We start from the raw sequence: 121,896 nt of genomic DNA on the forward strand, positions 1-121,896 counted from the left end.
GTTAACGCTAGTAGAATGAATGGATGAAAACGTTATTTAACAGATTGCAGAATGGGTACAATACAATACGGGCCGGCTCAATACAAACAATTGTTAAGGGGATGCAGACTGTTGTAGTTTGGACTGGGTTCCTTATAACAATAACTTGACAACACATGAGCTTAGTTGGTAGCCGCAGCTACTTGGGACAGCTCTGCCGTAAACACTGGAAATAATCTCGGTTACTATGTCCACACGCAACCAATGCAACCGGGGTGAGCCCAAAACTCCACCCTGGACTCCGGTTTTCAAAGACCACGGTTGCAGTGTTCCAAAAACCCGGTTACGTGTGGACAAACAGTGCAACTGCGCACATTAAATCACGGTTACATAACACCCTGCGTCGTGTGGACAGGGCCTAAGTGGCCCCTGAATGGGGGGTCGGTATTCTTCTCCCCGGGTGACAAAGCTAGTAACCCAGGATGGGAGCCATTCAGCCATATCTCTAACTATATTGTATGTATTGATCTCTCTGGCTAATAAATCGTATTAACCGGATCCATTTGACTGAGTAAGTTATTCATTATCTACAACAGTATAGTAAATAGTAGTGCTCAGTGTGTAATGTGTATAGTATATAGTAGTACTCAGTGTGAATAGTACATAGTACTCAGTGTATATAGTACATAGTAGTACTCAGTGTGTATAGTACATAGTAGTATTCTGTATATATAGTACATAGTAGTACTCAGTGTGTATAGTACATAGTAGTACTCAGTGTTTATAGTACATAGTTGTGATAGCATAATAGGAATAATGCAGGGATCTGCTTTCATTGGCCCTGCCCCCTACATTTAAGCCCTACCCCCTACATTTAAGCCTAACATGTAGGCTACTAGAAATGTGTGGCTGCTGCCTGGTGGAGATTTGCGCACTACTGAGCACACTTTTCTAGTTTTTGTGTTAGTTTTCGTTTACTATAAGAGCCTTGTTCCCTAGAAACAAAATTCCACTGAAAAGGTCTATACCTTAAAATATGACATACCTCCCGGCCCCTCCTTGTACAGATGCAAAAAAAAAGAAGAAAAAAAAACGTGTACAGACATCTGGAAATTCCATGTCACCGCTGCGTACGTCAGACATCTGTCTGTACGTGGCAAGTCTGTGCAAGTGGCATTAATCATAATCACAATTAAGACACAGAAACACATCAGAGTTAACTTTATAACCATGTTCTGTATTTAAGAACTTAAATAAAGGCATTTTATCTTTTTTTCCACTATAAGTCTATGTTTATGTTTATGACTTTATGTTTATTTAGGATCGCCATTAGTCGTTGCCTTAGAAACAACTATTCTTCCTGGGGTCCACACAAAAGACACAATAAAATATAACCATCACATGATGTACATTGACACAAGTACAATTATCAATAAAAACAATTGAAACGAGAAAAAGAAGGGGGGGAAATAATATAGGAACTGATTGAACATTTAAGCACCACAACCATCACCTCAGAGAATATCACATCATACTGTATATAGCCCAGGATTTCTTTCTGAATAATTTCCGTTCTTAATAAATTTTTCAAACTGATATTACTACATTACTACTGCCAAAACCTCCTTCTTTCACCATAAGATTGAGAACCTCCACAAACTGCACGCCACCATGTCCTCCCTCCTCCACTCTGTCTGCGGAAGACTTCTTTGAGAAAAATGTAGAGAACATCCGCAGCTGCTTCTCCCAACCCCCACCCACTCCACCCTTTCATTCTGTCATCCTTCTCTCCCATTTCAGGCACCCTCCCCACTCCTCCATACCATATCACCAGACATCCTCCCATACCTAACAGCAACCATCAACCCCTCTCTCAACTCTGGGGTGGTTCCCACCTCTCTAAAACAAGCTAGAGTCACACCGCTCATAAAAAGAAAAAACTGAACCCCACCGTCATAGATAACTACCGCCCTGTCTCTCTTCTCCCTTTCCTCTCTAAATCACTTGAAAGTGCTATATCCCACCAACTCATTGATAATATATCTATTATAGTATGAACTCTTATACCCAAATGAGTCAGGCTTCAAGACGGGTCACTCCACAGAGACGGCCCTCATAGCAGTCACAGAGGCTCTTCACTTAGCAAGACCGAATGGCCTCTCCTCTGTCCTGATCCTCCTAGACCAGTCAGCAACCTTCGACACAGTCAACCATCAGATCCTCCTCGCATCTCTCACAGGTATGGGAGTTTTAGGCTCTGTGCTGGCATGGCTTTCATCCTACCTCGACAACCGCTCCTACCAAGTATCATGGAAAGGCACCCTGTCTGCCCCCCGCCCCCTACAGATGGGTGTCCCCCGGCCACAGGGTTCGGTCCTTGGACCCCTCCTCTTCTCTCTCTACACCAAATCTCTGGGACTGGGTAACATTATTACGTCTCATGCCTTCTCATATCCCTGCTATGCTGATGACACTCAACTCTTCCTCTCCTTCCCTCCCTCAGATACCCAAGTCTTCGAGCGAATCTCGGCCTGCCTGTTCAACATTTCCGCCTGGATGACGACCAATCACCTCAAACTAAACCTAAGCAAAATGGAGCTACTTCACCTGCCGGTCGAATCCTTCCTGCTGACCGACCTTTCGATCACAGTGGAGAATGTAGCCGTGGCTCCGTCCCCGGCCACTAAGAATCTAGGTGTGGTCCTAGACGACCGGCTGAACTTCTCCGCTCACATCGTCTCAACAACCAGAACCTGTAGATTCTTCCTGAGCAACGTCAGCAGGATCCACCCCTTCCTAACTAAATAAGCCACCCAACTCCTCCTGCAATCAACAGTCATATCTCGTCCTTGACTACTGCAATGCACTGCTAGTTGGTTTACCGGCTACCGCCGCCAAACCACTTCAACTCATAAAAAAGATTTTTTGGGGGGGATAAAAGCATCAGCTAAATAACTAAATTGTAAAGTGTGTTCCAGTATGACATACTCTACGTCAAACAAAACAGGCACACAAATATCTTTAATTCATGAGGAGCAAAAGGCACAGATAGTTTATCCTTCAGTTTTCATCAGTGACCTTTGGGTAGGGGGTGGGTGGGGGACACTGTACACTGTACATTGGAATACTGACAAAGCCATATTTGGTCATTTACTGTACAACTGGGTTAGGACATTTGTGGGGGCCAGTTTCGAATTGCAGTCTCCCGTAGGTGTTCTTTGAGAGTGTTTTTGAAAGTGGGTAGTGATTCACATTCCTTTACAGCTTTGGGTAGGGCGTTCCACATTGATGTGGCATAATTGCAACACGTGTTTAGGCCCTTGTTTGAGCCGAATCTGGGTTTAACATGATTTGTGGAGCTCCCTCTGGTGTTGTGATCATGGTATTCACTGACCTTTGGGAAGTATTTTGACATGTACATGGGTACCTTGGTCGTGTAGTGTATCTTGTAGACCAGGCCCATTGCAAATTGCTGTACTCTGTCGTCTACTCTAAGCCATCCTAGGTTGTCAAAGTGGGCAGGGTGAGGTGGGTTCTAGGAGTCAGGTCAAGCAGTAGTCTGACTAGTTTGATTTGAGATGTTTGTAATTTAGTTTTTAGTGCCTTTGAGGTGCTTTGGTACCATGAGGTGCAAGCATAGTCGTAGTACCCTTGAATGAGTGCTCCTGCCAGAGTCTTCAGGGTATTCTTGTTTACCAGAGAGGAGATCCGGTACAAGAATCGAGTACAAGTTCTCAAGTTGCTGGGGGCACTGTCATACCAGGACAAGCAAGCATAGTCAAAATGACACTGAACCAGTGCCCCTGCAAGTGCTCTAAGAGCTTTCCTGTCTAGGTATTTTGAGTTTCTAGCTAGGAATTTTATTCTGTTGTTGACCTTGGCTATTACTTTTTTCGCCATGCTTTCCCCTGAGAGTGTGTTTTCTAAAGTACACCCTAGATACACCACTGATTTGGTACTGGTGACCATTGAGCTACCTAACTGTATTTTGAAACCTTCCTGTGTTTTCTGTTTCCTAGTGGTAGTAAATAAAATGGATTCTGTTTTACCTAAATGGAGAGACAGCCGGTTTTCTGACAGCCACTGACTGACATTCTCTAACTCCATGCTAAGTCTGCTTTCAATATCCGTTTTGCTTTTATTTGACACCATGAGAGCCGAATCATCCGCGTAGAGCAGGAGATCACATGAGCAGGCTGACTGCATGTCATTTATATAAAGGAGGAAGAACAAGGGAGGAAGAACACTTCCCTGAGGGACCCCGCAGTCCACCGTCCTGAGATCTGAAAGGACCCATCCCACCTCTACACGTTGTTCCCTTCCCCTCAAGTATGAGCTGGCTCAGTTTGTGGCCATATCATTAAAAGTTTCGCTGTTAACTGTGGTCCACCGTGTCAAATGCCTTTTGTAGGTCTAACATCACCATGCCACAGAGATTTCCTCTGTCTATCTCTTTTTTAATGTGATCTGTTAGAAACAGAAGACAGGTACCCCATGAAGGAGCCTCTCCTTCACACTTAGCCTTAGTACAAAAACCCCTCCTTGGTCAATAACGTGGATTCTGCTACGGCTAAGCGACAGATGATACGTCAAGACTCACTTTAAGGAGCACAAGTCATACATGCATGAATAGACCTGCTGTGGTAATTGGAGGGGAAGTCAAAATTAAAGTAAAAGCAAGAGCTTCTGAGGTTTCAGTGGTCATGATGCAAGAACCTCCTTCTCACTTCCGGTGGAGCAACAGAAATAAGTACAGCAGTGGCTGTTTTAGGCTTGTCACAACCAAGTGATGTGACTTGACGGAAACACTGTAATTACAAATACGGTGACGTCGATGATGACATCAGAGAAGTCATTTATCTCAACGGGTTATTTTCGTCAGCAACCGGTGTGGTAAACAGCCTGGCGGCGCCGAAGCCAACAGAGCGGGACATACAATTGCTTTTCCTTCAAATGTACACAAGGCTTATTTGATTGAGCAACAGCTTTGCAATTGGATTTAAATGTATTGTCATCATACAGTACAGTACAGTACAGTACAACGAAAAGTTGGCATCCAACCAGAGTGCAAATGTAACAGTGAAGTGCAATAGTAATATACAATGTACAGGTGATTAAACTGGATATTAAATATATATGAGTACTACTGAGTAATAGTGTGAAATCAGATGTATAGTTATAGTATTACTATGTACAGTGATACAGGTATAACAATACTATGGTAGTAAGTCATACTGGCCAGCAGTATAACTAGTAAGAGTATAGTAAGGGATATGTACAGATAGAGATATAGTATCTACGGATGTAAAAAGGATTATATGCAGGTATATACAGACAGATATATATATTTATAGTATATATTTATAGTATATATATATATATATATATATATGGTAGGAATAAATATATATTATATATGTTATATACAGCATTATTGTACAACTGAACGGGTCAAAACACGCAGAGGCACTGTACAAGAAGGGCCAGAGCCGACTCTACTTCCTCAGAAGGCTGAGATCCTTCAATGTCTGTACAAGGATGTTGAGGATGTTCTATGAGTCGGTGGTGGCGGCCGCCTTCTTGTACGCTGTGACCTGCTGGGGCAGCGGACTGAGAGCAGGGGACACAACCAGGCTGGATAAGCTGGTCAGGAAGGCCAATAGCGTGGTTGGGGTGGAGCTGGACTCCCTAGCAAGGGTGGCGGAGAGGATGAGCCTTGCTAAGCTCCAGGCCATCAGAGAAAACCCCTCCCACCCACTATACACAGACTTGGCTGACAGGAGGAGCATGTTCAGTGCTCACACTACCCAAATGCAGCACTGAACGGCACAGGAAGTCCTTCATTCCAACAGCCATCAGACTATACAATGCATCACTGTGCCTCACTGCATCACTGAGCACAGAGTGGCAGCTCCATAGTGGCAGGAGGCCGCGACTAGCGGCCTCCAGGCTCCACAACAGGGGGCAGCGACTGCTGCCAGACATTGACCTAGGACTAATAGGAACCCAAGGAGGACAATAACACTACCTTAGGCATACTGCACCTTATGTGGATACTGTGATACTGTGAATAATGTATATTTCAGTTAGTTAGATAGTAAATTATAACACTACCTGATGCATACTGCACCTTATGTGACACTGTGAATACTGTGAATATATATATATTAGTTAGATAGTAAATTATATTGACCTATTTGTTTACACTGCTTGTGTTGTTTTTACTACCTGTACCCCTTCCCCCATGCTGCTATGATGCCTCTCAGTATATTTTTACTGTATTTATTTACTGTATATTTTATTCCATTTTTATTCTATTTTACTCTACTCTTATCCTAGGCAACTTGATTTGATTTGTTTTATTATTCTAATTTGTGACCTGTTCTGTCTAAATGTTTAAATGTTGAGCGATTTGCAGTGTCAAATTTACCACGGGATAATAAAAGTATTTCTATTCTATTCTATTCTATGCGTCTTTGAGCACTTGGAAAATCCAATGTATTTTTCTTTTTTTTTATCCACTTTTTCTCCCATTTTCTATATTTTCTCCCATCCCAATTTCGTATCATCCAATTCAACCCTCCCCTGTCACGGACGCTGTTTCTTGCCTCCCACAAGCCGGCTGCAATGTGGACTAAGTCGCACAAGTCCCCTCCGGTACTTGAGGTAACAGCAGTCGCATCTTTTCACCTGCGCAGCTCGATCTCTCAGTGGCGAGGAGTAACGCGTGGGAGGCTCACTCTGCCCCCGACACTTCCTGATTCTACTGCGCAGGCGCACCAACCGACCTGTAGGAGTCGCTGTCCACAACGCCCGATCCCCACCCATCAGTTTCCCACCCCCCAATACGCCCAATGTGTATTAGTACGGACGACCAGCTAAACTGAAAGCAAATGTGGAGCGCTGGGCTCGAACTGACGAGCCCAGCGTCTCCAGCATTTCGTGGCGAGCGCCTTGCCCACTACGCCACGTAGCCGCCCTACAATGTATTATTATTATTATACAGAGTTATATGGGTTATATGCAGGTGTATAAATAGGTATATACAAGGATTATATATAGGTGTATTCAGACAGATATGGATACATATATGCGGTAAATATAAATATATACAGTATATACAGCATTATTGTACATGCTATCATACAGAGTTATATGGGTTATAGAAACATTTAGACTTTTATAACTCAAAATGTCATTCCGTGAATCCTTTTTAAAAGGGATTTCTGTTATTTCTGACAAGTAGAACTTGTCAGAAGTCAGCAGTCTTACCTCTATCTAAAGTCATCTACTAGTAAGCTAGCGACCACAGCTGTCCCTGTCGTCCACTGTCAACACCACCATTCCTCCCAGGTGACAGGCTCCATTCACTTCCATTCATTTTGAGGACCAAGTCTAAATATAATACTTCAGAATTATCAATAAACAATACAGAAATATTATTCTGTGTCATGTATTTTTCTGAGTCAAATGTCCTAGTTTTTTAGCTAATGTTGCCATTTTAAAATTATGAGTATAGGAACTATTTCTCACTTGGGGTGTAGTTTGACCAACTGTCAACTTTACAATCTGTAAAGACACATCAAATGCCAAAACAAACTTTGACTCAGAATTGTCTGCTTTATTGAAATCTTCACTGCAGTAGTTTGTTTATACTTCAGAAGTATTTAGACTAGGTCCCCAAAATGAATGGAAGGACCCTGACACCTGGGAGGAATGGTGGTGTTGATGGTAGACGACAGCAGTGGTCACTAGTTGTCTTGTAGAGGTGAGACTGCTGATTTTTTACTAGTTCTACTAAAGTGAAATATCCCTTTAGCGCTCGTTGATGACATATTTTACTGTCTGGCTTCCCAGGGACAAAGGCTCCTCCACGTTGTCATAGAGCTTCCCGTAGGAGCCTCCGCCCACCAATCCTCTTATTCATAGCAGCATACCAGCCCTTCTGCACAGAGGGGGGGGGGGGGGGGGGGGGGGGGGGGGTGAGACAGAAGGGCAAGTCAGGACACGTGTGGGTTCAGTTGATTTGTGAAGAAAAGTGTAACAATGGCTAAGGAGCACTGTGCTATTCTGACAACCAGTTTCCAAAGCGAAGGGCAGATGTCATGATGCCATGTGATCGCTGTCTAGCCCACAGCTCAGGACACAAAATGTTTCCCTGGTACGGTGAAAACCTACAGCTGTTTCTTCATGTTTGTTATATTTCTGGCAATATTTGAGCTGTATGAGACTTATTACAATATATTACAATCCCTCTTGTGGTAATTGGCACTTACTTGAGTCTTAGTGTAATCAGCGGATAATCACTACACTGGGCTAGACTGCAATACACTATAACAATACACTGACTATAACTATAACAATACACTATTACAATACATTATAACTATAACAATGCACTATAACTGGGGCGGTTAGGTGGCGTAGCGGAGATTGCGTTCGTCACCAGCTTGGCTGGCCGCTCACACTAATACAATTGGCTGTATTTAAGTCTTTATTTGTCATGCAGTTTAATTAGAGGGTGGGAGAAGCTGGCGGGGTGGGTCCGGGTCGTTGTAAACAGCGACTCCTACAGTTCGGTCGGGGCGCCTGCTAAGCGCGGATAGGACCTGAGTGGGATAGTGGGATCCTTCCACACGCTACGCCCTCTCAGGGAGGATCCGCGCTGCCAGGTGAAAAGAAGCGGTTGATTGGCTGGACGTGTGTCGGAGGAAGCACGTGATAGCCTCCACTCTCCCAGATGATCTGACTGTGGGGGGTAAGTGCGCAGCGACCAGGAAGGGGATTGGGAATTGGCATACGACTAACATTGGGATGGGAGAAAATCGGAGGAAAATGGAGGGGGAAAAAGATCAATAAAAAAAAAAAAAAAACAATGCACTATAACTATAATCTACACTATAACATAACAATACACTATAACTATAACAATACACTATAACAATACACTATAACTATAACAATACAATATAACTATAATAATACAGTATAACTATAACAATACACTATAACTATAACAATACACTATAACATAACAATACACGATAACTATAACAATACATTAGAACTATAAGAATACACTATAACTATAACAATACAGTATAACTATAACAATACACTATAACTATAACAATACACTATACCAATACACTATAACTATAACAATACACTATAACTATAACAATACATTATAACTAGGCGTCTGGGTGGCGCAGCGGATATTGCGCTCGTCACCAACGCAAGAGACACCGGGTTCGACTCCGGCTGCCGGCGTTGCCTCCGGCTGGGGCCAGTCGTCATACTAACTCAATTGGCAGAGTTAGTGGGTGGAAGTCGATGGGTGGTAATCTGGACGTTGTGGACAGCGACTCCTACAGGTCGGTTGGGGACGCCTGCACAGCAGAGACAGGAAATGGCGGGGGTAGTGTGAGCCTCCCACACGTTACACCTCGCCAATGAGAGTACTCGCTGGCAGGTGAAAAGATGTGACAGGCTGCCTCCTCGTGTATCGGAGGAGACACGTGATGCAAGGCTTCTATCCTCCCTACAACCGGTCAGTGGGGGGCATATGTGAGCAACGTTCAAGACAGGGGAGGGGAGAATTGGCACAGTGGGTAACTGGGATGGGAGAAAAATTGAAAAAGAGGAGAAAAGTGGATAAAAAAAAACAATACACTATAACTATAACAATACACTATAAGTATAACAATACACTATAACTATAATATACACTATAACATAACAATATACTATAACTATAACAATACACTATAACTATAACAATACACTATAAGTATAACAATACACTATAACTATAATATACACTATAACATAACAATACACTATAACTATAACAATACACTATAAGTATAACAATACACTATAACTATAACAATACACTATAACTATAACAATACACTATAACAATGACATGACAACAGTAATGGCCACCACGATCATTTATCATAATAATCAATATATATATAATAATAACATATAGGATAGGCTACAGGTTTCTTTTTTACAGAATATTTGGGTTAACGATTCCCTTAGAAGGTGCACTCTGTAAGATTAAAAAAATGTCAATCACTGAAATGTGCACTCAACCATGTACAATTACTTGGAATAAGTATACACGGTCAACGATTACCTTTAATGTTCTATGTTGCCTTATGTGTTTTGTGTGTATGTGTGTGTATGTGCATGTGTGTGCGTGTGTGTGTCCCACCTTGAGGACCATGGTCATACTGATCTGCATCTTCCAAGTTTTGAGGATCAAACACCTCAACCCTTTGCTGTCTCCTGTCATCAGATCATACCACAAATCATGTTAAACCCAGATTCGGCTCAAATAAGGGACTAAACACGTTTCGCAATTATGCCACATCAATGTGGAACGCCCTACCCAAAGCTGTAAAGGAATGTGGATCACTACCCACTTTCAAAACCTCTCTCAAGGGACACCTACGGGAGACTGCAATTCAACACTGGCCCCTGTAAATATCCTAACCCAACCCCCTCCAATGTACAGTCATTTACCTAGTATGGTTTTGTCAATAGTTCAATGTACAATTGTGTTTGTTTGTACAGTGTCTCCTCCCCCCCCCCCCTCAATGTACAGTGTTACTTGTTTATACAGTGTGCCCCCCGCCCCCCCCCCCCAACCACCTCCAATGTAAATTACCCAGTATATGGTTGTCAATATCCCAATGTACCCAACCCCCCCCCACCCAACCTCCTCCAATGTACAGTTTCTACGTCAAATGTATATACTCCCTTTTCTTGACTCCTTCTGTATCACAAACAGTACTGTAGTTGCAAATCTGGTATGTCATAAATGTATAGATGTAGCAGTACTGACTATCTGTATGTCATGTATGTCATATATGTCTATATGAATTGAAAATGGGGGACCCTGATGGAAACAAGACAAACGTCTTTCTCAGGTCTGCATCCCCTTAACAATTGTATGTATTGAGCCGTACTGTATTGTACCCATTCTGCAATCTGTTAAATAAAGTTTTCATTCATTCATTCATTCAGATCATCCTGTCCAGAGCCACAAGGCCAGAGTTGTAAAATACTGACACCCAGTGGCGATTATACATAACATCACAAAACATCACGGCACATAACCAGGCTGCTGATATGTATTCAAAGATACACAAATGTTCAGATTCTACACAAATTTCAAATTTGAGATTCCATTTTCAATTCTTTATGCGTTCAAATTAATTAATACTACAGAGCTCTAATTATAGATTGTTAGCCCAGATTAGCTCGTGCTCTCCACCTCCACCTGGGTAAGTATATGTCTTCCTGTTCTCTCTGTGCCTCTCTGCTTGATAGGTTAACTGGCAGAAACGTGTCCTTGAATGAATGAATGAATGAAAACTTTATTTAACAGATTGCAGAATGGGTACAATACAGTACGGCTCAATACATACAATTGTTAAGGGGATGCAGACCTGAGAAAGACGTTTGTCTTGTTTCCATCAGGGTCCCCCATTTTCAATTCATATAGACATTTATGACATACACAACATACATGACATTTATGGCATAGGGACATATAGGTATGTCCCTATGTCCTTGAACTTGAGTCCGGAAAACAACCAGCTTTAGAAGTCGTGGAACCCAAAAAAAACTGGAATCTGGCAACAAATCAACACAAAGGTAAGGAGCAAATATTTGATTTCAGTGTGTTCAAACCTGTTTCTCTATTACATTAGCACTCAAAGTGATTTTTTCAAACTTCAGAATGTTACCTTTCAAAAGAGACCAGACTTGTGTGCTATGAGTATAAAGTATAATAAATCGCAAATTACTTGGGGTATGCAATCGACAGGTTTTTTATGCAAAATGTGCCCACCTGTTAAGAGGTTAAACCTATATATATAACCGTGTCCTTGTTTAGTCTTGTTTCTGTTACTATTTTCTGAAAAAGCACACCATTGGCTTAAAAGTGACCATAGCGGACAGCATGCCCGGTGACAATATATAAGACGCTTGTACTCTCTGTTCTTGGCAGAATGGGTCTCATTCCCCAATATTTTCCAAAGAGTTCTCTTGGAAGACTTATCTTGGAACCGACTGAGACAGAATCAATGACAAGTTCACTCTGAGTCCTCAACACGCTGGTAATATGTCTTAAGTGTCTCAAACGTTTGCACCTGAGATATCTGCATTGGGGAATGGCACCAGTCTGAAACGCGAATGCGCGTCCTCGTTCAGGTAATTTGCATACAAAACAACGCCTCCAGAGCTCCATATAAGGCAATGATGCAGCCGTGGGAAAATGATGCGGAAGCGTTTTGCGACCCATCGAAATTAGATTCGATTAATTGTATTGTCATCATATATAGTACAGCTCGGGCACCTGCCGCAGCACGCACACACACACACACACGCGCGCGCGCAGTATTGTTAGGAATCCAGGTAAGAATGTTGAGTTCAAGTATGGCATGGAAGAATGGAGACGGAGAGGGTGCTGCTCTTCTCGAATATGTGTTATTTTTATTATCAGAAACACCTTGAGCGATAACAATACTTTACCAAGTAAAGCAGGAAGTAGCAATAAGGAAGGATACTTAGAAGAGAACTTAACAACAAAAGAGAATAGGGCGGTGAGAGATCCGACTTCACGACCTAAAGCAAGGATAACTTTAAAGCATGATAACAGGCGAGATATCCGACTTCTGCCCATGGACGGCTGTTCCCAGTAACACTGCTGAAGAACCGACAGGGAGAGAGGGGCAAAGTATTACTATAAAGGCCTCAGTACAGCCAGCAGACCCAATCAGCACCAGTGACATAATTACAGGCAGGTGACAACAATCAAGGTAATTACTGAGACAGCACGTGACGACAATCAGATAATACAGAGACAGAGAGAGAATTCCAAGATGGCGGCTGGGCCTCCAATCCTGAATAGGGAGATAATAGGAAGCGGTCTGAGGAGACCCGCCGATGCACGGCGAGAGGTCTTACTACGCGCGCACACCGGACAGGCCACCACGAAGGAACGCGTATCCCCCACCTCTGTAGGCCACCAGAACCTCCTACGGATAAACTCCAGGGTCCTGGCGGCCCCAGGGTGGCCGGTGAGTGAAGAGGTATGTGCCCACTGCAGCAGTCGCGAGCACGCAGCCTTGGGCACATACATCCGCCCAGGAGGACCCCCACCGGGATCAGGCTCCCGTGCCAGAGCCGATCTTACCACCCTATCTATGCTCCATGACACGGGTGCCAAAATAAGGGCCTGTGGAATAATAGGGTGGGGCTTCTCCTCCCGGTCCGGAGTATCAAACTGACGAGAAAGAGCGTCAGGTTTCACGTTCTTGGAACCAGGCCGGTAGGAGATGGAAAATCGAAATCGAGTGAAGAATAACACCCACCTGGCCTGGCGAGCGTTAAGGCGTTTAGCCCCTTGGATGTAAGCCAAGTTCTTATGATCAGTCCAAACAATAAAAGGATGTGCCGCCCCCTCTAACCAATGTCTCCATTCCTCCAGTGCCAACTTAATTGCCAACAACTCCCGATTACCCACGTCGTAGTTGCGCTTGGCCGGCGAAAAAAAGGCGCTGTCAGAGGATTGAGTAAGGCCCTGAAATTGCGAATAAAACACCTGTAGAAATTAGCAAAGCCCAAAAACCGTTGTAATTCCTTGAGCGACGAAGGGCGTGGCCAGTCCAAGACTGCACTCACCTTGGCTGGATCCATGGGAAGATCACCCTTCGTCAACACATAGCCCAGGAAGGACACTGTGTCAGTGTGAAACACACACTTTTCTACCTTAACAAATAGCTGATGTTTGAGGAGATGCTGTAGCACCTAACGAACATGCATTTGGTGCTGCACCATATTGCGAGAAAAAATGAGGATGTCATCTAAGTATACAAACACTGACTGATTAAATCCTGCAGCACGTTGTTGACCAGGGCTTGGAAAACTGCCGGAGCATTAGCTAAACCAAAGGGCATGACTAAATACTCATAATGCCCGTTGGGCGTGTTAAACGCAGTCTTCGACTCGTCCCCCTCCCTAATCCTGACCAAATTGTATGCATTACGTAAGTCAAGTTTAGAGAAGACCCGTGCCCCCTGTAAGCATTCAAAGGCGGTGTCCATGAGAGGTAGAGGGTAGCGGTTCTTGATGGAAACGTTGTTTAATCCCCTATAATCAATGCACGGGCGCTGGCTACCATCCTTTTTATCCACACAAAAAAAACAGCGGCCGCAGGGGAGGTAGATGGACATATGTGCCCCGCGGCCAGTGCTTCCTGAATATAGGTGTTCATAGACAGTGTCTCAGGGCGAGAGAGAGAAAACATGCGGCTGCGGGGCGAAGTGGTACCAGGTAGAAGATCTATGGTACAGTCGTAGGGCCTATGAGGTGGCAGTGCTTTGGCACGCGACTTGCTAAAAACCTCTGCCAGATCCCAGTAAATTTCGGGGACCCCCGTTAAATTGGAATTAGGAAGAACTGTAGGCTCAGCAACGCCAACCGCCATCCTGGAGAGAGACAAGGGGAGAGAAGAAAACAGAGTGGGTGAACTTTCATTGGAACTCGGCACAACACTCCTATCCAAAGAAAGTACACCCCGTAGACCAATTAATGGCAGGGTTGTTAGCTGCCAGCCAGGGATGGCCTAGATTTGGGTGAATGGGGGGAAATAACCACAAAAAAAATACAATAATTCCCACTCACCCCCAGCCACCTGCAGACGCAGCAGCGCCGTGCGCTGGGTGATGAGGGGGGGGGGAAACTGTACATTGGAGGGGGTTGGGTTTGGACATTTACAGGGGCCAGTTTCGATTCGATTCACATTCCTTTACAGCTGTGGGTAGGGCGTTTCACATTGATGTGGCATAATTGTGAAACGTGTTTAGTCCCTTGTTTGAGCCGGATCTGGGTTTAACATGATTAGTGGAGCTCCCTCTGGTGTTGTGGTCGTGGTATTCACTGACCTTTGGGAATTATTTTGAGTGACATGTACATGGGTACCTTATAGTGGTGTAGTGTATCTTGTAGACCAGGCCCATGGCAAGTTGCTGTACTCTGTCGTCTACTCTAAGCCATCCTAGGTTGTCAAAGTGGGCAGGGGTGAGGTGGGTTCTAGGCGTAAGGTAATGAGTGCTCCTGCCAGAGTCTTCATACACTATCTACTCGAAGGTGTATGTCATAAATGTCATTATGAATTGAAAATGGGGACCCTGATGTAAACAAGACGAAAGTATTTCTCTGGTCTGCATCCCCTTAACAATTGTGTGTATTGAGCTGTACTGTACTGTACCCATTCTGCAATCTGTTTTCAATCAATCAATCAATCAATCAATCAATCAATCAATCAATCAATGCGGAAGAACCTGAGACACTAGTTCAGGGGTCGGCAACCTGCGGCCTCGAGGCCGCATGCGGCTCTTTAGCCAATCAGCTGCGGCTCCCTGGCAAAAAAAATATTTATTTTTTTTACTTTTTTCTTTATTTTTTTTTCTTATTTTGGAGATCGATGTCATACTGTGACACTGAAATGAAAAAATATTTCATCAACTAAGATATTTAGTCAACAAAAGGCTTACCTGTATGCCTGATATGTGGTGCGAAATTTGCGAACAATGAAAAATTTACTTTTTATTTTATAGATTTTCCACAAATAAGGGAAGGACTCTAATAGAGCTGCATAGTTCAGGGTTTTATTTCAAAGTAGGTCTACAGATGCCAGTGTTTGTTCTCCTTTTCTGTGTTTTATTTCAAAGTAGGTCTACACATGGTATTCTTTTTTCAAAGTGGACTACTTTCTATTTTATAAATGTTCCACAAATAAGGGAAGGACTCAAATATACCTGAATAGTTCAGGGTTTTATTTCAAAGTCGGTCTACAGACACCAGTGTTTTGTCTCCTCTTCTGTGTTTTATAAAAAAAATAGGTCTACACAGCCAGTCTTTTTTCTCCTCTCCATAAGAGTTTGAGGTTTTCTTTTGTTATAACAGGTAAAAACAGCAATTAAAAAGTCAACATTTTTCTTTTTGTTGCTTTATAATCCCATTAATGCAACAAACTGTGTGCTATAAGTATAAAGTATAATAAATCGCAAATTACTTTGGGTATGCAATTGTCAGGTGTTTTATGCTAAATGTGGGGTATGCTTGGGGATATATAAAACGTTATACACTGTGTTATCTTCATTTTAAGGGGAGACACTGCAGGTGAATAGGGTAAAAAAAATTAACTAATAGATATCACAATGAAACTTCCCCAGTTGATTACTTATATTAAGACAAGACTTTTTTGTATTACAAGTTTTCTGAAATTGTATGTTTAAATATGCAAATGAGGCATGATCTACTTAAATATGCACTAATTTGCATATAATTCCAGGACAGAAATCTGAACATTGGATAAAGCCATTTTCAAAATTATAGTTTCATTTTGTTGACATATTAGAGCCAAAGGTAGAGGGGATTTTGGATATCTCTTTTTATCACTCCATAAATCAGAAAATACTCCATTCAGTCAATTTTTATGGTAAAATTCCATATTTCGCCATGTTTTTAGGAATAAAATGTGATATAAATCAGGGTATGAATGCGATATCAACAAACCCTTCTGTAAATACCTTCAGAACATAGATATGAATAGAACTGGAAGGTTTGGTGTATGTGAGTGCTACTGAAGTGGAGATTTCTGGCTCAGAGTATGAGGAAAAACTCTTAAAACTCATTTTTGGGAAAACGTCTTCAAAGTTCTGTATTGTAAAATGCCATACTTTTTTTTTAAACAGATATTTACAAACACAATACCTAATCAAACCATTAGTAATAGACAACCTAAACACATGCCTGATAACTGAATAATAATAATAATAATAATGATGTTATTGAACTGAACAGAACTCCACACAGGCTACAAACAGTGTAGTACAGTACCCCCTAATAGTCAAAAAATATTTGAATAGATATCACTATGAAACTTTCCCAATTTGTTATGTACATATAAACTAAGAAAAAATATATTGCAAGTTTTCTGAAATGTATGTTTATATATGCAAATGAGGCACTTCCCCATTAAATATGTGCACATTTATGGATGCAATAAGGCAAAATGATGTAAAATAAACAACTAAATGTGTGTTATTGACGTTTTATTGTCACTAGTTTCATAGAAGACATGTTTAGGAAGCAAAATATAACAAAATCTCAAAATCAACAAAAAAAGTATATTTGACTATTCACCTGCAGTGTCTCGCCTTAAGGGTAAATAGGTTGTGCGGCTCCCTGAGCATTTTATTTTGTGGGACGGGGGGAAAGTGGCTCTTTTGATAGTAAAGGTTGCTGACCCCTGCACTAGTTCAAAAGAATCAAACGTGCGCAGGAAAACGCAGCTCGTGGCTGACGTCACTGTTGAACGTGCAGTGTGCAGCGCTCTGCTCTTGCAAACACAGAGCCAGAGGAACGAGCCTGGTCGCTCTCAAACCACCCGACAGCTACTAACCCGGCTGCCCACAGCAACATGTCTGATATGGAAGACGACTTCATGTGCGATGACGAGGAAGATTATGATCTGGTGAAATTACGAAAAAAACACAACGTTTAGTGAACGCCGGCTTCCACGGGTTTGCAAAACTAGCCGCCAGCTAACTGTTAGCTCGTATTAGCTACTAGCCTAGCTAACATTAGCATGAATTTAGCTAATCTAACTGACAGGTTCGCTGAGAGATCTGTGTCTGTGAACCTATTCTCTTGGGTCAAGTCGGCTTTCAAAGACTCAAAACTGTACATCTTTGTCGGTCTCTCTTATCAAATTAACTACTATCCGTTAGCAGATTTGTTGTTACACAAAGAAGGCTATCTATCTACGCTTATATTTCCACATCCTTGTTTATGTTTTGTCGCAGGAATATTCAGAGGACAGTAACTCTGAGCCCAATGTGGATCTGGAGAACCAGTACTACAATTCAAAGGCTTTGAAGGAAGATGACCCGAAAGCGGCATTGCGTAGCTTTCAGAAAGTAAGTAATAACGTCTAGTATTGTATATATATTGTGTATATTAACTACGTTATTCTGTCATAGACGTAAGAAATGACAGCATCCCTGATGTCGAGTTTTTCTGGCGCATCTGTTGCAGGTATTGGACCTCGAAGGTGAGAAAGGAGAATGGGGGTTCAAAGCTTTGAAACAGATGATTAAGATCAACTTCAAACTGGTAAGCAACTCTCCAGCAGACATGTCTGTAGACCAAAATTAATGTACACCATATGTTGTTGCTGCATCTGAAAATAAAATGTTGCTCAACATTATTTTCAGTAATAAATCACCAAGCAGTTTGTATAAATACCCTTGAGTTATTATCCATATATTATTACCTGCTACTATGCTAATATGTCTATACTACTATACTACCTAGTACCTACCTACTATGCTATTATGTGTTTATACTACTATCTACTATGTACTGTGCTACTATGCCTATACCTACTATGTACTATGCACTATGCTACTATCCCTATACTACCACCTACCATGCTAATATGTCTAATACTACTAATACTATGCACTCAAGAGTGTAACACGCCAGTTTGACACTGTTTGACGAACAATGCCACTTACCCTTAGCTGCCAGAGTTGTACCCTTCCTGCTGACTTGTTGTTCACAATTTGTAAGTCGCTTTGGATAAAAGTGTCAGCTAAATCTATTGAGATGTGAAGTATAACATCTTATTTTGATGTGTTTATATTCCCACAGACGAAGTTCCCCGAAATGATGAATAGGTATAAACAGCTGTTGACCTATATCCGGAGTGCAGTTACAAGAAACTACTCTGAGAAATCCATCAATTCCATCTTGGATTACATCTCAACATCAAAGCAGGTAGCACAACCCTTTTTGCTCTGCCATCCTAAAAACGTCTCTCCTAAAGAGAACCTCACATGTGAGCTTTTTCCATGACATGAATGTGATCTCAATATCTGTTAACATCATCACAGATGGTCCTGCTTCATGAATGTGATCTTAATATCTGTTAATATCACAGATGGACCTGCTTCATGAATGTGATATCTTAATATCTGTTAAAGGAACACGCCAACTTTTTGGGAAATTAGCTTATTTGCCATCAGCCATCTACCCTGGAGTTAGACGAGCAGATACCCTTTTCTTCTCTGTGCATGCATTATGCTTAGGGAACAGCCGCACTGTTAGCCTAGCTTAGCGTCATTCACTGGAAGTAGGTCTGCCAGTGTAGCCTAGTTCCCAACAGTCACAAAATACACTCCAAATACAACTCCAAAACATTCCTGTAAACATGTTGTGACCTGTGTATTTACCACGTGAAAAGAAATATATAATAATCGTCATTTTCGTTTTCTAAGCGGATATACTCTGAATTTTTTTTTCATGAACCACTGCTGCCTGGGCGCAGTGATTTAATCTCCTCAAAAGCCCTGTTGTTTTTGGACAAACTTGGCTTTTGAGGTGATGAAATCACAGCAGGGTAGATGGCAAATAAGCTAATTTCCCAAAAAGTTGGCGTGTTCCTTTAACATCACAGATGGATCTGCTTCATTAATGTGATATCTTAATATCAGTTAACATAACATCACAGATGGACCAGCTTCATGAATGTGATTTCTAAATATCTGTTAACATCACAGATGGACCTGCTTCAGGAGTTCTATGAAACCACACTGGATGCGTTGAAGGATGCTAAAAACGACAGACTGTGGTTCAAAACCAATACCAAGGTGTGTGGATATTATTAACCCTTGTGTGGTGTTTTTGTTTTTGTTACTCACCCAATGTTTGTGGGTCTAACTGGTGGACCCACAACATTATTGTGTTTTTAAAACAATGAAGCCATAACAATTCATGTAATAAAAATACTTAACAGATGTTAACGTTCTCTCATTTACAAGCAATCTAGACCGCATGTATGGTTAATATTTCCCATTTACCGCTGACATATCACATTTATCAATAAAAGTGCTATTCGTTTTGTGATCAAATGTGATTGTAAGATAATCCATTATAATCAAGACATGAATGGAATAAATGTTGTTTATATTGAATAATATAAATTGGACAAGGTGGAGGCAGACAGTGAAGGTATAGGTAAAGGTAATGCACCTTTATGTTTAATCTTTACCATATTTACTTGTTTTCACCTAAAATGTCCACACTTTCAGGTCCAGTGGACCCAAACACTGCATATATTATATAATATACATGTGTACTGCATAGGGGGAGGGTTAACTATTTGGGCAACTTTACACAATTCCTGTGAGTGTATTGAAGACATCTGTATGTTTTTTTTTTTTTTTTTTTAATTCATTGTTTTATATTTCTAATCAAGTACTCAAAACCATAATTTTTCAGCTTCAAGATTTCAGGCTGTTATGGCCTGCCTCCGCCCATAAGCACTTTGAGTGACAGTCAGTCCACACAGTCTGCGACTGGTAGACAGAGAGAGAGAGAGAGAGAGAAAAAAAAGACAGGCCGTTCTTTTTTTCTCTGCCTCTCGGTGTGCTGCGTGGCAGCTTGTGGTGGGGGGGCCCTCCCTTCCTCCCTCTCTTCCTTTTTTTTCTTATCACTCTCCCGTTCGGAGGTGTGTGTCGCGCGGACCTCCGCGCGGCAGGTCTCCCCCCCCCCCCCCCCGCCAAGTGCTCCTGAATGCTCTCTCTCTCGCTCTCTCCCTCCAGCAGTATGAGGAAGTGGTTTTCACTCGCTGTGTACAGTCAGTCTATGTAGATTGTGGGCGGGCATTAGCTACAACCACAGAGCCAATCACATCACTGTCTGCTACCCAGAGCCTGAGTAACGCCATTCAGGCCTTCAAATCAGGATGGCCTAATTTACTGGAGAAGGAAATGATCTGAGCTGAATCGGAGCAATCCGCCAATATGGTATTTAGACACTAAAACACTTGATACGAACTCCTATTACTATAATACAATGCTAGAGACTGAAAAATGACATTTATAGTACATGTCCCCTTTAATAATGTGATGAAATGTTGTGTTACAGTGTGTGTAATAATGTGATGAAATGCTGTGTTACAGTGTGTGTAATAATTGATGAAATGCTGTGTTACAGTGTGTAATGTGATGAAATGCTGTGTTACAGTGTGTGAAATAATGTGATGAAATGCTGTGTTACGGTGTGTAATAATGTGATGAAATGCTGTGTTACAGTGTGAGGCATTTTTTCATCATAATGAAATTCTTGCTCCTTGTGTTTTTTTGTTTAAGCTTGGAAAGTTGTACCTGGAGCGAGAAGAATATGGTAAGCTGCAGAAGATTCTCAGACAGCTGCACCAGTCATGCCAGGTAATCAAGACAGATTTTACTTTTTACACACTGCTGCTCAAGCATGCTACTTGTAGGTAGTGATAGACTGATTCATTGTTAGTGATGTTAGTGATGACGGACACTAGCTGCTAACGTTAGCACCAGCAGGACACAGAATTCTGTAACACAAGCCTCCATCCAGGTCCGGTTTTACTAGGCTTGTTTAGTCTTGTTCTAAATCATAAGCCACAGTAGAAGTAACGTTTTGACTTTATCAGGGTATCTGCAGGTTTTAAAAAGTCTTAAAGTATTAAATTCCTAATTCTCAATTTAAGGCCTTAATAAAAATTATTAAATTAAATGTTTTGGGGGTCTGGAGATTAATTAATATTAAATATATGAAATGTTTTTGTATTCGAGTTGTTGTTTTTTGTGGGGCTACCGGGAGTTTGGTGCGTCTGGCGAGAGTTTTTATGGAACATGCGAGAATTTAAATCGGCACGCAAGTGCAGCCGCTAGTTCGGAGTCGCTTTTTTCTTTGCTAGTATGGTCGTGAGATTGGTATTAAATTTTGCTCTATCATCATTTGGTCGTCCTCGGACGGGTCCGCCAGCGGAGATTCCAATAATTTCGATCCTCCATACATCTGGCCAGTTCCGTAGAGCTCTCCACATCTGTGGTATTAAAAAGGTCTTAAAAGTATTATTTTTTTTAATTATTATTATGTTTTTGGTAGATTTTTATTTGTTTGTACTACCGGGCAGTCCGGTAGAGAGAGGAAGAACGGGAGACAGAGCGGGGGGAAGACATCCGGCAAAGGACGCCGGGTCCGGGAATCGAACCCGGGTCGGCCGCTTCGCGACGCAGCGCGTTACATGGGTCGCCACTTGGGTGCCCAGGTCTTAAAGTCTTAAATGTAACTTGTTAAAACCTGCAGATACCCTGTTTATTGTGTCATCCTTGACACTGTTATTATTACACATGTCAGTCTCTCAGTTTTCCAGTCCCACCTCAAGACTGCCTCTTCTCCACAGCCTTCTTAGCGCCTCGTTCATCCTTGTGTGTTTGTGTTACGCTTGTCTGTCCGTCTCACTACCACCGCCCCTTAGTGTAAAGTGACTTTCAGTTCTATAAAAGCTATATAAATTGTATTTATTATTATGATTATTTTGCAGCTCATTACATTAGATGGTAATGATCGGCTGTTTTTAATTTTGTATTTTAATTTTTAACACAATCTATGTCTACTTTTCTACAGAAAGGCCAAGCAGGGTTTACCAGGGTAGGGTCAACTCTGTGTTAAAGCATGATGTTGAAAACATCATTTTTATAAAAAATGTTAGCCCTATGAATAAATAATCTTTGGTGCAATATATGAAAACCTACATTTTTATTTTGTATGAAATTGAGTAACTTTTGCAACATGTAGACCTAACCCCTATCATGGAGCCTAGACTGTTCATTGCTGTAGAACATTTATGTACTGAAAAACAGATAAATAAATGATAATAATAATAATAATAATAATAATAATAATAATAATAATAATAATAATAATAATAATAATCTTTTTTCTAAAATGGTAGGAAGGAGCAAATGATTGTGATCATATTTGTTAAAAGTAACCAATTGTCTGTTTCATGCTTTTGCTGTAGACTGATGATGGGGAGGACGACCTGAAGAAGGGAACACAATTATTGGAGATCTATGCCCTTGAAATCCAGATGTACACAGCGCAGAAAAACAACAAGAAGTTAAAGGCTCTCTATGAACAGTCCCTGCATATTAAGTCTGCAATCCCCCATCCGCTCATTATGGGAGTGATTAGAGGTAATATAATAATAATATACATGGAATCCTTTTTATATACCTGTAGACTAGATACTATACCTGTACATATTTCTTACCTACTCTCAATAGTTATAGCCCAGTGTCTTTATACCTGTATCACTGTACATAATAATACTATACCACTGTACTCAGTAGTACTCATTTATATATTTTATATCCAGTTTAATCACATGTATATTGTTAATGCACTTTACTGTTACATTTGCACTCTGATAAGATGCCAAACTTTCTTTCACTGCACTGTGCTTTATAAAGACAATATATTTTTGAATCTGATCTAAATATAGTATGTTCCATCTCACAGTTGTTACTAAGTACCGTTGTGGAACAATTAACGGTCTTCAAAAAGTAATGACCCCTGTTGTTTGAACTTGCAGAGTGTGGTGGGAAAATGCACCTGCGAGAAGGGGAGTTTGAGAAGGCCCACACGGACTTCTTTGAGGCTTTCAAGAACTATGATGAATCGGGAAGCCCCAGGAGAACCACGTGCTTGAAGTACCTGGTTTTAGCCAATATGCTGATGAAGTCTGGCATCAACCCCTTTGACTCACAAGAGGTAGGGGCTCATTCTTCAAGTCAAGTGTTCTTTTATTAATTCCCTCTGGGAAATTCGGGCATGGCCCCCCCATGGTACAGGTAGGATAGGTGAAGGTAGGATAGGTGACCTCAGGAAAATGCACCTTTAGGTATTATTACGTGTCCGGCCAGTGAAATCATCTGTATTTTTCATTAATTGAGTTTAGCAGCCCTGTGTTAAGCTGTACTGTGTTTCACCCTAGTTCCTACCAGAACAATGCCAATATCGGCCGATAATATCGGACATCCCTACTTAAAATGTATATGGTTCTTAGTCTGAAGATTAGTCTCATTTATCAGACTAAGAACTATTTATAAGATGTTGCAAATAATTGGAATCTACCTTTTGAAAGTTAACATTATTCAATCTTCTTTTAGGCAAAACCCTACAAAAACGACCCAGATATTCTCGCTATGACAAACTTGGTAAGGTAAGGTATCCCACTCACTGTCATTCATTGACACTTTAAATCTGCTGGAGTTGTTTAAGGAACACACCGACATCATGGGAAATTAGCTCACCATCTTTTCCAGAGTTGGACAAGAAGATAAATACTAGTTTCCTCCCTATGCGTCCATTAGAAAGATATCCGGCTGCACATTAGCCTAGCTTAGCAACAATGAATGGAAGCGGATTAGAAGGGGCTAGCCTAGGTGTTGGTCAACTAACACCTCTCTGTTTTAAGCTAGCTAGCCTCTTCTCATGCGCTTCCATTCATTATATCTTATATTCTATCATATCTTTCTACTGAATGCACAGAGAGGAAACTGGTATCTATCTTCTTGTCTGACTCTGGAGACAGTAAGTGAATATACCATAATGTTGGCGTGTTCCTTTAAGGCACATGTGTCAAACTCGAGGCTCACGGGCCAAATACGTTCCACTTATATGTTCCACTTAAACTCTTTTCGGACATGCACTCGGGACGGTGCGTGGAGAATCAGGTGCGTGCATTGCCTGAAGTTGTCTTTTCAGACATGTAGCACATAACATGCAATTCTGCGTGGCAGATCATGATGTGTTTAGACATATGGAAAAACTGTGCTTGGTTTAGGCGGGGGGTGGCGTCTAGGTAGAGCAGGGAATGACGCAGAAAGCCTACCTCCTCCGCCTGTGTAGGAAGAATCTAAATATTTATTTAATTGGCATGTAGCTCTATCTCCAAGTCCAGGACCAGTTTAATCTATAATTGTTATTCTTACAAACTCTTGTGGGTGAATAATGAATTGAAACCTAATAGGTATTATTAGATTGCAAATTCATCATTATTTTTATTTTCACATACTGTACCTACTCTCTGAAAATAATTGTCTTGCGCTAGACCTGTTAAAGCCAGGTAAGAGGTTTTTTGTGTGTGTGTTTTCTACTTGTTCTCCAATAATCCAGGACCAGTTTAGCCTACAATTGTTAATTTTACAAACTCTTGTGAATGAATAATTAATTTAATCCTAATATGTCATTTCAATCTGTAAAAAATAAATCTATAATAAACCAATAATCCATAAATTAGTCCTTACCCACCTTTTAAACAGCCCTCATTGTATTCATTGAGATGCCAAATGAACAGAACTGCATTTACAACAATATATCAGGAAAATGCACCTTTAGGTATTATTACGTGTCCGGCCAGTGAAATCATCTGTATTTTTCATTAATTGAGTTTAGCAGCCCTGCGTTAAGCTGTACTGTGTTTCACCCTAGTTCCTACCAGAACAACGATATCACAGAGTTTGAGAAGATTCTGAAAACGAACCACAGCAACATTATGGACGATCCCTTCATAAGAGAACACATAGAGGGTATGTATTATTCCTTTTAGAACTCTCATACATCCAACATGTCATAAAGATCTCATTTAATTTCAAATCTTTATTTAGAAAGGTAACTGGTTTCCCTCATTTACAGTCACGTTGAGTGTACATACAGAAATAAGCACAAAAAATAATAACATAAAATCACAACATTAAGACAACAAGACGAGGCAAAAAGCAAGGATAATGGGCGCCTGGGTAGTGCAGTGGACTAAGCACTCGCCTACCACCGCAGAGACTCTGGGATCAAATCCATCTGCGGTACCTCCGGCTTGGTCAGTCGTCCCTACTAACACAATTGCCAGTGTTAGCAGGTGCGAAGCTGGTGGGGTATGTGTCCTGGTCGTTGTAAACTGTGACTCCTACTGGTCGGTCAGGGCGTCGTTCAGCAGGGAGGGGATCTGAGGGAAATGGCGTGAACCTCCACACGTGTTACGTTCCCCCAGTGAAACTCCTGGCTGTCGGGTGAAAAGAAGCGGCTGGCGACTCCACATCTATCGGAGGAGGCATGTAGTAGTTCTACACCCTCCCTAGGCCGACAGTGTGGCAATGCGCGCAACAACCAGGAATGGAATTGGCATAACGACTAAATTGGGATGGGTGAAAAATACAGAAAGCCCAAAAATAAATAGAAAAATAAATAAATAAAAAGCAAGGATAACAAATCAATTATTATAACGTACAACTTGATTGGCAATGGTTGGAGATCAAGGTTTTACTCTGCAACAGGGGGGAGCTTTAAGGACTTGGAGTTCATTCCATGAGCTATATTCAAGATTCAAGATTATTGTCATGTGCACAGTTAAACAGACAGGTTGCCGTACAATAAAAATCTTACTTTGCTAGTCCGCCCTTCGCACAAAATCACAAAATACTTAACAAAAATAAATTACAATTTAAAGGTCCCATGTCTTATAAATTGCCTTTTCCAGTGTTTAGCATTGTTTTCTAGCAATAATAATAATAATAATAATAATGGCTTGGATTTATATAGCGCTCTTCATGACACCCAGAGCGCTTCAGAGTCCATTATTCGTTCATACACAGTCATACCGGTGGTGGTAAGCTACAATTGCAGCCAGAGCTGCCCTGAGGCAGACTCACGGAAGGGTGGCGAATAATCATAGCCTACGGCCCCTCCGACCACCACCAACATTCATTCACATGCATACACATTCATACGAGGCAAGTAGGTTAAGTGTCTTGCCCAAGGACACAACGGCGATGGGATGGACATGGGCTTGAGCGGGATTCGAACCACCAACCCTTCGATCATTGGACGACCCGCTCTACCCCTGAGCCAAAGCCTCCCCAATGTGGGGTTGTATCAATGAGTCTGTCTCATTTTGGCTCATCAGTCCAGTCTCGAGTTCACGAGATCCTCCCTCACTGAACTAAGCCATTCTGATTTGACTGTTTTGCTGACGTGAATAAGGCACTGGTTGTAGTCACCGCCCACAATCAACAATTTGCTCAACAACAGAGCGAGTGGAAATACTGACACTTCCTCAAACGGGTTGATGTGGCGCGGGTGCCGACAGAGAGAGCAAAGAACGAGCGAGAGAGAGAGGGACACGAAGCACCCCACACACACTCCCGACCGCGTGTGCGGGGAAACACACACACACGCAGTCGGGAGCACTCGCATATCACTGTCAACCTGCTGCAAAATATCACTGCGCACGCTCCCACGTGCGCGCATGTATTCCGATCCGTGCAATAATATTCACAGGTGTATATATTGTCATTTGAAACAAGTTACCAATGCATTGTCCCGTGGGATTATGCCCCCCTGCGGCGAAATTAATTAGTATCCCCCTCAATCTCTGTCTCTTTCTGTCTGCCAGTGCAGACTGTGGGTGACTGTCACTCAAAGCGCTTTGCGAGTATGGACGGAGCCCAGCCCAAAACACCTTGAAATCTTGAAGTGGAAAATGCTGCTTTAGAGTACTTGATTAGAAGATTACAAGTTTTTTTCTTTTTTTTATATATTATAAACCTTACAGATGTGTTCCATAGACTCACAGGAATTGTGTAACATTGCCCAAATAGTGAAAGGAATAGCAAAACATGGGACCTTTAAATACAAGCGAGTGCTAAAAAATAAGGTAAAAATTCATATATATTTTTTTAAAGGATATAAAATATATACAAGGCACAGTGAGTAGCATTGCACGTTCCGATTCAGTGTTTACAATATAAATGGAGGTGACAATGGGTCACAACAGCAGTTAAAAAGTGACTTTAGTGATTCATAGTTCGGGGGAAGGTAGCCCCTTTCGTGACTGTGATGCACCGAGTGAATCCACAGTCACTCTCAGGCAGCCAAATGCCTAGTGCGCATGCGCGGTGACACCAATGGCGGAAATAGACGGCTCGCTCTGTAAGTACCACTCGTTTTGTAACAATGATTTAAACTGTTTATTAGCAACTCCGAGATTCCAGACCCCACTGTAAAACTGTGTTAAACCCATATTGTACGCTGGGTATCTTTGAAATTCATATCTGATATATTTTTGACCCACCCGAGCCCCCCGATCACGCTTGGTAGTTTCTTTTTAGCCTGGTCGCGGCGTAGCTGAGAGTGACTGTGGATTCACTCTGTGCATCACAGTCACGAAAGGGGCTAGGGGAGGGTGACAGTGAGGTCACAGCAGCAGTCGGGTCAGAGTGTCTGCCTAGCACAAAAGCAAAAGAGGGGTGGGGGGATCAGTTTAAAAAAAAGTGTGTGGGGGGAGGAGGAGGGCTAGGTGGGGGAGCTGGCATTCACAAGCCTGATGGCCTGTGGGTAGAAACTCGTAGTACTGGCTCAGACTCCTGTATCGCCTGCCTGATGGCTAGGGATGCACCGATATGAACATTTGCCACCGATACCGATTGTTCAACTAACACAATCGGCCGATACCGATACCTATATTTGTGGCAAACATTTTTTTTTTTTTTTTTTTGTAATATTTTTTTTTTGTAATATATATATATATATATATATATATATATATTTTTTTTTTAATGAAACTACTGTATATTTGTGTTACAAATTGTGCTCACCGATATGAACATAGGCCTCTTTACTTACTTAAAAAAAGGAAACATCAAGAAATAGCACTATCTCTCTCCCAGTATGTTCTGCAGGGCTGCAGCTAGATACTAGTTCTCCCAGTATGGTCTACCGGCTGGGCTGCAGCTGAATACTATTGTCTCAACCAGAGCTCTCAACCAATGAAATTTTGATTGACAGTCGATTCTGCCAATTACGTCACACACCGCTTGCACTCGCCTCTGCTGTTACCACCAATCGGCAAGCGCGTATACATTTTTTACTTCCGCTTTTGTCCGCCATTGATTTTGACGAGAGGTATTCTACAACAACGGCGGCGCGGCCGACGTTTAGCTTTTAGCTCCGCAGGATGACTTAAACGAGGCATAATGATTTTACTGCAACGAATGTTATAATAAAACAAAGCCTTTCTATACATGTGTCTGATTGAAAACTTTATTAACAGATTGCAGAATGGGTAAAACTCAGGGCTCTATGAGCAACGGAAGGAACTGAGCTAGTATGAAAGCGTAATGCTTGCTACGTTCGGGTAAATAATATGCTGATGTTATTGAACGTGTAACACTAACTATATAACGTTAATGCCACAAAACGAATGCCTTGTTAATCATAAGTAGTAACTTTGATGCAGTAGCTTGTGTGTGTGTGTGGGGGACTGGGGACGGCGTTGTGCAGGTCGCGAGTGAACTTTTTTTTGTCTTTTGACGCTACAAAAATTGATGGATATTTATCGGCTACTGCCATCGGCACATTCAAGCTTATAGGCCGATTGCAGTCAACAAGGCACTTATCGGCCGATACCCGACCGATACATCGGTGCACCCCTACTGATGGCAGGAGGTTGAAGAGTCTGTGCTGGGGCGGGTGTACTGTCCTTAATTATATTGTGTGCTCTCCTGGTGGCCCTGGTAGAGTAAATGTCCTGTAGTGAGGGGAAGGCTGCTCCAGAGATGTACTGAGCAGTTTTAATCACTCGCTGGAGTGCCTTCCTGTCCTTAGCAGTGCAGTTTCCATACCAGACCGTGATTGAGCTGGTAAGGACACTCTCAACCAGTGTTCGAATTGTGGGGGCCAATGGGGGCTCAGCCCCTATAGATAGAGTCTGAGCCCCCATAGTCAACAATACCTGTGGGGGTCTCTCAAAAAAATTATATATTTTTTCAATGTACGAATTAGTATTATTTGTTACCTAAATAAATTGTTAATAGATAATATTTGTCTTTTCAGTTTTTTAAATAACCGAGTACGGTAATGTTGTGGAATAGGCTGCGTTTCACCTCCAAGCCGCTATGCGTCGCCCATGAGCGTGTCCAACGCTACTCCAACCCATTTGGTGAAGAAGAAGCAGCAAGCTTAACGTTACGTAGACACTCAAAAACTGCGACTCAAGTAAAAAATAAAAAGTACACCACATGCCGCCGAAAAAAAAGGCTTGACCCGCCACAAGGCTGTACAAGGCTGGACAGCATCGTCTTTATAAAAAGGCCAAAGACTCCTGTAAGCGCAGCAGCTAGCAGCGCTACTGGTTGACAGTGCTAGTAGTGTTAGCCCTGCTCCTGTGCTGCTCAACCACCACAATGCTGGGGACCGAGTCAGTGGACCTTTTGGAAAACTAAATACAGCTGGTTATTTGCCATGGAGGTAAATGCTGCTGTTAAGTGCCATACAACTATTTATTTTCCATTCGATTTTTGTTGGTTTTTGATTTATAATATAAACAAATAAATGTTCATTCAAGTTCATAAATTTGGTCTCATTTTTTCAAATTCAATTGTATTATTTGATCAGATGCAAAATGCAAATAAGTACATATGGCATTATATATCCGAGGTGAGTAATAAAATTAACAAATATTGATGGTTCAGAATGAGACTGAATAATGACATCACACAATAGTCTAATGATTAGACTTGTGTGATGTGATTGATTGATTGAAAACTGTAACATTGCAGAATGGGCACAGTACAGTACGGCTCAATACACACAATGGACCTATCTCAAACTCTGCCCTCTTTTCTTGATCCTCCAATCACAACTGTCGCTTATTTGTCTGAGGTAAGCGGCAGTTGTGATTGGAGGATCAAGAAAAGAGGGCAGGGTAAGGACCAGCCAGTCACTAGAACGGGTTCCAAAATTCCATTCCAATAAGGCGGTAGCTTACCAATAAGGGCCTTAAAAATTAACAAATACCAGTGTTTGTTTGATGAATATGTTTTTAAACAGTTTTTTCCCCCTTTCAGAGTTATTACGGAACATAAGAACACAAGTTCTTATTAAACTAATCAAGCCATACACCAGAATACATATTCCCTTCATCTCAAAGGTAAACAATTTGAATACATTTTTTTTTAATTATAAGTTATAAATTATTAAGCAATTGTTTGTTGGATAATATTGGTATGATTTGTCTCTTAGGAATTGAACATCGATGTTTCAGATGTAGAAAGCTTGCTTGTGCAGTGCATCCTTGACAGGTAAATTATGGAGAAAGGTGCTATATATAATGTTTATGTAGAGTAATCTTTTAAAAAACAATAATTATAATAATACATCCTATAGAGAGCTTTTAGAAAGGTGTGGAATAAAAGTATTGCCCCCCCCCCTCAAAGAAGTATTGATTAATTAATTATCATAAAAAAAATTATGTTTACATTTTGCGTGCATTTATCCCCTCCCTACGGTACTTTACATTTCCCCACGTGGTATGCATCTGACGTGCTTCTAGTGGCTGAAAGTTATCTATAGCACCTTTTAATTAATTAGGACAAATACAATTCCTGTTTTATGTTGTCACTTTTTGTTATGCATTCCTAATTTATTATTAATTATTTATGGAAATTGTTGGGTACGATGACATTTCTGAAACCTCTTTAATGTTTATAGCTACTTGAATATTTCGGTTTGTATTTGATTCCCATTGTTTTATCACACATTTTTAAGCACAATCAACGGCAGAATCGATCAAGTCAACCTACTTTTGGAGCTGGATCACCAGAAGAGGGGAGGAGCGCGATACAACGCTCTGGACAAATGGACAAATCAACTCAATACACTGAACCAGGCCATTGTCAGCAAGCTGGCCTGAGGAGTGCCACCCGCTCACAACAAGTGCATCCTCAACATGGCAAACATTGTAGAGCAACGCAGCCAGCAACAGTGATTCAAATTCTCAAGAGAACGTGAAAAACATCTGTGAACTTGGAAGCGGATGGCATTCATGTACTATGTTGAACGAAAAGGTTTTGATTTGTGTCCATATTATCCATGCTTGTAAATACTTGACCCCTCCCTCCCAGATCATAATGCTCTGGTCTGCCAAAAAAACATGTTCTAATATTAGTACTATGATACTTGATCAGTTCGCACCATTTTGTTTTGTTACTGTGGCTTGATATTAAAAAAACGTTCACAACGTGTCTGATGAAATCGGTGGCGTGGTGTTTGTAGAATGATGCAGACAAATGGTTAGCAGCATGTTTGGTGATGATGTGGAAATGAGATGCTTGTGATGTTTTATGACAAACTGCCAATCAGGAATCGAGCGCATTGGCGCTGTGGCTACGCGGGAGTTTTCAAAAGGGGGCGAGGCCCAGTCTGGCGGAGAGGAAGTCAACTATCCGGCTAACTAACGGCAGCTAACTAGCGTGTAGCTTAAGCTTTCACATTTACCCGCAATACACAACGTCATATTAAACGGGTAACTACTTATCTCGACTCTTGCGTGCAGTCTCACTAAGCGAGTCCTGTGTTACAACCATGGCCGCCTCGCTTGTTGTGTGGTTGTGTTACTACTAACCATAGATATATATTTATGTTACTAGCCACGTTAGCTCCCAGTGGCTTTAGCTAGCCGGCGGTGGGACGACTTCAAAACAAAGACCCGTCGCCAGGTAAGAAGACCTCGGGGCTATTGTCAGCTTAACGTTCAAGTCTAAACTTCCTACTTAACTGTCCGTTTACAACTGTTGAAATACGAACGTCAACCCACGATATCAATTTGCTAGTAGTCAAATAATAATAGCAATTTGATAAGTCAAATGTATATACTCTCTTTTTTAGACTCTTTGTATCACAAACTACTGTATTTGTGAATCTTGTATGTCATAAATGTATAGATGTAGCAGTACTGTCATATATGTTATGATTAATTGAAAATGGGGAACCCTGATGTAAACAAGACGAAAGTCTTTCTCTGGTCTGCATCCCCTTAACAATTGTGTGTATTGAGCCGTACTGTACTGTACCCATTCTGCAATCTGTTAATAAAGTTTCAATCAATAGCATAGGTTGACGTTCATATTCAAACAGGAGAACTAACGTTAAGAATGAAATGCAGTGCAGAGCTAAGTAAGCTTAGTTGCGTATCAACTTGGCTAACTACTAGTCAAAGTCAACGTCAATCTTATTCATACATCCGGCGTGTTTAGGTATTTTTTTTGCCGGTTGGTTATGAACCTTGAATAGGTTTGTATTTTGCAGGGGTTTGTCCCCATCATCACCATCAAGGCACCATGTCTATCGACTTTGACAGCGCAGCTCTTCAAACACAACACGAGGAGGAAGAACCTGACCCGGAGGACTATGCAAGAGAACAAGAGGTAATGTTACCAAAAACGTTGCATGCAACCTATTAACTACTAATGATAACGGGCACAGCATCGTATATTTCAATCGGAAATAGAATTATGCATCGTTGCTGTATACCGTGCATTTATCCATGGCAGGAGTTAAGTGAGTTAAGTCGATTGAGTTAAAATAAGTGGCTGAATGAGACGGTTCCCTGCGACTTGATGAAACTGTACAGCTACATGTATGATGCGCATTTGGGTTTACAATTACATGTACGCGTTGTCAAAAGAGCTCCGCTTTTCTCATCACGTTGTTTACAGGGTCCTACTTCTTTGATTGTTGTGTCTTTGAAATGACCAGAAAGATCTAGACCAAAATACTTCTAGTGCAGAGATTCTACAGATGCATGTAATATAGCAATCAGTTGAGAGAGACTGCTATTTACTGTTGTTGGTGATGGGGAAATCCCTTAAGCTGTAGGTGGTGGCATTTCAAATTGCAACCTGCTTCTATTAAGTGCCATTACTCACTCCTCAGCAATCTGTTGGACCATTAACCTGAGCTCTTATTGGTTCAGATGAAGAAAGGCTTCATGGCAGGTGTGTCACACAGAAACTATCTTTGCCCTTTAAGTTCCCTACTTTCTAATATAGGTTACCTCATTTCTCACACTTCTTAGCTAGGACCCCGTTTTGTTAGAGCAGAGTTAGTGTGTAAGGAGTATTATTATTATCGGTGGACTGCAGTACTTACAAAATTAGACTTTGGATGTAAATATCCAGCGTGAATTGTAAACTATTTAACAGCAGCTATTTACTATGCACAGGTCAATCAAGTGGAAAACGTTTGTCACCAGTAATTAGAATATTTCTGCTCCAGTTACCCATCCTATATGTTCCCTCTAGTCTAAACAATGGAATTCTTTGCAACCAAAACACAGCGATAGCACAGGGGAGCCGACGACATGCCTGACACGTTTGGGATGTTTCACACAGACAGTCTTCTGTGCAAGGCTAGTAGGTCATCATGTGGCTCGGCAGCAGCTGAAGTGGAGTTGTCTATTCCTGACGTTGAGACTAGATGTTTGAGTGGAACATGGGTCCTTTGGTCGTGGACACGGTGGAGGATGTGAAGAATATTCGAAGGTCCTTGTGGGAAGTAAGTGATTCTTGCCTGTGCAGCTGGTTCTTGCCTGTTCCGCCACCACTCGGAGCTCTTAAGGAAAGCCTGTTGGAGTCTACTCCTGACATTGAGGGGACGTCTCATTCCTTCTGGGTCTTGGAAGACCTGGGGTCCTGGGCTATTTGGCAAATATAACACTATTTTGTTTACTTGTGGATAATCTTTCGGCTGAGTTTATAGTCTACCTTTCTGTAGGCATAACTTCCTGATACATTCCGTCTCAAGCTTTCGTTGAAGGATCGTCCCCGCTGTTTTCTTTTCTTCTTCTTTTTTTTACTGTGTTGCTGAGCAACCTATGAGTCATTTCCATGTTCTCTCTGTTTTGCAGTTGCATAAACTGCTGACGGATCTTCCAGATGACATGCTGGAGGACAGCGTAGACTCCTCCCCGGAGCTGGAGCTGGAGGACACCACCTGCAACAAGATAGACACCGGCAACAGGTAATACACACGGCTGCTTCAACAGGAAGGCTGTTAGGACACTCCACACTACCTGTAGGTGTATGACGAGCTGAGAATCTCCAGCCCTTCTCAGCAAAAGAAAAAAGATTAAAAGCCTTTATTAACTAGTTTGTCATGGAACAAATTTAAAACACTGACATGATAATTATAATAATCATAATAATAAACTTTATTTTTATAGCACCTTTCATACAAGAAATACAGCCCAAAGTGCTTCACAGTAGTAAAATAGAGATGGGGGGGGGGGGGGGGGGGTGTGACAGTGACAGTGACTCAGGAGGTAGAGCGGTCATCTGGTCATCTGAAGGTTCCCGGTTCGATTCCCACTCCTCCCGGGCAGTGTGTCGAAGTGTCCTTGAGCAAGACACTTGACTTGACTCCTAATTGTTCCCAATGAGTGTGCGTGAATGGGTGAATGTGAGGAACAAAAATTGTAAAGTGCTTTCGATAAAATGTACCATTTAGTTAATAGCCTAGTTACAGAGTAGCCAACACTGGACTGATGTGCTCTCTATGTGATGTTCTAGTTAATAGCCTAGCTTGAATGATTTGGAGTCTTTCTGTGTTTTTTCTTTTCTCAAGAGGCCAGTAAAGAGTGCATTATAGTAGTCAAGCTGGCTTGAAATAAAGGCATGGATCAGTTTTTCAGCATCCTTTGGATTTATAAATGGTCATACTAGGATTGTCTTCATACTATGAAGACGACAAGAGGGGTGCCTTGCACTACTATTTTTGTCTTACTATTTTTCCCCAAACATGGGGTGTAGTTCATGGTTTCTTTATGTTCTATAACAGGACTGTTTGCTTCTGTTGCACTGATTCCTCAGACCACAGCCTACATGGACTCAACAAACTGAATGGTTGGATCATCAGAGACCTGCCTCCCATGAAGAGGTACAGTGATGGTTTATTTTTTATTACCTTTTTCGTTTATCTTCCTACTAAAGAAAGTTAATGAATTTACACGTGTTGTCTCTTTGAAGAACTACAAGGATGACTATGATCAGGGCTCCGACCAATACGCCTCAGAGGACGAAGCTGTTCAGATCCGTGGCCATGCCGGTCAAAGCCAGCCTCCGCCTCGTACCTGGAACCAGCCGCTTCAGGATCACCAGCACAACCGAGGGGGCTACAACACGTACCCCGACATGGGAACAGAGCGGTCCTGTGTGACCGGTGACTTCAACACAAACGATTTCTCCACAGAAGGGTATGAGCCGGAACCGCTCCCACACACTGCTAGTAACCCTGTGGTCTACGAGGGAGAGGACAGACTGAGGGATGAGCACCCCTATGGGGAACAGGGCAACACAAGAAAGCATTTCCAAGTGAGTGGAGTTTTAAGTTTGGCCTGTTTTTGTTACCATTATAAGGATGAACGTTGTAAAATATTGAATAGGTATGCGTTTGAATATGACTCTTTTTGTCTGTTTTAATAAGACCGTAATTACAATTTTGTACGTGTTGTTGCCTGACAATGAAATGTGGGTGGCACAGTGGTTAGCACCGTTGCCTCACATCAAGAAGGTCCTGGGTTCAAACCCCAGCAGGGGGCCTTTCTGTGTGAAGTTTGCATGGTCTCCCCATGTTTGCGACTACTCCGTTTTCCTCCCACACCATAAAAAGACATGCATGCTGCTAGGTACAGTATATCCTGCCGTTGCCTTTGATCAAGGTACTGGCATTACAACTGGAGATGTGTGGTTGCTCCTAAATAGTTGGGTCAAATGCAGAGGACAAATTTCCCCAAGGGGATTAATAAAGGTTCAACTTAACTTAATGTGTTAAAAGTCTTAAAGTGCATGGGAGATGGACAAAAGCTCAAATTAGAGAAATGTTTTTTTTATTTTAATTTGTATTGAGACAGTTTTAGTTGTTTTGATCTGCTTGAATGTTTTTAATTCACTCTTTAATCTCAGTTTCAAACTGTGATATTTTTGTTCCTCAGAATTTTGACCCAGGATCAGTGGACAGAGGGGTCGACCATTTCAAGGTCAACTACAACCCTCACCAACCCAAGATGTTCAGCTCACAGGCTCCCCATGAAGGTGCTCACCTTGACCATCTGCAGAGAGAATTCCTGGACTCTGCACAGAGTGAGTCTTCTGAGCTCATTTTGTTGCTGTATTAATACAACTAGGACTTCGGTAACGTGAAAATGTAGAATCTGTAATGTCGTCAAACAGCGACCCCTAGGCAAAATATGACAACACACAGTACTGTGTTTTGTTTACAGTTTTTTTGGTTTTTGTCTTTGATGTGTGGATTGGATTGGATTTCAGTGGGTGTAGGGGAGGGGTTGCTACTGCTGGCCACGAGAGGTCTGGAGAAATTCACAGTATAGTACTGTAAGTCACTAAACCAACACCCACACGTCAGACCAAAGCAAACCAAGCACAATATCAAGCGCGGCTCTTTTTCCTAGAAGTCGCTGTTCTGGTGGATTTACAGGTTATACCTTTATTAAACTATAACCTAATAGAGGAGCAAGATTTGGACCAAGTTTGAATCCCTGGACTGGTTGAATGGGAGGGAGGGGAAACATACAATTTCTACCACACATCCCTCCTCGTCTGAACTACTGCCATGTTCTCCCCAACTAGAATGCCATGAATAAGACTAGTTCTTCCTTAACTAGGCTGTGTATAATGTTTGGCTCTTGTTTTTCAGATACAACTAATAACCAGCAGCTTGCACAGCTGCAGATTTTAAACAAGGCCCAACAGAGACAAATTGAAGACTTGGAACGTAAACTGGAGGATTCAAGGCGCAATATGAGATATGTTGAACACCAGTTTGCAATTGTCAAAGGTATATTTATATAAAAAAATATATATATATATAAATGTGTGTATATATGTATATATATACACATTTATATATGTATAGGGGTTGTGAATTCATCAGACAGCTGACTATCAATGATACTTTGTCCATGATCTGATAACCAGAACCCCTAAAATCCCAACTGTTTAGCTGAAACGTAAATAGACTGTTGGCACACTAGTGTTGTGATTTTCTACTCATGGAAAGGAGTTAGTCAGAAGTGACATAAAGCAGGCATTTTTCTTTTTACTTTGATGCAAATTGGAAAATTCCACGTATATGCCTTCTGACCAAGGCTCCTTTTGAAACGTACCTCTCACGGGTGAAGTATTTCTGGCTGCTTCTGTCACCAGAATTTCCTGCAGCTATTGGATGATGAATGGACTATTAAAGGAGCAATAAGAGACTGTTGATTTTGGGCAGAATATAATTAAGAACTTAACAAAATTTCTACAACGCCCTTCCTAAACGCAGCGCATCAGGATGCCAGGCAGCTATGTGTTAGCAGCAGGCATTTGTGTATGCGCGCAAGTGTCTTGCGCATAACAAGCGCGTGTGTCACTAGAGGGTTTGATAGACGACTAGCTCTTTCCAATCACTTGGCTTGGTCGTCATTTTATTGGATGTCGTTGTTTTAGTTCCTGTCTCACACCGGAACATTTCGATGTGAAAAGTCTTATTGTTTTGAGTACTGTCAATTACTGTTGAGATATAATAAGTTGCCAAAGAATCGTCAGTCTAGAGCATTGCAGAGCAGGTCACCCAACGGTATCAGCCGCAATGGGACCACAATGGAAATAAGTCTAAGGACTTTCTTGCGCGATCCTGATATATTTGTATACTGTATGCACCTGTGTATTGTATTTTATTATGTCAAATAAAATCAATCAATCATTCTCTGCAACAGTCATTTAGTGTTTAGCAATTTGGCTTTTAAAATAAAAAGTGAAACGAAATTCACACTATAGCCCCAATGAACATGCTAGGTAGGCTACATGTTATAATAATGATTTGTTGTTATCTCCTGATAGATGAGAAGGATGGCCTGGCGGTCAGTCTGAAGGAGTCCAGCGGACTAATGGAGGAGGTCAAGGGGAGGGAGGCTCAGGCTCAAAACAAGACCAAGTCACTGGAACAGGAAGTGCAGGCACTGTCTGAGAGAAACCATGACGTAAGTTCTGCCACTGACCAGGCTGTTAGAAGCTAAATGGAGATCATTAAATCAATAGAAAGTAGGGATGGACGTGAGTAATTGATTACTCGCTGTTTCACCTGAACTCTAGTGGTTTTTGAGGGTGCTCGATTTTTATTAATTCTTTTTCTTTGCTTTGTGCCACTGAAACAGAAATCTCGCTCTGAAAGGTGTGAGTTGTTGCAGGAAGACAACACTGGTCAGCTGTGGAGCACGAGCGTACCACAAAGTATTTGTTGCGTTGAAATGTAGCTTAACATGATCTAAATGATAAAAACAGTGGTTCGTGTTAGTGGATCTCCAAATCGTGCCAACGACATGTCACCCGCTTTGCGTAGTGTTCATAGACTAGGATTGATACAGACATTCTGTTTCATGAGCGGAGATACCTGCTGCAGACTGAGTGGAGGTCATGTAATTATTACAAATGGTAACTGACTGTTTTGACTGACGATACGCATTAAGCATTGGGTATATTTCTGTGCATTGTGATTCCATGCAATATCTCGTTATTGCTGCTTTAAGATGCGTTGTAAAAATCTATTTCCCTAAACGGTAATAATGTTTTTCATTCATTCATGCGAGTACTCTAGGAAAACATTACTCGTCCCTAAGAAAGCTTCTTGAGTTTTACTACCACCTTCCATGGAGTCATTGCCTGCGTCGCTGTGTGTAGAACCTGAAGAAGCAGAGGCTGGTGGAGGCTGCACTGGACAGCATGAAGCAGCAGATGGCGGAGTTGTGTCGCTCCGACACACTGTCCAGGGCGCGGGAGCAGCACGACCGGGACGCCACCGTCATGAGGGAACAGCACGAGGCCAAGCTTCTCGTGCTGGAGCAGAAGCTGGACTCCTGCTCCCAGGCTCTGAGTGAGCAGGTCAGTCATCTCACTCACTGTTGCCGTCTAGAGGGGAAAGAAATGCTAAGTATCTCAAAAATATTTCTGCCCACAGATGCATATGAGCATATGCTGTTCAAGTAGCCGTGAACCATTTTAGTGATATGGTCTAGTTCAGGGGTCAGCAACCTTTACTATCAAAAGAGCCATTTACCCCCTCCCACGAAATAAAATCTGGAGCCGCAAAACATATTTACCCTAAAATGAAGATAACAGTGTATTAACGTTTTATATATAGTTATCCCCTTAACCTCTTAACTCACTGGAGGCCAAACCCGAGATAGTCCGGGTTAACTCGCCATGCTCTGGGCGCCAAACCCGAGAAATCTCGGGTTTTAATCCATATTTATTTTATTAGCTATATCCATTCATTTTTCATCCATCCAGCCTGACGTTATCATTGGGAATGGGTCTGAGCTCGCAAAGGGCAAATACCGCCGCCTATCGTCTCCCGGATGGTATTGCACATCATTGGATTGGATTGGCTGGGAGTCTGGGACTGTGCATCAAAAAAATAAGTCCGGTCCAGGTTTTACTTCTCGGGCATGCAGTATCGTTATAACAGATGGACTAAGGACACTCAGATCAGCGTGGATCATGTGTTTTGGATATATAACGTTGGATCAATAAACGCGATCAATATTTGGAATGGCGTTCAGGAAGCCTATTGCTTAATGACATGTCATGAGTGCTGCTTTTGCTTCCGCGTTTTCCCTGATTGGCTGCGCCATGCCCCGCGGCAGGCGCGGCAACCGCAGAGCAGAGCGAGCGGAGCGGCAGAGCGCGAGCGGAATTAGGTAACCGCCGCAGGAATCCGCCATGATTTTCATTCGGCGCTTCAGCTCACCTGGCATAGCAGCGGTCCGCGGTCCTGCGGTTCGTTGTTGACGAGTTCGAATCCCATGCATTTTTTTTTAACGTGATTTTTTTTTTTAACGTGTATTCTTTTGCCGGTTAAGGTTAGGCATGGTTAAGGTTAAGTTTAAGGTTAGGCATTGTTTCGGAGTTGGTTAAGGTTAGAACGGTTAAGTTTAGGCGCTGTTAAGGAGCTGGTTAAGGTTAGAGTTTGTCAAAGAGAATGGCAATATTCTTTCTATGGTTAAGGTTAGGCATGGTTAAGGTTAAGGTTAGGCATTGTTTCGGAGTTGGTTAAGGTTAGAACGGTTAAGTTTAGGCGCTGTTAAAGGGGAACTATTTTACTATTTCTTTCACTATTTGGGCACTTTTACACAATTCCTGTGAGTCTATGGAACACCTCTGTAATATATATATATTTTTTATTCATTGTTTTGTATTTCTAATCAAGTCCTCAAAAACAGCATTTTTCTACCTCAAGATCTCGAGCCGTTTTGAGCCTGGGCTCCTAAACCACTGCGCCGTGCCGGCGCCGCCTGAACATTAACATGCAGCGGTGTCTTTCTGACATCACATATCGCGCACATTTTCAAATTACTCAGTTCAGTGAGGGTGAATATTGTGAGAGGAGAATTGGAAGAATGCGCCAATATGAGAATTCTGAGACATAGATCATATTAATATAAGTTCACATAGCTAGGAAACAATGCTAAACACTCAAAAAGGCCATTTATAAGATAGTTCCCCTTTAAGGAGCTGGTTAAGGTTAGAGTTTGTCTTAGAGACAGCCTATTTCCGCACTGCCGCTCTCCCGCGTTGCCGCGGTCACATGGTCAAATTGTCACATTCTTGCACTCATGACCTGTCATAAAGCAACACGCGTTCAGGAATTTGATTAATTTTTTTGCATGACATCAGATGTGAGGTAAGGCCTTTATGTTACGAATCTTGGGGTAATCAGATGTTCCTATCACCGCCATCGGAGCGTGTGTGTGAGGTTCGCGCCGAACAAAGTACGGAGAAGCGATTTTTCACACCCCGCTTCTCTTCGTGCATGAGGACACATGCTATCGATAATCTAGCGTTTATTTGAAAACTATTCATAAATCAAGCGACAAATGGCACGATTTCTAAAGAAATACATTTAAGCTCCATTTGCTGGAGTTTATTGAGATGAGACAGAACGCCCTAGAAATATATTGATATTCATCACGGTATAAAATGGAAATGTATGAAAAAATTATCTGTTTCGTGCATGTTGACTGGAAGCAACTCATTGACGATCACTGTTATTTAGATCTATTGCTATTATATTTGATATGTTTTTTAAGCACTCGCAAATAAGTCCTATTCTCCATTGGATAAAGCGTTGGCCCAGAAGGGCCATCAGCAGAGGGCGCTGTTGGCCCTGAATGAGTTAAGCATCGATGACTGCATACCTTTTTTGCAAAGCTTAGCTTTATACTTTATACTTATAGCACATGCATGAGTCTGGTCTCTTTTGAAAGAGACATTAACATTCTGAAGTTGTTAAGTCAATAAAGATCTACTAATGTATTAGAGAAACAGGTTTGAACACTGAAGTAAAAGTTGTGTGTACTCTCATTTCTGTTTAGTGGTTGCCAGATGCCTGTTTTTAAGTTCCAGCATAGAGGTAGGAGCTGGCAAATGCCATGGTTCCATAGCCTGAAGTCGTATGTAGTACAGGTCCAAATTTGATAAAAACCCCATGGAAAATGAGTGTTTGAGAGGTTTTGGTAATGTGTGTACCGCTGCCATTCATTCAGACACGCAAGTCAAAACAATGGACTTATTCGTCTTGTCACCTTCCCCCACTCTCACCCGCCCGTGTGGGATCTCTTTCGGAGTGGACGCTCGTTGGCTACAACAGTGATCAATCATTTTCGCTATCAGCCGTGATTGGTCAGTTCAGGGCTGTTCATTACCGGACGTGGTCATTTGACGGAGCGGCCTGTCAAATGACGCTCGCCGGATATATCATCATGTAACTCAAGACCCGAAGCACGCAATTGGTTGAGTGTGGTGGCGATCGAAAGGCGGCAAATTAAACTTTCGAACGCTGTATTGGATGATCGGTGAAAAATGCAACCTGGAGCCGGCAGACAAGCGCAAAGTAACATTAAGATGCTAAAGCAACAGTGATCCACAGCCGTAGGTTGCAGACCCCTGATCTAGTTGATGGTTATATTGCCCTACCGATACAGTCATACATCATACTGAATAGCGACCTACATTTTCTAATCCAATTGTGTCTGTAGAAAAAGAAAGGGCTTTGTTGAAATGGAAAATGTACATGAACCCCTGATATAACGTGCTCTAGGGCGGTTATTATTTCATCATTTGAACTTGGTAAATGTTCAAACTCTTATGTGGGGTTATAATGGAGGATTCTGTTTGCATAAACGAATTTGTGGAAAAAGTGACTGCCCTAATGTGTTCACCTGGTAAGCTTGTGAATGGGACTAGGTAAACGGCACACATGTTGTTGTCAGACTGAGGCTGGCCAGAGGTAAACAGCACACATCTTGTTGTCAGACTGAGGCTGGCCAGAGGTAAACGACACATCTTGTTGTCAGACTGAGGCTGGCCAGAGGTAAACAGCACACATCTTGTTGTCAGACTGAGGCTGGCCAGAGGTAAACGACACATCTTGTTGTCAGACTGAGGCTGGCCAGAGGTAAACGACACATCTTGTTGTCAGACTGAGGCTGGCCAGAGGTAAACAGCACACATCTTGTTGTCAGACTGAGGCTGGCCAGAGGTAAACGACACATCTTGTTGTCAGACCGAGGCTGGCCAGAGGTAAACAGCACACATCTTGTTGTCAGACCGAGGCTGATCAGAGGTAAACGACACATCTTGTTGTCAGACTGAGGCTGGCCAGAGGTAAACAGCACACATCTTGTTGTCAGACTGAGGCTGGCCAGAGGTAAACAGCACACATCTTGTTGTCAGACTGAGGCTGGCCAGAGGTAAACGACCATCTTGTTGTCAGACTGAGGCTGGCCAGAGGTAAACGACCATCTTGTTGTCAGACTGAGGCTGGCCAGAGGTAAACGACACACATCTTGTTGTCAGACTGAGGCTGATCAGAGGTAAACGACACACATCTTGTTGTCAGACCGAGGCTGATCAGAGGTAAACGACACACATCTTGTTGTCAGACCGAGGCTGATCAGAGGTAAACAGCACACATCTTGTTGTCAGACTGAGGCTGGCCAGAGGTAAACGACCATCTTGTTGTCAGACCGAGGCTGGCCGAGGTAAACGACACACATCTTGTTGTTAGACCGAGGCTGGCCAGAGGTAAACGACACACATCTTGTTGTTAGACCAAGGCTGGCCAGAGGTAAACCGCACACATCTTGTTGTCAGACTGAGGCTGGCCAGAGGTAAACGACACACATCTTGTTGTTAGACCAAGGCTGGCCAGAGGTAAACGACACACATCTTGTTGTCAGACCGAGGCTGATCAGAGGTAAACGACACACATCTTGTTGTTAGACCAAGGCTGGCCAGAGGTAAACGACACACATCTTGTTGTCAGACCGAGGCTGATCAGAGGTAAACGACACACATCTTGTTGTCAGACTGAGGCTGACCGAGGTAAACATCACACATGTTGTTGTCAGACTAAGACTGATCAGAGGTAAACAGCTTGCATGTTGTTGTCAGACTGAGGCTGATCAGAGGTAAACGGCTCACATGTTGTTGTCAGACTGAGGCTGATCAGAGGTAAACAGCTCGCATGTTGTTGTCAGACTGAGGCTGGCCAGCGGCTGCGTGAGCAGGGGAAGCAGCTGGAGCGGCAGAGGGAGGAGGAGCAGGTGGACAGAGCCGCGGTGGTCAACACCCTCAACCAGCGTCTGGAGGAGAGCCAGCAACAGTGTGCCAAGCTGCTCCAAACCGGTGAGAGGAGGGTCTATGTTTGCATCATAATGTCTTTCCCCTCGATCCGCTGCATCATGAAAACTGAAAGCTGACTAGATATCCCTTGATTTCTCTCTCCCTCTGTTCTTCAGGTTCAGTGCAGGAGATGACTCAGATGCAGATCAAACTACAACAGACTCAATCAGCTAAAGCCTTGAGTGAGAACATGAACAGCGTCTTGCAGGTTTGCATTCTTTCTTACTAGGACAGGTTCTTTGTTGCAGTGCTGTTTACTCAAGGGAAGAAAAGACTTGCTCAGAACGTGTTCATCGAGACATTTCATTACATTTCAAACCTTTATTTCAACTCATAAGACACTGAGGTTACCCTCATTTACAGCGATGACAAGCTTACAAAACAAAGACACAGTTATCAGTAGATTCATACAAATAAGAATAAACTATAAAAATCAGCTAAGACCGTTACAAGTCGACACACAGTGGTCGGAGATCATACTTTTTAAATGCAGCAAAAGAAGGAAGAACCTTAATCTTGATCTATGTTTTTATTACAAAGGAGGATCTGGCAGATCTGAAGGAGCAGATCACGCTTTATGAGTCGGCGTTGAAGCACGGCGTTATATCCTTGGACCTGAATGGAGACTGCAACAACCAGCTGTCGGAATCCTATATGAATTTGGGAATCAAGAAGGCCAAATGGAAGAACGGCCTGCTTCACAGGTAGAGCAGGCTTCACAGGTAGAGCAGGCTTCACATGTACACTGGTACACAGGAAGAGCCCTGCAGTAGTAAAGGTTGGGACCCCTGCAGTAATAAAGGTTGGGGACTCCTGCAGTAGTAAAGGTTAGGGACCCCTGCAGTAGTAAAGGTTGGGGACCCCTGCAGTAGTAAAGGTTGGGGACCCCTGCAGTAGTAAAGGTTGGGGACCCCTGCAGTAGTAAAGGTTAGGAACCCCTGCAGTAGTAAAGGTTAGGGACCCCTGCAGTAGTAAAGGTTAGGGACCCCTGCAGTAGTAAAGGTTGGGGACCCCTGCAGTAGTAAAGGTTGGGGACCCCTGCAGTAGTAAAGGTTGGGGACCCCTGCAGTAGTAAAGGTTAGGGACCCCTGCAGTAGTAAAGGTTATGGACCCCTGCAGTAGTAAAGGTTGGGGACCCCTGCAGTAGTAACGGTTGGGGACCCCTGCAGTAGTAAAGGTTAGGGACCCCTGCAGTAGTAAAGGTTAGGGACCCCTGCAGTAGTAAAGGTTATGGACCCCTGCAGTAGTAAAGGTTGGGGACCCCTGCAGTAGTAAAGGTTAGGGACCCCTGCAGTAGTAACGGTTGGGGACCCCTGCAGTAGTAAAGGTTAGGGACCCCTGCAGTAGTAAAGGTTAGGGACCCCTGCAGTAGTAAAGGTTAGGGACCCCTGCAGTAGTAAAGGTTGGGGACCCCTGGAGTAGTAAAGGTTAGGAACCCCTGCAGTAGTAAAGGTTGGGGACCCCTGCAGTAGTAAAGGTTGGGGACCCCTGCAGTAGTAAAGGTTGGGGACCCCTGGAGTAGTAAAGGTTAGGAACCCCTGCAGTAGTAGAGGTTGGGGACCCCTGCAGTAGTAAAGGTTGGGGACCCCTGCAGTAGTAAAGGTTGGGGACCCCTGCAGTAGTAAAGGTTGGGGACCCCTGCAGTAGTAAAGGTTGGGGACCCCTGCAGTAGTAAAGGTTAGGGACCCCTGCAGTAGTAAAGGTTGGGGACCCCTGCAGTAGTAAAGGTTGGGGACCCCTGCAGTAGTAAAGGTTGGGGACCCCTGCAGTAGTAAAGGTTGGGGACCCCTGCAGTAGGAAAGGTTGGGGACCCCTGCAGTAGTAAAGGTTAGGGACCCCTGCAGTAGTAAAGGTTAGGGACCCCTGCAGTAGTAAAGGTTGGGGACCCCTGCAGTAGTAACGGTTGGGGATCCCTGCAGTAGTAAAGGTTGGGGACCCCTGCAGTAGTAAAGGTTGGGGACCCCTGCAGTAGTAACGGTTGGGGATCCCTGCAGTAGTAAAGGTTGGGGACCCCTGCAGTAGAAAAGGTTAGGGACCCCTGCAGTAGTAAAGGTTGGGGATCCCTGCAGTAGTAAAGGTTAGGGACCCCTGCAGTAGTAAAGCTTGGGGACCCCTGCAGTAGTAAAGGTTGGGGACCCCTGCAGTAGGAAAGGTTAGGGACTCCTGCAGTAGTAAAGGTTGGGGACCCCTGCAGTAGTAAAGGTTAGGGACCCCTGCAGTAGTAAAGGTTATGGACCCCTGCAGTAGTAAAGGTTAGGGACCCCTGCAGTAGTAAAGGTTGAAGACCCCTGCAGTAGTAAAGGTTAGGGACCCCTGCAGTAGTAAAGGTTGAAGACCCCTGCAGTAGTAAAGGTTAGGGACCCCTGCAGTAGTAAAGGTTGAAGACCCCTGCAGTAGTAAAGGTTAGGGACCCCTGCAGTAGAAAAGGTTGAAGACCCCTGCAGTAGTAAAGGTTGGGGACCCCTGCAGTAGTAAAGGTTAAAGACCCCTGCAGTAGTAAAGGTTGGGGACCCCTGCAGTAGTAAAGGTTAGGGACCCCTGCAGTAGTAAAGGTTAGGGACCCCTGCAGTAGTAAAGGTTGAAGACCCCTGCAGTAGTAAAGGTTAGGGACCCCTGCAGTAGTAAAGGTTGAAGACCCCTGCAGTAGTAAAGGTTAGGGACCCCTGCAGTAGTAAAGGTTGGGGACCCCTGCAGTAGTAAAGGTTGGGGACCCCTGCAGTAGTAAAGGTTGGGGACCCCTGCAGTAGTAAAGGTTAGGGACCCCTGCAGTAGTAAAGGTTGAAGACCCCTGCAGTAGTAAAGGTTAGGGACCCCTGCAGTAGTAAAGGTTAGGGACCCCTGCAGTAGTAAAGGTTGGGGACCCCTGCAGTAGTAAAGGTTTAAGACCCCTGCAGTAGTAAAGGTTAGGGACCCCTGCAGTAGTAAAGGTTGGGGACCCCTGCAGTAGTAAAGGTTAGGGACCCCTGCAGTAGTAAAGGTTAGGGACCCCTGCAGTAGTAAAGGTTAGGGACCCCTGCAGTAGTAAAGGTTGAAGACCCCTGCAGTAGTAAAGGTTAGGGACCCCTGCAGTAGTAAAGGTTTAAGACCCCTGCAGTAGTAAAGGTTAGGGACCCCTGCAGTAGTGTCTGTATCCACATAATAAATGTTGCCAAAGGCCCCCTCAGTTTATATGTAATACATTGGGAGTATATAAGGCTTATAAGCACACATAACATGAATCTAAAATAACATGTCTCGTCTTGTGTGGTCAGTACGGCGCTGGCCACCCGGTCGGACCCCAAGCTGCCTCAGGAGGAGGCTCTACGGGAGCTGAAGGCAGAGCTGCAGCGCTGCCTGGCCAGTCTAAAGGGGAAGAGGCAGAAGATCAGTCGGCTGCAGGAGGAGCTCCTGCTCTCTCAGGCCCAGCGAGACGAGGCCCGGCCCCGCTCCACGGTGAGAAGAACCGCCTCTAGTACAAGGCTCTGGGCTTGAATCAATATGGAAATTCAGATCTGTTTTGGAAAAAATTTCAATGACTATGAATCAAAATTAACACTTTAATCGCCATGGGTTAAATTCATAATTTACCATCCCTCGCCAGCTCTATTTGTCTATGGAGAAGTTCCCCTTCTTTGCAGGGCTATAACTTTTTAAATTGTATTGCTAAATTGCCATTATTATGGCCCATTCAATGTCCTATATGTATTGTTCAGGGTGTAGCAACGTTAAACTTTTTCATTCACATATTCATACTAAAATATGGTCTAAAGTTATAAGTATGTTTTTATCGTTTTCTGCAGCTTTCTCCAGAACTTGATTTATAGCTCCAAATGCATTATATGCATGATTAAATACAGTTTGATAGCGATCTGTGCCAGATAATAAATTTTAACTGGAGGTACTTCTATTAGTTTCTACGTATCATCTGATGATGACCGGATGGGCGGGGGATCGTTTATAATTCCGTGGGCAGCGTTAGATGATTCATCCAGAGTGGGTCATATGTTCATCAGAGCAGTTAGTAAAGAACACGTTAGAATATAACGCTGGATCTTACCGTATCTTCCTCGCGCCGCTGGCAGATGAGCGTGGAACAGATTTTTTTCTATTATGGGATGTAGAAATGCCCGATCCATTTCCAGGTTGTATAATAGTATATACGTCCAAATCATGTTGTTTTTTCGAGTTATTTGCACCGATCGATGTTCACTGTATCAAGACGGAGTCTCTCTAATGATAGCGAGTGTCCGGACCACATATGGATGAGCACTACCGGTTCAAAGGTTAATATCCGGTTGGCGATCTGCCGATCGGCCACCAGATGGCGCTCTTGAACCGCTAGAGAGTTGAGTGGAGCTTTGCACTGTGTCTCAGGGCTCCGGAAAGGAAATATGATTTCGATGACAGATTTTTGAAATATTGACATCAAAGACGAGTTACGGCGTCTTCGGCAGAATGAGCATGGCTTGGAATGACGTGAAAACTCGTTCCCGGCGATCATAGTGTTAACTTGCATGTTTATCTATTTGATTAATTTATTAATTGAATATTGTTTATGCAATGTCTTGGTGTGAGGATTTGATTCCATAGATTCCATTGTTGCGGACTGATTCAGTGGTCACATTTGTATATTGTATATTCATGTTACAGTTAGAGTAATGGTATTTCATATCACGATTATAGTGACAAATGATCATGCATTATCACGGTATTGTAGAAATGTGCTGAAAACCTTCAAAAAGTACTGGTACTGATACACTGAAATCGATTCACCAAACCACAAATCATGTTTTCATTGCAAAACAAACCCACGTTGCTGTGCCTGCGTCTGGGAGACCAGTCGACGATATTTACTGTGATTATTATTATTTTTTTATACAGTCAGGGAATTTGACCATGGTTCATTAACTCATTCAACGCCAATCACGGAAAAAAGTCGGGTTAACTCGCCAACCGTTCAGTGGCAATCACGAGAAAAGTCGGGTTTTAATCGCTATTTCTTTTATTAGCTATATCCATCCAGCCTGATGTTGTCGTTCGGAATGGTTCTGAGCTTGCAGAAGGGCAAATACCGCCGCCTACGCCTTCCAGCGGGTATTGCACTCTATTAGAAATGGTGTAGTTTCTTTTCAGGGCCGATCTGAGCCGTGCGGGCAGGGTTTAAATACTCCGGCAGGACTAGCGTTTACAACGATGGCATGGTACACTAACCCTGCCCGCCCGTTCATGTGTAACGCTCGGTAATGTGGGACGGACCTCCACGAGCAGTATTTGGAATGGCGATCAGATAATTGGATTATTTCTTTTGCATTACATCAGATACCAGGTAAGGACTCTATATATAAAATCTTGCGTTGATCTAATCTGATATTTCTTTCTACCGCGATCGCGGCTGTCTGTGTGTAGCTGTGTGCCATTCGGTGCAGGAGGGGACTGGGGGAGCCTCGCGCTACGAGGGCCATTTCATTCTTGCATGAGGAAGGATAATAATGATAATCTAGCGTTGATTTCAGAAAGATTCGATAATCAGGCGAAAAATGACCATGTTTAGTGTATTCCACTAAAGGGCTATTATCGCGTCTTTTCCTGGGATTACTAAGAATCACAAACTATATTCATATTCAAAACGGAAATGTACGAATGAAAAAACAATCCGTTTTGTACATGTTGACTGGAAGCAACTCACTGACAATCGACGGGTGTTAGACCCATAGCTATAATATAAGATATATTTTAAGCCCTCGCAAATCTCGCAGTCCCCCCATTGATTAAAGCGATGGCGTAATAGCACCCTCTGGCGCATTAAGCGATGGTGCAGAATGAGTTAAAACTGGTAACCGTTTCATCAGGGAAAACTATGTTTCACGGGAGGATTATATGTTTTGTTAAAGGAACACACCAACTTTTTGTGTGCCAGTGTAGCCTAGTTCCCCCAACAGTCACGAAATACAACTCAAACTTGCCTGTAAACATGTTGTGACCTGTGTATTTACCACGTAAAGAAATAAAAAATTATAATTACATTTTCGTTTTCTTTTTTTTATCTACTTTTTTCTCCTTTTTCTATTTTTCTCCCATCCCAATTTCGCTGTTCCAATTCTCCCCTGCCCTGTCTTGAACGTTGCTCGCATATGCCCCCCATTGGCCAGTTGTAGGGAGGATAGAAGCCTTGCATCACGTGTTCCCTCCGATACATGAGGAGGCAGCCTGTCACATCTTTTCACCTGCCAGCGCGGACTCTCATTGGCGAGGTGTAACGTGTGGGAGGCTCACACTACCCCCGCCATTTCCTGTCTCTGCTGTGCAGGCGTCCCCCAACCGACCTGTAGGAGTCACCGTCCACAACGTCCAGATTACCACCCATCGCCTTCCACTTGCTAACTCTGCCAATTGAGTTAGTATGACGGCCGGCCCATGCCGGAGGCAACGCCGACAGCCGGATTCGAACCCGGTGTCTCTTGCGTTGGTGACGAGCGCAATGTCCGCTGCGCCACCCAGCCACCCTCACATTTTCGTTTTCTAAGCAGATATATATATTATATATACTATATTTTTTGCCGAACCACTGCTGGGAGTGGGGGGCGTCATCAAACAATGGTGGTACGAACTTCCCACTGCTGAAACCCACCCAATGTTCGACTAAGCACACACTTCTTCAATTTGATCTGAAATAAAAAATGTATTTTAAATAATAACCTTTTGTACTGTCATTTACTAGTATGCACTAGTATCAATCTACCTTGCCTATATTATTACCTACTATGCTAATATGCACTCAAATTCGACACTGTTAGACAAACAATATCACTTACCAGAGTTGTACCCTTCCTGCTGACTTGTTGTACAGAACTTGTACGTCAGCTAAATGACTAAATATAAATGTTTGTTCCACACATGAAGGGGACCAGTCAGGCCCAGCATGTGGACAATGGGACCAGTCAGGCCCAGCATGTGGACATAACGGCAGCATCACAGGACTTGCTGAAACTACAGGAGGACAAGCGGCACTTAAAGGAACAAGTGGAGGTTTGTTGAGTTTTAACATGAAATCAGCCGAGGCCTGAATGATATAATATTCTTTCTGTATATAGATGTTTTTAGCCCTTCCTGTCATTAGTACAGTAGTAGCAGGAGTGCAGTCACACTGAATTAGTTACCAATGTAACGGAGAATTCACCCAAACATCAACACACAACTGCTAAATAGAATACAACTGGACGTAAAGTAAGAAGAGTTGAAACTACGGTACAAGTAGAGATATTCTTTCATTCTTTGCAGCTCAGTGTTCCGGTCTGTGGAAATTACATCGATTTGTTTGTAAGTTATGTGTGAAGTTGACTGTTGTGTGCCATCACTCACAACCATTAATGGCTTTAGAATCTAATAACCTAATTTCACCCTCTTGTCACAGCAAGTGGTAATTTCACAGTCACAACAGGCATGGCTTACTTGGTACGGGGCAAGGAAACTATAACAGAAGGAAGGGTCGTCACGTCACTGTAATGTGTGAACGCACATTGTTGTCAAGTGTGGAAACTTTCAGTTCGGACGACATTGAGTTGAATGGGATCAGCCATCTCCTTGTTTATGGCCTTTCATTACCTCGGTTGTCAGAATTTGTCTTTTTCAGTCTTTCAGAATTAGAACTTGACTGGACAAATACAAATGTTTTGCTAGAAGACAAATTATCCTTGTCATTATTTAAATCTAATCATTTTATCATAGCACGAAAATGTAATCCTATCACTGCACTTCACTGATGTGGGAGTTTATAAATATTCATATAAACCTTTCACTTACATAGCAAACAAATAAATGAGTTGAATGGGATCAGCCATTTCCTTGTTTATGGCCTTTTAAACAAGTTATTACCTCGTTTGTCAGAATCATCAGCAATTTATTGTTAATTAGCTAACATTTGGTATATTGGTCGATGTACATTTCCTCAAATAGCTTGTATATTCTGCTTATCAATGCATCTCCCATAGGCTTCAATATAACTGGCACCAAAGTCTGGCACCAAGCGGAGCATAGAACACTGGTATCCTGACGTGACGAACGCTCCTTTTATAGTTTCCTTGGGTATGCGGAGGAACCCCCCCCCGTCCGCGTGAATACTTTCGGCAGCCAACACATGCCCTTCCGCGTTGCTCTGATTGGCCGAGCATGAGCATGAGCCGCGACAAGCTCCTCAGCCTCCTCAGCCGCTTAACGCAATTTATACAAATGGAAGTATTGATTACGCCGTAAAGAAATCATTAAAAAAATATACCGTTAACTGGAATATGTTGTTTCTTTACACATAGGATTATGTAATTGGTTTGTCATGACAAACCAATAAAAAAATCGCGAATTAACCGGTGGCTACAACAACACACAGTAACTACATGCATCATTGTTTACAATGAACGGTGGGGCTGTTGTTGTAGCCACCGGTTAATTCGCGATTTTTTTATTGGTTTGTCATGACAAACTTCAGGGTAAAAGTCTGACCCACTTCCAGTGATGAAGCTACGCTAACGGTGCGGGCGTTCCCTAAACCTAATGCATGCACAGAGACAAAAAAGGTATGTATCTTCTTGCCTAACTCCAGGGAAGATGTTAAATAAGCTAATTTCCCAAAATGTTGGAGTTTTCCTTTAAAATCGTGCACGTGCGTGGAGCATAGAACAAGTGGCATTTATCAACACGGAGTACTTGCAGGTGTGCGTAGGATAGTGTTGTCACGATACTGGAATTTCGAACTTCGATATGATACCTTGAAAAGTATCGATATTCGATACCATTTTCGATACCATGGGGAAAAAGGTTCAATCTTAAAATGTAAAAAACATATTTTTGCTTTTGTTGCTGGTTGATTCTCCTCAGCTTCTCTCTGGTACTATAAGAGAAGATAAATATAACACGTTTAAAACCCTTTGTTTATCTTTAGATCACACATTTAAAAATAACTGTTCATCTCACTTCAATCATTTTTATTGCAGAACATGGTATTTTCTCAAGCAGACAGATGTAAACACTGTGTTGCATGTACCTGACAAACTGAACTGTTTGTATTACAGTCATATTCCGACTTAACTGAATGCACATGTGTGTGTGGACTACTGTACTATTACAGGTATTGAAATGAACAATGCAACTTCCTTATACAAAAAAAATTAATAATTAAATATCGATATTTCGGGAAATGAGTATTGAAACCGTTTAAAATATTCAGAATCGATATGTATCGATTTTTCTATATTTTTGACAACACTAGTGTAGGACCTGTGTATGCACGTTTGATAAATCCCGATTTTCCTGTGCGTAGAGACATGCTTAGGAACGCAAATAGAACACTTTCTACGCATTATTGATAAATGAGGACCCAGATGTCTTGCTTTCAGGTTGTCGGCTACATACTAATCCTGAGCCTGATCGATATATTTACGTATTGTTGTTGTTTCCATTGTTGTTGATGTCGTAGGTGCTGTATTGTAACATATGCTGCTCAGCCCCCCCCCCCCCCCCCATAATGGACCATAATGGAAATAATCTTTTATCTTTTGTATTTATCCTTGATGACTTTTCTTAATAGTTTGTATGAGAAGCTTGCTTCAAATGTATGTGTTTTTTTCCAAAGTTGCCATGTAAAATTCAATCAATCGATACTGAGAACATTAAGATACTGACTTTTAACCCGGAACACCAGCCTCCGCTGCGTCACAGGGAGGTCTAAAAAAGGTCTAACGGAGGTCTCTTTTTGGGATGAATGATGTGGAATTATGTCCCTCGACTCCAGAGCCTAGAGAAGATGAACAAGGAGCTGAGGCAGAGAGAGGAGAAGCTGAAGTTTGCCAACTCCGAGCTGTGCACCAAGATGAGGGAGATGATCCAGGAGCTGGACCAGGAGAAGCAGGAGACTGTTGAGAGGTAGGACATGAAGGTGTACATGTTTCATTATGTCTGGATATATAGAGGTAGGACATGAAGGTGTACATGTTTCATTATGTCTGGATATAGAGAGGTAGGACATGAAGGTGTACATGTTTCATTATGTCTGGATATATAGAGGTAGGACATGAAGGTGTACATGTTACATTATGTCTGGATATAGAGAGGTAGGACATGAAGGTGTACATGTTTCATTATGTCTGGATATATAGAGGTAGGACATGAAGGTGTACATGTTACATTATGTCTGGATATTTAGAGGTAGGACATGAAGGTGTACATGTTATATTATGTCTGGATATAGAGAGGTAGGACATGAAGGTGTACATGTTTCATTATGTCTGGATATAGAGGTAGGACATGAAGGTGTACATGTTACATTATGTCTGGATATAGAGAGGTAGGACATGAAGGTGTACATGTTTCATTATGTCTGGATATATAGAGGTAGGACATGAAGGTGTACATGTTATATTATGTCTGGATATAGAGAGGTAGGACATGAAGGTGTACATGTTACATTATGTCTGGATATAGAGAGGTAGGACATGAAGGTGTACATGTTTCATTATGTCTGGATATATAGAGGTAGGACATGAAGGTGTACATGTTATATTATGTCTGGATATATAGAGGTAGGACATGAAGGTGTACATGTTTCATTATGTCTGGATATAGAGAGGTAGGACATGAAGGTGTACATGTTTCATTATGTCTGGATATATAGAGGTAGGACATGAAGGTGTACATGTTATATTATGTCTGGATATATAGAGGTAGGACATGAAGGTGTACATGTTTCATTATGTCTGGATATATAGAGGTAGGACATGAAGGTGTACATGTTATATTATGTCTGGATATAGAGAGGTAGGACATGAAGGTGTACATGTTATATTATGTCTGGATATAGAGAGGTAGGACATGAAGGTGTACATGTTTCATTATGTCTGGATATATAGAGGTAGGACATGAAGGTGTACATGTTATATTATGTCTGGATATAGAGAGGTAGGACATGAAGGTGTACATGTTTCATTATGTCTGGATATATAGAGGTAGGACATGAAGGTGTACATGTTATATTATGTCTGGATATATAGAGGTAGGACATGAAGATGTACATGTTATATTATGTCTGGATATAGAGAGGTAGGACATGAAGGTGTACATGTTTCATTATGTCTGGATATAGAGAGGTAGGACATGAAGGTGTACATGTTATATTATGTCTGGATATAGAGAGGTAGGACATGAAGGTGTACATGTTTCATTATGTCTGGATATAGAGGTAGGACATGAAGGTGTACATGTTACATTATGTCTGGATATAGAGGTAGGACATGGAAGATGGAAGGTGTACATGTTACATTATGTCTGGATGTATTGGGTTTGTGTTATAAGGATGTTCAATTATTCTCAATCGCACTCAAGATTTGGAAATGGATCTGTCTTTTTCAGTCTCTCAGAATTAGAACTTGACTGGACAAATGCAAATGTTTTGCTAGAAGACAAATTATCCTGGTCATTATTTAAATCTAATAGAATTTTCTCATAGCACGAAAATGTAATACTATCATCACTGCACTTCACTGACGTGGGAGTTTTAAAATATTCATATAAACCTTTCACGACATGGCAAACGAATAAACGTTGACAAAAAAACACACTTGATTATTCAGTTGTAACGTCTGTGTGTGTTCCTCTGCTGTGTTCAGGCACGAGCGGACTCAGCAGCAGTACCGGGATGACGTTGTGAACCGGGTCAGATCAGAACTCTCACAAGAACACCAAGCTCGGGTGGATCAGCTGACTGCACAGTGCCAGCAACACATCCAACAACTACAGTAAGAGTCCATCATCTGTCTTTGCTGACGATGTAGCTCTCTTGTATTCTCTGCCATTTATTCCCAGTCCTTACCTCCACACAGAGCTGAGCTGTCCGAGGCCAGTGATAAGATGCTTGCAGCGCAGGAGTTCTACGTATCGGTCTGTAAGGAGAAGGACCTGCTGGAGCAGCGCAGAGATGAGGAAGGAGCTGTTATCAGAGAGAATGAGGTATCCACATGATTCACTTAGTGAGACCCGACGGTTGGTCCAAACATTAGGTCACCAAACCGGCTTCACAGCACCTCTGCGTTGGGGATGAAACGGTTTTAATGATGATCACAGTAGAATTCCCTGTCCGTTAGTAATACAGTTACAATTTTAATTATCATTAAAACCATGCTTGATTACTGTGATTTGAAAATCTCACAGTAAATACCGTCTAGACTGTCAGCATCAACCAAAGACGTTGACAACAGACAGTTTCAGGCGCAGCGCGCAATGTGTGAGAGAATAATAATAATTTATGCAAACAAAGTGCATAGTGCTGCTAATTCTATTTGCAGTTTTCAATATAAAATAAATATTTTTCAGCACATTTTAACAAGGCTGTGATAATACTGATAACGTGATCATTTTGGTCACTATAATCGTAATATGAAATCTTCATACCGTTGCATCTCCTCTGTGCGCTGCCTTTTCATGACTAGGGTTGGGTATTGTTTGGGTTTTTTCCAATTTCAATTCTGCCTGTCAGCCGGTTATGATATTTTGAGAGAAGATTAAATATCAAGAACAAAAAAATCTTTCCCTTTTTGTTCTTGTCATTTAGTCTCTATTATGTCAACCATGACATGTGGGTATCTTTTTCTCTTTATTTGCAGTAGCCTGTAGGTACCATCTGTTTAGGCTTATTAAATTCATATGTCTGTGTATAGTGGGATAATACTGAGTTTTGCTTAGCTAGTACCTAAGGAAGGAGACAACTCTTGCCAAGGAATGTAAGCTGTTAGTGTTAACCATAAATCGCTGTTCAGTGACACTTATCCACTCTGCTCATCCTCCCCCTCAAGGCTAAAGTTATAGGAGTTTCTTTGATAGTGGGTTTCTGGGGATGACCTGGAGGTGAACTTAATGTACCAGTACATTCAGTATAAAAGACAAATGTCGGCTGCTACCGCTAACTGTATCTGGGAGAAAAGTGCTATGTATATGCAATTTATTCATTCAAATGCTTTGTCATATGGTGCTTTTTTCCTGCAGATATGGAGTTCACTTGTATGAGCGCGACAGAAACACTCCATTGAAGAAGAAAATTACTTTATTGTCAAATGTACACAAGGCAATTGAAATTTGTCTCCCTCCTAGTTACACATACACACAGTCTTCACATCCCTCCTAGTTACACATACACACAGTCCTAATATCCATCCTAGTTACACATACACACAGTCCTCATATCCCTCCTACTTACACATACACACAGTCCCAATATCCTTCCTAGTTACACATACACACAGTCCTCATATCCCTCCTACTTACACATACACACAGTCCTCATATCCCTCCTACTTTCACATACACACAGTCCTCATATCCCTCCTAGTTACACATACATTACATGCAGTCCTCATATCCCTCCTACTTACACATACACACAGTCCACCACAAATATGCGTTTCATCAGAGTGGTCAGGGTGCAAGGTCTCCTGCAGTGTAATGCCCCTGGAGCAGTTTTGGCATTCAGTGCCTTGCTCAATACACCCTCCTGTTTGGGCCAGAGATGAAACCAGTGACCTTTCTGTTCCTGGCCTCTTGACCTCTAGGCCATCCTGCCTCCCCAGGATGGTAGGAATCGTCAGAAAATCGCGTTTCTGACCCAATCCACGGTTCTTAGGAATCTGGTACCGGTTCTCGATACCCAACCTTATTTATGACACTGAATCTCACAAAGCAAATGGGTCTTTTCTACAAGGATGACCTGTTGGCAAACAGTGGGTTCTAACCAGGGCTTGACATTAACACCCGACAAATGCAGGTAGAATTCGGCAGTGGCATGTTGACTCCATCACTCTTACTTTGTCGGGTAGACCGTGCAGCGTCACCGTTTGAGTCGTAGTGAAGAGTCTCTTTCTCTCTCTCTCTCGGAACGCAGTGCGCGCTTACTTGCATTGTGTGTAATTAGTCTCTTTCTCTCTCGGAACACTGTGCGAGCTTACTTGCGTCACGCGTAATGAGAGTCTCTCTGTCTCAAGTCGCCAAACTTTACACTATAAAAACAAACAGGATATTTGGGTTGTGTGTGTGATCTTTGGCTGGTGAAAATTATGAGTGGCTACTGGCTAGTGACTTTGGAAAACCACTAGCCACAGGGGCTGGTGAGCCAAAAAGTTTATGTCAAGCCCTGGTTCTAACGGATGGGTTTCCTCCTCATCCCCAGCTGACGTTTAAACAGCAGAGCGGTACGGCTCTGGAGAAGCTCAGGGCAGAGCTGGAGGCTCAGCATCAGGCCTCGGTCAACCAGCTCAAAGCCCTCTGGTCCAAAGAGAAGGAGACTGAGATCCAGCAGCAGGTCTCCTCAGCACAGGCCAGCTGGAAGGAGGAGCAGGAGAAGGTAAAACCTCATGTCCCTCATGCCTCATCAGTCTCCCACATGCCTCGACGCTGCCCTCTCATGGACTACCCTTTGACATCTTATTAGATTAAAAATGTATTGTCACCCTTAAGTACAACAAAAATAAGTTTGGCATCTAATTTGAGTGCAAATGTACCAGTAATGTGCAATAGCAATATACAATGCACAGGTGATTACTGGATATAGAATATATAAACTACGGAGTAATAGTGCTAATCAGATGTATGTGCAGTGTTATAGTATTACTACCGGTATGTACAGTGATACAGGTATATAGTCACTACTATAGAATCAAGAGGTTTATTTGTCACATACATATCAGGGCATACAGTGAAATAATAGTATTATTGATTGTGCAAAATACAATAATAAAAATAGGCATAGAAAAAAAGAAACATAGAAAAAATGAAATAGGTAAGACACAAGATATGCATGGTAAAAAAGTTCCTGAGAAACTGGTTCCTATATACACTACTATACAATATGATACAGATGACGAACTTGAACTTAAAACTACAAAGTTCAGAATTGAAATAATTGGTTTCCTACCAAGTTCAAAGCCCCATCCATAATGAGTCCTCATCATGCACATGCACAGCACAATGACCGATACACTTTCAGACATGCACTCCTTCAAGTAATAAAAACATCATGCATCTTGCAGGACCTTCAAAGGTTTACACACAAAGTAACCCAAAACAAAGGCCTGGGATAGTCTGGCTTTGTTTACACAGGCGCTATCCCAAGTAAATAAACTAGTGGTGGGACTCAATTAAAAATTGTAATTGAATTAATTCGAGACTTTATAGTTACCCCGTAATTAATCACATTTTAATCGCATATCAATATTTGATGCGAAAAACTAAATTGTTCAATTCAAATGAATTTTGGTATACGAGTGAATCAATGAAATACATTATACATACGTTTAAGCAGCAAAATCCTGTATTCAATGTAATTTTTAACAAAGTGCAGCAATTTTAGGAATAATATATATATATATAATAATAATAATAATAATAATAATAATAACTTTATTTGTATAGCACTTTTCATACAGAGGTTGCAGTTCAAAGTGCTTCACAACAGTAAAAAATACAGGCATAAGCGAGCATAAAAAGATAGACAGGTAGAATCACAGTGTTTCACATTAGGATCTAGCATCCCAATAGGCTCTCCGCTTACAGTTTTCAGTAACACAAATAGTAAAAATAGTTTAAAATGATTCAGTTTAAAAATAGTAAAATAAAAATAAAATAAAAATTATAAAATAGAACGGACATAAAAAATACAGGCATGAGCGAGCATAGCAAGATATGGCAAGTGACAACAATGCATAAAGTTTACAGACAATCCATGCTGATTGATCTGCCATAAGCAAGTGAAAGTTTACAGACAATCCATGCTGATTGATCTGCCATAAGCAAGTGAAGATTACAGTCTGTTCTAACAAACCAAACTGCCATGTATTAAAGTTTACAGACAATCCATGCTGATTGATCTGCCATAAGCATAAGATTACAGTCTGTTCTAACAAACCAAACTGCTACAGCCAGGACACAGTTAACCTGGTTCTACTAACAGCCAGGACACAGTTAACCTGGTTCTACTACAGCCAGGACATAGTTAACCTGGTTCTACAACAGCCAGGACACAGTTAACCTGGTTCTACTACAGCCAGGACACAGTTAACCTGGTTCTACAATGCTACAGCCAGGACACAGTTAACCTGGTTCTACTAACAGCCAGGACACAGTTAACCTGGTTCTACTACAGCCAGGACACAGTTAACCTGGTTCTACTAACAGCATAGTGTTTCACATTAGGATCTAGCATCCTAATAGGCTCTCTATTCAGTAATTAAAAAGTGCACTAACCGACGGACATAAAAAAAAATAAAAAAAATAAAAAAAAACAGGCATGAGCGAGCATAGCAAATAATAAGAATAGTTTAAAATGATTCAGTTTAAAAATAGTCATCAGTAAGAAGTAAAAAGTGCAATAACCGACACATGAATTTGATAGGCAGTGTAAAAGAGTAGGCAGGGTAAGAATAAATACAAGTTGTGTCAGGATATCCCTGATGTTTCCTCTTGCCACTAGGTGGTAGCAGATATCTATCAGTGAAATGCCTGAGCAAAGAGATAGGTTTTAAGCTGTCTTTTAAAGATGTCTAGCGAGTTGGCTTCCCTGATGTTTTGGGGTAGTTTGTTCCATAGTTTTGGGGCATAGTTGATAAAGGCTGCATTACCGATCCTCTTTTGACTGCTTCTGGGAGCCTCTAGTAGTCCAGCAGCTGATGATCGCAGTGTTCTTGCTGGTGTGTAATTTATTAGAGTGTTGGCGATGTAGCTAGGTCCCTGTCCATTTAGAGCTTTGTATGTAAGGAGAAGGACCTTAAAGTCAATTCTAAATGTTACAGGAAGCCGGCTAAGTAAAGCGGCTAAGACTGGACTAATGTGCTCTCTCCTTTTGGTTCTAGTTAGCAGTCGGGCTGCAGAGTTTTGGATTAGCTGAAGCCTCTCTGTGGTTTTCTTAGGGAGACCTGTGAAAAGTGCATTACAGTAGTCTAGCCGGCTAGATATGAATGCATGAATTAGCTTCTCAGCATCGTTCTGATTAATAAATGGTCGTACTTTTGCTATATTTCTGAGATGGAAGAACGATGTTTTCGTCACTTTGCTAATATGAGAATTGAAGTTCAGTTCTGAATCTATGACAACCCCAAGACTAGTGACCTCAGATTTGATCCAAGGGGTTAGTCCCCCCAGGTTCTTTATTAATGTTTCTTTTTTAGTTTTGGAGCCGATAATTAGAATTTCAGTTTTGTTAGCGCAAAGGACCTTTTGTAAACTCAAGCCCTTTCGAGATAAATGTAAAATGCAGTACTTTCAAGTAGTACATTCCAGAACAGTTGACCATTGGATAAGAAAACTCTTGATTGATCTCAATTTCTCTTATTTAAATTTTTTTTTAAGAACAAACCAGACTAAGAAAAAAAGTTATTTGCGATTTATTACACTTTATACTTATAGCACATGCACGAGTCTGGTCTCCTTTGAAAGGTAACATTCTTACACAATAAAGAAAAATCATCATGCGATTAAATGCATCAATTTTTCTAACTTAATTCTTTCTGTAGTTAATTAATCGAAATAAATGCGAAGTCCCAGCCCTAAAATAAACATGTGTCACTTGGATCTAGGCTCATTTCATCCTAGGCTCAACTGTTGAGATGAGCAGACTCGGGTACAACGAGCCCTCAACCTCATCCACCTGCATGGCAGAAGGTTTGCCAGGACCTGCTCCACGTGTGGAGAAGCCGTATGCAAGGAGCACACTGTGTGCATCTACACTTTGTGCAAGGAGGGCTAACCCTAAAATAATATATTAAATACATTTAAAAGGTTCAGGCAAATTCTTCCCATAAAAATGCAGATATTATCACAAAAACTGCAGTTTAAAGGGTTAACATCTTGAAAGGGAATGGACATTTGATATAATTCGAACCACACATCAACAACATCACCAAGACATGCTACTTTCACCTCAGGAATATTAGACCACTACTGTACCCCTTCGACACTGAAAAGCTGGTTCATGCCCTCATTTTCTCCCGTCTAGATTACTGTAATCTGCATTACTCATTGGCTCAACATCAAAATCCTTCCATAAACTTCAACTAATTCAGAACACCTCAGACTGCATCATCACCGCTACCCCAAATTCTCCCATATCATACCTGTCCTCTCCTCACTTCACTGGCTCCCTGTCAAGTATAGGATTGACTTTAAGATCCGTCTCCTCACTTACAAATCCCTTCACTCCCTAGCACCTGATTACATCTACAACCTCCTTCAACACTACACTCCCTCCTGCTCACTCCGCTCATCCAATTTACCCCTTCTGAGCACGCCACACTACCGCCTTAAATCCACAGAAAACAAATCATTCTCCTCCGCTGCTCCCTGACTCTGGAATCAACTCCCATTACACATCAAAGAAGCCCCATCCGTAGAAACATTTAAGTCCCACCTCAAAACCCACCTGTTCAACCTTGCATACCCTCACTCCTGACCCCCCAACCCCTGCATCACTTACATGTTCACATCTGTACACACCTATATTTTAGTATTATTATTTATTTTAAAATGTTCTCTCTGTCTTGTCTCTAAGCTGTCTCTCTCTCTCTGTATTATCCCCACCATGTCGTCATTGTGAAAGTCCATGTACTGTGTTTGTCCATGTACTGTGTTTGTCCGTATGCTATAATGCCATGTATGTAAAGCGCTTTGAGATGCCTAATGTAAGGCGCTATATAAAATAAATGTATTATATCTGGTGAGGACTGAAGTTATTAATAGTTAATAGAAAATTAGAACAATACATTAATAGGTCATATTTTTATGTCAGTCTTTATTGCATGTACATTTTTATACACAAGGGAGGGACACAGATTGAGCTATTCTTATGCAATCTGTCACTGCACAAACTATAAAGATGCATCAAATCTGATAATAGTTTAAGTGGTTATGGTTGTACTACCAGTGGTTCTCAACCTTTTTACACCAAATACCACCTGAGAACGTAGCTGGCTCCAAGTACCACCATAGGAGTGGCCGGACTGGGGAAATAATTCAGGCTGGGAAATATAGTGTGAAATATAGCGCCAGTCAGGCCACTTTTTAAGCAGGGGGTCTGGGGGTCCCCCACCAGGATTTTTTGGTTACAGACTTAATTTCCTGCATTCTGGTGCAGGACTTTTAGAAATGTTACCCTTTAAATACCAGTGTTTGTGATGGGCATCACAAATTATTGTAAAAAAAAAATATATATATATATCTTTAATATCATTAATGCAAAGTGGATTTTACAGCCTAGCATAATGTCAATGATTAGCAACAACACTGATTTCGATGGATTTCTAGTTTTTTTGTAATGTCAGATTGAAAAAAAAATACTCACTCTTACCATTAGGGAACTAAATTGTCCTCTTCAAAAACGCCATAAAAATATTTTATGCTGAAATTTCTTTCCACTTTATTTCATAAATCTTTTATTAAACTTCAGCCCATGTTCATAACCACCACATATTCAATACATTTTCGAACCCTTTAAATGCCAGTTTGTGTGATGGCATCACAAATTATTGTAAAAAACACACAAAGTGAAATCTTTTCAATATCAAATGCAAATTAAATTTTTCTGGGGGGGATTATTACAGGCTAGCATGTGTCAATGATTAGCAACAACACTGATTTTGATGGATTTTTTGTTTTTTGTAATGTCAGATTTAACAACAACTCTTTTCAGAAAAGTGAGAGTATTTCATTTTGTATCTGACATTACAAAAAGAAAATCTAAAAAAAAAGTTATGATCGGGGCTGAAGTTGAATAAAAGATTTATGACTGTTAGACTGCATTACTCTCTGTCGCAGTGATCTCTGAGTCCTGGTTGTTCCCCACTTAGGTTATCTAACTATATATATATAATAAAAAAAAAATGTACCACTGACATGATAAGGGATACAGATTGAGTCCTGGTTTGAGGGAGGTCGGCGGGTTAAAGCGACAAATGCCACTCAAAAACCCATCATAAATCAAAATGTATCATAATTATTAGTATTACTATTTTATTAAATAAATGCATTATTGCTTCCCACTTCTGTGCAGAGGGAGCAGACCTGGGCCCAGAGGCTAGAGGAGGCCAGGAGGAATACGAGGGAGGAAAGCTGCCAGACGGATGCAGAGCGTGAAGTGGCCCTGAGGCTCACGGTAGAGGAGCTGGACTCCAGGCTCGCTGCCCAGAGACAGACGCTCCAACTGGAGGCTGACGAGGCCAAGCGGCGGGCTGTGAAGGACGCCAGGAAACAGGCCCAGCGGGAGCTGCAGGAGAAGCACCTGGAGGACATGGCTACACAGGTCACTGGTTCTCCTTGCTTTGAAAACTGTAACACAACCCATTTATTTAGGGAACATCCGGTACAGGCGTTCCTCGTAGGGAACATCAAGTACAGTATGCTCGTCATAGGGAACATCCATTATTAGAGTATGCTTGTTATAGGGAACATCCAGTACAGTATGCTTGTTGTAGGTAACATCCAGTACAGTATCCTTGTTGTAGGTAACATCCAGTACAGTATGCTTGTTGTAGGGAACATCCAGTACACTATGCTTATTGTAGGTAACATCCAGTACACTATGCTTATTCTAGGTAACATCCAGTACAGTATCCTTGTTGTAGGTAACATCCAGTACACTATGCTTATTGTAGGTAACATCCAGTACACTATGCTTATTGTAGGTAACATCCAGTACACTATGCTTATTGTAGGTAACATCCAGTACAGTATGCTTGTTGTAGGTAACATCCAGTACAGTATGCTTGTCATAATTTGGTGTTACAGACCCTGGGGTTTGCTGACCGTGTCCAGGCAGTTATATTGTTAGCAATCCATGCAGTGCGCTGCGCTCTTTCTTTAAGGAAAATTACTTTGTTTTGGGACAGTATAGTTGTACCTGTTGGGAGAGAGCAAGCTACCCTGCACAGAAAGGTTCTAAAACTAATTTAGATAGTTGCCAATATACTGAAATTCAGGACTTAGTGTTCTACATTAACTGGTTATCCACTAGTTTGGTCTTTAACATGTTGCAGACCAGATATTCAGAACAGAATAACGATGAGGTTACCTAGCAACTGAACATGCCATTGAAACAGCCTATAATGATATATTGTCTCTGATTGCACTGGTCTTTACTGGAACTCTGCACTTTACACTTTATATATATATATGTATTTAAATTATTAATCCTCCACTGCACTGTTTTTGTCCTGTGTCTGTGTTGTTGTTACTGTGAAAAAAATGCATACACTAATGCCGCAACAATTACCAAAAATGGCTTAATAAAGGAATCTGAATCTGAGTTGTGGGACTGTTCCAGGTTGAAGGTGCATTGACGAGGGCCTACAGCAACTGGCTTGAGGATTTAACGTCTCTTCCAGAGTACAAGGCCAACCTCCAGAGGGAGAAACAGACATGGGATGAGCTACAAGAACATTATGTACAACAACAGGTATAAGAAGGAAACCATTACTGTCCACATGAACTGGACTCATAGTTGATCAGTAGTATTTCGTTTTTTGATGATGTTTTTTCCACCTCTCTGAAGGTGTCCCAGGCCCTGAGGGTGGCAGAGCAGCAGTGGCGGGAGACGAACGGAGGCCAGCCGGAGGAGCAGGGAGCTGGTGCTGAGAGGATGGAGGAGCTCCAGGAGGAGATGGCATCTCTCCAGAGCCAGCTGGAACAGACGAAGAGGGAGCAGGTTGCCCTTCTGAAGGCTGAGCTGGCAGGAGCCAGAGCGGCCTGGAACAGAGACAAGCAGCAGGAGATCTCCTCCGTCCAGCTCCACGCCCAGCAGGAGTTCCACGCCAGGCTGCAGGAGCAGCGTAGCGACGCCAGAGAGGAGTCGGACCTCCGCGTTAAGGAGCTCCTCCTGAAGATGGAGGCCGAACTGCAGCGGGCGCTGAGGGCCAGGGAGGAGGAGTGGAGGGGCCACCAGGAGGAGAAGGAGCAGGTCCAGAGACTGCAGGCCAGGGAGGAGTTCCTGGCGGAGCTGCAGAGCGGGCTGGCGGAGGTCCAGCCTCTCCTCCTCAGAGACCTGCAGACGGAGTGTCGGAACGCTGAGGAGAGCCGGAGCACCAGCGGAGCCAACGTCACTCGCATCATACAGGCCTCCTGCAGAGACATGCTCACTACAGCACTGTCTCAGGCCAAGAAGGACTGGAAGAAAGTGAGTTTCTGTTGTCATTCTTGTCTGATAATATTATGTGGTCAAGTACAAGTTCAGGCCATGTTCTACTTGCCCCAGAAATAAAACAATAATGAGTAAACATTTTAATTACCTTTTTTCATTTGACCATTATTTGATTATTATGTTTCATCCCTCTGCCTCAAGAGCGTACCAACGCATTATTTTCTGGCACCTTCTCTCTCTTTGTGGGCGAGATGTGATGGGGGTCGGTAGAGCCTGGACGTGCTCTACTGCTAACTAGCACTAAATAGCAGATCTTGGTGAACAACAGATGTCAACAGAACAAAATTCTTTGGGCGTCTACGATCAAAACGACCCTGGCGGATGCAAAACAATATTAATGTTAAACAATACATATGATCAGATGTGTATCATTGAAACAGATGGCCCTCAGTCCAGACATACACCAGGGTTGCATGGATACAGCTCTGGCTTCATCATGGATTGGTGTTACTGGTTTTTGGAGTTGAATTGGATTAATCGCTGTCTGGATTTGTGTGTTATATTAACGTACACCTTTTTCAGTCCCAATACCGATACCTGGGCTTTGGGTATCGGCCGATACTGAGTACCGATCTGATCCATTATTTTTAATGAACAGTATAGACTTGGACCGTCATTTTGGGGTCATTGAACAAAGAGCATTGAGATATAATAAATGTTCCTCCATTAGAGAGTTAACGTGTCAAAAATGCAGCAAATCAAGTCACTTTGCTTTGATTTCTGACATGTTAGATAGAGCTGTGAATCTTCACTGGCCTCACGATTCCATTACGATTCAGCTGTCCACGATTCGATTCGATGCAGCTCAATAATATATTACACCCTCAATTGTATAATCTATATTACTGCACATGGCTACTTTTTCATAAATTAATACAAGCAGTCAGATAAATGTACTTTTAATTAGAAAGTTCTTAAATCAGAATGTCAAAATAAATGTCTTTACTAGTGTTGCATGATGCCCAGCTGTTAAGAATGGTTCAATTATCTTTTTATTAGTATCAATACTTTTAGAATAGCCTGATGCTGTATTTGAGTTGAGTGGATGCATGACCAGAGCATTAGCTTTAATAATATATTTGATTTGTAGGGCGTTTTATAGTTGTGGAGCAAAAGTAATTTTTTTTTAAAGTATAATCTATTATGTTCTGTCACTGCATTGATGCAGAATAGTCCATGTTCCGCATCGCGATGCATCTTAGAATTGAGAAATGTCCACACCCCTAATGTTAAATGTGTTTCTTGGTATCGGATTTAGTATTGTGAAATGCATTCCACGTGGGTAAATAGGGAGGGTTATACATGCATGCAACAACATTCATTTTGGACCTGCCAACACTTCTTAAATTATAAATTTAGTAATCTTTTAGGGGGGAAGCAATACTTTTATTTTGCACCTTTCTAAAAGCTCTGTGGATGTATTGTTTTTCTTAAATGATTACTAGTACATACAAATGTTATCTATAACACCTTTTATTCAATCTGAAATTAACTTCCCTACTTGGACAGTCGAATATGAAGCTCTCAGAATGATCAGATAATTTACTATTCAGAAACATCCCTATCTATAGGCCAGATGACTAGTCGGTTTAGTCCATAGTGGTCTTTGTTATTTAACAGAAAAGAGGGAGACGAACTTGACAAAAGTGTCCACCTTGTTAATAATCTGTTCTGTAACTGGGTCACCTGATGCAAAGGTCACAGTATTGCAACACTGGGAGAACTGCTCTGTTGAAATAGGTCTGCATGGTGTAAACATGATAATGTTTTATCTGAAGGCCTGTGGCAGTGACTTTGTGGTCTTTATGGTTGTGTTTTTAGACGGGTGAGGAGAGACTCAGCCGTGCGTTGAAGGAAACCCAGGAGCACCACGAGAGAGAGATCTGCAAAATCACAAGTATGTGATGATAACATGTACTTGACCTGCGTTTCTCAAATCTCATTGGTCATCATGGCATTGTGAACTATCTACAATCACAAGCATAATGTGACAGTATCCTTCACTGTAGCACCATGACAGTATCCTTCACTGTAGCACCATGACAGTATCCTTCACTGTAGCACCATGACGGTATCCTTCACTGTAGCACCATGACAGTATCCTTCACTGTAGCACCGTGACAGTATCCTTCACTGTAGCACCGTGACAGTATCCTTCACTGTAGCACCGTGACGGTATCCTTCACTGTAGCACCATGACAGTATCCTTCACTGTAGCACCATGACGGTATCCTTCACTGTAGCACCATGATGGTATCCTTCACTGTAGCACCATGACGGTATCCTTCACTGTAGCACCATGACAGTATCCTTCACTGTAGCACCATGACGGTATCCTTCACTGTAGCACCATGACAGTATCCTTCACTGTAGCACCATGACAGTATCCTTCACTGTAGCACCATGACAGTATCCTTCACTGTAGCACCGTGACAGTATCCTTCACTGTAGCACCATGACGGTATCCTTCACTGTAGCACCGTGACAGTATCCTTCACTGTAGCACCATGACGGTATCCTTCACTGTAGCACCATGACAGTATCCTTCATTGTAGCACCACGACAGTATCCTTCACTGTAGCACCATGACAGTATCCTTCACTGTAGCACCATGACAGTATCCTTCACTGTAGCACCATGACAGTATCCTTCACTGTAGCACCATGACAGTATCCTTCACTGTAGCACCATGACAGTATCCTTCACTGTAGCACCATGACAGTATCCTTCACTGTAGCACCATGACGGTATCCTTCACTGTAGCACCATGACAGTATCCTTCACTGTAGCACCATGACGGTATCCTTCACTGTAGCACCATGACGGTATCCTTCACTGTAGCACCATGACAGTATCCTTCACTGTAGCACCATGACAGTATCCTTCACTGTAGCACCATGACAGTATCCTTCACTGTAGCACCATGACAGTATCCTTCACTGTAGCACCATGACAGTATCCTTCACTGTAGCACCATGACAGTATCCTTCACTGTAGCACCATGACAGTATCCTTCACTGTAGCACCATGACAGTATCCATCACTGTAGCACCATGACAGTATCCTTCACTGTAGCACCATGACAGTATCCATCACTGTAGCACCATGACGGTATCCTTCACTGTAGCACCATGACGGTATCCTTCACTGTAGCACCATGACAGTATCCTTCACTGTAGCACCATGACAGTATCCTTCACTGTAGCACCATGACAGTATCCTTCACTGTAGCACCGTGACCTTCACTGTAGCACCATGACAGTATCCTTCACTGTAGCACCATGACCTTCACTGTAGCACCATGACAGTATCCATCACTGTAGCACCATGACAGTATCCTTCACTGTAGCACCGTGACAGTATCCTTCACTGTAGCACCGTGACAGTATCCTTCACTGTAGCACCATGACAGTATCCTTCACTGTAGCACCGTGACCTTCACTGTAGCACCATGACAGTATCCTTCACTGTAGCACCATGACCTTCACTGTAGCACCATGACAGTATCCATCACTGTAGCACCATGACAGTATCCTTCACTGTAGCACCATGACAGTATCCTTCACTGTAGCACCGTGACAGTATCCTTCACTGTAGCACCATGACAGTATCCTTCACTGTAGCACCGTGACAGTATCCTTCACTGTAGCACCATGACAGTATCCTTCACTGTAGCACCGTGACAGTATCCTTCACTGTAGCACCGTGACAGTATCCTTCACTGTAGCACCGTGACAGTATCCTTCACTGTAGCACCATGACGGTATCCTTCACTGTAGCACCATGACAGTATCCTTCACTGTAGCACCATGACAGTATCCTTCACTGTAGCACCATGACAGTATCCTTCACTGTAGCACCATGACAGTATCCTTCACTGTAGCACCATGACAGTATCCTTCACTGTAGCACCATGACGGTATCCATCACTGTAGCACCATGACGGTATCCTTCACTGTAGCACCATGACAGTATCCTTCACTGTAGCACCATGACAGTATCCTTCACTGTAGCACCATGACAGTATCCTTCACTGTAGCACCATGACAGTATCCTTCACTGTAGCACCATGACAGTATCCTTCACTGTAGCACCGTGACAGTATCCTTCACTGTAGCACCGTGACAGTATCCTTCACTGTAGCACCGTGACGGTATCCTTCACTGTAGCACCATGACAGTATCCTTCACTGTAGCACCATGACGGTATCCTTCACTGTAGCACCATGACAGTATCCTTCACTGTAGCACCGTGACAGTATCCTTCACTGTAGCACCGTGACAGTATCCTTCACTGTAGCACCGTGACAGTATCCTTCACTGTAGCACCGTGACAGTATCCTTCACTGTAGCACCGTGACAGTATCCTTCACTGTAGCACCATGACAGTATCCTTCACTGTAGCACCATGACAGTATCCTTCACTGTAGCACCATGACAGTATCCTTCACTGTAGCACCATGACGGTATCCTTCACTGTAGCACCATGACAGTATCCTTCACTGTAGCACCATGACAGTATCCTTCACTGTAGCACCATGACAGTATCCTTCACTGTAGCACCATGACGGTATCCTTCACTGTAGCACCATGACGGTATCCTTCACTGTAGCACCGTGACAGTATCCTTCACTGTAGCACCGTGACAGTATCGTTCACTGTAGCACCATGACAGTATCCTTCACTGTAGCACCATGACAGTATCCTTCACTGTAGCACCATGACAGTATCCTTCACTGTAGCACCATGACAGTATCCTTCACTGTAGCACCGTGACGGTATCCTTCACTGTAGCACCATGACAGTATCCTTCACTGTAGCACCATGACTGTGTACTTTATTAGTATCCCCTTCTTTCTGACAGTGTACAGGTTATTATTGAATTTCCCCAAGGGGATCAATAAAGGAATATCTTATCTTATTTTATTTTTCATATTCTATATGATATGATGATATTTTTGGGCTTTTCAGACCTACCCCGTGTGACTCAAACCATGTCATTCCATCCACAGATATAAGTTGATCTTGTCCGCTTGTTGGCTCTTCTTCTCTCCAGGCTCGGTGTCCCAGAAGCTAGAGGAGGTCCGCTGTGGGAAGCAGTGTGCCGAGACTGTGGGCAAGCTGCAGAAGAAGAACCAGGACTTCCAGAGACACCTGGAGAAGGCCTGCCGTCATCTCCAGAACACTGTCCAAGAGAACAAGGCCACCATGCAGCGCCTCAAAGGTAGACGTTGTTTTAAAGGTGCAATAGATCAGGGTTTCCCAAAGTTTTCAGGCCGCGACCCCCGAAATAAGGCGTCAGAGAGCCGCGACCCCCACTAAAAGTCCAATGCACACGTCAGGCATTTTCTTTTGCCAGGCTACCGATTTTTTAAGCCAAATATCACTTCAATCCTATTTTTCCGGCAGACAGGCGATAGAGCAAGGTCACAATGAGGAAAAAACATTACTTCTACGTATATGATTACCATGCTATTTATGTTAGTTATTAATTAACTAAGTTAGTTATTCATTTATATGTGCTATTTATGAGAGGGCTAACTTGTTGCAAAATAATAATGATAAGCGGCTACGTGGCGTAGTGGGCAAGGCGCTCGCCACGAAATCTGGAGACGCTGGGCTCGTCAGTTCGAGCCCAGCGCTCCACATTTGCTTTCAGTTTAGCTGGTCGTCCGTACTAATACACATTGGCCGTATTAGGGGGTGGGAAACTGATGGGTGGGGATCGGGCGTTGTGGACAGCGACTCCTACAGGTCGGTTGGTGCGCCTGCGCAGTAGAATCAGGAAGTGTCGGGAGCAGCGTGAGCCTCCCACGCGTTACTCCTCGCCACTGAGAGATCGAGCTGCGCAGGTGAAAAGATGCGACTGCTGTTACCTCAAGTACCGGAGGGGACTTGTGCTATGTATGACTTAGTCCACATTGCAGCCGGCTTGTGGGAGGCAAGAAACAACGTCCGTGACAGGGGAGGGTTGAATTGGATGATACGAAATTGGGATGGGAGAAAATATAGAAAATGGGAGAAAAAGTGTATCAAAAAAATAATAATAATAGCCTCATTAAAATACTATTGTTGCTTCGGTTGTTTTCAGCGTTTTATGTGCATAATCTGTTATTTAGTTTGAAATGTTCGTTGAAATAAGTAGATTTTTTGTTTTTGTTTATTTATTAAGTTAATATAAAACCGTATAGTCACATTTTAGAATGTGTAAATGTATGCTTTTAATGTTTTTAAGTGGCGAGTGACTTTTCTTTTTTTGCCGTCGATCCCCTTCCATCTGCTTTGGGATAGGAGCGCGGAGGTGGTTGAAACGTGCAAAAGTCACACGCACTAATAAGCATTGGAGGCTATTAACAGTTTCACTATTAACAAGTTTCACCTGAAGAAGGCAAACGCCGAAACATTGGTGACAATAAACAGCAAAGAGGAGACAAATTAGTGTGCAACTTTCTTTATCGTTTTCAGTACGTTCCATCAGTCTGCACCTCTTAAACGTTTTTGGGTGTGCTCCACCTTGTGCTATTAACATGCACAATAACTACACACAATAACAAAAACAACACAATAACCAAACAACCATGAAATTAATATAGGCACTACATATAGATTCTATGATTATGAAAAACGTGTAGGCCTGTACTTCAGAAAATGAACTATTTAAAAGCATCAGACAGTAGTTTGCTATATATATAAAGAGATTATTATCACTCGTAGACTGCAGACTGATTGTCACAGATTCAATATTATTTTATCCATCATGCTGCATATTTATTGCGTGGACATGGGCTGTCTCTAACAAAGTGTGATGCCATGCTGTCACGCAGTCTCTGTCACTCCTCCTCTCCTGTGGTGCATTTATGGACGCCTGCCTCACACCTGAGAATGAGAAAGTATAACAACGATGTTATGGTTCTGACCGTTTTCCCCCTGCTCACAGCCATTATATTATAGGAGGTGGTTGAAACATGCAAACGTTACGCACTAATAAGCATTGGATGCTTTTAACACGCACAATAACTACACAAAATAACACAATAATCAAACCACCATAAAATTAATACATATAGCGAGTTTAATTTAGTATAGGCGCCGCTAATGTTCAACTCACCTAATGAGATGGATGGGCACTATGCTTCGAGCACAACAAGTCCAGTCTGGGCTTGATTTTGGAGACAGCGACTCGGAGATCATCCTCCACATTCAGACGTGATCTGTACTTGTTTTTTTATATAGGTCAGTGCAGAGAATGTTTTTTCGCATAGGTATGTCGATCCGAATGGCATCAATACATCCATTGCGGCATTGGATAGCTGTGCGTATTCCACCTCAACGGAAATCCAGAAATCAGCCAGCGGCTTGGACTGAAACTCTGTCTTTAAGGTTCGGTCGCTTGACAGTTCAACAAGCGCGTCCTCCAGGTCGGATGGCAGGTGTGATGCTGTTGTTACTGTGAATGGGGATCTTATCCAGTCATGCTGTTCTGGTGCTGTTTCCTCTGGGAAATACTTTTTAAATCGTTCAAGAAGGGCTTTGAGGTGAGTGGTTATGGACATCTTCACTGTGTTCACACTGAGTTCATTTTCCTCCATAAACTCATCCAGCTCTGGAAACATATCAATCCGGCCCATTTTTACCCGTGCAATCCAACGCTCGAGTTTCCTCATGAACGCTAGTATTTTGTCATTGAGCGACATGATGCTTGTATTTTCACCCTGTAGTGAGAGATTAAGTCTATTCATTTTTATCAAATATGCCAGACAGATAGGCTAGCCTTGTTATCCAGCCAGGATCGGAGAGGTGGGCAGCGAGCTGGGGCACATTCTCCGCCAGAAACAAGCGCACCTCAAACAGGCACATGAGGACATTTCCTCGTGAAAGCCACCGCTCAGTATGGAACAGCAGGCATTCGTGCTCAGAGCCCAGTTCGTTGCAGAGAGGTGCAAACAGCCTGGTGTTGAGTGGATGAGATTTTATATATATATATATATTTTTTTTTTTTATCTACTTTTTCTCCCCATTTTCTATTTTTCTCCCATCCCAATTTCGCTGCCCCTGTTGCTTCCTGATTCTGCTGTACAGGCGCACCAACCGACCTGTAAGATTTGCTGTCCACAACGTACGATCCCCACCCGCCGGCTTTCCCACCTCCTAATACTGCCAATTGTATTAGTATGAACGACCAGCCAAGCCGGAAGCAACGCCGAGAGCTGGGCTCGAACCCAGCATCTCCTGCGTTAGTGGTGAGCGCCTTGCCCACTGCGCCACTTAGCCGCCCGAGATTTTATATAGTTGACTATTTTTATGGCTGTGTCAAGAACACCTTTAAGCTCTGCATCGAGCGTTTTGCCCGCAAGAGCTTCTCTGTGAATGATACAATGTGTGAACTTCACGTGAGGTGCCACTTGCAAGACTCTGGCTTTCAGTCCTTTATTTTTCCCCAGCATCGCCCCAGCACCGTCGGTACACACACCAACACACTCCTTCCAAGACAGTCCCTCCTCTTTCAGTTTCTCATCCAGTTTTAGGAAAACATCCTCACCTGTGCACGTTCCCTCCAGTGCAGTGCACATAAGCATGTTCTCCTCCAGTTTCCCATCAAATGTGTACCTCACAAATACAAGCAGCTGGGCACAGTTCTAGTTGCAAAGCACATTTGCCTTGCTTCACTCTGTCAATAAGCTGACACTTGATGTCCTGGGCCATATCTGTGATGCGCCGGGCAATTGTGCCGTTCGAGAGCGGCACTGATTCAATTTCATCATTTTCAATGTTGCACCTCGTTGACAACATTACATGTGAATCCATATTGGATATATTCCTCACGATATTTTCAACTCTTGGACGAGGTAGGCTGGTCCAACTTTGGTTGGGTGCTTCTTTGGGTCGGACTCGGCCCTGGTCCCACATCATCCACATGGCTACTTTGACTATCGCCTCCTCCCAATCCCGTGTCCCCTCCAGTAGCAGTTGATGGCCTTTTTGGCGGTGGAACTGCTTCTCCGCTCTCCTCCGCTGGCTTCTCTGCTTTTGGCCGCTATTAACCAACGTTTCATTTAGAATTTGAGCTAGCTAGCAACAAGTATACATTTGCCAATCTCCGACCGTAATTCAAATGACCACAATATGTGTCGCGCCGTACCTGTCGCATGCATTATGTATACGGACCATGGAAATTCATAGGCTGAATATTATTTATTATCAGCATTTTAGATATAATATTTTACATTTCAAGAGCATTTCTTTTTACCAGTAATGTATTTTAAAATATATAAAAAATATATATTAAAAAAATATATAATAATAATAAAAAAAAACATTTATTCTGGAACATTCTGGAAATCATCTCACGGCCCCCCTGTGGCTGCTCGTGACCCCCACTTTGGGAACCACTGGTATAGATACAATTTTTATCTAGAGCAGGGGTTCTCAAACTTTTTTATACCATGCATATTTATTAGAAAATGAAATTACAGCACTGTTATCAATTAAATTAATTCATATTATCAACAATAGCGACGGAATTGTTTCTGTATACACATTTATAAAACGAGGCATATTTAGCCAAAATATGTTGCCAGAACATGAAAAGAAAATGCGCTCACGTGCGCTTTGGCGGAGATCCGCTGCTACTCTGAAAATCTGCCCGCACAGAGGTATGTTGATGAGAAGCATTACACAACACTGGGTACTCGTTCCAGACTGATATCCAGAATTTTGCGAGGGCCTGTTGTCCAGTGAACTTGATTTTCAGTAGCTCGTCACACGAAAAACGAATTACCCCAAAATCTCCGCTGATTAACCTGTAGTGTCACTAACAGAGTTTCGTAATCCAGCTCATTATCAGCACATTTCTCCAATCGGTTGTTTTTGTCTGCAAGGAAAATCTGCGCTTCTTCTCTGAGTTAAAAAAGGCGATTTAATACGCTGCCTCGAGATAGCCACCTCGCTTGAGTGTGGTATAGCAGCTGGCTATGTGCAGAGCCCATTTCATCGTGACCAACCGCCACCGCTTCTGACAACAAACCTATCCATTGCGAGTCCAGGTTACACACAAAAGACCACACCCCCGGCCCCCTCCCACGATTATACATGCGCAGGATGTAGTGAGATGTGTATTGGAATACTGTGTGTCGGCCTCGGTTGATGAAGGGGTGAGACATGGCAAATACACACAGCTGCTGGGTGGAAAACTCTATCTGAGTTTTTTTTCTTTTTTGCCAATGCGCGACCCGTAGTTTGAGAACCACTGATCTAGAGTAATCTTTTTTTTATATAATACATCCACAGAGCTTCTAGAAAGGTGCGGAATAAAAGTGTTTGTTGTCTGAAAGCAAATCTCGACAATAGTTTGAGTACCGGTACTTCAATTACTCATTCCATGACCTTCCAGACCCAAGCAGATATTTGTACATCTATATTGGAATATTCATTATTCATTTATTATTTTCCCCTGTACCGTGTCACATATTTCCTAAGGGATGTTCTCTCCAATGACCTGCTGTACATCTGTCCCACTGGGATTCACCTCTATCTGTTGTTTTATAGATGAGCACGAGGCCGGCTTACAGCAGCTGAAAGAGGACCATCTGCTGAAGCTGGAGGACGTGAAAAGATCCATAGGATCCTCGGGGTCTGTATTGTAGGGCGATGTGACTGAAATATCATATGATAGGTGTGTATTGTAGGGCGATGTGACAGAAATATCATATGATAGGTGTGTATTGTAGGGCGATGTGACTGAAATATCATATGATAGGTCTGTATTGTAGGGCGATGTGACTGAAATATCATATTGTAGGGCGATGTGACTGAAATATCATGATAGGTGTGTATTGTAGGGCGATGTGACTGAAATATCATGATAGGTGTGTATTGTAGGGCGATGTGACTGAAATATCATATGATAGGTGTGTATTGTAGGGCGATGTGACTGAAATATCATATGATAGGTCTGTATTGTAGGGCGATGTGACTGAAATATCATATTGTAGGGCGATGTGACTGAAATATCATGATAGGTGTGTATTGTAGGGCGATGTGACTGAAATATCATGATAGGTGTGTATTGTAGAGCGATGTGACTGAAATATCATATCATGATAGGTGTGTATTGTAGTGCGATGTGACTGAAATATCATGATAGGTGTGTATTGTAGGGCGATGTGACTGAAATATCATATCATGATAGGTGTGTATTGTAGGGTGATGTGACTGAAATATCATGATAGGTGTGTATTGTAGGGCGATGTGACTGAAATATATGATAGGTGTGTATTGTAGGGCGATGTGACCGAAATATCATATCATGATATGTGTGTATTGTAGGGCTATGTGATTAACTTAGTTTGTGGTGGCTAAGTGGCGCAGTGGGCAAGGCGCTCGCCACTAACGCAGGAGATGCTGGGTTCGAGCCCAGCTCTCGGCGTTGCTTCCGGCTTGGCTGGTCGTTCATACTAATACAATTGGCAGTATTAGGGGGTGGGAAAGCCGGTGGGTGGGGATCGGACGTTGTGGACAGAGACTCCTACAGGTCGGTTGGTGCGCCTGTACAGCAGAATCAGGAAGCAACGGGGGCAGCGTGAGCCTCCCGCGCGTTACTCCTCGCTGCTGAGAGATCGCGCTGTACAGGTGAAAAGATGCGACAGCTGCCTCCTCGTGTACCGGGGGGGACACGTGATGCAAGGCTTGGTCCACATTGCAGCCGACCAGTGGGAGGCATGGTCTAACAACGTTCGAGACAGGGGAGGGTAGAATTGGATCATACGAAATTGGGATGGGAGAAAAATAGAAAAATGGTGAGAAAAAGTAGATAAAAAAAAAAAATTACAGTTTGTGTATGTATATATATATATTATATTTCTTTTGTATATTTATCTAACATATCTAAAATATGTATATATATATCGTGGATGACGGTATAGTAAAACAGTATTGATCTTTCTCTTTGCCTTGATCAGGTGACCTTATCACACAAACTGAACTGTGACTGACGTTAATAAACGCGTTCCTCTCCCTCACAGGAGCACTGATCACCAGCGAAGTCTTCAGTCTGGCCTGGAGGAGATGAAGCATCAGTACTTGATGGCTGTGGAGAAGATCAAAGGTTGGTAATGTTGCATGTGACTTCAAAGGGTTCAGATCAAAAGAAATGTAAAACCCCACAACTGTCATGGCGTGGATAGATTTTGTTTACCCATCTTTTCCAATACCCCTATCTGATACCAAGATAAATTTACTTTTTGGCGCACAGAGGCATGTTGGAAGCTCCCATCCTGAAAGATGTCTGATCCGTCTCTGGTATAGAACACCTTCATGTCCACTGCATATGAGAGCTTGGTTTGCATCTGTTGCTGTGTGGCAGGAGACATGCTGCGCTACCTCCAGGAGAGTAAGGAGCGCGCGGCGGAGATGATCCGTGTGGAGGTGCAGAGGGAGAGGCAGGACACGGCCAGGAGGATGCGCTGCTACTACCTGACCTGCCTGCAGGAGCTGCTGGAGGACGGAGGACAGACTGCAGGGTGAGCAGCTAGAAGGGAAAGTGGTGTTGAAGATGTCCTCCCTAGGGTGTGATGTCATTCAGCCATCCTGGTCTCCACCAGAGTGCAAAGTGTCTCTAACACAACATCCACTTTTGCCGTTCAATAGCGTCATCAACACTAACATTAGTGATTAGACGCTAGAGCTAAGCTATCAAATGTTACAGCTAATGCTACTGTAGCTAACCTCATCAAAGACTGTGATGTTACCATGCGTTAGACCTTAGCTAATGTATTAACTCTTTCAGTGCCACTCACGAGATTTCTCTGGGCTTTTTTTATAGGTGGTTGCGTGCCACTCACGAGATTTCTCGGAATTATTATTATTATTTTTTTTTTGCGATCTGAAAAATTATTGCATCACCCGAGCCTACCCGAGTATAGCCGAGCTGCGCCGGTGATCACTGTGGAAAAAAGCGCCCCCTGTCGTCTCCCAGATGACATAAGTGATTTTGGAATGGACTCAATGAAAATGAATGGGGAAAAAAATCCGGTACTCCACATTTTCCAGTTCACTGATCCAGCCGGGGTTACCACAGTTAATTCTGGAGCCTCAGATCCCCGCGGATCATGGAGATCAGTGTCGCGTTGGATCCATACACGTATCGATTTTTTCGAATGGTGATCAGGAATTGGAATATAACAGTTGGATACCATCTGATGTCAGGTAAGGACTCTATGTTATCAGTGGTAGGATAATCGGAGTAAGTTTGATGAAGTTATAAGCTGTTTTGTGAAATGTCTTCTTTCGGTTTCACTGTAAAAGTCTGTGAGGAAATCAACGGAGCGATTATCAGTGCGCGGCCGTAATGTGCTTGCATGCACGTATAATATTGATCATCTAGCGTTTATTTGAAAACGATTCATAAAAAGGCTGACGAATATCAACGTTGTGGAATATTCCACTAAAAGACGATTTTCATAGAATGCTCCAGAATGAGCTGTTTTTTATATCAAAACGGGGGCTTTTCTAACTGCTCTGAAACGGAAACGACGCGATAAAAAAACAATCTGCCTTCACAGCACTGACTGGAAAATAGTCTTTGATAATGCGATGGGCAGATTAGACACATAGCCATAATTTAAAACATAGATTAGGCGATATATTAACGTTAACATTGGCGCCGATGGTGGCATTCAAGCGGTAAAACGGAAAACCAGGCGTGGCACTGAAAGAGTTAAGTGCATATTCTTGCTCTAGTATACTATTTTCTAGTAGCTAATTGAACCAGAAGCTGTGCACTAGTGCTGCACGATTAATCAAATTGCAATTATATAACCAGAAAACATTTGAGATTTATTTACATAAACGTGTGTGCGAGTGAAAGCCGACAACTTCTCTCATTAAATATCCAAACCTGAGCCGTTAACGAGCTGTATACTGTTGAGGCCAAAATGATTAGCCCCCCTTGTGAAATCAAACAAAACCCTTGATTTCTCCATGGAAATTACCATTAACAACAAGTGTTTATAGTGTATTTGTTTCCAAAATAATAAAGACAAAATGTCCACTAAGTTTGATTAGGATATTTTATTAGGAATTAAAACAAACGTCAAAAAAGAATTAGCCCCCTGGCCATTAATGGTCAATAGTGTACCCTTTCTGAGCCACAGCTGAATACAACCTCTTAGAGTAGTTCTTTACTAGGTTGGCACAAGTCTCTTGAGGGATTTTGGCCCATTCTTCCATTGCAAATTGTTCCAGCTGGTCCAAATTGCGTGGTTTCCGAGCATGGACATTCACTTTGAGCACCCGCCACAGACAGATTCTCAATAGGATTAAGATCTGGGCTCTGTGCAGGCCACTCCAGGACCTTAGTTTTGGTGTCCTTTTAGGAACTGTTGGACCAATTTTGATCTATGCTTTGGGTCATTGTCTTGTTGGAAGACCCAGCGACGACCTAAGCCTAGACTTCTTCATATTATACCTCAAAATGTCAACATAATTTTCTTTTTTCATGATGCCATGCACCCGAAAAGGCTCCCTGTGCCTGAGGCTGAAAAACAGCCCCACAGCATGATGCTCTACCACCATGTTTAACTGTGACTTCCAAAACTCATCTTTACCTTTCAAATGTTCACGGGAAAACCTCAGTCTGGCTCTGATGTGCCGCTCTTTGAGTAAAGGGGTTCTTCTGTGACAATGGCTCTGAAGCCCACCACGATGAAGTGTTCCTCCCTCTTTCACCAAATCGTGCAGCCCTACTGTGCAGCATTTCACTGGGGGGTAGACCAGGAGGACCCAATGATGTCCTACATGGGGGAAGACAAATTTAATGACATGTTCCTTAATTTGCTTACCTGTTTCATCCTCTTTTCCTTTAGTGCAGAGAAGAAAATAATGAACGCTGCTAGCAAGCTGGTGGCTATGGCCAAAGTGTTGGAGACTCCTATCAAAAGGAAACCTGGAAAGGACCAAGGCTTACCGAGTGAGTCTCGTACGCAGAAATAGCACGACATGGAAAACGTCTGATTTGAATTCCCTGATATGTAACGGTGTCATGTGTTGACAGCTTTGTTGAAGGCTGCATTTGCCACCGATAACAGCCCAGGTAGAAGTGCAGGCTTCAAGAAGAACCTGTCCACAGCACTGCAAGTCTCAGAGACCAGGCCTGAGGAGTGGACCCTCAGAGACGAGATTCGCACCGATCTATCTGCCCTCGCTGCAGTGAGGACTAAGCCTTTGAGTAAAGCCACTCGCCACGACTCTGATCATCTCAGGAAGAAGAGCAGGGAGGTGTGTCTGCAGGAGGTGTGTCTGCAGGAGGTGCACTCTGGTCAGCTCAGGAAGAAGAGCAGGGAGGTGTGTCTGCAGGAGGTGGACTCTGGTCACCTCAACCATCACCTCCTCATCCAGGAGCCTCCTGTCAAAGACCAGGGAGAGAGTGACTGGAGCCTGGTCAGTAATGGTTCACTCCCCCACTCTGGCAGGAAAGTGGAGCCCGCGAGAGCGGTTTCTCGGTGCACTGCGTCTTCTGACAGGTCGGGAGAGTTTGGAAGTCTCACGCCGGACGACTCCGACATGACAGTCTACGAAGAGATTCACAAAATTCTACCTCACGCCAAAGCTTTGAGTCACCCCCCCGGCACCAAGACGAGCGCACGCGGGGGGCCAGCCGGCTCTGAGGCAGGGAAACGGCACGTAGCACGTTCTAAGACTCTGTTCTCCACGCTGAAGCAGTGCCCGCAGTCAGTGGACAGTGGCTTTGGCAGTCCTTTCTTTGAACCAAAATGATGGGAGGAACTATGAGTCTGAGGTGAAATATTGACGCTCACTGGGTAATACTGTCTGTATGAGAGCCACTGGTGCCTTATATTGCAATTACAATGCATCGCGTTTACACAGGGTGGAACCATTATAATAACCTCTGTAGTGTGCTTGCCTTGCAGTGAATGTTTACATTGAAATGTGTTTTGATGAGTAGTATATCCGTTAGTGTGAATGAAGTACAGGAGCCATATCCATCTTCTGAGAAGGAAGTCCTGGTCCCTTCAGGCATCTCAGTCATTTGGATTTGAAAGGCAGCACATAGCACACTAGATCTTGGAGGCCAATAAACAACACTCCTATTTTGGGAGGTTCGATAAGGACTGTTACCAAAGTTATAATCCTCCACCCTAAGAGATTTCACATGATTTGCACAATTTTCTGTCTAAATTTGGGAACCTTACATTTCTCTCAAGTTGTGTGTTTATGTGTGAGATGCCATCAACACATTCTGGAGATGTTTGACACGATTTTGTTTTGCTGCTCTAAATTATTTGGTCATTGTTTTTGTATTTTAGATTATTTAATGAAATATGCTGTGCATAGAAGTTAATAAATACTTTTTTACCAAGTGGTTGTGTTTTCTATTCCTGAAGATGTCGTGACATGATCCGACAGATAAACACCAGCTCACAGCGCTGATCTAGAGGCCAGTTTGTGTCGTATGTCGTAAATACATTTAAATAACATAACATGTTTTCAATTTATTCCAACACTTTAACTATTATGTTAAGTACAAAAGCCCTAAGCGGCCGTACATTCATACATTTTATTTACTCCGTTTTCTCGTGATAACGCGATAATTATCTCGTTATCACGAGAAAACTGACTTCGTTTTCCCGTGATAACGAGATAATTATCGCGTTATCACGAGAAAACAAATTAAATCGGATTAATTTATTTCAGGGGGGTACATGACATACAGGTATACACAGTACTGTTACATTTGCGACATACAAGATATGCAAATATACAGTACTGTTAAACAGAGATCCTAACAGAAAATATACATACGATGGGGAGGAAACTGTACATTAGGAGGGGGTGGGAGGGGTTTGGACATACAGGGGCCAGTTTCGCGTTGCAGCCTCCCGTAGCCAGGTGCTCTTTGAGAGCTCACTTTGATTGCACTTTGAGGCACATTAATGTGTATATATATTATCTGTAACAGCAAGGCATAAAGCTATTTCAGCCTGTGTCAGGCCTTGATTGAAGAGATATGTGACGCAGTGATCAATATTCTCCTGCTTAGCCCCTTTCGTGACTGTGATGCACCGAGTGCATCATAGTCACGAACGGGGCTACCTGCTCCTCTGACATTGCGACACTGAATGATGTTTCCTGCAGTGATTTAATATATAGACTATCGTTTCGTTTTCTCGAGATCTCGAGAAAATTATCGCGTTATCACGAGAAGGGCTGGGCGATATGGAAAAAAATCATATTGCGATAACGATATGATAATGTTATCATATTTCTCGATATCGATAATTATCGAATTGTTATAAGTATAATTTTATTTATTTATTTTTTAAACAGATGTATGTTTATTTTGCAGCAATTCTTTGTCATTGCCGCCATCTTTAGTGTTACATCCCCTCACACTCCAGTTCTCGGGCTGCAGCTGGTTTAAAAGCGAAAGTAAACCGGCTTCTCTGCTGGCTGTGGCTCCAGGGGAGTTGAACAGTTCTGGCTCTGCTAGTTTATTTTCGATCTTTTTTGGTGGACAAACCACCGCACATGTGCACCGTGACTCGTGACTGGAGTCTAGTTCTGCTAGCACACATAGCCTACTGTGTACAGAAGGTTTCAAACTGTATTTAAAATTAGAAAGCAAACAAAATAAATGGACAAGAGAAAAATAAATCTCAATTTGGTCAGTATTGTCATTTGGACAAGCAAAGCCATTACTTTAAGTTGCAGGCAAGAAAGACAAGTCTGTCCACTGTCTCTGGTTTTAAAACTGCCCTGTTGCAGGTCACATAAAAAAAAAAAAAAAAAAACGATTTTTTTTAAATTTCGATATCGATTATTAAAATATATCGCGATATTTATCGTTATCGTTATATCGCCCAGCCCTACGAGAAAACTCATTAAATTAACTCGTTATCACAGGAAAACAGCAAATAAAATGTATGAATGTACAGCCTCTTAGGACTTCCGTAGTTAAGAGTATTTTAACAACTATATTAATGTTTAATATGTTGTGCTTTTTCTTTGTGATGACCTCATGAGGGCTGCCATATGGTACATTAGGTAACTACCGGTACTGTACAGTACATTAGGTGGACTACCGGTACTGTACATTAGGTGGACTACCGGTAGTACATTAGGTGGACTACCGGTACAGGACATTACATTATGTAGTCTACCGGTACAGTACATTAGGTAGTCTACCTGTACTGTACAGTACATTAGGTAGACTGGTACTGTACACTACATTAGGTAGTCTACCTGTACTGTACAGTACATTAGGTAGTATACATGTACAGTACATTAGGTAGACTGGTACTGTACAGTACATTAGGTAGTCTACCAGAACTGTACAGGACATTAGGTAGACTACCGGTACGGTATAATAATGCAGGACCTCTTTAGGGGGTCTTTATTCGGCATGCAGCGAACTGGACATGCAATTGGAGCGGCACACACACACCGGGATACACACACATGCATTGTCTGTCGCCGATGCGATTGAGTCTCTGCGCCTAACCCATCCCGCCGTCCTTCCCCCCCATGGGCAGCCGGGAGCAGATAGGGCGTCAACATGAGCCGCGCCCCGGGGACCAATCCAAGTGCTCCTGTCCGTCTTCGTCAAGGACGCCACAGCGTTAGCAATCTGTTGTTGTGCATGTTTTTCCATTGGGTTTCTCTTATCGGGGGAGGGGGGAACCCTTGCGAGCACGGGGAGAACATGCAAACTCCACACAGAAAGGCCTGGGAGATACCCCACCTGGGTACCTGGCATCATGGAAACCTCTGGTCCCCAAGCGGGAATCGAACCCTGGACCTTCTTGCTGTGAGGCGACAGTGTTAACCACTACACCACCGTGCCGCTGCCAGTAATAGTGAATAGGAAATAGGAAGATTATCAGACTGCAACCCAGTCTGGTACAATGTCATCAAAGTGACATTTAACCCAGAATATATTTTAGACATTACTTGCCCAATAATAATGCAGAAGGTTAGGTGTAGGCATTCCTCCCTCCATCCTGTGTGTCTCCAAAAAGCCCTACTAATGCTTGGCTGCTTATTGTTCCACATACATTTGGAGAGGATTCTATCAATTAAAGCTAATTGTTTCTTTGGAATGAAAATGTTTTGGAAGAGGTATAGAAATGTAGGGAGTGTTCATTTGAAACAAATCGATGCCATTGACGTTGTAGCTCATTCTAAAATCGTGTTTACATTTATATCTATCAAAGGTGTTAGGTATAAGGAGACAGTTGAAAGATACATGAACCACTAATGAGACCTGTACCTAAACTAGTGAGAGCTCACTTTTGAACAGCAAAGTTGATTAAATCTGACTATTGATTAAATTTTACAACCCCTCGCCATTTAGTTACTTAGTTGTATGTTAAACACTCGCCCTATTGCTGAAGTACCGCCACGCCCACTTCTTAATTGCACAAGAACAATATAACCATTATAATACTTAACAATTGACCACAGCTTTCACCTGTGTGACATTATTTTCCACGACCTGCGGGATAGATGGACATGTTGGGTTGGATTGTAGGCCTGAGCGCAGCGTTCCTGCTCGCGTTTCTAACCCGCCGCTATCCTTACTTTCTGAAAGATGTACAGTACATGGTCAGGATATTTAAAGTGGGACACCGTCTAATGACATTTAGGAAGAATAATTACACTATTCTAGACCGCTTCCTAGACTCTGTGAAGACGCAGCCGCACAAGCCGTTCATCCGCTTCAACGACGAGACGCACTCGTACCGGGAGACCGACGAGCAGAGCAGCAGGGTGGCGAGGGTTCTGCTGCAGAGCGGCCTGGTGGCGCAGGGGGACACGGTCGCGCTGTTCCTGGGAAACGAGCCGTTTTATATCTGGCTCTGGTTGGGTTTGGTTAAAATAGGTTGTTCTGCAGCCTTTCTGAACTACAACATGAGGTCTAAGTCGTTACTTCATTGCCTTTCCTGCAGTGGAGCACGAATACTGATCGCTGCCGAAGGTAATGTTTCAAGTTTTGTTTTATTTGTCACATATATAAAGTACAGTGAAATGCTTGGTTCATTCATATAGTAAAAATAAATATAGAGTCCGTCCAACCACTATAGGGCCTACAATATACAAAATGCAAAAAAAAAATTAAATGCAAAATTTTGGTATATACCATACGGGACTGCGGTCAAGTGAGCCGTCTTTTGCTTTTGCGTGGTCAAGTGAGCCGCTCTTGTTTTTCGAGTGCGCGATTAGTTCCAGGTTTACGGTAATGCATTAAAACAAGCCTGGGACGCTGTTGTAATGAACCGACGTGACTTTTGAACACAGTCTCACAAGTAGATCTTACAGAAATACTTAATATGACATTGAATGCGCATCGAATCAATAGGACGTTTAGTCTAATCAATAGGACGTTTCGTATGTGCAGTATTATTGAACATCGAATCAATAGGACGCGCAGTATATTCGATCACTAAACTAAAGCTACAGACAATTCCACAGAGGAACACTTCCGGTGAGGATTTCAAAGTAAAGGATGGCATGTGGTTCATTTCTATTATTTCATAAGTAGTTTATTACACTGCCATGTTTGTACTTAATACTTCTCAAGACTACTTGCACAAATAATATTAACTACTTTTACTGTGTACTTTGAGTAATTTGAGTTTCAAAGTCCTTTTTATAGAACAATGAGTATTTTCGACTAACTTTGATGTGGGATAAAAAAAGATTTTCCCATAAGCACTTTATGAAACTGCCATGGTTGTACTTAGTACCTCTTAGACTACTTGTACAAATTATATGAAATATTTTTACTGTGTACTTTTTGAGTAATTTGAGTTTCAAAGTCCTCAGAATCAGCATTTTCGACTAACTTTGATGTGGTATAAAAAAAGATTTTCCCATAAGCACTTTATGAAACTTCCATGGTTGTACTTAGTACCTCTTAGACTACTTGTACAAATTATATGAAATATTTTTACTGTGTACTTTTTGAGTAATTTGAGTTTTAAAGTCCTCAGAATCAGCATTTTCGACTAACTTTGATGTTGGATAAAAACAATTCTTCCCATAAGCACTTTATGAAACTGCCATGGTTGTACTTAGTACCTCTTAGACTACCTGTACAAATTATATGAAATATTTTTACTGTGTACTTTTTGAGTAATTTCAGTTTCAAAGTCCCCAGAATCAGCATTTTCGACTAACTTTGATGTGGGATAAAAAAAGATTTTCCCATAAGCACCTTATGAAACTGCCATGGTTGTACTTAGTACCTCTTAGACTACGTGTACAAATTATATGAAATATTTTTACTGTGTACTTTGAGTAATTTGAGTTTCAAAGTCCCCAGAATCAGCATTTTCGACTAACTTTGATGTGGGATAAAAAAAGATTTTCCCATAAGCACCTTATGAAACTGCCATGGTTGTACTTAGTACCTCTTAGACTACCTGTACAAATTATATGAAATATTTTTACTGTGTACTTTTTGAGTAATTTCAGTTTCAAAGTCCCCAGAATCAGCATTTTCGACTAACTTTGATGTGGGATAAAAAAAGATTTTCCCATAAGCACCTTATGAAACTGCCATGGTTGTACTTAGTACCTCTTAGACTACTTGTACAAATTATATGAAATATTTTTACTGTGTACTTTTTGAGTAATTTCAGTTTTAAAGTCCCCAGAATCAGCATTTTCGACTAACTTTGATGTGGGATAAAAAAAGATTTTCCCATAAGCACCTTATGAAACTGCCATGGTTGTACTTAGTACCTCTTAGACTACGTGTACAAATTATATGAAATATTTTTACTGTGTACTTTTTGAGTAATTTGAGTTTCAAAGTCCCCAGAATCAGCATTTTCGACTAACTTTGATGTGGGATAAAAAAAGATTTTCCCATAAGCACCTTATGAAACTGCCATGGTTGTACTTAGTTGCTGAGGAATGTCTGACCATGTATCTACATGAGTCCTTACGAAGTTCCGTATCTGTAGATAGCGGAAAAAATTTGTTGACAGTAAATCATGTTTGTCCCTTAGTTGCTCGAATGATAGAAACTGGCCCCCTTGGTACAAGTCCTTCAAGCACCCTATACCCTTCACCTTCCACTGTGCAAACCCTTGATCCATAGTGGATGGCTTAAAGGCATGGTTATTACCGATTGGAGTGTCTGTATACATATTTGGAGCTTTCAAGTATGTTTTAATCTGTTTCTATACCTTCAAGGAGCTATGTACTATAAAATTCCCTTCATATAGTGATTTGTTTATCTTGACGGCTATTCAAAAGGGCTAGGAGAGAGGTTCCCTGACAAGCTGCTTGCTCCATTGAGAGCCATGCAGGAGTAACCTCCTCCATGCCCTCCGTAAGGTTAGCACTTCTCCAGAAAGCCATATTGTTTAAATGTGCAGACCAGTAGTAACATCTGAAGTCTGGAAGACCAAAGCCACCCTCATTTTTTGTTTTACATAAATGTTTTTTGCTAATACGTGCAGTTTTATTCTGCCAAATAAAGGGGATTATAATCGAGTCTAACTTTTTGAAATACCACTGTGGTATGAATACTGGAATTGACTGAAAGATGTATGTAAATCTCGGAAGAACCACCATTTTAATAGCGTTTACTCTCCCAACCAGTGACAGTCTTCCGAAAATCTATATTCTGTTTCAACAGTTTTATTTTTAATTTCCAATTCTCTTCAAGTAAAAGTTCAGGTTTTTTAGTAACGGTCACTCCTAGGTAAGTAAATCTATCTTTGGTAATCTTAAAAGGGACAGAGTTCAATGAGGAGCTATCCTTATTTAATTGTACTGGCATTAATTCACTTTTATCCCAATTAATTTGAAAACCTGAAAGAGAGCCAAAATAATTAAACAATTCCATAATTGGAGGAAGGGACTCCTGTGGGTTAGATACGTATAACAAAATGTCGTCTGCATACATTTTCTTGTAATTTTAATTATGTATATTTTTGGGGCCCCCTTTGGCTGTGGGTCTGGTGGCCGTGGGCTCTGACTGCCGGGGGCCGTGGTTGGGGGTCTCTGCGGGTCGAGGCATTAAAGTGGTGTGATGCTTTGGCCCGCGTGGGCGCCGGACTCCGGGTCCTCCGGGTTTGGGGTTCGCGGCTGCCGGGCCTGGGGATGGAGGGGGCTCAGGAAGCCCTTTTTTATTTTATTTTTTTATAGTAAATGTTTTATTTTCCTTATACTTTGTGACAGCGTATTTGAACTGGATATGTATGCAAATGTATAATCTGTCTAATTTATTGTCTAATCATTGTTGGGTTAGTTTATGTTTTTGGATGTCTTTTAGGTATTATTGTTATTATTGTGTTGTGAGTTGTGATGTTTCATGTTTGAAAAATGGAAAATAAAAAAAATTTGATCACAAAAAAAGGTGTGTATTTATGACCATAGAAGCACAAGAAAAATATGAATGCATACATACTGTAAATGTTACAGTATGTAATGTTAGTCTATGCATTAATATTTTTTGTAACTTATCCTAGGTTATGGGACAGTCCACAGAAAAACTGACTAATGCTGTCTCTCTGCCACTCCCCTGAAATGCTATTATATATATTGAATATAAAGTGTTGTCAACATATAACTGTAATGTGGGCTGATTAATACAATTATGCTTGAGTGTTTAACAACTGCCGTGATATGGCTAATGTAAAAGAATATGTCATCAGTATAAAGTAATATAATGTAAATATTAAAGTAGCAGACATATAAATGATATAACGCAACAGTGATCAATACCAAAACAATTGCTGTAACAGTAGTAGTTCTGCTGTTCTGTCCCGCTGAAATCATCAAAGTTAGTCGAAAATGCTGATTCTGGGGACTTTAAAACTGAAATTACTCAAAAAGTACACAGTAAAAATATTTCATATAATTTGTACAAGTAGTCTAAGAGGTACTAAGTACAACCATGGCAGTTTCATAAGGTGCTTATGGGAAAATCTTTTTTTATCCCACATCAAAGTTAGTCGAAAATGCTGATTCTGGGGACTTTGAAACTCAAATTACTCAAAAAGTACACAGTAAAAATATTTCATATAATTTGTACAGGTAGTCTAAGAGGTACTAAGTACAACCATGGCAGTTTCATAAGGTGCTTATGGGAAAATCTTTTTTTATCCCACATCAAAGTTAGTCGAAAATGCTGATTCTGGGGACTTTGAAACTGAAATTACTCAAAAAGTACACAGTAAAAATATTTCATATAATTTGTACAGGTAGTCTAAGAGGTACTAAGTACAACCATGGCAGTTTCATAAGGTGCTTATGGGAAAATCTTTTTTTATCCCACATCAAAGTTAGTCGAAAATGCTGATTCTGGGGACTTTGAAACTGAAATTACTCAAAAAGTACACAGTAAAAATATTTCATATAATTTGTACAGGTAGTCTAAGAGGTACTAAGTACAACCATGGCAGTTTCATAAAGTGCTTATGGGAAGAATTGTTTTTATCCAACATCAAAGTTAGTCGAAAATGCTGATTCTGAGGACTTTGAAACTCAAATTACTCAAAAAGTACACAGTAAAAATATTTCATATAATTTGTACAGGTAGTCTAAGAGGTACTAAGTACAACCATGGCAGTTTCATAAAGTGCTTATGGGAAGAATTGTTTTTATCCAACATCAAAGTTAGTCGAAAATGCTGATTCTGAGGACTTTGAAACTCAAATTACTCAAAAAGTACACAGTAAAAATATTTCATATAATTTGTACAGGTAGTCTAAGAGGTACTAAGTACAACCATGGCAGTTTCATAAGGTGCTTATGGGAAAATCTTTTTTTATCCCACATCAAAGTTAGTCGAAAATGCTGATTCTGGGGACTTTGAAACTCAAATTACTCAAGAAGTACACAGTAAAAATATTTCATATAATTTGTACACGTAGTCTAAGAGGTACTAAGTACAACCATGGCAGTTTCATAAGGTGCTTATGGGAAAATCTTTTTTTATCCCACATCAAAGTTAGTCGAAAATGCTGATTCTGGGGACTTTGAAACTGAAATTACTCAAAAAGTACACAGTAAAAATATTTCATATAATTTGTACAGGTAGTCTAAGAGGTACTAAGTACAACCATGGCAGTTTCATAAGGTGCTTATGGGAAAATCTTTTTTTATCCCACATCAAAGTTAGTCGAAAATGCTGATTCTGGGGACTTTGAAACTCAAATTACTCAAAAAGTACACAGTAAAAATATTTCATATAATTTGTACACGTAGTCTAAGAGGTACTAAGTACAACCATGGCAGTTTCATAAGGTGCTTATGGGAAAATCTTTTTTTATCCCACATCAAAGTTAGTCGAAAATGCTGATTCTGGGGACTTTGAAACTCAAATTACTCAAAAAGTACACAGTAAAAATATTTCATATAATTTGTACACGTAGTCTAAGAGGTACTAAGTACAACCATGGCAGTTTCATAAGGTGCTTATGGGAAAATCTTTTTTTATCCCACATCAAAGTTAGTCGAAAATGCTGATTCTGGGGACTTTGAAACTGAAATTACTCAAAAAGTACACAGTAAAAATATTTCATATAATTTGTACAGGTAGTCTAAGAGGTACTAAGTACAACCATGGCAGTTTCATAAGGTGCTTATGGGAAAATCTTTTTTTATCCCACATCAAAGTTAGTCGAAAATGCTGATTCTGGGGACTTTGAAACTCAAATTACTCAAAAAGTACACAGTAAAAATATTTCATATACAGGTAGTCTAAGAGGTACTAAGTACAACCATGGCAGTTTCATAAGGTGCTTATGGGAAAATCTTTTTTTATCCCACATCAAAGTTAGTCGAAAATGCTGATTCTGGGGACTTTGAAACTGAAATTACTCAAAAAGTACACAGTAAAAATATTTCATATAATTTGTACAGGTAGTCTAAGAGGTACTAAGTACAACCATGGCAGTTTCATAAGGTGCTTATGGGAAAATCTTTTTTTATCCCACATCAAAGTTAGTAGAAAATGCTGATTCTGGGGACTTTGAAACTCAAATTACTCAAAAAGTACACAGTAAAAATATTTCATATAATTTGTACACGTAGTCTAAGAGGTACTAAGTACAACCATGGCAGTTTCATAAGGTGCTTATGGGAAAATCTTTTTTTATCCCACATCAAAGTTAGTCGAAAATGCTGATTCTGGGGACTTTGAAACTGAAATTACTCAAAAAGTACACAGTAAAAATATTTCATATAATTTGTACAGGTAGTCTAAGAGGTACTAAGTACAACCATGGCAGTTTCATAAAGTGCTTATGGGAAGAATTGTTTTTATCCAACATCAAAGTTAGTCGAAAATGCTGATTCTGAGGACTTTGAAACTCAAATTACTCAAAAAGTACACAGTAAAAATATTTCATATAATTTGTACAGGTAGTCTAAGAGGTACTAAGTACAACCATGGCAGTTTCATAAGGTGCTTATGGGAAAATCTTTTTTTATCCCACATCAAAGTTAGTCGAAAATGCTGATTCTGGGGACTTTGAAACTCAAATTACTCAAAAAGTACACAGTAAAAATATTTCATATAATTTGTACACGTAGTCTAAGAGGTACTAAGTACAACCATGGCAGTTTCATAAGGTGCTTATGGGAAAATCTTTTTTTATCCCACATCAAAGTTAGTCGAAAATGCTGATTCTGGGGACTTTGAAACTGAAATTACTCAAAAAGTACACAGTAAAAATATTTCATATAATTTGTACAGGTAGTCTAAGAGGTACTAAGTACAACCATGGCAGTTTCATAAGGTGCTTATGGGAAAATCTTTTTTTATCCCACATCAAAGTTAGTCGAAAATGCTGATTCTGGGGACTTTGAAACTGAAATTACTCAAAAAGTACACAGTAAAAATATTTCATATAATTTGTACAGGTAGTCTAAGAGGTACTAAGTACAACCATGGCAGTTTCATAAGGTGCTTATGGGAAAATCTTTTTTTATCCCACATCAAAGTTAGTAGAAAATGCTGATTCTGGGGACTTTGAAACTCAAATTACTCAAAAAGTACACAGTAAAAATATTTCATATAATTTGTACACGTAGTCTAAGAGGTACTAAGTACAACCATGGCAGTTTCATAAGGTGCTTATGGGAAAATCTTTTTTTATCCCACATCAAAGTTAGTCGAAAATGCTGATTCTGGGGACTTTGAAACTGAAATTACTCAAAAAGTACACAGTAAAAATATTTCATATAATTTGTACAGGTAGTCTAAGAGGTACTAAGTACAACCATGGCAGTTTCATAAAGTGCTTATGGGAAGAATTGTTTTTATCCAACATCAAAGTTAGTCGAAAATGCTGATTCTGAGGACTTTGAAACTCAAATTACTCAAAAAGTACACAGTAAAAATATTTCATATAATTTGTACAGGTAGTCTAAGAGGTACTAAGTACAACCATGGCAGTTTCATAAGGTGCTTATGGGAAAATCTTTTTTTATCCCACATCAAAGTTAGTCGAAAATGCTGATTCTGGGGACTTTGAAACTCAAATTACTCAAAAAGTACACAGTAAAAATATTTCATATAATTTGTACACGTAGTCTAAGAGGTACTAAGTACAACCATGGCAGTTTCATAAGGTGCTTATGGGAAAATCTTTTTTTATCCCACATCAAAGTTAGTCGAAAATGCTGATTCTGGGGACTTTGAAACTCAAATTACTCAAAAAGTACACAGTAAAAATATTTCATATAATTTGTACACGTAGTCTAAGAGGTACTAAGTACAACCATGGCAGTTTCATAAGGTGCTTATGGGAAAATCTTTTTTTATCCCACATCAAAGTTAGTCGAAAATGCTGATTCTGGGGACTTTGAAACTGAAATTACTCAAAAAGTACACAGTAAAAATATTTCATATAATTTGTACAGGTAGTCTAAGAGGTACTAAGTACAACCATGGCAGTTTCATAAGGTGCTTATGGGAAAATCTTTTTTTATCCCACATCAAAGTTAGTCGAAAATGCTGATTCTGGGGACTTTGAAACTCAAATTACTCAAAAAGTACACAGTAAAAATATTTCATATAATTTGTACAGGTAGTCTAAGAGGTACTAAGTACAACCATGGCAGTTTCATAAGGTGCTTATGGGAAAATCTTTTTTTATCCCACATCAAAGTTAGTCGAAAATGCTGATTCTGGGGACTTTGAAACTGAAATTACTCAAAAAGTACACAGTAAAAATATTTCATATAATTTGTACAGGTAGTCTAAGGGGTACTAAGTACAACCATGGCAGTTTCATAAAGTGCTTATGGGAAAATCTTTTTTTTTTATCCCACATCAAAGTTAGTCGAAAATACTCATTGTTCTATAAAAAGGACTTTGAAACTCAAATTACTCAAAGTACACAGTAAAAGTAGTTAATATTATTTGTGCAAGTAGTCTTGAGAAGTATTAAGTACAAACATGGCAGTGTAATAAACTACTTATGAAATAATAGAAATGAACCACATGCCATCCTTTACTTTGAAATCCTCACCGGAAGTGTTCCTCTGTGGAATTGTCTGTAGCTTTTGTTTAGTGGTCGAATATACTGCGCGTCCTATTGATTCGATGTTCAATAATACTGCACATACGAAACGTCCTATTGATTAGACTAAACGTCCTATTGATTCGATGCGCATTCAATGTCATATTAAGTATTTCTGTAAGATCTACTTGCGAGACTGTGTTCAAAAGTCACGTCGGTTCATTACAACAGCCTCCCAGGGTTGTTTGAATGCATTACCGTAAACCTGGAACTAATCGCGCACTCGAAAAACAAGAGCGGCTCACTTGACCACGCAAAAGCAAAAGACGGCTCACTTGACCGCAGTCATATGGCTGTAGTGCAATTTTTTTTTACCAATTGGCTGCCCTAGGCAGGGTTTAATTTTATGGAGGATTTGCCTGGCTGGAGGGGGGTTATTACATGGCGTTTTCACATTCGCCGAAATGCTTGAATGAATGAATGAAAACTTTATTTAACAGATTGCAGAATGGGTACAATACAGTGGGGGACCCTGATGTAAACAAGTCGAAAGTCTTTCTCTGGTCTGCATCCCCTTAACAATTGTATGTATTGAGTTGTACTGTACTGTACCCATTCTGCAATCTGTTAATAAACTTTTCAATCAATCAATCACTCAATACATACAATTGTTAAGGGGATGCAGACCTGAGAAAGACGTTTGTCTTGTTTCCATCAGGGTCCCCCATTTTCAATTCATATAGACATTTATGACATACACAACATACATGACATTTATGGCATAGGGACATATAGGTATTTAGTACTGATACATTTGTGACATAAACGGTATTCAAATATACAGTACTGTTACCCCTAGATCCTGACAGAGTATATGATGGGGAGGGGACTGTACATTAGGAGGGGGTGGGTGGGTGGGAGAGAAATATACATACGGCGGGGCGGGAATATATACATGCGGTGGGGAGGAGACTGTCTATTAGGAGGTGGTGGGGGTTTTGGGCATTTACGGTGGCCAGTTTCGAATTGCAGCCTCCCGTAGGTGCTCTTTAAGAGCGGTTTTGAATGTGGGCAGGGATTCACATTCCTTTACAGCTTTGGGTAGGGCGTTCCACATTGTTGTGGCATAATTGCGAAACGTGTTTAGTCCCTTGTTTGAGCTTCCTCTGGTGTAGTGGTTGTGGTATTCACTGACTTTTGGGAAGTATTTTGACATGTACATGGGCACCCCGGTCGTATAGTGTATCTTGTAGACCAGGCCCATTGCAAGTTGCTGTACTCTGTCGTCTACTCTAAGCCATCCTAGGTTGTCAAAGTGGGCAGGGGTGAGGTGGGTTCTGGGGTTCAGGTCAAGTAGTAGTCTGACCAGTTTGTTTTGTGATGTTTGTAATCTTGTTTTAAGCGCCTTTGAGGTGCATTGGTACCATGAGGTGCATGCATAGTCATAGTACCCTTGAATGAGTGCTCCTGCCAGAGTCTTCAGGGTATTCTTGTTTACCAGAGAGGAGATCCGGTACAAGAATCTAGTTTGTTGGTTGACTTTTTTTATTACATTGGATGCCATTTTGTCACAGGAAAGATTTGCCTCTAGGATGGAACCCAGGTAATTTCGTCTTTCCTTGTGACAATATTGTCACCCACTGTAACTGAGAAGCCGTCGGTCTTGCTGAGTTTGTTATTTGAACCGAAGAGAATGGACTCTGTTTTGCCCATGTGTAATGATAGTTTGTTATCAGCGAGCCATATGCAGATTTTGCCTAGTTCCGAGCTGAGGGTTTTTTCAACCTGCAACTTGTTCTTGTCAGAGACCAGCAGGGCTGAGTCGTCCGCAAACAGGCTTGTGATTGGTCAATAGCGCTCGTCAGAGGTCCGTTATTACTCGATAACGGACCTCTGCCGAACAATAATGACCGCTGTTCGCAATCAAGCCCACTGACACACTGCATCAGTGCAGCCAATCAGACACACCTGCTGGCTGCACTGACAGCGGAGTGTGTGTGACGATGACAGCGGGAGCGACAGAACAGAACTGCATTTGATCTCGTCTTGTCGATGTAAAATGAATTAGGTATATTGTTAGTAAGTTAGCCATGTAATAAGCGGGATAATGTATAGCTATACTCGATCATTGTCGCAAAATAATTGACCTTCACTGACGTTTAAAACACCTCGGCGAGGCGCCTCTGTATTTTAAACTCTGTCGGTCAATTATTTTGCGACAATGACCTTACTTATTAGGCTATACTATGGAATTACGCATGGTTGTTGTGGGGTTATTTCATATTTATAAATAATGGTTAACTAGTAGTATTAGTCAAATTATTTAAATGATAAACTTTTTTTCCCCTCCCCATTTGTTGGCGCCCTTAGCTTTTGCCACTGCCTGCCTATGCCAAAAACAGGCTCTGTACAGTACACGATACATATTTTGGTAACATCTTAGAATACAGCCCTCGTTGTACAGTGTAATTACCCGGAACTCACTGTGTAACTTTCTTGTATAAACCATACATATCAAATATTTACTGGTTCCTACTGGTACTTAAATGTAGGTACATTTTACACTCACAAATGTTTTATCTGACAGATCATCTGTCGGATCACGTCACGACATCTTTAGGAATAGAAAACACAACCACTTGGTAAAAAAGTATTTAACTTCTATGCACAGCATATTTTATTAAAATCTAAAATATATTATAAAGTATGGATTGTATGAAGGTACACCATAAATTCAGTACAACGTGGCTGTATTATAAAGTGTTACCCATATTTTTACTATTTAATTGACAAATAAAAAATGATTAACAGATTATTTATTGCTTAATTTGCCAGAGTTAAAGGACGCTGTTGAAGAGATCTTGCCAAGTCTGTTGGAGCAGGAAGTGTCTGTTTTCCTCCTGGCTGACCAGTGCACCACCTCGGACATTGAGAGCCTCAAAGACAAACTCGACCAAGCCTCTTCTGAGCCTTTGCCGAGTGGGTTAAGGTCAAAGATAACGTTGCTGAGTCCTGCCGTGTATATTTACACTTCAGGAACCACAGGTAAGCTAGTCTACCTGTTCTCAAAGTGGGGTCCAGGGGGTCCCAGCTAAATGAGAAGTAGCTAAATATCACTAATATTCAGTTTAATAGACTTTAGTACAATGTTTCTATGGCTGTCTCCCAACTTACAGTATGGATACTAGTTGTAGAATTCTGTACTAAGTCGTATTTAACCCTTTATCTGCCAGAGATTATTCTGATCTTAATCCACTCTCTGCCACCACTGTAAGTCTATGGAGATGTTCCCCTTCTTTGCAGGGCTATAACTTTTTAAATTGTATTGCTAAATTGACATTACTATGGCCCATTCAACATCAAGTATCTATCGTTTAGGATGTAGCAACGTTCTACTTTTTCATTCACACATTCATTTCATACTAAAATATGGTCTAAAGTATAAATATGTTTTTATCGTTTTCTGCAGCATTCCATAGAACGTGAGTTATAGACATAAATACATATATTAGATCATCAAATGTAGTTTGATACCGATTGACGTCAGATTAAAAATTTCAATTGTACAAGGTCCTAAAGGTCATGCCTCATCATCTGCTGGTGACCGGAGGGAGGGGGGGGGTTTATAAGTCCGTGGCCGACGTTAAATCATTTATGTAGTATGGGTGATATGTTGATCGGAGCAGTTTGTATGTATAATAATAATCAAACATGCTGAAACTCACCGCAGCTTCCTCGTAGCGTTGGGCGATCAGCGTGGAGCAGAAAGTTCACTATTATGGGATGTCGATCTAGTTGGTCCAGTTCCAGGTTGTATAATACTATATACGTCCAAATCATGTTGTTTATCGAGTTATTGGCAACGGATCGCTATCCAGTGTATGGGTGAGCACCACTTCCGGCCGCTCACTTCCGGTTTTGGCACCTTGCCGATCGGCCACCAGATGGCGGTCTTGCACCGTTGGAGAGTTGAGAGGAGCTCTACAGCACCCGTCAAGTCTCCGTGGGTGAAATATGATTGCCATGACAGATTTTTGAAATATTGATCTCAAAGACGCTGTACGACGTCATTGGCAGATTACGCATGGCGAGGAATGACGTCTAAACACGTCATTGGCGATTAAAGGGTTAACAACAACAACAACAACAACAACAACAACAACAACAACAAGCATCTTCTCAGATGAGGGTCCCTGAGACGAGGCTTAGATAAGATGAGATATTCCTTTATTGATCCCCTTGGGGAAATTCAAGCATCATAGCAGCATATGGGGGAGGGGAGGTACAGGTATGGGTAGGGTAATAGTTAAAACACAGAAATAATTAATTTTTTTAAACGGTGTAGACAAAGGTGCAGATGAGGGTCTGTATGGCCTATAACATATGTTACAATAAATATCCTATCAGTCTGGGTCCTTGACATGACAACGTTTGAGAACCACTGAGCTTGTCCACTAATCACTGAACTCACTCACTGAATTGATTGATTGAAAACTTTATAAACAGATTGCAGAATGGGTACAGTAATCACTGAGCTCGTCCACTAATCACTGAACTCACTCACTGAATCACGGAAGAAGGCTGTACTTCTCCTCACACACTGTAGGCTTATCTAGATTTTGTGTCACTTGTACTTGAAATGTCTGAAAGTACATTTACTCCACTACATGAATGAATGAATGAATGAATGAATGAATGATAACTTTATTTAACAGATTGCAGAATGGGTACAATACAGTACGGCTCAATACACACAATTGTTAAGGGGATGCAGACCAGAGAAAGACGTTTGTCTTGTTTACATCAGGGTTCCCCATTTTCAATTCATAGTGACATTTATGACATACACAACATACATGACATTTATGGCATAGGGACATACATGACATATTTACATGACATATTTAGTACTGTTACATTTGTGACATATACGATATTCAAATATACAGTACTGTTACCCATAGATCATGACAGAGTATATACATATGATGGGGAGGGGACTGTACATTAGGAGGGGGTGGGTGGTTGGGAGAGAAATATACATACGGTGGGGAGAGAATATATACATACGGTGGGGAGGAGACTACATTCCACAGGAACTACTGCTCTCTAGCCCAATCGCATGTATCTGAAACCTGCATTAGTTAACATGAACAACTCTCTTTGTCATTGGGTACAAAGTCTGGAGCTGCTGGATAGACAGTGAGTGTGATCACTGCACCCAGGGGAACGATGTGTGTACAGGGATACATCTTCTGTTTCAGAACTGAGAATATAAAGTAGTTAATTATACACAACGTGGCTCAGGAGGTAGAGCGGTCGTCTGGTAATGTGAAGGTTCCCGGTTTGATTCCGTCTCTCCTCCCGGCTGCATGTCGAAGTGTCCTTGAGCAAGACCCCCTAACCACTTCTGATGAGCAGGTTGGCACCTTGCGTGGTTGCCGCTGTCGTCGGTGTGCATGTGTGAGTGAAGAAGAAGAAGAGAGAAGAAGTCTTTATTTGTTATGCAGATTTAACACACACATGCAAGGGGCGACCCACAGGAACACACACACACACATGCACTGAGTCGCTGATGAAATGTTCTCTTCCCATCCCGTCGTCCTTCCCCCCAAGGGTAGCCAGGACCAATCCAAGTGCTCCTGTCTGTCTTCATCAGGGACGCGACAGACAGCGTTAGCGATCTGTTGTGCATGTTTTTCCATTGGGTTTATCTTATCGGGAGGGGAAACTCTTGTGAGCACAGGGAGAACATGCAAACTTCACACATAAAGGCCCGGGAGATACCCCACCTGGGTAACTGGTAACACGGCAACCTGGTCCCCAAGCGGGAATCGAACCCAGGACCTTCTAGCTGTGAGGTGACGTTAACCACCGTACCGCCCCTAATAAAGACTTTACTGCGTGAGTGAAGACAGTGTGCCTGACTCCTCAAAGTATATTTTACTCCACCAACGCACCACATTTACTCAAGTGTGCAATGAGACTTCTGAAGAACTATAAAATTGCTACTTATATACCCCCGGACTCTAACCTCAAAATAGCAATGAAGGAACTTTATATGGACATAAGCAAACGGAACGCACACCCTGAGGCACACCCTCTTGCCCCACAAGAGGAGACAGGACATTAGACCATGTTTACACAAATATAGCTATGCATACACATCTATTCCCCTCCCCCACATGGGTCAATCTGACCACCTCTCTTTGTTCCTGGGCAAGATCTGAGCTGCAGCAGCGGTTCCAACTCACGGACTGGAGTATGTTTGCCACCCAGGCATCCCTGGACTCCCACACAGATATTGACTCCTATACCTCCTCCGTTGTTGATCACATCAACTCCCAACATTGATAGTGTCACCACCCTTAACACTTTTAGTGCCAGCAGGGGGCGCCAGAATTAGCGGTTGAATGCCAGCCTTTTTAGACTGATTTTCCGATATTTCATGATTTTCACAGAGATATTTCTATATTCTATATTATGGCTATGTGTCTAATACGCCTGTCGCTTATCAATGACTTGCTTGTAGTCAACATGTACAACACGGATTGTTTTTTCATCTGTACATTTCCGTTTTATACCATTTTGAAAAATGCTCGTTTTTGGAAATTTCCAGAAAATAAAAAAGATTCTGTGATAAACGCCCTTTAGTGAAATACACAAACTCTGATTACCCCAAGACTTGTAAAATAGATTCCTTACCTCAGATCAGATGTTCTCCAAAAAGATGATTCCAATTCCTGATCGCCATTCCAAATATCGATTGCGTTTATTGATCCAACGCTGGGTACTCGAAACACATATTCCACGCTGTTCTGAGGGTCGGCAATGAATGCATTCGGCTCGGGTTACATGCCTGATAACGGTGATAAGTCGAATGTGGATTCTGGATTCCACCCCCCCCCCCCCCATGCATTTCCATGAATGGATATCGCTAATAAAAGCAATAACGATTAAATAACGAGATTTCTCTTTGTTGGCTGGCATGAAATAATGAGATTTCTTGTGGCTGGCACTCAAAGTGTTAAACAGATCACTACATTCCCCAATCAGAAGCCGTGAATGAACAAAGAGGTCCGTTCACTACTAAAGGCACGTAACACCGCTTTTAGATCTGGTGACAAGCAGGCCTACTGTGCAGCCTGGGCTAACCTGAATAGGGGAATCAAGTGGGCCAAGCACAGCCACAAGCTAAGGGTTGAAGAGCACTTCAACAACTCTGACCCCCGACACATGTGGCAGGGTATCCAGGCCATCACGGATTACAAACCGACCAACAACTCTCCCCAACCACTGAACCCTTCCTCCCTGATGAGCTCAATAACCTTTATGCCCGATTTGACAAAGACAACCAGGATGCGGCCATCAAGGCTGTTGTCCTTGCTGACCACCAACCCCTCACTCTCTCCCCCACTGACGTGTGTATGGCACTGAGCAGGACTAATGCACTTAAGGCAGCTGGCCCTGATGGCATCCCCGGCTGTGTGCTCAGGAACTGTGCTGAGCAGCTGTGCAGGGTCTTATCTGACATCTTTAACCTGTCACTAGCCCAAGCAGTTTTCCCAGGGGGCTTTAAAACCACCTCCCATCGTGCCAGTACCGAAACACTCCTCTGGCTCGAGCCTTAATGACTTCCGCTCTGTTGTACTCAGCCCCATCATCATGAAGTGCTTCGAGAGGCTGGTCCTGGCTCACCTCAAATCTGGCCTTTCACCCTCACTGGACAAACACCAATTTGCCTACCATGAGAACAGGAGTACGGAGGACTCCTCAGCGCTACACTCCGCCCTCTCCCACCTGGATGAGAGCAACACCCATGTGAGAATGCTGTTCATCGACTTCAACTCAGCATTCAACACCATCATCCTCTCCAAACTCATCTCCAAACTTGGTGACCTTGTGGAAACCAAAGACCTTGACATCAACCCCTCTGTCTGCAACTGGATACTAGACTTCCTAACGAACAGACCTCAGTTTGTTAGTATAGACAATCTCACCTCCTCCACCCTCACCCTGAACATTGGTGTCCCTCAAGGCTGTGTGCTGAGCCCCCTCCTCTACTCCCACGATATATGTGGTCCCACCACGACTGCACTCCTATACATGGTACCAACACCATAATTAAGTTTGCAGATGACACAATGGTGGTGGGCCTCATCAAAAACAACGATGAGTCAGCCTACAGGGAGGAGGTCCAGCACCTGGCGGTGTGGTGGGGTGTGCCGACAACAACCTGGCCCTCAACACCAAGAAAACCAAGGAGCTCATCGTGGACTTCAGGAAGAGTAGAGCCAACGTGCACCAATGGGATGGACGTTGAGCGTGTCTCTAGATTCAAATTCCTGGGAGTCCACATCTCAGAGGACCTCTCTTGGAACCTTCACACCTCAGCACTGGTCAAGAAGACTCACCAGCACCTCTTCTTGCTGAGGAGACTGAGGAAAGCCCACCTGTCCCCTCAGATTCTGGTGAACTTTTACCAGTGTGCCATAAAAAGCTTACTCACCAACTGCATCACAGTCTGGTATGGCAATTGCACTGCCTCTGACCGTAAAGCACTGCAGAGGGTGCTGAAAACCGGCAAACGCATCACCGGTACACCACTCCCTACTGGTGTCTGAGGAAGCATTGTTAAGGACACCTCTCACCCCAATCATGGACTGTTATCCCTCCTACCCTCCGGGAGACGCTACAGGAACCTCTGCTCCAGGTCAAGCTGACTCAGGAACAGCTTCTTTCCCTCAGCTGTCATCTCTCTGAACTCTGTGCCACATTGACAGCCCTCCCACCATATAAACTCTGCACCCTGACTCCATTGCCTACACTGTTACCCATACTGTACGACTCTGAACTATGTTGCCTATACTCAACTTATACTGCTTTCACTGTCTATCCATATACTCTGTATGATAGGATGTACAACAGTGCTGTATATACCATGTATTTACATTTATATTACCGCATATATATATACCCATACTTGCTTGTACACATGCACATAACCCTTAGCTCTGTATCATAGCATGTACTATAATGCTGTATATACATATATATATTAAGGCTGTCAAAGTTAACGCGGTATTAACATGCAAGTAGAAGTTGCAGTTTACAACGACTAGGAGGTACTGCTGACAGCTGGATTCATTCGATCCCAGAGTCTCTGCAGTGGTAGGCAAGTGCTTAGTCCACTGCGCTACCCATCCGCCCCTCCTCCTTACTGTCTTTTACTATTATGTACTTTGCTACTATGTCTACACTACCATCTACTATGCCTATACTACTACTTACTATGCCAATATGTGATTTAAATATGATTTAAATTAAAATGTTGTGCTTAACTTAGATGTGCTGATTATTCTTATCCTATTGCTGAACAGATTCAGATTTCTTTATTCACCATATTGTACAGGTACAAATGGAACGTGATTTGACGTTTCAGTGCATGATTGATTTTTTCACAAATAGGAACAACATAATAATAATAATGATATATAAATAAGTGCAAAACAGGACAGAACAGTGAGACAACAATAAGACAGTAAAGTGCAGTGGTAGGGGACATGGATAGAGATGTGTTGATTATTCTAAATCTAGTGCTTAACCGAGATCTGAGTATTTAAAATATAGTGCTTACCAGAGATGTGCTGATTATTTTACATTTATTGCTTAACATTGATGTGCTGATTATTTTAAATCTAGTGCTGAACAGAGATGTGCTGCATATTTTAAATCTAGTGCTGAACAGAGATGTGCTGTAAATGTAGCCTACTCTACCAGGGCTATTCCAGTCTTATTCAAGTAAAGTAAAGTGTGTTTTGTTCCCCTGCCACTGCTAAATTCTTATGATCCTTACAAACAAAGCAAGTTGCCCTCGTCCTCCTGTGCTCTTTCACAGGGTTACCCAAGGCAGCCATGGTGACCCACCTGAGACTTTGGGCCATGTCTTTCCTGCAGTCTATAGTAGGAGTGACCTCCAGCGACGTGATCTATGTGAATCTCCCTCTCTATCACACTGCTGGCTTCATGGGGTGCACTGGGGCCATTGAAAGGGGTGAGAGTCTTTCGGTTACACAATTACAAATGTTTTACCGACTTGGGGTGTTTATGAGCAACATATTTTACTCTGTCTATAGGGAGGTGTAGTGGTTACGTCATTGCCATTTTTCGTGTTCCACCCTCTGTCCAACGCAATGCATTTCCCCATTGCCCATTTCTAAATCGCCTCGTTTAAAACAAATAAAGCATTAACATTGGCATGGTGTACCTTTCTTTTTTTTATCTACTTTTTCTCCCATTTTTCTATTTTTCTCCCATCCCAATTTCGTATCGTCCAATTCTACCCTCCCCTGTCTGTGGACGAAGCCATACATTGCACGTGTCCCCTCCGGTACTCGAGGTAGCAGCCGTCGCATCTTTTCACCTGCACAGCGCGATCTTTCAGTGTCGGGAGTCTGCGTTTGGAGGGCACGCCGCCCCCGTCGCTTCCTGATTCTACTGCGCAGGCGCACCAACCACACCAACCGACCTGTAGGAGTCGCTGTCCACAACGTCCGATCCCCACCCATCAGCTTCCCACCCCCTAATACTGCCAAATGTATTAGTATGAACGACCAGCCAAGCTGATAGCAATGTGGAGAGCTGGGCTCGAACCCAGCGTCTCCTGCATTGGTGGTGAGCGCCTTGCCCACTGCACCACCTAGCCGCCCCCACATGGTGTACCTTTCTGTGCTTATTCATCCACAATCTATAGCTCAACATGAAAATATTCGCAATTAATCATAAAAAAAAACGCGAAATTTTATTTCAACCAAAAATGTTTAAACAATAATGTTAGTGATAGAAGGGAACTTATTTTGTGCAAAAATGGAAAGCTTTTCAATTTCCATGCGGCAGAATTGTTACAATAGCCGATAATCCATTTTCCCAATGATAAATTCCTATACGGGTGGAACAACCAGTGACGTCGGACTACACATCCCTATTCTATTTTAGTCTTTTATTATTGCCTTTTTTTATTGTCATAGTCAAACCGTAAGCAAAGAGGCCTATTAAGATGTTAGATCCTAATGTGAAAAACAATGTGATTTAATGTTCTATTCCTTATCTTGACTTTGTCTATTTTGCTGCTATCTATTTTATGCTCATTTTTATTATCCACTTTTTCTCCCATTTTCTATATTTTCTCCCATCCCAATTTCGTATCATCCAATTCAACCCTCCCCTGTCACGAACGCTGTTTCTTGCCTCCCACAAGCCGGCTGCAATGTGGACTAAGTCATACATAGCACAAGTCCCCTCCGGTACTTGAGGTAACAGCAGTCGCATCTTTTCACCTGCGCAGCTCGATCTCTCAGTGGCGAGAAGTAACGCGTGGGAGGCTCACGCTGCCCCCGACACTTCCTGATTCTACTGCGCAGGCGCACCAACCGACCTGTAGGAGTCGCTGTCCACAACGCCCGATCCCCACCCATCAGTTTCCCATGGAGCGCTGGGCTCGAACAGGCGAGCCCAGCGTCTCTGCATTCGTGGCGAGCGCCTTGCCCACTACGCCACGTAGCCGCCCCTATTTTATGCTCATTTTATACTTATTTTATATATGCAATCTGCACTTTATGCATTGCTCTTGATCTGCCAATGTTGTTGACATTTTATGTCTGTCTTTTATTTTATTTTACAGCTGTGAAGCACTTTGAGCAGACATTCCTGTATGAAAGGTGCTATATAAATAAAGATTATCATTATTATTATTATTATTATTATTATTATTATTATTATTATTATTATTATTATTATTATTATTATTATTATTATTATTATTATTATTATTATTATTATTATTATTATAACGTGGTCAAAATGTTCAGAATATACCACTTCTCAGGAATGAATGTTTTTAGTCAAGTTTCATATTCGCTCTGGTGATTGGCTAATACACTTAAGGTCCCCAGAGTTTGCGCTGAATTAGGAACATCTTTAAACCTCAATTCATTAGTATATATTGGTCAGTTAAAATCTTTAATAGCAAACCACTTCACCAGTCTGAAGTTGTTTTAAATTATTTTAAAGTTGATTGACTTTCTGTTTCTATATTGCTTTCTTTTTTTGTATTATGTGTTGTCTTTTTATTATTTTATAAATTTTTTGTACCATTTCAGCAAAACAGTAAAAACATTGACCATGACAGAAAGTGTATAAAGGTGCTGAGTAGAGGCAAGAGACCCAGATGGGCCTATACAGGGCCTCAACTCATTAAATCATTGGATTAAAAAAAAAAAAAAAAAAAAAAAAGTAAAGTGAAATAAGTTCACAAAACAATTTTCATAATATTAAGATAATAATAATAATAATAATAATAATAATAATAATAATAATAATAATAATAATAATAATAATAATAATAATAATAATAATAATAATAATAATAATAATAATAATAACAAACAACAACATTAATAATTAGTCTAAACAAATTAACATGAAACTGTAAAACAAAGTGACATTAATGGTTTTATGAGATTGAAGCTATTCATTTAACAATGTATATTTAAGCTTGGATTTGAGTGATGAAATAGATGAGCACATTTTTATTATGGATCTTATACTGAACTGACCTAATGTTGTGCGGAAGAAATTACGATGAATATTGTTTGATTGCCTTGTTGGATATGAATGAATACTGGAGTTTGATATGAAAAAATGTGTTGTCTTTCTCGACGTCATTGCTCTCAATGTTCCTTCCAGATGAAATAAAGATTGAATGAATGAATGTTTCTATAATCTGATTGATCTAATCATTCTGTGTTTTTAAAGGTATCACAATCGCTTTAAAAAGTAAATTTTCTGCGTCCAGCTTCTGGGAGGATTGCAGGAAGTACAAGGTGACGGTTATCCAGTACATAGGTGAGACCATGCGTTATCTCTGCAACGCGCCAAAGGTATGTTGACATTGTGCAGCGCTATGTCTGATGACAACCTTGAACAGTGACGGATCAGTAATAAATCTTTTTCCAATGGCGCTTATACACCACTTGCTTTGCCATTCTTTCTTCCCTGTTTTAGAAACAAAACGAGCAAAGCCACAAAGTAAGGATTGCAATAGGCAACGGGATCAGAGCCGACGTTTGGAGAGATTTCCTGAATAGGTTTGGAAACATTCGCGTCAACGAGCTCTACGCTGCAACGGAAGGAAACATAAGTCTGATAAATTATACCGACAAGATCGGTGCCGTCGGGCGAGTAAACTTTTTCCACAAGGTGAAAGTCAACATCTTTCTCTTTCAGACATGTGAGATGAAGCCACTCTCTGCTACCAACAAGGTGTTTATGATTGTTGTTCTGTTCCGCAGTGGGCCTTTCCTTACGCTCTGATCAGATACGACTCTGAGAGAGAAGAGCCTCAGAGGGACCCCAGGGGTTTCTGCATAGAAGCTGCTAAAGGTACATAAATACATCCAGGCACTCTCTGGTATTTGCTGGCGTCATCACAATGTGTACTGGCAACGTTTTGGAAAAGGATCAAAACACAAGTGTGACGACGGGCGACTTTTTAAAGAAAACATTTGCCCAGTGCTACGTTCACACTGCAGGCAATGGCTGAATGGCCTGAATCGGATTTCTTTGCTCATAATGTGACTCAGATCTTTCTTTATTTTCATGATGGTGTGAAGAACAGCACAAATCACACTGAATCTGATCTTTTCAATTCTGATTTGGGCCACTTTCATAATGTCATAGTCAGAACACAGTCAAATCAGAATTCATGCCACTTTTATGGCACTCTAGATTGAAATTCATCACAATTCTGCGCTGGTGGGAATCCTGTGACTTCAGTGTTCTCCATGTTTACGTCCATCTTCGTTATTGTTCGTTTGCTCATGCGGGTCAGTTCAGGAGTGTGACCAGTTCACACTGGCATCTGATATTGGCCACATTTAAAAAATAATGTGAACAGCCAAAAATAAATCTGTTCTGAGCAATACATCCAAATTGAGCACTAAAGCTTCTGTGAACGTAGTGTAGCAGTGTAGCCGTGTGTAGTGTATCAGTGTGTGTGTAGTGTAGCAGTGTATATCAGTGTGTGTAGTGTAGCAGTGTATATCAGTGTGTGTAGTGTATCGGTGTGTGTAGTGTAGCAGTGTGTATCAGTGTGTGTAGTGTAGCAGTGTGTGTAGTGTAGCAGTGTGTGTAGTGTAGCAGTGTGTGTAGTGTATTGCTAACCACTATCTTGACCTCAGGTGACCCTGGACTTCTAGTGTCCCAGATCACGCTGAAGGCACCGTTCACTGGTTATGCAAGAGACCTGAAGCAAACTGAGATGAAGAAGCTTCACAGCGTCTTCAAGAAAGGAGATGTGTATTTCAACACCGGTGACCTGCTTCGCATCGACAGAGAGGATTTCATCTACTTTGTGGATCGTGTTGGAGACACTTTTAGGTAAATCATAGAATTTATCTTGGCAACACAGTGTATATGTACTTATTTGTAATACGTGCACGTTGTACACTTTAGTAAATACGTCAATATATTACTCATGGCTATAACATTACGTATAATATGTACCTTTTTACTGTGGTTGTTTAGTCATTTATTTACATATTTTACGTGAAATTGGGCTGGTCTTAGTGACCCATTATTGTGGTTTAAAGTGCGATTTGGAACATTTGGCCATAATGATTTGACCTTCAGGTGGAAAGGCGAGAATGTGGCCACCAATGAGGTGGCTGACGTCATGACAACGGCTCACTGTATTCATGAAGCCACTGTGTTTGGAGTACAAATTCCAGGTAACGCTGCAAGCTTCTTCCCAAGGCAAATAGTGACAAGAGAAAGTCCCTCAGTCTTCTCATTTTGTAAATTTGTATTACTTTTCTTTTTATAAAAATGGCACTTGACTTCTAATATATAGAGAAAGATATGATCATATATATATATATATATATATATATATATATATATATATATATATATATATATATTTTACGCATCTCGTCTGGAAATGGTGAACCCTACTTCACAGACAGCGAAAAACAACAACAATGCTTTAACAGCAATATCTTTAGCAACATGTTTTCTTTAACTCAATCAGCGCCGCAGCGATATGCGTGATGTGTTGTTAACAGGCCGACGCTCTAAAATATAGGAATACGTGGTGGTGTTTGCAGGGCTATAACTATATTCCATATTATAGCTATGGATACAATACTATGGCCCATTTGACATCGACTATCGTTCAATATGTGTTAAAGAAATTATGTTTTCATCCATACATTCCCGTTGTATACCGTGGTGAATAGGAGTATGGTTTTAGAGTAATCCTGTCTAATCCCAGAAAACGACGCTATGCAGCAATACGTGCAATTCACTAAATACTTTGCTGTTTCTCGCCTGTACACGCTACTATTTCAAAATCACATCTATATTATCGGTATTATGTTTCATCATGAATGCTTTGATCGTCACCAACGGCACACGTTGTGGAGTAATGTTACACACATATTGTGATCGAAGTGAAGTCATGGTTAGATCACAGCAGGATTGATACCATATAGGCCTTACCTTCACTAGGATGTACCCCAAAAAGAATATTCCAATTATCTGATTGCGAGTCCCAGTATTGGTGTCGATCGTGTCGCCAACATAATCCGCCACACATCATGCACCGGGAGCATTTCACGCTTCTCAATCTGACCGTTATAACCGCTCCCCTTGCCCGACCAATAAAAATCCGACCGGAGACTTTTGATCGACGCACAGGCCAAGATATAATGTTTCAAAGGGTGCTCGATACTGCCACCTGGGTGGATGTGGCCGGTATTGCACTTTGGCATTCTCAGGATGATTCCCCATGTTAACCCAGATGTCCGTGTGCCTGTAATGAATGGAAATATCGAATAACGGCGCTGAACGGTTGGCAGGTTAACCGGACTATCATCGGGTCCGGCGCTGATTGAGTTAAAGGTGCTATAGATAACATTCTGCCACTAGATGTCGTACTAGTACCAACATGGTTATCCAATCGGGTGCATTCCACATGGGGAAATGGGAAGTAGGGAGGGGATACATTCATGCAACATGTAAACAACAACATACATTTTGGACCTGCAAACCTTTAAATGATAAATTCATTAATCAATCTATTTTTTTGGGGGGGGGGAATAATACTTTTATTACTCACCTTTCTAAAAGCTCTGTGGATGTATTCTTTAAAAAAAAAGAATAAAGAATATATATGTATATATAGTGCTGTCAATCGATTAAAATATTTAATCTGATTAATCACATGATTGTCCATAGTTAACTCGCGATTAATTGCAAATTAATCTCTTTTTCTTTTTTCTTTTTATCTACCTTAAACGGATACTCTTATCAACATGAGAGTCAACAAATGCTTGCTTTATGCAGCCATTTAACACAAAAGGATGACCCTCATGCATTGCAAATTTGCATCAAATTCAAAACAGAGTGATGCACAAAATAACTTGAAAGAAAATAATAATTGAAAACAATGAATAAAGTGTGCATGAAATAATAGGGGAAAGAAAACGTTAGGAACTTGTTACATTCACCCACACAAGGGCTGAGGAGTCGGACTCACACCCCCGCCCCCCTCTCTCTCTCTCTCACACACACACACACGCACACACACACACACACACACACACACACACACACACACACACACACACACACACACACACACACACACACACACACACACTCTCCCAGCTCTCTTTCTCTCTTGCCCCTTCCTCATCTCTATCTCTCTCACACACACACGCACACACACACGCACACTTTGAGTCAGAAACAAACATAGTATCAATGAGAGTATCAATAATCAGAGCCGTCTGGGAGAAATGCGAGGCCCTGTGCGAAATGTTTTAATTAATGAATACTTATTTTTTCCTTAAATTTCCTAAAAATATTAAATCAGGTTGTCGTCTCCAATCAGTAAGAAATTGTATATAAACACACATTTTACACACCGCGTTTGATTATTATAATGAAGCCTTGACACGATATGAGTTTGTATAGTAATGTTTGTTTATTACAACATCACACAAAACAAAATCCCCATCTCACAACACATTCCCAAAACCCAAATATAGGCTAAATAATAACAGCCAGGGAGGTGTTGATATGTGCCTCTTCAAGTTTCTCAAGTTTCTTTAATAGTTGTCATACAGAAGTACAGAATACTTTTATACAAAATGCTTCTTACTGTTACGCTCCAGAGACTGTGCAAGACAAGATAAGTATGAAATAAAATAACATAGTATAGCATGTAAATTAGAAGTAAAAAAATGAGGTCACAGTGTTCAGTATAGACATATGTACAATGTTCGATGCAGAGTAGACGTAACTGAGTTACCATATAATATACAATACTGTGTAGTGTACTAATATACAATACTATATAGTGCAAGGCAGAAATAGGATGAGGTGCAATTTAGGTACAATTTACAGTAAGTGTACGAGTTGTAGTGCAAATCCTTTATCAATAAATATAAAGTGTTTGTGTGATCTAAAGTGTGGAGAGTGGGTGCTGCAGTGTGTTGTTTGTTTAAGTGAGTGTGTGCGTGTGGGTGTGTGTGCTGTGTGCATTTGATGGTTGTTGTATAGTGTTTATTGTTCGTTTAGCAGCCTGATGGCCTGGGGATAGAAGCTTCTTCTGAGTCTTTCTGGGCGGGGAACCGAAACCCCAGTGATATACGTACAGGTAGCCTATAGGCCTACTTGCACTTCAAATAATTGACAACAATAACAATAAGCACTCAGACATAGGCGCCGATTTATGTTTCTGCCAGTGGGTGCTCAAAACAGTTGAATGCCCTACCCCCACGCCCAAGATAAACTTTCTGCAATAACCTACATGATTTGTTGCTATACGGATTTGGAAAAAGTTGTCAAACGCACACATTTCCGACACACACGCGCAAACACACACACACACCCGTCTAGAACAAACACCCATTACGAACGCAGCTCTGCCTGTCAGCTGGTAGCCCGAGGCTGGGCATACAAGTCAACGTATTCTTAATAATAATAGCCCGAGGCTGGGCATACAAGTCAAATTTCTCTCAGGGAAATAAGCGGACAATGATAAAAACGTCACTCGCCACTTATAGAAATCAAAAGCGTGTATTTAACAACCTCAAAAACGTTCGAAACATTAACACTATGATCGCCGGGGACGAGTTAAGACGTCATTCCTAGCCATGCTCATTCTGCCGAAGACGCCGTAACTCGTCTTTGATGTCAATATTTCAAAAATCTGTGAGCGAAATCACATTTCCCCTCCGGAGCCCTGAGACACACTGCAAAGCTCCACTCAACTCTCTAGCGGTTCAAGAGCGCCATCTGGTGTCCGATCGGCAGATCGCCAACCGGAAATGAGCCTTTGAACCGGTAGTGCTCATCCATATGTGGTCCGGGCACTCGCTATCGTTAGAGAGACTCTGTCTTGACACAGTGAACATCGATCGGTGCAAATAACTCGAAAAAACAACATGATTTGGACGTATATACTATTATACAATCTGGAAATGGATCGGGCATTTCTCCATCCCATAATAGAAAAAATTCTGTTCCACGCTCATCTGCCAGCGGCGCGAGGAAGCCACGGTAAGATTCAGCGTTATATTCTAACGTGTTCCATATAAACTGCTATGATGAACATATGACCCACTCTGGATGAATCATCTAACACTGCCCACGGAATTATAAACGATCCCCCGCCCATCCGGTCATCATCAGATGACACGTAGTAACTTCTAGAACCACATCCAGTTGAAATTTTTTATCTCGCACAGATTCCTACCAAACTGTATTTGATCATCAATATAATGCATTTAGGGCTATAAAGGCTATTTGCCTGTATTCTAATTACATGCAATGCTTTGGTCCAACATTAAAACGTCAAAGTAGAACTATTATGTACTTTCTCAGTCAGTGCTAAGTGCAGTCATCTTATGCAGCATCACTTTTCACATCAAAACAAAAGTAGAACTGTAATGTGGACTCTCATATTATTAACATTGACAAACATATTTACAATTAGCATTTTATAAAGTAGAACTGTAATGTGTACTTTCTCAGTCAGTGCTAAGTGCAGCATTACTTTTCACATCAAAACAAAAGTAGAACTGTAATGTGTACTTTCTCAGTCAGTGCTAAGTGCAGTCAGTGCTATAAGTGCAGCATCATTTTCACATCAAAACAAAAGTAGAACTGTATGTGTACTTTCTCAGTCAGTGCTAAGTGCAGCATCACTTTTCACATCAAAACAAAGGTAGAACTGTAATGTGGACTCTCAGGGTAAGATCTAAAAAATATATATATATACAGTACTGCTTAAGAGGCAGAGATCAACAAAAGAAAATATAATACAGAGGGGGAAGAAACTGTACATGCTATTTCTGTCTCTCATTTCAGCACCAGGTGCTGTCCATCGTTATTATCTCCATCTCCGTTTATGTTTCTGAAAACACCGTTTACGTGAGGGTGAAAGGCCCAAACGTGGAAGAAAATGTGCGTTTTATATGGCTTTAATAATAATACTAATAGCCCGAGGCTGGGCATACAAGTCAACGTATTCTTAATAATAATAGCACGAGGCTGGGCATGCAAGTCAAACTATTCTTAACGGCTACTAAATAAAAACAAATTATTTGTTATTCACTCACCATTGACGTTACTTCTTTACGAGGAAAGTGTTACTCCTTGCAGCCGTGCGCTTGATGAATTCATCTGCGATTACATCCAGGTTCCTCTTTCGTGACACATTCTTGTGACGCGAGCTTGTAGACCTGTTCGAATGCCAGAAACATTTGACGCGCCGTCGTAGCACTGGTGACTGGCCTCTACATTTACCGATTGGCAGTGAGAATCTCATCAGAACGTCTTTTAACAGCTGAAAAAGTGCGTCTGCTGTTGTTTTTGATGTCTCATAAAATCCAACAAAAAGTTCCTCTGGCTCCAGATTTTCAGTCACAAAACGGAAGCAGATGGACACCTGCTCTTTGACCGTGATGTCGGTTGTCTCGTCCATAATCACAGAGAAAAACCCAGCAGACTGTATTTCTTCAATTAACGTTCTCCGCACAACATGGCCCATTATTTCAGTCATCTCGTTTAGGATATCATGAGATAGCCACTTGCTCTCCTTACGAGCCAGCCATGACTGTAATTCTGGGATATCTTGAGCACGCAAGTTTAGCAACTGGGTCAAATTGGACTCCTCGTCTGTTTTTCCTCTAATGGCTAATCCCTGACACGAAAGATATTGGATAGAGGATAGAATATCCAACAAAGCTATTCTCGCATCAGCCATCTGCTTTTGTTTACCAGCAGACATAGAAGCGGCAACATTAACACCTGCATTAGCAGCGGCAACAATGCTAACAGCAGCTCGATGCCGATTTGACATTTCGTGGAATCGGAATCGTTCTAGTGCTTTAGCCCAACTGGAAAAGCCATCTCGTACAAAAGCTTTCAAAGATTCTCGATTGTGTGTTGTGGATGGAAGCGGGGCACCCATGTTTTTAGCTGTAGTGCAAAATTCACAAAACACCTTGTTTTTTGTTGCTTCATAGGCTATCCACAGGAATTTTACTTTCCAGCTAGCTTGATAAATCCATCCCTTTCTTTGTCCATCTTCGCTGTTGCGGTTGTCGTTAACTTCGTTAGTCTTGTTAGTTGACTGGGCACTGGGCAGCCCTGCTTGTGCTGCTGCCGCCGGTGCTGCTAGCTTCCTCTGCCTCCAAAACATAATTTTCGGTTCAATGTCCCGACGCGAGGCCCCACGGCTGCTTCTGACGCAGTCGGGTCGCTGATTTTTGTGATGCATTTATCAAATTAACCTCTCAGCGAGGTATTGAACACTTATTTTTTCTTTGCTTTTTTTCTTTGTTCATTCCCTGAGTAAAATGTCCTCCATTTATCTCCTCTCGACATTGTGTTTAAAAATTCTAATTACCACCACTCTGCCACACACACCATCCGTTTATATGCATATTACTATTCCACAAACGTGTCTAATGTGAATTATATAAGCATGTAAGCAAAACTAGATTTTAGGTCTGTGATGGAAAGTGATTGTTAACATTCTATTTAATTTTTTTTTATATAAACAAAATTATAATAATTTTTCTTTTTGCGAGGCCTCCTAGGTGCGAGGCCCTGTGCGACCGCACCTCTCGCACGCCCCTTGCGTTGGCTCTGTCAATAATACACCTGAGTGAAGTCTAGTAAAAAAATAAATAAAGATTTCTAGAAAGTTAATCGTGAGTTAAAAAAAATAGTGGCGTTAATAGAATCGTGCGTTAATACTGCGTTAGCTTTGACAGCCAACATAGAAATGTTATCTATAGCACCTTCTATAGCAATTTTACTTAAAGGGGAACTATCTTATAAATGGCCTTTTTCAGTGTTTAGCATTGTTTCCTAGCTATGTGGACTTATATTAATAGGATCTATGTCTCTAATTCTCATATTGGCGCATTCTTCCAATTCTCCTCTCCAGGGGTGCAGTGCTGGGCACACGCGGTCAAACGACGTTTGGGCTTCGAAGTGCGCGCATCCTATTATTATGCAAAGTCTAGGTGATAAGTGCCTAGACTTTGCATAATAATAGGATACCGTTTGGCCTTCGCCCATATTACGACTGCACCCCTGCTCCTCTCACAATATTCACCCTCACTGAACTGAGTCATCTGAAAATGTGCATATCTGTGATGTCAGAGGTTTCTCAGCTGCATAATAATGTGGCAGTTGATGTGGCAGTTGCCACCAGGCCACACATTGGTTGGAGCCCAGCCTCAAAACGGCTTAAGATCTTGAGGTAGAAAAATGCTGTTTTTGAGTACTTGATTAGAAATACAAAACAATGTTTTTTTGGAAAAAGAATACTTACAGAGGTGTTCCATAGACTCACAGGAATTGTGTAAAAGTGCCCAAATAGTGAAAGAAATAGTAAAATAGTTCCCCTTTAAACAATTTTGCTTCACAAGACTCCAGTGTGTGTCATCTCAACACTGAAGCTCTGAGAAAGCAAAAAAGAGGCCCAAACATTATGGCATTATCTTCTTCTCCAGAGTCAGACGAGAAGATGGATACCAGTTTCCTCTCTGCGTTCAGTGGAAAGCTATCCGCCTGCAAGCTAGCCTAGCTTAGCACAAATTAATGGAAGCGGATATGGACCAGCTATTCTAGCTATTGGACAAAAACACCTCTCTCTGAGTTTTAAGCTAGGCTACTGGTCCGTAATCGCTTCCATTAATTTGTGCTAAACTAGGCTAGTGAATTGAAAATGGGGGACCCCGATGTAAACAAGACTAAAGTCTTTTTCTGGTCTGCATCCTCTTAGCAGTTGTTTTGTATTGAGCCGTACTGTATTGTACCCATTCTGCAATCTGTTAATAAAGTTTTCAATCAATCAATCAAGGTCCCTTGTGGCCTATGATGTGAAGATCAGCAGAGAGGGTGACATATTTCTCTGCTTGTTAAGACCAGTAACTGTGGCGGTACTGGCTAGCCAAAAAAAATCAGAGCAGCGTGGGGGGGAGGATGATACTTGTATTTCTTGTATTTTTATTTGTATGTTCCTTCTAGGTCAAGAGGGCAGGGCTGGAATGGCTGCTGTCACATTGACAGAAGGAGAACACTTTGACTCTGCTGCTGTTTTCAAGCACATAGAAAACTGCCTACCTGGTTACGCAAGACCACGATTCATAAGGATCCAGGTTGGTTTATTCCTCCAGAATAACTGAGTTATTCTGTATCTTGATTTCATAGATGATGTATTGTATTTTGTATTTCATAGATGATGTATTGTATTTCATAGATCATGTATTGTATTTTGTATTTCATAGATCATGTATTCTATTGTATTTTGTGTTTCATAGATAATAATAATAAACTTTATTTGTATAGAACTTTTCATACAGAAATTGCAGTTCAAAGTGCTTCACAGCTGTAAAAGATACAGGCATAAGTTACAGGCACAGTCTCTGGAGCGTAACAGAAAGAAGCATTTTGTATAAAAGTATTCTGTACTTCTGTATGACAACTATTAAAGAAACTTGAACTTGAAACTTGAAACAAGGTAAGGTAAATCAGTGTTTCACATTAGCATCCCAATAGGCCTCTCTGTTTACGGTTTCATTCAGTAATACAAATAAATAATAAAATAGAAAAGACAGTAAAAAGTGTGATCAAATAGTTCAATAAAAATATACAATAACATTTACAACAGAACATTGCTCATAACACTTAATAGAACAACAGAGCAGTGCATCGCTTTTAACACTTTGAGTTTCTTTACAAAGTTCAGTTCTAAATGATCTTATAGAACAACAGAGCAGTGCATCGCTCTCAACTTTGAGTTTCTTTACAAAGTTCAGTTTTGAATTACAACAGAGCAGCGCTCTTACAATTACAGTGCATAAGAGGTAGTGAGATAAAATTAGCATAGAATTGACACATGAATTTGATAGGAAGTGTATAAAAGTAGGCAGAATAAGAATAGTGCAGGTAAAGTACAATTTGTGTCAGGATATCCCTGATGTTTCATTTAAATGCCTGAGCAAAGAGACTTTCTGTCTTTTGAATATATCTAGCGAGTTGGCTTCCCTGATGTTTTTGGGTAGTTTGTTCCATAGTTTCGGGGTGTAGTTAATAAAGTCTGCATCACCTCTTTTTACTGTTTCTGGGAGCCTCTAGTAGTCCAGCAGCTGATGATCGCAGTGTTCTTGCTGGCCTGTAATTTATTAGAGTGTTGGCGATGTAGCTAGGTCCCTGTCCATTTAGAGCTTTGTATGTCTAAGGAGAAGGACCTTGAAGTCAATTCTAAATGTTACAGGAAGCCAGTGTAAAGCAGGTAAGACTGGACTCGGGCTGCAGAGTTTTGGATTAGCTGAAGCCTCTCTGTGGTTTTCTTAGGGAGACCTGTGAAAAGTGCATTACAGTAGTCTAACCGGCTAGATATAAATGCATGAATTAGCTTCTCAGTATAATTTTTATTAATAAATGGTCATACCTTTGCTATGTTTCTGAGATGAAAGAACAATGTTTTGGTCACTTTGTTAATAGGAGAATTTAAGTTCAGTTCTAAATCTATGATAACCCAGAGGCTTGTGACCTCATATTTGATCCAGGGGGTTAGTGCTCCCAGGTTCTTTATTAACGTTTCTTTTTTTGTTTGTTTTGTTTTGTTCTGATTTAGTTTCAGGAAGTTCTTACTCATCCATTTATTTATTTCCAATAAGCAGTCGGTAATGGAGTTAATAGCTGTATCATTTGGTTCAGCAGATATGTACAGTATGCAACCCCATAGTTGTTGCCATATATCTCAGACATGTGGCCTCCTAGTTTAACATAGAACTTCCTCCATCTGATGTATGTTTTAAACCAGCTTAGCACATAGTCTGAGAAACCGACAAGGTTTTCAAGACGATTGATTAAAATATCATGATCGATTGTATCAAATGCTGCACTGAGATCTAACAGGATAAGAATGGAGACCTTATTCTCGTCAGAGTTTAGTCTGAGGTCACTGATTATTTTGGTGAGGGCAGTTTCAGTGCTATATTTTCTGAACCCCGATTGAAATTCTCCTAAGATGTTGTTTTCTTCAAGAAAGGAATTCATTTGAACTGGAACTATCTTTTGAAGTACTTTACTAATGAATGATAGGTTGGATATCAGTGGATAGTTTGCCAGTACATTACTATCCAAGTTAGGTTTTTTTTAATAATAGCTTTAGATTATGTATTGTATTTCATAGACCATGTATTGTATTGTATTATATTTCATAGATCATGTATTGCATTATATTTCATAGATCATGTATTGCATTATATTTCATAGATCATGTATTGTATTTTGTGTTTCATAGATCATGTATTGTATTTTGTATTTCATAGACCATGTATTGTATTATATTTCATAGATAATGTATTGTATTTTGTATTTCATAGACCATGTATTGTATTATATTTCATAGATCATGTATTGTATTGTTTCATAGATCATGTATTGTATTGTTTCATAGATCATGTATTGTATTGTTTCATAGATCATGTATTGTATTGTTTCATAGATCATGTATTGTATACTGTAGATCATGTATTGTATTTTATAGATGATACAAGTCTTGTATTGGGGGTAAAGGTTTCACCTGGAATTGAACAGAATCACCTGCTGATCCCTGTTGTTGTCCACAGAGTTCCTTGGAGGTCACAGGGACGTTTAAGCAGATGAAGGGGAGGCTGGTGAAGGAGGGATTCAACCCAGAGGAGACCTCAGACCTGCTGTACTTCTTAGATGAGAGAGAAAGGAACTATATCCCACTCTCACAGGAACTATATCATTTAGTTATATCTGGAAAGACCAAAATTTAAAAACATAAAAAAATTAAATAAAATAAGAGGTTAGAGAGTGTCATGTTCTCATACTTGGATAAATGGTAATGTGGTTATTTTTCCATCGTGTTTTGTATTGGATAATACAAAACACTGTCTTTTACTACTGTCTTTAACTATTATGCATTTTGCTACTAAGTAATCTACTATGCAATATACTACTACTGTGCTAATATGTCTATACTACTATGCACTCAAGTTTTACCATTCCTGCTGACTTGTTGTACAGAAGTCGCTTTGAATAAAAGTGTTAGCTAAATGACTAAATGTAAATTAAGCAATATTGTATTTACAATAGTTGTTTGTGTTGTCAGTGTATAACTATTGGAACACTTGATGTGAAGGTGTTTGGAAATAGAAAGAGATAAATACTGTATTTTCCTTCAGTATTAATGTATTAAAGCCCCAATCCTGATTCTATTTATTTATTTTATCCCAAAAATGTGTGTGGTATATTCACGTACATTTAGCTTCAAGAGTTTAACGAGTACATAGAAAATATGCTTATTATAACTTTTTTAAGCCATTGTAAATCAGAATGTAGGTCTATTTTATTCCAGTGTTTACTATAATTACCAATGTAAACAAATATTTTACTGCCACAAGATCAAGAGCTCAGTCGATCAACTAGAGATTGAAAATATGTCAAATTCCGGGTTGTTTTATTGATGTTTGAATTGCAGATTTGACTTTTAAATATTCATATTTGTCACTTGTAAGTACAGATAACGTAGTATTTATGATTAATTGTGTGTGTAATAAATGGGATTAGTCAATCATTACGATCATCAACTACTTGAATAGACTATTTTCTAAATGTATTAGTCAAGTAATGTTGTCATTATCTAACTCTCAGTATGTCTGAACAGCAACATCACTGAAGCAGCCCAGGTACTTAAGTACTTTTACTTTTCTAAACCAGCATAACTGGCTTAAAGGGAAACTACACCCAATTTAAGAATTCATACAGGGGGCGCCAGGGTGGCGCACCACGTACAGCACTGCGGTGCAACACGGCCATCCCGGGTTCGACTCCCGGACCCGGCGACCTTTGTCTTCCCCCATCTATCCTCCCATACTTCCTCTCTCTCTACCGGACTGCCTGGAAGAAAACCAATAAAATATCTACCAAAAACATAATACAAAAATTCCTCTGGTTTAAGAAAGTTCAAAGGTTCAAGGTCCAAAAATATTAGTGAGAACTAACAACCCTCTGTCTCCCTAATCCAAAAATGAGAGTATCTTAAACTCAAACTTGTGATGTCATCAAGTATAAAGTCTGGAGCTGCTCCATAGACGATGTAT

At 41.5% G+C, this 121,896-nt stretch overlaps 3 protein-coding genes across 4 annotated transcripts; all 3 read left to right on the forward strand.

Annotated features, from left to right (window-relative positions):
* The first annotated feature begins 17,408 nt into the window (after nucleotides 1-17,408).
* On the forward strand, nucleotides 17,409-31,971 carry cops2 (COP9 signalosome subunit 2). Of its 2 annotated transcripts, XM_084335501.1 has the most exons (14): nucleotides 17,409-17,545; nucleotides 17,877-17,990; nucleotides 18,109-18,186; nucleotides 18,727-18,852; nucleotides 19,635-19,724; nucleotides 21,228-21,305; nucleotides 22,525-22,548; nucleotides 22,922-23,096; nucleotides 23,495-23,673; nucleotides 24,072-24,124; nucleotides 25,396-25,493; nucleotides 30,804-30,886; nucleotides 30,979-31,037; nucleotides 31,504-31,971. In XM_084335501.1, the coding sequence occupies exons 1-14, from the start codon at nucleotides 17,492-17,494 to the stop codon at nucleotides 31,646-31,648; spliced, it is 1,356 nt and encodes a 451-aa protein (XP_084191627.1). In that variant the 5' UTR covers nucleotides 17,409-17,491; the 3' UTR covers nucleotides 31,649-31,971. The 2 variants fall into 2 exon arrangements, with proteins under 2 accessions (XP_084191627.1, XP_084191628.1); XM_084335502.1 differs by lacking the exon at nucleotides 22,525-22,548.
* A 381-nt stretch (nucleotides 31,972-32,352) lies between these two features.
* Nucleotides 32,353-83,037, forward strand: cep152 (centrosomal protein 152). The gene is made up of 28 exons (XM_084334985.1): nucleotides 32,353-32,453; nucleotides 33,043-33,161; nucleotides 34,643-34,755; nucleotides 35,604-35,670; nucleotides 35,760-36,104; nucleotides 36,725-36,872; nucleotides 37,447-37,587; nucleotides 38,634-38,773; nucleotides 39,471-39,671; nucleotides 44,330-44,477; nucleotides 44,591-44,682; nucleotides 45,015-45,178; nucleotides 47,726-47,906; nucleotides 51,354-51,479; nucleotides 54,235-54,365; nucleotides 56,105-56,233; nucleotides 56,318-56,444; nucleotides 58,654-58,827; nucleotides 64,522-64,770; nucleotides 65,791-65,922; nucleotides 66,019-66,639; nucleotides 68,485-68,560; nucleotides 71,719-71,886; nucleotides 77,208-77,292; nucleotides 78,683-78,765; nucleotides 79,024-79,180; nucleotides 81,524-81,627; nucleotides 81,712-83,037. The coding sequence occupies exons 2-28, from the start codon at nucleotides 33,075-33,077 to the stop codon at nucleotides 82,431-82,433; spliced, it is 4,911 nt and encodes a 1,636-aa protein (XP_084191111.1). The 5' UTR covers nucleotides 32,353-32,453; nucleotides 33,043-33,074; the 3' UTR covers nucleotides 82,434-83,037.
* Nucleotides 83,038-86,312: 3,275 nt separating this feature from the next.
* Nucleotides 86,313-120,570, forward strand: slc27a2b (solute carrier family 27 member 2b; the record flags this gene model as incomplete). The annotated part of the gene is made up of 10 exons (XM_084335161.1): nucleotides 86,313-86,655; nucleotides 98,003-98,212; nucleotides 105,066-105,221; nucleotides 107,981-108,105; nucleotides 108,230-108,424; nucleotides 108,517-108,607; nucleotides 109,405-109,603; nucleotides 109,856-109,953; nucleotides 117,782-117,912; nucleotides 120,394-120,570. The coding sequence occupies 10 exons, from the start codon at nucleotides 86,313-86,315 to the stop codon at nucleotides 120,568-120,570; spliced, it is 1,725 nt and encodes a 574-aa protein (XP_084191287.1).
* Between the last annotated feature and the right edge of the window lie 1,326 nt (nucleotides 120,571-121,896).

Source organism: Notolepis coatsorum (genome assembly GCF_963971535.1).
Source record: "Notolepis coatsorum genome assembly, chromosome: 18".
Lineage (NCBI taxonomy): Eukaryota > Metazoa > Chordata > Actinopteri > Aulopiformes > Paralepididae > Notolepis > Notolepis coatsorum.

What these genes read in the sequence shown, in the direction of transcription:
- cep152 (XM_084334985.1), top strand. Translation starts at nt 33,075, where the DNA reads ATGTCTATCGACTTTGACAGCGCAGCTCTTCAAACACAACACGAGGAG. An exon ending in AGAGATCTGCAAAATCACAA is followed by an intron (nt 68,561 to 71,718) that starts GTATGTGATGAT and finishes TCTTCTCTCCAG; the next exon opens with GCTCGGTGTCCCAGAAGCTA. An exon ending in CACCATGCAGCGCCTCAAAG is followed by an intron (nt 71,887 to 77,207) that starts GTAGACGTTGTT and finishes GTTGTTTTATAG; the next exon opens with ATGAGCACGAGGCCGGCTTA.
- cops2 (XM_084335501.1), top strand. Translation starts at nt 17,492, where the DNA reads ATGTCTGATATGGAAGACGACTTCATGTGCGATGACGAGGAAGATTAT. An exon ending in ACCCCTTTGACTCACAAGAG is followed by an intron (nt 23,674 to 24,071) that starts GTAGGGGCTCAT and finishes ATCTTCTTTTAG; the next exon opens with GCAAAACCCTACAAAAACGA. An exon ending in ATATTCCCTTCATCTCAAAG is followed by an intron (nt 30,887 to 30,978) that starts GTAAACAATTTG and finishes TTTGTCTCTTAG; the next exon opens with GAATTGAACATCGATGTTTC.